General features: G+C 40.4%; 1 protein-coding gene across 1 annotated transcript; it reads right to left on the bottom strand.

The window, feature by feature from the left end:
- Positions 1-37,567: 37,567 nt before the first annotated feature.
- Positions 37,568-128,914, bottom strand: nlgn4xa (neuroligin 4 X-linked a). Its single transcript, XM_018704490.2, has 6 exons — positions 128,556-128,914; positions 115,235-115,958; positions 91,030-91,182; positions 53,442-53,627; positions 49,606-50,395; positions 37,568-40,181 (listed from the first exon to the last, which is right to left on the bottom strand). Exons 2-6 carry the CDS (start codon positions 115,683-115,685, stop codon positions 39,287-39,289), a joined length of 2,475 nt encoding a protein of 824 aa, XP_018560006.1. The 5' UTR covers positions 115,686-115,958; positions 128,556-128,914; the 3' UTR covers positions 37,568-39,286.
- Positions 128,915-144,179: the final 15,265 nt, after the last annotated feature.

The following is a 144,179-nucleotide window of genomic DNA, read 5'->3' as shown; positions in this document are numbered from 1 at the left end:
GACACACAACCTGAGACAAAGCCAAACAAGGTGAGGAAACACTTTATCCCCCCTTTCCTTTCAGTCGGCAGCAGAGGTGTGGGATATTCAGCCTCACACCTCGGCCTCTGTTTCACTGGATTGCTTTGAAAAGACTACCTAATCATCAATAATACATGAAGGTAATGCTTCCTTTTGAGAACGAATGGGAAAACTAGGCCGCAGAAGCCTCAATTCATACTTCTGTCTCTCTAACTTTAAAGACACTTGAAGATCTTTAATTCAAAAGCAGAACACACCTCAGCCCCTGCTACAGAATACATTTTATAGTGAAACTAAGTGCCTCCTGATTCCCCTCTAAGTCACTATTTGCCTTTCATCCGCACTTCCCTACTATTTCCCCAAGGCCTCCCCCCTCTCTTTCACACCCATAAAATATTGATCTTTAAATATTTATCCTGCAAACATCCACAGGACCTGACCCGTGTTCCCAGTATATGTGAAATATTCACCTTTTGCTAAATAATTGATGGCAGCATCCGTGTTTCAGCACCTTTGCGAACCTTTTAGTGGGGCCCCAGCCGGGCCGTTTGAGCATGTTTTATTGGATGGATCAAGCCTCGGAGCATTGGCAATTTCTCGACAGTGACAAAGCAGAGCAAGCGTTTTAATTGGGCCCTTGGCTGAGAGGCTGGTGTGGGGGTTAGGTGGTGGTTTGGAAGGAGCTGGACTGTCACAGATAGAGGTGTAAAAAGGTTAGCATGATGACCTCTAAGATGCTGATTGGGTTGTTTTTTAGGTGGGTAAGACAGCGTGGTAATTGGATGGGGATAAAGCCATTGGCAGGAGCAGGTATGGGGGTATGTGCTGACCTGTCCTCCCCTCCTCAGTGGTAGTCATATTGATCCACTAGCTGCTCCAGCAGCTAGTCAAGACATGGTAATCCCCCTCACCCACCTGCCCCAACAGTCACTGAAAAGGTCGCAGTAGCAGCAAATCCTGGTAAAGCTGGTGGACCCACAGGAAACCTACTGTCTGTTCACGTCCTCCTGTAGCAGAGTGGAACAACATTGTGTGAATTATTCACATGTGCCTCAGGGGTGGAAAAGAGTTCTCAAAATCTGTTTATCATATCTGAATTCTTTAAGAAATATATCAGGGTTCAGCTTTCAACAACTGGAAATAAATAAGGTTATTATCAACAAAATCTCAAAAACTGAATTCAAATCTCTTATGACCACTTGTAGTTTTTTTTTTAGTATCAGCCTGATTAATGTTGACAACCTGTTGATCCTACATGCAAATGAGATGAAATGTTGAATAAATATGTATCTGACAAAATGCTTCTGTAACTTTCATACCTTATGTTTTCAGGTCCTGATGCAGAAAGGAAATATCATGCATTCAAAAGGTTACAGCAAAATCTACCTAGTTTTGTATCATTTACACTGTAATGAATAGCTGTACAAATTACATTGTGTACAGTAAGCTAGCTTTTCAACAATACTGTATGTTGATGTAAGTAGCAATGCATTCTGGGTGTACTCAGCAGCTGACTGGATTTCTAGGGAGAAGGATCTGTCTGGGCAGGAGAGGGTGTACAGAGGTGTAACTTGTCGCAGGAGGTGTGTCTGGTACTTTTCTACAGCTAAACCTAACCCCACTTCTAAACCGCACAAACCTCGAGCAGAACCAGACTGGGCGGCCATCTGCCATGACTGGTTGGGTTGAGAAAGAAAGAGAGAGAGGGGAAGGGGAGAGAGGGACAGAGAGATCAGGGGAAGGAGAACATAGCATAATGCAGTTTCTATATAGAGATGTGAAAGTGGTAAAGTGGTATCAATTATAGCAATAATGGTAATGACAATTATAAAAGTAATAATAAAAGTAACAAGATTAGAAGTAGGACTATTAATTATTACAGCAGGTGTTGAGTGGAGTTGTAGGAGCAGCAGGAGGTTTGCCATCATAGATCAGACTCTACAGCTCTAGAGGCATAGATAGATAGATAGATAGATAGATAGATAGATAGATTCGGTTGTCATAGTAGTCCGTATGTGAATGCAATAAAATACAATAGTATAAAAAATGAATACTGAGGTAGAAAATAAAATAAAAATACAGTATGAGACAAGATAAGGTGCAGCGGCAAGATGATGTTAATAATATTGATGGTATGATTGTAATGTTACTGTTAAAAACTGTTTATAGTAATATATGTATAATATATAGTAATAGTAACAGTTAGTGATAGTAATAATAGTAAACTAACAGTATAATAATAATACAGTATATAATAACAGTATATAGTGCAAATGGTAGCAGCAACAGTATACAATAATAATCATAATAATAATAATAATAATACTCACATATGCCCATAGAAATACCCATAGAAAGAGACAGAATGATATGAATAGATATAGATGTATATAATACCATCTAAAGAGTACGGTCTAGACCTGCTCTATATGAAAAGTGCCTTGAGATGACTTTTGTTGTGATTCGGCGCTATATAAATAAAATTTCAACTGAACTGAATTGAATAGATAGAGAAAATGAGAATCCCTTATACAATACAATGCAATCTATGTCAACACCATGCTATAAATCCTAACATTAAAAACTCACTTCAATCAATCGATCAATTTTCGGAGGATCTAATGAAGAACTTCATATGACAATGACTTGCAGTATGCTTGAAACAAACTTTGAATCCCCACTGTTTATTCTAAATGATTTGTTAATATATTTCAACATGACACACACACACATACACATACATATATATATATATATATATATATATATATATGTCATACTCACCACTCCAGTCACCATGTAAATAATGTTTTCATACACAGATTATCTCCAGTCACCTCTACTATGCTGTTCTTTCAGTCATTGCTAAGCAACTGTTAATGAATCCTCCTGCACAGTTTAAACGGGTTCACATCAAAAGCCTTTTAATTCTCCTACCTCCCTTTGAATACTCTTTGAAAACTGACATTTTACTGAATTTAAGAAGACAACAGATGGGGGAACTATTGAGTTTGCAATAACAAAATGTATGTGCCATGGAGATGGTGTCAAATGTGAGCTTTGTGAACATTGTGTGGCATCACCCACCTTCAGTATTTTCTTACCTCCTATTACTGGCTGACACTCTTACTACTGCTGGTTTTTACTTCATAATTTACAGTATATAATTTCTTTGATTTGTTTTGACTTGACAGTTTTGACTTTGAGCTGCTTCTTTTAAGGTCAAGAGGTGTGAAAGTCCAATCTCTGTACTTACCCGTGCCCTTACTTACCCTACATGCATATTACTGCTTATTTATAGCCCCTCTCAGAGTCACTCAAGTGTGGACAAGGAATCTATTCCATTATAGGTGCCTGTGCTCAGCTGCATACCTCTTCTCTATTATGTGCCTTCAAGTGTGCCTGTACACCTCATTTTATGAATGTAAGGCAGCTAATGGATATATGAGGTGACAGGAGGGCCTCTGTGGACAGCATGGTATCACCCTGAGGGCACAACCAACTGGTCCAGTCACACCTGCTGGCTACCAGGAGACATAATCCCCTCTGATAAGGATCCACAGATTATTCCAACCTCCCATCAGTGGGCAGCTTTTAAATGCTGTCTTTGAAAAGGCAGTTAGGATGAGATTCCACCTCAATGAGAAGGGTCAACTGCAGACATGGCTCATGGAAGGCAGTGAGAAGAGTGAAGGATTAGCAGTGAGGTGCATAATTTTTTTTCTACTAAGAAAGTAAAAAAGAGGATTGATTCACTGTTGCAGTGTAAGGTAACTTGAGGTAATGGTACTAGCTCTAGCAAGGCTATAATTACATTTGTATTTTGTAGTTGACTACATTACTTGACTTTTTAAATCACCCATAATGTCAAGAGGGCTAACAAACATAATATACATTAGCTACTATTGGTTTTGTCTTGTTTACAACATTATGTTGATTATGTATTCTGTGAGGAGGACATCTCTCAATGAACATTCTACCAGTTCAGTACACTAATACTAAATTCTGATAATAGAATAACAGTAATCTTAGGGTAATTCTGAAGCTTAGTAATATATTGTATATTAATTCTAGTTATTTATAGTTGTCTGGTTTGTAATGATCGTATATGGTGGACTGGTCAGCTGACAAACTTTCAAGGTTTTGGCAATCAGGACAGTTTTATTTCAGTGGTTGATTTAATTAATGAAGTTGCTTTTAAATTGTGTTGTTATTACATACATTAGCTTCACTTTTTTTGTACAGCCCAGATGACCTCCCGTTGTTGCTGTAACTTGCCGACAAGTGAGTCCAATGTGAAACGTAAATGATCCAACCAGATAGCAAGATATTTATACTCTGAGACCCTCTATGTCCATTCCAGAAAAGGGCTGGCTCTCAGGAATAGCATAAATTTAGTCTCGTTTGCATTCAGAACTAATCTCAAATTAGAAAAGTGCATCTTGCAATTTGTTTAAGGCTTGTTGTAAGATTTCAGTGGCTGAGTGGGCAGTATTAGCAGAGGAATACAGAACTGTATCATCTGCATAAAGATGATGAACAAGACATGACCAAATAATGAATCTTTTTGGGATCCCCCCATTTCCTGAGATCACACAATGCTTTCTATGAAATAGATCAGAAACCATTTACAGGACAGTCTCGACAGTAAATGAAATATCATCTGTAATCAAAATGGTAGCTGTGACAGTACTAAGTTTAGCTCTGAAACCAGTGGGGAATTATTTGGGCTGATTATAACTGATGATAACTAATGACTCCAAAGCTTTAGCAAGACAGCAAAGTTTGGAAATTGGCCAATAGTTGTTGAGATCATTTTTAGGATTGCTCTTATGCAGTGGGACTACATGTGCAGATTTACAGACCTGTAGAAATTGAGAGATTGAATAGGTTTGTAATTTATTCAGCAAGAAATGCAGCACAGAGCTTTAGAGGGTCTAGTATACCCTACGCAGTTCCTTTTCTGCAGTTGATAGCTTAAGAGTAGAAGAAGTGAAGGCCTGTAGGGTGAACTGAGAACTGTTTAAAGAGAATTCATAAGTCAACAGTTGACTACTACGAGCAGAACTTGTGCAATATATCAAACTGATTCCCAGTAGCAGGAAAATGTGTGTTGAAAGCATAGTAAATCTCTGATGATTTATTTACTAAGCATTCGTTAAATGTAACATTAGAAGGAATAGATACAGAGGATTTGTCTTTATTTACTTTTAATGCTTTCCAGAATTTAGATGAGCATGTAAAGGAGCTGGAGATTAATTATATGAGACAACTGGCATTTGCTTTTCTCAAGGAAGATGTGTGTGTTTTTTTTTTAAATTAAATGTTTTAAATTGTCTAAAAGTAAGCCAATGGGCTGCTTCGCCACTATGAACATCACTGATAATTCTGTGGAGGAGCCAGCGGCTGACTCTATCTTTAGTCCCAGGCAATTTAAAGAATGCATGTCTAGCAATGATTAACAAAACAGCAATTCTGCATCTAGTATTTCAGAGGGATAATGTATATTACTGTCAGAAAGGTCACTGAGAAAAGGCTGCTTATTGTTTTAAAAAAACATTCTTTTGATAACAGTCCTAGAGCTTGATTGTTCCTGTCTATCACTTCTAAAGTAGACAAATGGTCTGTGGTTGCTAAGGTCGAGCACAAAAGAAGCAATACCTGTCCTGCTATTGCACAGAATCAAGTTTATAAATGTTGCTATGACAAACTGAAACTGTCACGCATGTCTTGTAGACTATTTGACATTTGTCAGCCAATTTAGGCTGGCACCTAGAACCAGTATATCTGAGTCACTGTGCTGAGCAAGTAAGTTGGCAATTTATTACTAATTATTTAATTTTCAGAACAATAAATTTAAAAGAATAAGGCATAGTGACATCATTTTAAACAGTTACAGATAAACACATCTCCCATTCTTCCATCTGTGGGGGGTTTATTTGCAAAAGACAACTTGAAACTTGACAGCCGAGGCCCCCCAAATTCCTCGTGTATGATTGATGAAGAGTGCCGGGAGCGACGCCACATTTATGTTATGGAGCTAGACAAGCTGCGACAGCAGAGGGACTAGCTACTGCTAGATATTGGAGTGCTGCGCTCCAAGCTGCAGCTCTATGAGCAGAGGGCCAAACAGTCCAAGGGGTGCAGCACCCCAACTGGCCCTGCTGAGGAGGTGGAGGTTAGTCTCAGTCTGCCTGAATGGGTGCCTGAATCTAAGGAGTCACTTTTAGTCACACAAACATACATGCACATAGACAAACGTGCACACAGACAGACTAGCTTCCTTGTCGACGTCTGTCCATCTATGGTTTTACAGATGCTTGTATGAGCTTTTATTGCACTTAATGTAACGAGTTGTGTGTGTGTGTGTGACACACAGACATGAGCTGGGGCTGGCTGAAACAAAACAAGTGCACATAAATTAGGAAAAAAATGGAAACATTTGTTTTCTTGAGTTTCTTGGGGAGATAGGGGGTCACGCGCCCCTAAGAAAATAGAAGAGAAAATAGTGTATTCATCCTAAAATAAACACTCATAGTCAGCCAGAGCATTGTTTCTTCTTGTATAATCTTGTACACATGAAAAACCACAATAAAGAGAATTCTGAGCTACAAAAGAAATGAAGAGAGGAGAAAGAAAATCCCTTAGACAGACTCAGACCCCAGTACAGAGACAGAGGTTACTGGCAGGGTCCCTTTAGAGAGGCAAATATCCAGGAAGGTTAAGTGGTGGCAAAAGTAATATTTTAGTCACTCATGACGGATCTTTTTTTTCAAACTTTTTATTTTTCATTTTTAACATTCACTGACATAGGACCATATGAATTGAAATGCAAGTAAATGCAATAAAAATACCACAAAGAGGAATCACACGGAGAATAAATATTTGCACCAAAAGGAATAACAGCAGCACAATATCAAACTTAGAGATACATGACAATCTTATAATAACCCATATTCCTCCATTAGTCCTCCAAATAGAGAGTAATACAGTTCCATCTTTGTTCAAGTCTCCATTTCAGTTGTAGACTTGCAGTCATTCGCTCCATTGTGTAGACCCTTTTCAGTCTCTGTACCCACTGAGTTATGGTCGGTGGTTTTGGGTGACAGATCTTAAGCATAGTGCATAGTTGTTACTTTACAGGCTGTTTACCTATAGTAACTAATTGACAGTGGAAAGCAAAACTGACAAAATCTTCTAGTGGTCATGAAAATGTGTTCAGATTTAGTATTTTGTTGTATGTGTGTTGTATGTTTGTTGTGTGTAGGGAATTTTTTTGCCTCCGCTTAAGCTCCACCCACAAACTTTGTCAATCTGACTAGTGCTACGATGTAGTAGACTGTGCAACTCATTAAAGATGTACATGGTAAAACATAAATGGTGTTGACAGTGTAGTGGAATCGCTACTTTTATATAGATTAGCTGTCATTTTTGTGGGACCACCTTCTCTGAGGAAAATTAGTAAGCAAAGAAATTTGTGATATTAGAAGCCATGATGCCTCAGAGGAATAAGCAGGACAATAACTTGGTCTAAATGAGAATATTTATTAACCATCGTCTACTAACACAGGATGAATTAAATGACTTATATGACGCAACAATGGTCCAAAGTGGAACAAACGAGCAACCTTCATCTGTGGATGATAAAATAAACTGCTTGGCAGTGCTGGGAAAGAATATGATTATTTACTGTTTCCCTGAGGCGACGTGTGGTTGCCAGGCGACGAGTTCTACCAGGTCTCTCAGCTGTTCGGCACTTTGAAGTCTGCCAGCAGACTTTCTCCATTGGTACGCCATTGGTTGTACTTGTGTAGGCAATCTTGGGCAAGACATACAGCCTGCGTGGGTCTCATGTGGGATGATGGTGGAAAAAATCACTAATTCCTGTTCTTTCTCTAGATTACATTGGAAGGAATTGGCATGGGCAGGACAACACACAAGACTTCAAAACCCTTCTCCACTTCAGCCTTCAAAGTTCTCGTTTAAATATCTGAGCCTTGGGCTTCCAGCTCGTATTCCACAGTGAATATTTTCTGGATATTTTGAACCATTTATTTACATTCTAATATATCTGAGTTTATAATATATATATATATATATATATATAGTTCCCCAAATTTGCAGAACTATACTCCAATTCCTTAAGCCTGAACTGATCTGCTGATCTGTGTTGCACCCAAACTTTTTTTGCCTTTTTTTCAGTCCCACAATTCTTTGCAGCAGCAGTATGTATATGTAGTGACACAAAATTCAGCCATTAATGAGAAAAAGCAACCGAAAAGTGACGCAGATTATCATGTAAGCCACTGTTACTTGTCAGCTTTAAACAATATAAGCCTACTGGTGAAAAATAAATGTGACGCTACTATTTTAATGTTGAAGTTATTATTGTAACGTAAATGTTTCTCAGTTTGCAACAGTGTCATTGTATTGCCAGCCTTCAGGAATATCATTAATTAAATTTACTTCAGGCATAGACGCTGAAACCCTTGCCTTGATAAAGGGGTACTGCTCTGAATGAGCAAAATGAAAGATTTCTTATGAAAAAAAAAATCATACAAACTTGTCCTGTTGTGTTAACTGAAAGTCAAATACAAAGCTCCTCAGTTAATGAATGAATGGAATAGTATTTAGCAACACAGTGCTCAAATTGAATGAGAAAACCCTTTCAGAGCTGTCCTTGACCACTGTCTGACTGTCTCTCACTCTACTGCACAGGCCCCTTCCTTCAGCTCAAACGTAACCATGTTGTCCTATTTACTAAATACCATTTACATCAAGATGGTTCACTTTTTTTTTTTGGAATAGTTTGACCTGCCAGAAGCCCCATACCAGCGGTTTTACAGACTGAATGATTTCATTGTTTCCTAGGCAGACCATGGTCTTTGCATCTCGCACAGAAAGGTCCTCTGTAGTAAATAACCAACACTGTGTGACAGAAAAGGCAAATTCTTGATTTATTAATGTGCAAACAAAAATGTAGAAGAATACCTAAAAAATGCCGCCAACTTCCTGGACTTTTTAAAGAGCACACCCCTGAGGACCTGTCGCCCCACTAAAGGCCCAGCTAAATGCCATCCACCAAGAGTTAGTCTTTTTTTCATTTTTATGTAATAATATATCAATAATAATAATAGTATAAACTTAATTGCTAAATTAAACCATATTTTTATCCATATAACCTATTTTAGCAGCATTAATACACAGCACATATTCAACTGTATGAGATGAATGTAATCCTCTCACTTACTGCATTTGAACATTTGATTTATATTTGCAATGTAAATCGCTGCAGTTATATTTTAAGGTAAAAGCAGGTGCTGGTCTTCTGTTCTTTGATTGTATAGTTAAACAACTGAGCAGAATGATTCAACGAAGCAGGACACTAAGCTCTGTAAAACTGAACGCTTAACACTTCCTTCAAATATTGCTATTGCACAGTAAACATCAACAATTTCATTTATAGCCCTTTATAACAAATTTATATTCTAAAGTACTGAAGGAGTGATTAGTGTACATCAGCCAGGTTCATGAACTATTTCCTTGGGATGAGTTGTCAAAGGAACAGAAGATAAAGAAGGGGGGGCATTCTTTGAATGGTAATTTAAGTGGCTCTTTAAAGAGTGTCATTTCACTCCTGCCTGAATGCATGAATCATCTGATAGCGATCTGTGGCTAGGTGATATAAGACGAGTTGATGAGGTTCAAAAAAAGAATTGCACTTTTCGTCCTTATAAGAGAAATTTAAAAAGAAGATCCCTGTCTGATTTTCACATGTAATGATAAAAGCCCTGGTGACTTGCATGGCTAGTTGATGTACTCACAGGATAACCTCTAACATGCTGTGCAGTTGTGAACATACTGGTGCCAAGCTCCCCAAAAAGTGTTATGCTGTGATGCAGCTTTGCTATTCCACTTGATTTATTATTAATGCCATGTCTTAACGTACATTATCTCAAAGCACTTTTATATAAGTAGGGTCAAGACAGTGTTATAGAGAGAAACCCAACAGTTTCCCACCATGAGCAATACTTCTTTTCTGATTCCTGGTTTTGTGTAATGTTAAATATACAATATTTTGTTGCTAAATTTAAAAAAAAAAAAGAGAAAATTAAGAGCAGAGGATGCTCATCTACTGCCGCCACTCCAATTAAAGAGCTTAACTGACAAGAGGTGGCACACCTACACCTCTTGTTCACCTACACATAAGAATTGCCCATCATCAAACTCTACAGTTGGACTGAATGACAATAAAGCATACCCATGCAGTAATTATTGACCCTAGAATAATTGTTGCCTGATAAGTCCCAATCAGTCACCTGCACACGAAGCCTCGCTGTACAGCGCATCAGCTGGCTGTCACAGTAATGGTGATGCAGATGTCATGTAGGTAAAGTCAAGGACAGGATCGCACGCCGCCAAGAGTCATTTAAAATAATGAGTGGGTGACACTGAGGAGCTGCCTGGGTCTGACAGTTACCACATCTGACACTTCTGTGGGTGCAGTGGGAGGGTTTGTGGGGTGGGGGAGTCAATGGTGAGTTTGAGGCACAGTTCAGGGAATAAGGGAATGTGGTACTGAATGAGGCCCGTCCAACAGAAAGGTCATGGGAGATGATGAAAGAGATGAAATGAGGAAGGGCTCCTCGGAAGTGACAAGACATGAAGGGGAGGAAAAGGAGGAGGAGGAGGAGGAGGAGGAGGGCGGAATCCCCACCACCTCCACTACACCCTTTATCCATTACACACACACACACACATACACACAGACGCTGGCTCCACTCCCCTTCGACAATTGCCAATTATCAGATATGCTGACTTAGTTCTGTTCACTTAAAGCTGTCAGTCACTGCAGATGGGTGCTTAACGTTCCCATTTACCCAACACTGTAGGTGGAGAGAGAACAGCTTTCTACTGTCCTCACCTCCAGCCATTTCTCTTTGGCACACCTTGAAGCTCACTGAAATGTTACACTTTCCATAGCTTAAATATGTCAGGAGCGAAGATAACAAAAAATAAATAAAAGAAAGAAAGAAAAAAAAACATAAGAAGATAATTCACTAAGTTTGTGGTAACATTACACTTATTTCTTGTGTACCTGGGAAGTTTGGCTCTATACAGTACAGAGAGTTGAGGTTAGGGTTTATAGATTAGCTGTCTTTTCCCTTTGTTTCTCTGGAGTTTTTCCCCTGGTGTTGACACTGGGTAGGTGTGGCTGGCCTACTTTGACTCTCCTGCCAAAACCACCTTCTCACCTGCTTCTCATCCTCGCTGCCACCTCCTGCTCTGCAATATAAAAGCCCACTCTTCCTCACCAGTCTTTGCCAGTTCGTTGCCAGAAGTCTTCCCTTCATATTTAACCTGTTTGGCTCAACAGGACCAGTTCTGGCTCCCAGGAGCTACATCTGGAACACCCAGCTATTAACAAACCACAAGCCAATTGAGAGAAAACATGTTTTCTAGACATTGGAAGTTTACAAAAATGAAGAAATAAACATGATTTTGTTGTTTAAACATACGTATATCATTGATTTAGTCATCTACTAAAATCAGTTTGAATTGAAAAATGTTGCTTCTTGTGTCAAATGTGATTAATTGTGATTAATTAATTACAAAGCCCCTAATTAATTAGATTCATTTTTTTTTAATCGAGTCCCACCACTAGTTAAAAAATGTATTATGTGATTGTGGTTGTCGAAATTACTTTCTTTCAACCCAGATTTTGAATCGAACAACAGACCACACCCTGTATATTATGAATAATCAGCTGTTACTTCACTTGTTTCCAGCTCTTGGATGGCAGTAATGTTCGTGCAGCATGCAAGGTTCCTCCAGATATTGTTGGCTTTGTTGCCATAGATTTTACATGAACGCATGTGTTCTACAGTCAGAAGTGGAGAATTCATAAATTAGAGAAAAGGGCTGCCTCAGCTTGGCTAGAAGTCAAACTGGACACATAGACTCTTGAGACTTGACTCAGACCAAAACCATGACCTTGATGACTCACATCCTGAGGCACAGTCAAAATATTAAAGAAGTCTCTGCTTTTAGAGGATTCAAGGTTTGGTGACTTAAATGTGAATACTTGTCCATACCTTTTGGCTTTTAATACAAATTCAAGTCCTTTTTGATGCAAAATAGAAAGAACACTGTTCCAACACCAAGTTCTGTTCTGTCGAAATTACACTTTCTAGTGCCTAATAACATTTTGTTTGCATCATATTGTTATTTCCAAATGTAATTTATGATAGTATAGACACACACTGGCTACATTGCTGAGATGAAGCATGTCTGCATAAATAGAGCAGAAATACATGGCAGATAAATTTATGCCCAAACCTTCCCTAAAACACAAAACAGCATTTCATGCAGGAAAACATCACGTCCATGCAGCAATTTAGCCAAACACCTCCACAGTAAATGACCTGTGCAAATAGATGAGCCATGAATCAGACATTGGGAGCTGCTGTGATAAAATTTCATTAACTTTGTCTTAAATGGCAACTATATTCTCACAGCACCCTGCAGTGAGAATAATCATTTTACCATAGTGGAAGGATTATTTGAAGGAGGCATGACAAGGGATAAAGAAAAACACACACCTACAGTATACACCAATGACCTACAACTTTAAACCACTGAAAGATGTCATTAGAATACAATGATTCTGCTGGGAAACCTCGAGTTCTTCATTTATCTGAATGTTATCTTGACTTGTACCACCCACCTAGGAACACCAGAGTCCAAGGTGTTGACCTGGCCTCCAGACTCCCCAGACCCCAATCTGATCCAGCATCTGTCCAGCTGTTTTGGCAGCACGAGGGGGACCTGCACAATATTAAGCAGGTCCCACAGATGCTGGATTAGATCTGAAAATGTCTACCTTTTTAGGTTTTTGATAATTTAAGTCAGCATGATAGCTAAGCTGTTATAAGCTGGTATTTCTTTTAATTCATTGCATCTATCAGAATTGTTTTTGATACATCTCAAAATTTAAGTTTCACTCCTTTTTAAAATATTCCTTCTTCCTCACCACAGAATGTCTGGAGACCTTTGTAATTTAAAACCCATAAGCAATCGTGGGACTGCTGGTGTTTAGAGAAACAGCTTCCTTGTACTTTGAATTAATCACTTTTGTAACTCACAGCAGGTCTCAGGTCAAGTAGTGTTTGGATTGCAAATGTCTAAGTAATAATACAGTTTGTGCTGAGACTGTCTGATGTAGATGTTTAAACTTTTCAAACTTCTACTGAAATCTCCTCAAGGTCCCTGACTAATGGTCCATGACATTACTGCAGCCCCGGCTGGAAAACAGTAAATGGAAATTACCCAAAAAGTAGAATAAACTTTTTTTTTTTTTCCTTTTCACTTTGGTAAAAATCCTCTCTCGAGGCTCTCACACTACTACATATAATGAATCTTAAACGCTTAACACATTTGATCCCATTCACATTCTCTATTGTCAATTTTGATAAGTCACAAATTTAAAGAAACATTCACTTAATTTTTCATAGCACCCATCACCACTGCTGCATTCCCAAATATCCTCCAAGAAATGATATGCATATACAACATATTTATATTAGCTGATAATACAGATGATATGCATATACAACATATTTGTATTAGCTGATAATGCAAATGATATGCATATACACATATTTGTATTAGCAAAAATCATATATATATATATATATATACTGCTGGCCTTCAGTAAATCTATTATTATTATAATCTGGTTATTTACCAGAGTATACCTAATATGCCTTCAATATGGCACATATAACACAGTTTCTAAGTATTCACTGTATATGATACTGTATACTCCAATGAAAGTAAAAAAGGTATGCTCCACACATTCATTCCTGCACATAAGCTGACCTACATTTTTTCCCCACAAATCTACTGTAGGTAATGTAACTGTGATGTAATGTAATATCTAATTGTAATCATTGTAATGATTTGCATCCGAAACACTCACCCACAGATGATCGTAATTGCTGACCCCTGCTGCACATGATGAGAAATGCTGTATGTGTACTGTTGAAAACAGTTCACTTCAGTGGAATTAGTTTGGATTTAAAGGGTATTAGCTTTAATTCTTCAGCACTCTTTGACAACAGTGTTTTAAGATCAAGGTTTTCATCTCTTAAGAAATCTCTTTCCTCAGTGTTGTGTGTTTGTATATCACTCATATGACTGAGCAGTGTATGTTTTTGAATGCCTGTATAGAGGAAATAACATCACAGATCATCTGCCACTTCTCAGACTGGAGCACTGCAGTGTTGTCAGGGCAACAAACAAAGTGAGAATTTGCATACAAACCACTGCACATACTCGCACATGTAGACGGAGACAAAGATGGACACACCATCACACACCCACACACACACACACACATACAAACACTCACTCCTCTCAAATATTGTTTGCTGTCGAGTAGATTATATTAGCCACCTGTTGCTGCCTGGCATTTTGACAGTGCCTCCCAATGAAGCGGCTTCTCATATAAACCACACAGTCCTGTCACCTGGCCCAGTGAAGAGAAATGAGAATTAAGGAGATTATTTCAAAAGATCAATCACACAGTCTGTTGCTGTTTTTACACAGTTCCCTCTTTAAAGGCTGCTGCCCATCACTCTGAGCTGCTTTATTCTATTTGCACATGGTGAATCAAAAGTAACTGATCAAACAACAGATGCCACAGAATGTTAATTGTGCTTGGTGCATTGACGTGACACCAGGCTGTTCTAATCACCAACCTGGCAACAGACAAACAAAACATTCATTGGCATACATGATGACACCACCCAGATCACACTTATTCATGTGCTCTAGCCCAGGACCCTGTAATTATCTCTTCACTTATTAAATATATATTCTGCATACATGACAGAGGCTATTAGACACATGGTTCTTTGAGGGAGGATGACAGGTGGAGTAATTGCGGCGACTGTGCTTCACACAGCTTCTCCTGTTGGTACCGAGCGACGGCTGCGTTACCGCTCCGACTGTAGGCTTATTATTCCTGCTGGGCGAATGCACAGCCCCAGTGGGACTAATTTACCACTACGTCATTTACAAGCCCAGCTCCCTAGAGACGCCGCAGCAGCCGGCTCTAACCATCTTACGGCGGAGGGGTCTGTGCACTCCACCGCTGAGCCGACCCAATCAATGATTGATTGGTGGATTGATTGATTATGACTCATGCGTTTGCCTGCTGCGTTTCAGGCCCAGTGTCTCTGTGATGGCTGGCAGCTCATTTGTTAACATTAAAGCCCGCGTCAGGCTAAAGTTACTTTGCATTTTAAGCGGACAGCAGTTGCCAGCTCATATCAGCTGTGGCTGGAACACTGTGGTTGGTGTTCACTTTATGTCACCAAATTCAGTGTTGGTGGGCTGCTGCTTTACTGCTCAATGACTGTCAAATGGAAGTGGGTGTTAAAATTTTGTTTAAATCATGTCAAATGTCAAGCAACCAGCAGTAACCCGAATCCCACAATTACCTCCCAGCTCAGGTGGTGATAGTTTCAAACTCTTTTTCTATTCATTTTTCTCATTTGGTGTCTTTGGAAAGGATGTGATCTCTACCACTGCATTACTCAAGTTTAAAATAAAGTTTTGTGGAACTGAGTAATACGCTAGTCGCTCAGTAGCAGTTTATACAGATGTACCAACTAGTTTGTTCTGTTGATCAGCGGTTCTCAAAGGACCTCCTCATAATCCTCACGCTGATTAAAAATATTTTTACGCCATTTGTACTCGTCGGTGCTATAGAAATTATTTTATTTTTAGTATTTATTTTGAAGTTTTCAATCTTCTTAGAAATGAACTTAAAGTTGAATATTTTTAAACACAGGGCCATTTTTATTCAAATGGCATAGTGTCCTATCACAGGACAATTCCAACAGCTGCTCTGCTGCCTTACATATCAAGACATTTGCTGTTACAGTTATTGTAAGGGGATTGCACCCCTAGTCCTAGGAATCACTGTTTACATTGGAGAAGTATAAGATGAAATGAGAGGTAGCGACCTCCCTCACTGTAGCCACAGACGCATTTTGGTCTGCCGTCACTGTTCTCAATAAAACTTGAGATAACCGTTTTTTTATTATTATTTTTTTTTTTACAGTTTACAAACCTCCTAAGTTTAAAAATTCATTAGCATAATCACTTACATTTGTGCAGTTGGAAGTGTCCTTGTCAACAGTTTCATGGATGTCTTTTATAATGGTGGCTGTGTGAGGAAAATGTTTGGGCTGTTTGTGATTATTTTTGTTGCAGTACCGTGTTTGACCACTGGAGCAGCTGGCAGCACCTCCATGGTGTTGCACCTACAAAGAAATATTGTTGTAGGCTACAATAAAAAGAGACATGTTTGAAAACTGATGTAGAGTCTCTGAAAGCTTTGATTCCAGGGTTTCCGTCTCAGATTTTAAAATTCATCCAGGGCAGGCCAGTTCTGGCAGAAATAATGTGTTCTGCACCAGGCTTTACTGTGAGCAGAGAGCAAAGGGGAGCAGAAATAGAAAATCCAGACTCATCCCACTCATCATAGAACATTTTCAGCGAGTAGCATGAGCTCAAACACTCTGCTTACAGCTGTGGAAACAGTTAAATGCACAGTAATTTGAGAATATGAATTAGGCAAACACTAAAATAGTGAAATGGAGAAGGCTGGGAGATGTGAGCTGCAGGACTTTTATTAGTCGCCTTTCATAGGATTGTTGCAGACATTGATAATGTCAGCCCCATGTGTCTCTCTGGGCCATCGACTCTGACAACCTCAGTGCCCTGATATCTGACCTTTCAAGTCCTCTGCATCACCTTCTCTTTAATTGTCGGGGTGAACTTTGCGCAGATTCATTATTCCGCTGCCTCAGCCCCGTTGAAGCAGCAGATCCTCTCCATCACATTTTAGACAACTCCCCAGAAAGCTCACAAAACTCTCTGCATCCCTTATGTCTTCAGTTCTGAGACATTTTCAGGACTGCTGTTATATTTTATGATTTTTACATTTCTGTACCACAGTTTACTCAATGAAATCGATTTTTTTTTTTTTGGCTTAGTTGTGCTTAAACTAAGAACATTTCCCTCAACTTCAACAGTAGACTGAAAACACCCTGGCTCTGTCTGTGTACTGGAAATACAAAGATAAAAAAAAAATAGAGACTTATAGGTGGGATTAAGAATGGAGACATTATCTTCTGACATAGTTAGCTGGTTACATAGCTCATGGAAATACGGAAACTACTTGTCCAAAGATGGTGCCGCATTGATTCCAGTGAGAGTCACTCAACAGGTGTGTATGGTAGAAATTAATTTCAGGCTTGTGTCATGGCGTCTGTGTTTTAGACCCCCTAGATCATGAATACTAGAGCTGAGAAAAAAGACAGATACGTCCCTGATTTGTTAGTGCAGAATAAAGTAAAAATAAATGTACATCTGAATGAATGAGAGCAAACAAAATTCCAGTTCAGTCTAATTATCAGGATAGTGATATGTTCCCTCAGGCCAAATGGTAAACTTCTTGTGTCTCACGTACAGCTCTGTTAGGGAATAACACACAGAAGCTCAGCATCCAGTCCACTCAAAATGGATGATTGCATTACATGGCTCCTTTTGCACAGACAAAGGGAGGCCAATGAACCCAGTCTCCCAAGGTCCCTCATGCTTCCATACCTAGGTGTAAAATCTTCCGAACTCCAGCTACCATTGGTCGTTGTGTGGCCCAGGACCCATGATGTCACCAGGCAAAAAAAATTCCAGTTGTTCCTCTCTCTCCATGGAGTCTGACCTTCATGAGTCATGTCTGAGGTAGAAGTCTGCATTGGACTGGAACCTTGGTAACAAACATAAGAGCTAAGAAGAAGTCTTTGTTAACCTCCCCCACACACTAGAGGACAGTCATGGGGTAATCCCATGTCTTCTATTAAATAGGGTGTACACAGCTCTTATACACAGATAAGGGTCAAACAGCTTAATTTTTAATTCCATTTTACCAGAAGATACATTGTTGGAACTTGTGTTGTGCTAAGCTAACATCACCACTACTTTTCCCCAGTATTATGTGATAGCTAGTCTTCAAGTTTAGCATTAGCTAAGGCTAAAGTATTAGCATGGTAAGCTAGCATTAGCTGGCATTGAAATCATTTCAGCCTGCTGTACCTGGAAGTACAAATACAACTTAAAGTTAGTGGTATTCCTAGATTAGATTAGATATTGTGTGTTGTCAACTTTGGTATTTGTTAAATACTTTTCAATAGTGAATCCTTTCCCGGTCTGTTTAATATTGTACATAAGAGAATATTACCAGTCTTTACACTGCAATACTCCAAATCATGAATCCTTACTAACTATTGATGGGGTAATTTTGGTTGTAATTGTTTAATTATTAATAAGAGTTCCACATTAATAGTTAATATGAGACTGAATTAGTGAATCGCTATCATTAGTCTTTTAAGGGCAGTGCCTCCCTATTACTGAATGTAGTAACGAATTACATTAAAAAAAAAAAAAAATCTGATAGTCAGTAACAAATAAATGAAAATGTAATCAGAGAATTGGAAGCAGAGCGCTCTATTCATCCATCCATTATCTATACCACTTCTCCTTTGAGGGTCATGGAGCAACTAGAGTCAATCCCAGCTGACACTGAGACACAGGGCTGACATACAGAGACAAACAACCTCACATTCACGCCTACAGGCAATTTGAAGTCATCTGACTCCCCCCCCCCCCCCCCCCCCTCCATAGTGTTGACCCCTACTCTTGACTTGTGGTTGCCCATGTTATGTACTGTGAGCAATGTAGAAACATCATTTTTGCATTTAAAGTTTGGTAAGCAACATTGTCTTGTAAAATCAATAAATAATCAGCAGTGTGTAACGTTAGCTATCGACTCCTTTTAATGGATGGTCGGCAGTAATCTGAATGATATATTTTCAATCTCAGCTATTGATCATTTACTTATTTTTTAGATTAATAAATGGAAATCAAAGAATACACTCATTTAGGCCCTAAATAAATGCAAGATAGAGGGGTTGTGACAGACCAGTCAGTTAAACTGGGGTCTGCTGTTATACATATCCTGTGCTATAAGCTGAGCCATCAGAGGGTAAATTGAGAATTCATCTAAATCCATTATTATTGCTCATTTAGCACTTGCATAGGTTTGTTACAGATGCTCTGGTTTCATCCCATCCTCCAAAGGCCTGCATATCTACAGGCAAGACTAAACTGCCTGTAGGCGTGAATGTGAGTGGTCTGTCTGTATTTTCCCTGGTTAAACCTGTGATAAACAGGAGACAACACACATGGACAAGGAGTGCTTCTGTGGTGCAGTGTTGGGTAACGTTATGCCTTTGGAGTGACAGCTTTAGCTGAACTGTGATTTCACTGTGATGTTCTTTCCCTTTTCACCCACAATTTTAAAATCATGTGAATATTTCCATAACATAAAGGCTGTCCTCACTGCGATGTCGCTAACTGAGCTACACCTGCACACTGACACACTGTAGGATGGGGTACCTTCCACTAGTACGCTAAACGTAGGAAAGAAACAGACTCTGGAAAAGCATTTTTCTACCGGTTTTGCTGTAACAGTAACAGATTGCTTATTTGAAAATGTAACTTACTGATGATTACTTGGAAAAAAAGTGAGTGAAGAGAGCACTCAAAGGATAACCAGTATAGATACTGGATGGATGGATGGTTATATATGTGTGACTGAATGGGCTGTGTTTCTGTGTGAGAGGCTAAGACACACACGTGAAACAGGAGACGAGAAATGCGACCAGACATGGAAAAAAAAAAAGTGCTGTAGAGACTCTCACACTGAGCTGAAATGAAAGTGTGTATAAAATTGGTAAGTAACAAGACATAAGGCATATTTTGTTTTCTTTATTTTTAAGTTTTTAAAAATAGTATTTCTTTGGTTTTTGGGGGGTGATTGGTCACCCTAGGGGGATGGGCCACCCCTCACTGCACCTACTTCTTTGTAATACATCAATCTACTGTATTTATTACAGCTACAGTTCATGAATTTTTCATGCACAAACTAACTAAATAATCAGTCTCCCTTTTCACATAGAACACACACAGGGAAGGCATGCAGTATGTATCTGCTCTCACACACACACACACACACACACACACACACACACTTCTAAACAAGCACTAAGTTTATGTGGTGCAGAAGATGCCATTTGTATTGATTTTAGCTACTGTTCTTCTCATCTTTTACATCTCCTGTCAGTGTTTTCCATGTGTTGAGGTCTCTCCATGTTTCTCTGCCTCTTTATGTTGCCCCCTGTGGGTATTTTGGAGTGCAGCGCTGAGCAGGTTTGCCCTGTAAACGGAGCATCAAGGTCATTGTTAGCTGTGAGAAATGTTTGCTAATAAAGCTCCTGCAAGCTGGAGCTGTGGCTGTGATGCAGAGAGTTCTGCAACCATCTCTCCTGGTAAAGCTAAGCAGCCGAGGGAATCTGCTGTTTTATTTCCTCTCTTTGTAAATAATGTCAGCATGAATAAAATCTCTCACACACACTGAGAAAATTAGCACATTGTGCCTACTCTGAGTCTTGAACTGAATTATTTTAAAATCATCAGTGTAAATAGAATAAAGATTACATCAATAGAGAGAAAACATTAAAAATTTATATTTTCAATATTATTGCTTTTACGTGAATAAAGTCAGTTGACCCCATAGGTCATCTGTCCAGCAGCTTAATACGGCCCATAGTTTCATTTTAATGGTCATTATGTTTTACTTTGGCTGTAACAGGAAGTCAGATGACTTAGAGCAACGAACCATGACAACAAAGGTCCTCTGCTCTTAAGAAAGAACTTATTTTAACCCAAACTACAATCTTTTGTTAAACCTAACCCAGTGTTTTTGTGCTTTATCAAACCTTGACTGTTTCTTAACTGTGGATATGTTATAAAATCCTGACTAAGGATGCTTTAATGTCTGTAGTTTGGTTCATTTGGTCCAAACCTTGTTGCCTTTTAAGAGCTGTGAACATCAAGTGTGGCAGACTGAGAGGAAACTCATTGTTTGGACTGTTGTGGTGATCATCCTGCATCATCAGGACCCACTTGAGGAATTCAAATTCCATGGCTGACAGAAGGTCATGCAGCGGCCTAATGCTTTCTATGTGTATATTTATGTTCTCTGTAACTAGTTATGAGGATTACTTGTATTATTCGACTGCAAATCAAACACGTGTTATGAATAATGAGAATAGTGTCATATGGAGAGAGAAACTGGACATTAATTACTCTTGTGGAGTTATTGTGTCTCTCATTTTTTCAAGGATTTAATGAAGTGCCAAAGTATAAGGAGTTGGATATAAACACATGACAGTTTTATCTGATTTTGAATGATAACACAATTTAAACATGAGTACATTGTGGTTTCAGTTAGGACCATTCAAGAATATCAGAAATAATTAAAGGAGAAGCAAACCTTGCCAAGGTGTTTTTAAAGTGATTTTGGTTAGTTGCCAGTTGTCTGTCTCACAAAATGAATACACCTCTATATCTATTAATGAGTGACTCTATACCAGCCCACTACATTTCTTTGTGCTTGGTGTGACGTCTCAAACTTGTGACCTACAGTATCAGTGTAACTATAAAGCTTTGTACAATAAACAGACAACCTGTTCTCTTCCCTTATATTCCTTGTGTGGCCCACAGAAAACTATTCACCATTCTATTCAACAGATTGACGTTAAAAGAGATCAGTATTTGCTGATGCTTCTGGTGAACACTGTCGCTGTCCATGGTGCTGAAAGGACAGCCGTTCAGAGGACTGAGCGAACAACTGCTGTGAATTCAAAGTAAGAATCTGACATTTGCCAACTTGTAGGACTTGACACTCAGTTTAGTCAATTGTCCAAAGTCATGAGAGAACAGCTCTGTTCCCGCCCATGCACTACACCTCTTTCTTTCTAAATACTGTGACAATTAAAAAAAAAAACAGGGTTTGACTGACAGTGCCTTTTCCTTTGCTGCTATTGGCTGACTGACTATGTCCAAACTGATGAGTCAGGATGAGGAGGATAAGCTGTCTGAGTTTTCATGCAACACTAAAACTAGTAACTGGTTTTAGTGTGTCTGACTGGATGATTGGTCTGTACCTCTGCTTGAAAATGAATGAATGAAAGCTAACACTCTGTCCATCAACCAGAGATCAATGTGAATGTGGGGTCCCTGAGCTGAGCTACAATGCAACTAGAGCAATGAGAATACAGTAAACCTTGCTATGAGTAGAATGCATTATGTATGTACATTATGTGTTATTGTTGTTCAATGCCCATATTTAAATTAGCCAAAACAACAGTTTTATAAAATACATCAATTAATACACATTAGTTGTCAAAAGTATGAATTGTTATGTAAAACCATGTCTGTAACTCCAAGTGAATCCAGTACAGCTCTTTCTTACAGAAAGTTATGGATTCACTGAGGCTAGTAGTTAGCGCACTTCAAATAATACACCAGAATAAACTAGTTTCATGTCAGAGTTCTCTCAATTATTTAAGATCCCAAAATAATTCACTCTCACAGCTTCAGTCTCATTTTCAGATTTGCTCCCTGTTGTGGCCTCATGTTGCATAACATTAGGAAAAAAAAAAAAAAAAAAATCACAGCAGAGAATGTTTAATGAATTCTGCTCTGCTTTCAGTGATTCTACAGAGAGGCCAGCTACCTGTGCAGGGCAGTTCCAGACCTGCCCAATGTCAAATTTGATTTCAGTGACCCCACCCCCCACCTGACCTACTGATGGGATGGCAAATATAACCTAAATACACCTCACCCACCTAGATAATTTTCTTTATTCCTGAAGATTTATTATCTTTCCACCTCATACTCTGACCCCACCGGGTGCCTGACTGGTGATCAGTAGGTCCAAAAGGCTGACTCACAGTCAGCTGGTCGGGGAGGAGTACAGGGTCCTGGACTCCTGGACCATAAATCTGACAAACCCGCCGACTTCACACAGTGATTGTGTGTGTGCAGAGAAAGTAAAAGTAAGCAGGGTTTAAATTTCTCTCTGAAGCTTTTTGCCATCCTCTATTCAGTGATCAGAGTGTGTGCTATTATCCCCATCTGTATAATTCAGGTTATCTTACGAATGCTGTAATACAATTTTATTAGACGTAAACATTTTTCAGTGTCTTTCTCCTTCAACATACTCCCCTTCTGCATCAACACACCTGCTGCATTCAGGTCCTCCACTGAAGTAGGTCGTCTAAGAACCTCTGTCGTTCTTTTCTTAACCTCTGACTCAAATCGTGTTCCTTTGAGCTCAGATTTGATCTCAGGAAAAAGGAAAAAGTCACATGGTGCTAGATCAGGTGAACAGGGAGGGTGATCAAGCACTGTGATTTGTTTTTGGGGAAGAAACTGCTTTACTGAGAGCACAGTGTGGGCTGGCGCTTTGTCTTGATGAAGAATGAAACCATTTTTCCACAATTGTGGTCTCTTTCTTCTCACTTTTTTTCACTGTTTTTTCTCTTTATCAATGAACACCACTTCTGCTCTCATTCTTATACTGAGCCGTTGATCATTTCCAACTATTTGTTCAATTAGTTGAATGCTTTCAGAAGTTTTTGATGTGCATGGGCGCCCGGAACGTTCATCATCTTGGACATCCTCTCTGCCTTCACTAAACTTCTTTTGTGCCATTCAAACACTCGTGACATGAAGTGTTCCCCATACAAAGTATGAAAAGATTCCGCTTCTGTTTTGTTCAATTTCACCAAAAATTTCAAGTTAATGCGTTGCTCAACTTTTAAGCGAATCATTTTCTGACGCCTTAGCAAAAACACATGAACTTCAATCAGTAGCTAGCAGAGAACTAAAGATGTCACTGATTGGAAACTTACAGCAGTTGTGTGTGAATACCCAGCCTTTAATATAATATAACACTCAGTGTGACTGTGAACCACCAGTTTTATCCTCATAAGCACAAATTCATGATTAATAGCCATACCTCGTAGTTTACATCATAAGTTGTTCTCTTCTCTCTCTCTTTTTACACAATCTTGTACCCCTTGTACATTTGATAATTAAGTAAGATAATTAATAATCAGTATTTTGTACATCCATTGAAGTTGTATTGAGTTATATTGAGTGTGAAACAGTGTCAAAATAATTCCTCTCACCCTGGTCTGTGCTACTGACCAGAGTTCACCAAAGCCTGACCTTGAATTCAGCCTGCAAGAGAACCTGTCGATAATGAAAAATGAAGGCAGACAATGAGGACTGACTTGCAGTGGACTAACTAGATGGCAAGTGACTGGATGAAAATCTGAATGACCTCCCCAGCGAACAGGGAGCAAATTCTCTCGATGTTGTACAGCAGGAATCTACAGGAACAGGCTACTGATGCCATGCCCCTACAATGAGTCCTCACCTCTCTTCTCTTTAACTCCCCTGTGTTACAATTCTATGTCATAGCTAGGCATGCAGAGCTCCAGGGAATGTCATAAGTTATGGTGTAGCTGATGTATGTCTCCTCAAACTGTAAGTAAATATCAGGGTTGCAGCAGAGACATTATGAAATACAGGATTCTGTAAAATGTAAAGTGCTAGTGTCAGAACTGCAATTTGTATTTATTGATGGATTTGTGGTAGTATTATACATAAATTAATTCATTAATAATCTAGTAACTCAGTGAATCCCCATGCATCAGAATACATTACAATATCAGCATCTTGTTATTGTCCATTATTGCTGAGGCAGTTACGCTCTATATGGAGAGGTGGTAAGGGACAAATAAGGAGGTGAAATAAGGAGCCATGCAGCCAGAGCAAGAGCATCTTTGTCAGTGGTATTAAGATGAGCTTCGTCATTCAGAGGGCTGGGCTAAAAGTTGGGCTGTCACGTAGCAGTGTTTGAAAACAGCCTCAGTCATGGGTTTGCTGTAAATGCATACATGCATACATACATTTTATGCTTGGAATGATTAGTCACAAGGAGGTGGCAGGTTTTGTAGAAAGGCAGGATTTAGGATTCAGAGCTAAATTTGCTGCATAGACAATGAATGCAATGAAGGTTACATTTGGTGACTTTAGTTCCATGACAACCTATGTTGGTAATCTAACAAAGTAATTTAAGTTTAGTGTATGGTTATCATCTTTGGCATCTATGTACAGAAATGAAATCAAGTGGGCAGTTATGTTGTTACAGCAAACTGCTTGTTAAACTGTTGACTTTCATTATATCAGAATAGAATGTATCTGAGGGAGAAGGCAGTGTCTTAGAGAGAGGGAGCACACTGACCTTTCATCCTCTCATTTTGAAGTCCAACATACCCATACATATAGTGTACGTTGTTTACTTGTTTGTGCTGCTCTTCGCTCGCAGTGCCCAGCAGATGCCAAATGTAAAATGTGAGTATTTCTACTTTCCATTCACATGAGCTGGCGGTGTTGCTCTGACAGACCAGGCGTTGATTGGGACACACACTGTGCCACTGTGTAGCAATTAGCACACAACCTAAGCTGTTAATTACTCTGCTTTTGACCCTCTCTGAGCTGCATTCCTGTGTCTCTGTTGATTGTCCAACATACACAGGATACCGAAGGTTTTCAATAACAACCCAAAGGATGCCTGTGAATTGAGAAGCAAGAGACAATCAATAAACTGTGTGTATGTGTATACTGAGCATGCTGGTGCTGCTACACAGTGAGACGTATTGTTAGATGACCTTGCTGCTTTTGTGCAGTCAGAATAGAAAGTTTAAAAAATTGCATAATCAGTTTGGAAACTACTGAGGAAATATCCAAAAGCCAGAGCTGCTAGAACTTAAATGCGCTGTTCACTCCTTACATAGGAGCTTTGTCTTACTTGATCTGAAAGAAGAAATGATGTTGTACAGTGCCTCCGACCAGTATTTCATAATACTTTTTTTTTTTTTAGGATTTTTTTTTCTTGCCTCCTTGATGTTTTTAATTGTGATTTTATATTGATTTTTCCCATTTTTCCATTACTTCTGCGTTAACTGCATTCAGAGATACACTTGGTGTAAGGACTGAAACTTATATGTGAAGGCTGCTTCCCTCCTCTGTGGTAGCCCTGAGAGTCAAAACACAACAACAATTCATAAAACACGACAAAAGACAAAATAAGTTAGTGGTCACTGCATACTTAAGCATTATTTAACTCTGCTCTTCCCAAGCACAGGCAAAGATTTGCAGCATTTTTCAGTCAGTTTCTTGCATTTCCCCCCATTTTATCAACGAGTTTTGATACTCAATCAATTCTGACATCATATGCAAACAAACTATTGACAAATTATTGACTCCGCGATCTGAAACGTTGTCGTATTTTGTGAAATGTTTTGTTTTGACCCCCCAGGGCCATCACACTCCTCCCTATTTCCCAACATTAATATTTTTGTGTCAAAAATGTTTCAGCCATAATATGGTAATGTTTGAGGTAGGTATGTATGAGTATCTTCTTTTAGGGCGGAACATAGAACATGGCCTATGTTGTACATTTGTATATGTCATTTTGGTGCACAATGACATAGATTGACAATATGATGGACATCAGGTGTGACTGGTTACTTTCCACCTCTTTCAGTCCTGCATTTCCCGCCCATCTCGTCACTTGCTGTCACGCTCCTTGAGGCATTTGCTGCTTCTTATGAATGAAGTGTGGAGTGAAGGGTAAAACTGTTGGCAGTAAATGAAATCCTGTTACAGATTGGGCACTCATAGGTATGCGTGTGAGCCTACAGACAGCAGTAAGAGAGTGGCCTTGAACGGATGTTTATTTAGTTGTTCTGTATTCTTTGAAAGCTTTGTATTGGTCATTCTCGCACTAAGGTTTCCTGAGCAGATGGGAAGTGAGGCTGAGTTGGTGAAATTAACTTCATAGAAAAATGTGTAGCTGGCAGCTTGCTATGCAGTTTTTGGCAGTTGATTTTTTTTTCCCTTCCAGTCTTTAAATTTAAATTGTTATTTGTTTTGCCTTTATTCTATTAACATTCTTGTTAATAACCTTTTTTGGCACATAAACACTTATTGCTCTGTATGTGTGCTTACAGAACATAGGCAGGCTATACAGAAACCACTCTGACTTGCCAATGGTAAATGAACAACACATATATTCACTTTTCTGAGCAGCTAACATTGAAATATTCTTCAGATATTCACTGCTTGTTTCTGTGGTATTAAAGTTGCTGCTCGACTTTGAAATTGGATTATCTTGGTTTTTGCTTGACTATAACTAGAGCCAGCATAACAGAAGCATAAACCAAGTCGACTTATAGGATCAGCAACTTAGTGAATTTCACAGCAAACAGAAAAAAAAAAAAAATACCACCAACATGGTCTCTTGTGCAGTGAGGATCTCTCTGTCACATTCTTCAGAACAGTGAGAACACTCAGAGAACCCTAAGAGCTCAGTGTGCTGTAGTGTCATTAATGAGGCTTCAAAACATGTAGGTAGGCATTTGAATCAGTTTCCCCGGTGGTTTGCTGTTAGCTTTTACTCAAACATCAACACTTTTCGATAGATTTAGAATGGAAATGCAAGCAATCTTTCCTTTTTTTTAATTTATTTTTTTTAAATTAAATAACATATTTGGCTCATCTCTACTTCTTAGCTTCTGTCAGGAGATCATGAGACACTAAGGTCTGCTTTGAAAGCCATGGAGTTAAAGTCTTACCTCCTCAGCTTAGAGAAAGATGAGGAACTTAATAGCACTTTGGAATCAGAGGGTTTGCACACTTGCCTGTGTCTTTGCAGAATAACTGTCCCATATACATGCATTTTAGCCTTTACACACACCTGTCTGTATAATGCATTTCAATTCAACAGCACCCCGAGGTGCAGCCTCGAGTTGAAGTTAATCAACACCTCTTTACAACTGTTTAAAGACAATCTGAATATTGTAAGTCTCACGAATGAGGATTTATTACAGGACTGTTATTTTAGACTGCATTACATTTAACTAACATTTGGGGATGTTGTCCCTGAATAAAATGAATAAAGTCAAAGTAATCTATGTTCTCTTACACATACTATGTTCTTGCAACCTTTGCAGAACCTTTAATCATGATACAGGAACCTTTGGACAGCCATCCTATGATGTTCTTTTTTGGTCCTGGTTAGATTCTGGCATCATCTAGAGGAATTTTAGTAACATTACGGGAACTTTTGCAGACCCTTAGAACCTTTTACAGTAGTGTAGAGACCTAGTTACAGTTAGGCACAGTCAGAGAGCAGCTGGTGAACATAGTGGAGCATTTAGCAGCTAAAGAGACAGATATTTCCCTCTGGAGGTGGTGGAGACCAAAACCAGAACTAAAAGAGAGGGAATACTGACTTAGATTCATCAGGTGGACATGAAAAAAAAAACGCATAATGAATCCTAATGTTACTCTATGTCTACTGGATGTGTAAATAAGTAGCTGTCACCATATCAGCTCCTATATGTCAGATGTTTCCAGATAATTCTAGCTTGTTCTGCCACCCCAAATGCACAGAAAACCAGTTTCGGCATCTTTAAAGACATGAAGGACAGTTTGTTACTCAGTCGTTGAGATAGGATTAGGATTCACTTTCACATTCATAGGAGGTTGTTCAGAAACCCTACAGTTAGGTCTGACATTACTCTTATGTCCATTCTACAGACAAACAAGGTGCAGACCACACATCCAAAAAATTTGGAACATGTATGAATATTTTCTGTTTTCCTATGTTTTCATTTTGATTTATGTGATTTGGTTTAACCTTTGAGCTGTTGTATTTCACATGTTGTTTCAAGTTGTTTTTGCCTTCCTTATACTTGCATGCTCTGTGGGAGTATCAGGTGGTACTGTTGTTCCAACGACTCTCAATCACAATTGCCTGAGTGATGAATGTGTTTGTGTCTATATTGCTTGTTTGGCTTTGTGATAGTGATTTGACAATCTCTGACAAAGATCTCTAGTGGATTGAAACACTGCTCAATTAGAATGCTAGGAGCTTTACCTTCAGACGTCCATTCAGTCTCTCTGCTCCTTGAAAACACATAATCTATCTTGGTGAGTCACTAACCTCTTTTTCAAACTTAATAGTGGGATGATTTTACTTAAAGATATTTGAGGGGAAAGTGTTGCATTTTTGCTGATTTAATGGAGCGGGTGTAATAAAGAGAAACAAATAATTTTCACACGGTCCCTGAGCATTGTTGCACGGGAGATATGGATGCGAGAGGCACCATGTGCCCTTGCTCCTGCTTTTCCCATCTCTGCTGCATAATACACACTGCTGCTCTGTGTACATTAACTGTGCTGTGAAGGTGGAGAGCTGGGAATCAATGCAATCTCTTCCAGTTGTCACCGCCGAGCATCATCTTCCTACCTGACAGATGAGCAACGCGCTCCTCTGCTCTTTATGTTGCGCTGATTAGATCCAGATTCTTCCTGTGGCATCAGCACCTGCATAGTGATGCGATCCAGTTTCCATCAGCTCCCAAACAAGCAGCTGAAAAATGGCTTTGTTCTCTTTAAAAGTGAAGATGGTTCATTTTATCCCTGTAGAGTTTCAAGCAGTCATGTTCTGACGATAATTACATGTAATCCCATTATAACAATTGAGACAATCTTCATGGTGTCAGATCAGAAAATGCTTGTGGGTATTGTTTTAAAGGGCAGTTTAAGTTTAAGGGAGATGAAGGGAGATGGAGAGGAAGAGGAGAGGGTGTTTCTGGGGTGGATAGGAGAAGATAGATGGGAGATGAAGAACTGGTAGCAAAAAATAATTTTCTACTTTCCTGTTGGAGCTAGTCAGACAGTAGCATCGCTGTCCCTGCTGTCACTGTCTGACTTAACCTTCTCTCTGGGGCTCCACAACCTCCTTTGTCTCTTCGTTTCTGGGACGAGCTTGTGACGGACATCTTGTACCGTCGCGCATCTGATCTCCTGTCCACCTCCCCAGAATAGAAGAGAATTTAAATGCCTTAATTATAAAGAAAAAGGTAATTGCTGACGTAAAATCAATCCTATATTTGTTCTATGTTTATCCAAGTATTTCCATGTTATTTCTCAGTGTGTTTTAAGTTGTAAGCAGTACGAGCTTGAAACTCACTATAAAGCTGATAATTCTCTGTAGGTCTGACTCTGTAGGACTCCTTTCACACACTGTGTTTTCGCTTTCTCATTTGATACATTATTATTATTATAAAAATATAAATTATAACAGCATTAATGCCAAGAAAATAACGTTGAGGTATATATATAGTATCCTAATATTCTGTGTAATAGAGCTCTGTGTAATCATGTCCTTCATTAACACTCTAACACTGAAATTGAATGACAGATGAAATATAGACTTCTCTTTTTCCCACATTTTACTCGTGGGCTGTGCCTTTAAACTTGTGATTTATGTTTCAAGCCGGCCAAATAACAACTCCCACCCTCCTCTGAGAATACTGTGTGTTTGTGCTGCAGCCACAATGACAGTACTACATCTGTGTCTGCTGTAAAGAGACAGGGAGAGATGAGAGACCTCTGTAATCCAGCAGTATTAAAACAACCTGCAGGGGAGGAAGGCCATGATTAAATTTGTTAGTCTGAGACAGACCCTTTACATTTTGTGAGTAACCCAATTTTGGCTGTGTCTGCTGGGGCCAGTGAAAACACTGCTCCCTGCACTGCTGCCATCCGGCCAGCCGCCATAAATCATCTGTGTTGTTTCATCTGGCAACCGAGTGGCAGGGCAAAATATCATCTGCCACTGACCTCTACGTCCTACATGCTATGGTTTCCATCAGGGGGAGATGCACTCCCTCCTCTGTTTTCCTGCACAGACTAACATCATGCTGTAAAACACTGCACTAAATTTAGCAGGGATTAGGATATAGGTTATTACGGATACATAAATGGCAGCTGAATGTTTTGTCCTTGTATGTCATTAAAGGAAAAAGCTCCAGAACATGAACTATCTGAAGTGGAATTTCAATATCATTCAGAAAAAACATTATTATAGTATCTAATAATGTAGTGCTTGGATATCACTTGTATCTTATAGTACAATAAAGGGTTTTATAAATAAAATTAATAGATTCAATGTATGTACATTATGAAAGAGATGCACATCAACAAAAGTATCAGTAATAATAATAAAAGAGAAAGATTTCTTTATGTACTCACTTGGCAACAACCCCTGCTCAGGGTCATGTGGGGCCATCCTGCATTTCAATAAATGTCTCCCTTATAGGCTGGATATATATATATAGAGCAGAGATAATTGTGATAACACATTACAGTGAAGCACTCAAATCTTCTGATCTCTCTAACGACAGCTGCTGTACAATATGAGCACTTGACTGGCACACGAGAGTGAAAATTAGCATGTAAATGTGAAAAAAATATTTGCACAGGTGATAGATCCTGTTGACACCTGGATCGGAAAAAATTGCTTAGATTTGATGGCAACCAATCTATTGTTCCTCCTCTCTGTTTTTCTCATCATCAGCAGCAGAGCAGCTTCTTATACTGCAGCAGGTCATATCAGCTGTCACTAATTGCATGAATTCCATTAGTAACTTGATGGCAAGTAACAATGACATTTGGTTTTTGCCAAATTTGGGTGCTCGCTGTCAGCCAGTACTTAGAAGCATCGCTGTGTAACAAAGCTATACAACTGTGAGTGTTTTTGTGGTTCCAACAACTCCAACAGAGTGATACCTCTTCTCTCTTCTCTCACATACATTTCAGGAGTCACATTTTTTTTGTGTGTGGCTTTTTTTCCTGACCTTCATTTTTTTTGTAAACACAATTTTTTCAAGGTGTTTCTCACACTGTCCACTCAGGTGGACTGCAAGCGTTTGAGTTTTCAGTTGAAGAGCTATGTATTTAACAAACCAATCAATACAATTATATACTATGTTAAAATTTATAAAATAATATGAATTTCTCATAATGTTAAACTAATGTGTTCACACATTGTCATACTGTTCAGCGCAATGTAAAAACATTGAACCTTCCGTGACTCCTTAGATTCTCAGCATCCACTTCTATCATGCACTGTACTTGAGCTCTACAAAATATAAAAGACACTAACTGTTGCTTTCAATGGAACTAATCTGCATATCATTTTGTTTTTGGTGGAAATACTTCAAGTTACATTCTAATAACATGAAGCAGCTGATTCAACCAAAACAGATACTGCAGATGAAGGATTTTCAACAACAACTAAGTCTGCTCTTTAATCCACCGACTAAACAGCTGCTCACTCATTCGGTGCAATATTATTTCGAACTCTTGTGTATACTGTTCTTTGATTTATATTCTTATTACATTGTCACGTGTATGCTGTTTTTTCATTTCTATTTTTATAATATTGTCTTGTTTATATCTTGTTTGGTATTTTAGTCGTATTTAGGCCTTATTTTTTTTTACAATCCGTGCTGCTGCAGTCTGTGTATAACCTCCTTGTGGATGTATATCCTGGGAAGGTGCGGCCACCCCTTCGTCTCAATCACTGCCCTCCTCCATGCCTCGTGTTTCCTGATTGGTGGATCCCGGTCTACCATCACCATCCCTTCTGAAGCCACTTATTTAATCTCCATCGGCTCCGTCAGTCATTTTGTCATAGCAAAATGTTGATGTTTATATCAACTCGAAACTTTTGTTATTGAGGCGCATTTTAGAGCTACCTGGGGACTGGACCAGGGGTTTTAGAATCTTCAGGTCGTCACATGTGTTAGAAACTGTTGTTATCAACTCTGCCTCCATCGGAATTTTGGTTCTCTAATAAAAAAGTAGTTAGGCTTTTATTTTTCTTTTCTGGTTGTTATCAGTAGAAGTTTTTGGAGAGCTTCTCTTTTTGGTCCTTTTATTTGGGACAGCACTCATCAGCCCTTTTCTGTGTAGTTCCGCTTCACTTTCTTTGTGTTTGCACAATATTGCCAAACTCTTTTAATTAATAACTTCCTCTTACCCATACCATCTGCTCTTATGTTGCATCCCTTTTCCCTCCAGCGAGCTAGGGCTTTTAAAAATATATTATTTTTATTATTATTATTATTATTGCTTTCACGTACTTCAGCTCCAAGGAAACCATATCTGAATCTTTCACAGCATTGTTTTGATGCATTGTGTAGTGTATCATTCAGGTGGTGTAGAATATTTATGCCATTAATGGCTGACAAGCAGGTGAAGATTTGATCTGTTCCCACTGCTTCCTCTGGGCAAAATAACATTATACAAGAGGTGTTTGTTGCCATACTGTTGTTAGCTATTCTCCCTTTTCTGCTACCTGTATCCTTTTTCAAAAAGGTGTGACATCTATACTAACATGGATATGGCAGTGCTTTTGTCCACAAGTTCGTAACAATAATAACAGAGGAATTCTGCTTCCATCAGAAAAGAGGCAGTGAAGTTGGATGAGATCCACTGTACAACAGCTTAGCACACAAGATGGCAGTACATCTGCTCGGCAGTCACACAGTCACATTCAGCAGCATAATTACACTGCATCCCGGCTCCAACCAAAAGCAGACTTTCTCATTCATTCCTGCCCTCTTTGCTCTCCCAGTTCACATTGTCGACTGTAAACATTTTAATTGAATGGCATCAGTTTGATGTTGTGATGAGACAATGGGAAAGTGAAGAGAAATGGGAGCATTAGAGCAGGCCAGCTGCTTCCCTGAGATGCCCCCAGCTTACGGAATTAGTCCATGCGGGATCACCAGGGTCCTGCTGGCCAGTCCATTACACACCAGATGAAGCCCATACAATGGAACAGATCAAAGTCCAATTTCAGTGCAGCAAATTACAAATGACACATTTTTGAAATTGAAATCAGCATAGATGAATGGATCAGCCTGCATGTGCCTTTAGCAAAATCAGCCCATGAATCTTAGACTACAGCTCTGTCTCCTAAAAAACTATGTTTGCGTACTATTAATTTGTGTATGAAAATACAGATTGGTGAAAATGACTCTGCCTGGATGATGTTCACAGGCACATTGTTGCACACATCATCCTTAATGGTTCATTATGCTCAAAACAAACTACTCTGCAGAAATTGTTGTTCGACCAAGTCCAAGGGAAAAAATGTTAACATCAGCTCTAAGTGGCCATACTCAACAGTGCAGTAAAAGCCTGGTGTTTTAAAGAGGAGTAAGAAACTATGAATTGTACAAATGGAGATAATGGTACACGTGTTCAGCCTCTCCTCAAAAGTACTTGTGGTGTTGCACTGAGTTGTATTCACAAAACATGACGGGAAATGTTACACGTGATGTAAAGAAGTAAACAGGCTAAACTTAAACTGACCTCCAAAGGAAAAGGAATGATAGCATCAGTTGTTCCAGCAAGCACCCAATAACAAGATATAGTTATAGCCCTCCAGGAATTATGACTCCTGTCCATCATTATAGAGTCACAATATCTGCAGAGGGAGGAGGAATCTGAGTCAACAAAACATCTGACTTAACACAAGAGAATGCAGTTTGTTTCCAAATCCCATCCTTAACCTAATCTGAAGTAGACAACGTAGGTTCTCTAACCTTAACGTCCTTATTTTTACCCAATCCACCATGTTAGCCCTAACCCTGTTAACCCCAACCCTGTTAACCCCAACCCTAACCCTGTTAACCCTAACCCTGTTAACCCCAACCCTAACCCTGTTAACCCTAACCCTGTTAACCCCAACCCTAACCCTGTCAACCCTAACCCTGTCAACCCTAACCCTGTTAACCCCAACCCTTACTCTGTTAACCCTAACCCTAACCCTTACCAAATTCTTTGTGTTCCAAAACACAACTTTAACAAAAGAAGTGATGGATCAGAAAACTTAACAATAATTTCTACATTTATAAGAACAGTGACAAACCACATTGACCTGCCGACAGGGAAATTACAAACAATGTATGTTTCGTTGAATCTAATCGTGAGGCCATGTCTTTTTGTTGGGCTCTATGTCAGTTTGCTTTTGGGGCTCTGGACAAAACTTAACGGGGCTTCCACAGTCTGCTGTGCATGATAGGACTCTCAACCATGTTAATCCAGCCTTGGTTAAAAGATAACATATCTCATAGTGTCTGGATATGGCAACTAACCTGAAGCTTTATGGCAGAAGATTGTAATAGTTGTGTCCCAGAGACTATAAAAGGAGCCAAACACACACATACACACACTGATTCATTAATACCAAGCATCCATTTTTAGAAATTTTGTGGAGGCGCATGTTGTGGCAGGGGATTTAGAAATTCAGCTGGCATGAGTCCCATGATCCTTTGCTGCTATCACCCCTGAGTCACTCATTTACATGGACAACAAGTGATGTAGAAAATTCCTCAGGTCATGTTCTTTGTGCTGCAGCTGATGAGAAAACGACTGAGGAAGACTGAATGTGAGTTTAGGACAATAATGTCTAAAAATAAGAGATGTTGAGGGGTGATTTAGGGAGGGGGGTTTCTGGAGGCCATTGCTGCTACCTCACCACTTAACTGCATATATATTGACTCTGAAGATTTCATATTCATCTATTAAGTCTCCAGCTACCCAGGGAGGGAAATGCAATCAACCGGCTTTGCTGCTGAGGTATTTACCTGCATTTTAATTCATGTTTGGGGAACACAGCGGAGGTTCTTGCTGCAGCTGGTCACAGTGGGGTTTTATATGCTGTTCATAGCACTTAGAAACACCTCACCCCTCTTTCCCATACCCCAAACCACACAGCCTTCATCTCTGCCCACTCCCATTTGGTGCACTACCTTGTCACCGTGACAATCGATATGCCTCGGTAATGGCTGCCTGGAGAGTGGTGCACTTGAATGACAGTTCTGGGATCGCAGGTTGAGTGATGGAGCGCTGTTGCCAGCTTAATTAACTTCCAGTCGAGTCTCCACTATTCACATTAGGCAACCCCCCCCTCCCACCCTTTACCTCCGTTCTCCCTAAATCACCCCTCCTCAACATTTTCCAAAGCATAAACAACATGCCAATTAAAAGGCTGCCTGCGTGTTTGCTCGGCTTTGTTTGCACACATGAAATAAATATTCATCTCAGTATCTATAAGGCTTGTTTGTTGGATCATATATTATGGATCAAACAATTTTGCTAATGAAAGAAAGTTTTCCTTGTCTCATGAAAAGAATTTTACACATCAGCCTTTACTTATGGGGTAGCAAATGTCACAGAGGATTGTATGGAGACATCCACTGCACCTCAGTAACTGCAGATTACTATTAAAGATTTCAATTTTCCCCCTGTCACTTTAGTTTTAAGTCAAAAGCTAATTTGCTTGGCTTGTTGCGAAGGGGATCAATAGATTGAATAGTGAGAAGGGAGGTAGGGTGGTGGTGAGGGGAGGGTGATTTCAAGACAGTTTTACTGAATGCAGCATGCTTAGAGTCTGGATGTGAGTGTCAGGGGAGGCCTTGTAACCACAGCAGCAGCAGCACTCTTTGCTATTCAGCTCAGAGGCGTGTCTTGTTTTCCCTTACGGAGCACAGCAGCAGCTCACAAAGGCTGAAACAGTCGAATTCAGCTTAGCTGGCAGAGACCAAACTGTTTGCAGATGCAATTCAGTGCTTTAAAAGTTTCGAGTAGACTGGTCAGAATTGATTGAGTCGAACGAGAGTCAATCTACCGTCTTTGAAAATGCGCTTTTCATTGTATCATATCAAACAATATCCCACACATGACTCATGTTATTTATACTGTAAATCCTCAAAAAAAAAAGCAGCTGGTATTCAGCTGATGGCAGAGTCTCAAATATATAGCTCAGGTTATGATATGCACAAGCAACAAAGGAGGATGGTATTACCAGTACAATAAAGGCTCGTGGTAAATTCAATCACTACAAAAACAGTCATGTTATACTCACCAATCTGCTGCTCTCCACTCCACTGTTTTCCATTTATTTTAAATCCCTTCATGTTCTACAAAGCAGGGCTGCACACATAGAAACAAACATCCATACACACTGAAATTCAATTTAGAGTCACCAATTATCCTGCATGTCTTTGGACTGTGGGAGGACTACCACTATTTTGACCATATTATATAAAATTCTCAAACTTTGACTGGTGCCCCTCTTTTTTTTCTTTATCTTATAACTGCCCAGTTCAGGTAAGCCTTTTTGCATAATTTTATGTTTCGTTTCATTTCTGTGACTTCATCTGAAAATCCCATGGAAACAGGAGAGATTGTGCTCTTTGAGCTGCTGGCATTTAATGTGTAACATCTGTGCAGGAAAAGTTCTGTTCCATGGGTAGCAGCTTAACCACAATTAAAAGACTGAATGGCTAGGGCGCATACCAGGTGAGCCCTAGTGGTCTGAGCAGGCGGACCCCTGGTTCGACTCCCGATCCGGCATGTCTTTACTGCATGTCTTTCCCCCACTCTCCCTCTCCCTGTTTACCTGTCTCTCTCACTGTCCGGATCAATAAAGGCAAAAAAATAATAATAAAAAAAAAAAATCAGTGTGTGAAATCAGAGAATTTGCTCATAAAAAGGACTTTTAAAAAAGTCCTATCTCTTGTATAGGCCTCTGCCTGTTTCAAATAAAATGTTGGTCATCACTGTAGACATCCAATCATGTTTGTTTGCACACACAACACAAACAGCCATCCAATCAGATCCAATTAAACATTCTTTGTCTTTTTTCTTTTTTTTCTTTCTTTCTTTCTTTTTTTTTTTTTTTTAGAAAATACTGTGATATTTTATTAAAAATGTTGCAGAAAAAGTTTATACAGGTGTCCAGCCAGAAATATCTCTATTATCACTTAAGGCAAAACTGCAAACAAATATAAGACAAACTAAGGATTTTAAAACTCTACATTAAAACCCTTGTTATCTTGACTGGTTTAGGGGCCAAATGGCAAGAATATATCTTTTTATAGAATTTACAAATGTAGCTTAAAATCCTCTGGATGTATTTCCATTATTTTTTTTCTTTCTTTTTTTTTGTAATAGGATGCAAAACGGAAAGAGAGTTAATGGTTACTTTGTTATAATTTTATCATAATTAATATCATTAATATTTACACATTCACTTGCTTTTGTAACCCAAAATATCACAAGCCTGGCACAATACTTTACATATTGCTAGCATATGACAATTTGAAATATCTAACATATATTTTCTTTACAAACATATCCAACTAATATTGATACAAAAAAAGAAAAGAAAAAAAAATCACTGCCTTTTTTTTATTTCTAAGTAATACATTGCTGGTCACACTGTAAGCTCAGGCAGTGCTGAGATTGCAAGACAGAAAAAGCCCACAAAGAAAACTACTGGAAGTGTAACAGGATGAGAGCAGGTTATGAGATCCAGTCAGTCCTCATTCTCAGACAGGAGATGTGTCTGAAAATATAGAGTAAAGCTCTTCCTGGACATGCAATGTCTAGAGAGTGGACACAAAGCAACGCACAAGACAGTACTGTATGTGATGACCTGCAGATGCACAATGTGCAACTCTTCAAGGATGGGATTGTGTTCGCATTTTGGTCGTTCTGTGAAAAATAATGAAACACAGGTAGTAATTGGAAAAGGAATGAAGGATGTTTGATTATATTTACACGCACCTTAACAGAACACACAAGCTGGATAAAAATAAAATAAAAAGAAATAAAAAAATAAAACAAATAAAACAAAACAACAACAACAAGAAAATAAATCTCAGCCAAAATAAAAACAGAAGGAGCTCTTTTAATATCCTTTTTTCTTTTTAAAATTTTTAAATTTCCACGCACAACTATATACCTTTTTTGTTTGTTGTTTTAAAATTTTTTAACAAAGTTTTCATAAATACATTTCAGGCTGGGGGGTAGAATTGTGTGCCCAAGTCAGGTGTCTTCTTCATGAAGGATCATGAAAAGATGATATCCCAGATGTTCAATTGTTGCTTTTCAACAACTGTTGCCACTGTCTTCCTATTGTGTATTTATGGCACAAAAGCCTCTGCAAAGGTTTCTTTGTCGCTCAAACTCTTCATTTTATGTTGTAAGAATATTAACAGTCATCCCCTGGTTGCCTTTTCTTTTGGTAAAACTCCTCAAAAACGTTCTGTGAAGCTTAGCTCCAAATAGAGTTATTACTATAGTAACATTCACTTTGAATATTTTCACCAGTTCATGATCAATCTATAATGTTAATACTTTTCGAGAAGGCATGGTAGCAAAATAACATTTGCTGAGACTTTGGACTCTGTGCTTCCCACAGTCAGTCACTCATGTTTGCCTTGTGTGGTTAGTGGCTGGTCCAGAGGGAATCCGGCACCTTCTTGTCCCAGCAGAGCTATACCCGTGTGGTGGAGTGACCATGGGGTAAGTTGGTACTGTTCTGGCTGCCACCGAAAGTATTGAAGTTGTGCAGAGGCTGCATGCCAGCCAGCGAGTTGGGGATCATGGTGATGGTGCTGGGTGTCATCAGGGGTATATCGTCAGGCGACCGGCGCAGGGTGAGGGTGTAGTCAGGTGGGCAGGTGAGGCGCAGCGTGTCGTGGGCCTGCAGCGACTCGCACTCGTGGTGGTGCTCGTGCTCCAGCTGCTGCTGCTTCATCTGCAGTGACATCAGCTCCTCGCTTTGCAGGTGGGCCACGTCGTTGGCGGTGGATGGCGTGTTGGTGGGAGCTGAGTTCCGCTGCGGGGTGGGAACGCGCCGGTTGGACTCGTGCCGTCGTTTGTCTTTCTTGTAGTAGAGCGCAGCAAAGGCGAGGATATTCAGAAAGAGCAGGGAGGCTCCGACTGCGATGGTGACACTGAGCTCGGTGGAGTAGTCCCTCTTGGTTTCGATCACCACGGTCGACTCATCCGTCAGATCGCCACTTTTGCGCTGGTCGGTGGTTTGTTTAGTGTTGGCAGGTGGGACCCCAGGGTGGCGGGTGGTGGACGGCCAGTTGTTTTTGCCAGGGAACCGTTTGGTGTAAGGATAGGGGGTGGTGTCCTGTGGGGGTATCTTGGTAGTAGTGGATACATACTGAAAAAATTCATTTATGTTGTGGAGGTGCGGCACTAGTTCTAACCAGAATGCGACCTTGGTAGCTCGGTAGTGGTCTCGGACTCGAGGTTTGAGGCCAATGTGGAGGTAGAGCTGGTCTTTGGGGTTGTACTTGGTCCAGGCTACCTCCTCAAACCGGTTGGGCTTTGTGTGGATGAACTTTGTATCCTGTGGGACTGGCTGGTTTGGATCCCTGGATAGAGGAAGAGAGAGGAGATGAAATCAGAGAACTGAACTCTTTTGTAATTTATAGGCTGGATTATTCTCTCCAATTTCATTATTATACAGCAAACATGCATTAATGGGACATAAAGTAACAGGAAACATACTAAATATTACATTCGCCATCACCATTTAAAACATAATGACCATATTAAAAACAGGTTTTTATGTGAGTCTGTAAATGAGCTTTTCCTTCAAATGATTTTAAAGCAGCATGATAATACAAATCAGAAATGTAACTGTCCATTAACGTCACTAATTTGTGACACTTCCAGATGAGTCATTACTCAATAAAGTCAAAGCTTTTCTTCAGTTTCTCTGCTCCCTGTGTTCAAATCTAATGTGTTTTTAAGGTGACTCAAAATTTGAATGCAGAAGCTGACAAAATGTTCTTTGTCCTTTATACACCAATGACACGTTTTCAGGTGTGTTGTCACATTTTCTTAATATTCAGTGTTACTCGGCGTGTTATTTATTTATTTATTTTGTAGTTTGGAATACAGCTGCCTCTCTAGTGACTTTGTGAGAGCGATTTCATTAACTTTGGAGAGGTGAGGGGGAGTGAAGGCTAGACAATAACCTTGAGCTGACACTCTGGAGTGTTTGTGTATCTGCGTGTGTGTGTATGGGGGGAGTGTATATCTGAATACTCAATCGGAAGGCCTCATCTTGAGTCATGCATTGCGTTTAGGGGCCACCAAGTAAGACTGATGAACTCCCTGCTCTGTATGAGAGGCAAACAGTCAGTGAGGGCGTGTTTGTGTAACACGACTCTATGTGGTTTTCAATAGATGTGTGTTTACATGTGCAGATGTGCAAGCACTGTGCATGGAATGGAATATGGGTGGTCAGGGATGTGCTCCTCTATGTCCTCCTTTGGAGACTGAATGCACTTATTGTAAGTCCAAATGAATGTAATGCATTCATTATATTCACTTAGTCAGAGGAGGTGTGTGTATGCTAAAAATCCATACTACTAAGTAATTCTAAGCAGGTTTTGGGTCAATTGTATATTCTAACTGGAAAAATGACTGAAACTCTGTTTTTGAATGTGCAATTTATACTTTTGAACCATTGAGAAATTCATTAGGAAAACTGAGCTTCACCCAGCTGGAAAAAAATGTGGATGGTGATAGACTGCGTCCAGGAATACCTTACAAAATAGAAGAAAATTTCACTTTCACAAACTTTCAAATTTCAAGAAAAAAACCCTGTTTGTGATGGTTAATTAACATTATTCCAGAGTTGCAGTTTAATTTGTGCTTGTGTTGTATCATTTCCTCTTTGCATAAAATTAGTTAAGTATGTTGATTTCATTTGTACTAACTGTCAAAACAGTACAAAACAATCTGCCCTACACAATGACGATGTAGTATGGAGCTTAGACACAGCATATGTAACCTATACAGTATGTGAGGTGTATGGAAGTCCAAGATTGCCAATATTTAAATCCTCTTTACAAGGTTAAGAATACATAATTTCTGCAAATGAAAATATAACACATTACCATAATGATAATGATGTTAAATGTAAAATAGTGCTGCATTAAAATTTTTTGAAGATGCAACTGCAAACTGGAGCTTTAAACAAGGAAATAGGTCTCTGAATAAGCAGATTTGTATCTCAAAATTAAAGGTGTCAGATTCTTACTAGTCCCCCCTAGCAGCTTTTTGACTGATCTTTGATCTTAGGATGCATCATAGTTGACACTGTTACTATTTTGGCAAAATTCCTTTGTATTATGAGAAATTGATCTCATAATTATGAGATAACATCTCAGTTTTTTTTCCCCCTTCGGTGAAGGTAATGCACTTCCATACCGTCAATTTGGTAAACAACTCACAAAACAACTTTTGGGTTACATGTACAATAAATAACATGTACATTATTACTTTTTAGACTTCCATATGTGTATATCTAAAATCAGTGTGATAAACAAACTGCAGATTCATATATCTGGGAACATTCTGAGCCACACCACTGGTTCATTTCCAGGATAATCATCTGGAGCACAGCACTGCATCGGCTCAGAGGAGCCAGCTGAGTGAAGACTCCTGCAGAGTCATCACTTCTGAACCCCGTAGAGTCTGTTTGGTTGGTGTTGTTGGTTTGAAAGGATCTTAACCAGGCACAAAACAGGAGCTTGTCCAAGCAATTGTGGTCTTTTGGGAAATAAAGCTGACCCAAGAGTTCTGAAACAAAGTAATCAGGGTTTTTGGAAGGTTGTTCGACGATGTGTGTAGAACAGAGAGCAGAGAGGGAAACCGACCTTCACACAATCGCCATCTGCCTGAACCTCATTGTAAGCTTTATTTGATCATTTCAAAGTGAATAAACAGGTCAAGTGTATGAGCTTACAAGGGTCAGCATAGTTTCAGGCATTAACAATAACACTGATCATTTTGAACCCTAACTCACCATAAGCTATCAGACCAAGTCCTTAACAACAAAACCTGTGACTATACTTAACTGATCAGAGTATATCATTTAATATAGATTTAAGAAGAACATTGTGTAATTTCTTCTTTCAATAGGTCCCTTGTCTCCAGGGTTCGATATTAACTTTTTTGCTCACCAGCAACTGTGGCTAGTAGTTTTCCAAAGTTTCCAAAAACTAGCCACTCAGTATTTTCACTAGCTATAAGTTTGTAGTTGGGAAGTTACATTTTATTTCATTACAGTTGACTATGTTGTGCTACAGTTGACTAAATTTACAACCTGTTTTAGTGTAAATGACCACTGTAAAGACCCAAATCAAGACTACATAAAAAATGTATCAGACTAAAGTACTGGTAATTAAATATTCAGCTTTGTTAAAGTAAAGCTCCTTTAGCATGAAAACATGCAACTGAATAAGACGAAGATACAAAAAGATTACATAAATAAATAAATACATAGAAACAATTTTAAAAGTTCAAAAAGAAAACTAAATATTTTATTCATGGTATTTACCTAATTCATTTGCAGTTGTTGCATTTCAGCTCATGTGTGATATTGTACCTTGTTCTAATCCAGATAAATTGGCAGTTACACCCAGTATCAGTGAAGCCACTGAAGACCAGCCAAATTATTTTTTTGTTTCCTCATTCCCTCAGATTAAAAGCATCCTCTCTTTCTTAAAATCCTCTCAACCTGAGACCTGTGTGATACATGGGTGCAACACAACCTTATTGCTACAAGCATTTGATTAATGTTGTTTAAAATACTAGGGCAGCATAAAGAAAACAAACCGTGATTTAAGGCTTGTAGCAAAATAGTTGTGTTGAACCCACAAATCATACCGGAGTCAGGATGAACATATTTTAAGAAAGAGAGGATGGTTTTAATCTGAAAGAATTAAAGCTCCTACAAGTGTTCTAAGTCAGAATGGACAGATGTTGGCCCCAAACGTCTGAAAGTCAAACCAAAATATTAACATTAAAAATCACCATTAAAAATCAATCATAGCAAGGAAGCTAGCCCTAGTCCTCTCCTGCAAGTGTGTTCATTGTCACACAACTCCATCCCCTTGCTCTCCTGGTTTGTTTACACCTGCTAAATGCCGCCACATCATGGAGCTTCCTGCTGGTCACTGGTGTGTAAAAATGGAAGTTGTAGCATTGCACTTCCCCCAAAGTGGCTATTCATCAGAGTGACTCTGATACCCACCACTGTTGAATTCTACATTCTACACATTTGGCGGGTGGATATGTGCTAATGTCAAGCCCTCTTTGTCTCACTTTAAGCAGACAATGAACTATTTTATTTCCTAAGTGCAATCCTATGGTATCTAAATGCTCCTTTACCTCATGTTGCAATATACTGTTTAGATAACAGAGCCCTTTGCCTGAGTGAAGGTGTGCCAGAACCAGAGGTGCAGAAATAAACACAAAAGAATAGTGCGTTATTACTTATGTAATTTTCCAAGCCTCGGAGCAAAAGCACAAACATGCAGTTTTCAGTCAGGGAATCAGATGGATACATGGCACAAACAAAACAGAAATGGCAAAAATGTGACACTATTGTCACTGAAATACATGACTGAATATACAGAATATATATATATATATATTCCATCCGTCCATCAATCTATCTTCTTCTGCTTATCTGTAGTCAGGTTGTGTTGGCAGCTGGCTAAGCAAGGTAACCCGGATGTCCATCCTCCTGGGAGGAAATTCCAGGCCAGATGAGACACACAGTCTCTCCAGCATGATCTGGTATAAGCACAGAGGACTTCCAGTTGTAGGTGCCCAGGAAGTATCCTGATCAGACACCCGAACCACCTCAACCGGGTCTTTTGAAAGCAAAAGAGCAGCCGCTCTATTCTGAGCTCTTTCCAGATGTCTGAGTTCCTCATCCTATCTCTAAGGCTGAGCCCAGGCATCCTATGGACGAAATTCATTTTGGCTGCATGTATTCATAATCTCAGTACCCAGAGCTTGGCCACAGGTAATGGTTGGAACATGGACTGAATTATAAATCAATAGCTTTGCCTTTTGGCTTAGCTCCCTCTTCACCACAGCAGTCTGACACAACGCCTATATTACTGCTGATGCTGAACCAATCCACCTGTCAATCTCGCTGGTAACAAGTATGATAGATCTATTAAATGTAAATCTGTGCCTTTGCCTAATGTGGTTCTCTCATTAAAAAGGCAGGACTCAGCCATAATGCAAGGTCTGCCCTCCAACTGGTGGCTACATATGGAATTATACATAAGGCATGTGGTGGGGTTTCATTTAAGGTCTGTCATCTCAGTTCTAGCATATGTTGGGACAATATGCCACTCCTCTGCCACTGAATTTTCTAAAATAAATAAACAAATAAAAAAGAAAAAGACAACGCTTGAGGACTTCTGTGCTCACTGAACTGAAAAATACATGCTTTGCGTGCATATGTTTCCACCAAGCCTCCAATCTGTTAACAATAACAGTGACTCCTGCTATAGGTTGGAATACTAAATCTGTACTCGTCCCACACTGACAGGTATGTGAAAACTGAAAACTCACAGTCACAATACATTTCACCACGGTGGTGGAACAGATGCTTTCGTGTATTGGATTAGCTGTAATGTATTCAGCGTTAGCTTGTACCGTCTGACACCAGAGCAGCTTTAAATGTGTGTGAAAGCAGCTTGTATAGAATTCTGTGTTTTCCATCATAATATACAGGTTATCATTCACACTTAGCTTTATCAATTCACTTCTCAATTCCCTGAAAAAAAATTACATTAACTATATCATTATATATTGAGGCAAAGTCCTAAAATTGCTTGTTCTGTCTGATCAACAGCATATGATGATGAATGTATTCAATATATAAAGATATGAAACAGCATGGTGCAGAATTTTCTCTCTGGAGAAGATGCAACCAGCAAATATTTGGTATTTTTACTTGACAAGTAATTGAATGATTTAAACCATTAATAAAACATTTGTCACCACTGGTTTGAAGAGTACATGGTACATCACTAAATATAACACCATAAGTTATAACAATTCAGTGTGAGGCAAACATAAATGTGTATACTTACTGGGACAGCAATCCATCAAATAGTCGTACTTAAAACTATTTTGACCTCATATTTCTATGCACTAAAGGTGCATGTGCAGTAGGTGGACACTAACTGACTAGCTTGGATAGTGCTGTGCTTCCTATGGTGCTGGTACCCAACCATGAGCAGTTACTATCAGGTTCTCTGTGCTTGACAGTCACTCTGTTGGGTACCTGGAGTATAGCTTGGCCAGCAGCTCTGCTATCTTTAAAATTTATGGCACTCAAAAGTTTTGACAGTAGTTTATCATCCACCTAGAATGGGCCCCAGAGTCCTAGCTCAAACACTAAATATATATTTGTCTTGTAGGTGTTGCAGCACATTGGTGCTGCCTAACATCCATACAGAGCAGCTGCCAGCTACACACCTGAAGCAGAAATGTGAGACACTCAGCAGCATGTAGGTCAGTTGGGACACAGAGAAAAGGAAAATGATCCAACTTAAAGAGGATTCCATGGGAAAAAAAGTTATTCCATGTTAAGCAGGAAGTCAACATGGTTGGAAGAGAGCTTTGGAGAGCTCTGAAACCAAACGGGGAGGTTAACTTCCAGTTCAGAAAGTATGAGGAGATTAGTAATGAAAGAGAAAATGAGGGTCATCACCAGATGAAGACAGAAACAATGGCTCTAGCAGGGAACATCTGTAAATGCTGGTCCAACTGAGCCGTAAAGACAATGCCTCCAACCGGAGTGAGAGGGAGGATTGTATTTCAGTGACGGCAAAACTAGCTAACTAAAAATATTTGACTAGATACCTGAGATTAATTGATGACTAGAATTGCAGAAAATAAAGGTATGGAATGAAGGAGGACAAGTAGCAATGTCCTGAGCTGAACCTAATCACCAGTTCTGGTACATACTGCTGCAGGAAGTAGCCACAGCTTTGCACTCTGTGTCCAACACTGTCACAGGCTCTCTCCTACTTCAGCCCTCTCAGCTTTTTCTCTGTTGCTTAAACTAACTTCCAGCTATCAAAGAGGAAGCATGACAACCTTTAACTCACTCTGGAATGTTTAGCCTGCTTTATGCAGTTCAGGTGGGGACTGGCAGGCACGTTTTCCCCTTGGGGCTTACCATTGCTGTATGCATTCACTGCTCAGGTTGGTCTGCAGTGCAAATGCAAACCTGCAACAAGGATACTGAAACTGATGCAAAAAACTGATCCACCTCATCTTAGATTTTTTGTGCAAACAGAAAAGCTCCTTAAGAATTCAAATATTTGTTACTATTAGAAACTGTCCTCTAAATGGTAGTAAAATGAAATGACTATACTTCCCAAAATAACTTGTGATAATAAAAGTGTACCTGGACATAGCTGATTAATGATTAATTGAGCTCATGTGAAATCTGATCCTGGACTATGTTTTGAATTCTATAGAGTGTACGCTTCATGTTATTTGAGATCCGCAATTCAGCAGAAATGATGGAAACACTTGAGTGGTTTGATCTGATGGATAAATAAATACTGTATGTGACATAAGCATTTTAGGCATTTATAATATGGTTCCTCAATCTAGGAAAGGAGGAGTTTAGGAGTTGTTGTAATGTCTGATTGTGTAGTCAGCTGGATTCGGAGGATACTTATCAGACTGTATGCAAGTTGGTAATGTAGCTCTGCTACACCGCCTCAGGAACCACTGATGATTTCCAAATCCTAAATGTTTAGAACCAGTGGACTGTCTTAGCATTTTAGATTCTTTGATCTATCAGGCTTATTTGGATTTGGATTTGTATGTGGTGGTTTGTACGGCCCTATCAGTATTTATGTGCGCTAAGGCTAGGCAATAATATTGTTTTTACAAATCTCTGTTGTTTAAATCAAGGAATTCAAGCTAACCATATTCAAAACCTCCCCAAAATTATGTAATATATGTAATAACATGTAATGTAATGTAATTAAACATTTTGATCATTACATTATTTAGATAGTATTATATATGGGTTTGCATACATTTGTTAAACTGTATAGAGAGGTCACCCATGTGCATCCATTCCACTGTGGAAAGTGTTGAGGCGTTAAAGAGCATTAAATCTGAGAGATACCCTGTGTTGTCAATACATTTTGCTCTGCTACTGGAAGATAAATGGCCCACTGAGCTGCTGTATGATGCTGTGGTCATTTAGTCAATGAAAACTTGCAAACAATACATTTACAATTATAATTTACCCCAGCAAATGAAAACTAAACAATAATGCGAAAGACAAATGATCTAATTACTGTTAATCACTGAGCCCTCTCCAACAGTAATCGTTAGGCCCGAAAATAGAGTGGGACGAACAGGGGGTTAATAGCATTAATAAATAATAATTAACAAGCAATAATCATTCCATCTTATTTTTGTCCATTGGACTGATGATCTAAAGTATTTCTACAATCCTTGATAGGGCTGTGTTCATCTTTTTTTGCTCCCAGAATTCTTAGGATCGACGTTATTTTGTGAGTTACCAGTTGAGTACAGCATATTTTTTGCTTCTAAGTGCTATACCAAGGCAACTGGATTTGCTTGAGGATGTTGAAGGTGTTTCATCTCTCAGTCGAAAGCCTTCTTCAGTTCTAACTGATGTGTTAGGAGACTAGGCATTTAAGATGCAGATCAACATATCACTCTTCAAAATCCTCAGTGTTGCCGTCTCCACACCACATGTTGTGAGACAAAATACTAAGAGCAACACATCCATAATCAGCCCATACATAATTACAGCCACACTCAATAATACTGTGTGTACATCCAAACTGGCCAATTTTTTTGTACTGACATCAAGAAAAGTTTCAAAACATCAATATGTCTGATTCACAACAGGAGACTGCAAAGAGTGGGAGAGACTTGTTGAAAAATGGCCGCACTCCCAGTGATGAATTTGCTTTCAGTCTCTGCTTTATTGGAAGCACACTGAAAAAAAGCAGCGAGAGAAAAGAGCCTTCCCAAAATGTCTATAAGGAAGCCAATCCCCCACTGATCAGGAATCCACTGGATGGGAGCCAAACAGAGAGCTGGGGAGTGAACGCTACAGCCTATGAAGCTGATCAAGACTTTATTTATGTGAATTTTCAGTATGGCTGGGCTGCAAACACCCCGATACCTAATCTCAGGGTGTGAGAAACAAAAACATGATCCAAATATAAACAGAAAGCAAATCCTCTCATCAAATCCAGCACTGCCGAGCACCGGGGGAGGATTTGACTTGTTATATTAACCTCCGCTTGATCTCTTTGACTCATGTGTTAATCATTAAAACACTAATCATAACAAAACTTTTTTGTTGATACCCCAGCGCAAATCTATCTTTGGAGTGTCAAGTAGCTACCCGCTGTAAGCAGGTAATTGCTTCTTTAAAGGTGATTTTAATTGTAAGAAATAGACTAGAGAACCCTGAGCAGTTTGCATTCCATTTTCATCCACTTTAGCTAGAGACTTCTTAGATGCCATCAATTTACATGTCACTGATACTATGTGGATATACTGTGAGAACCTCAAACACTTCACAGTACATATGACTGAAGTCAGTGATGACCCAGTCTGCAAATTCAGAGCTCCACAATTGGATTCAGCCATTCAGTCAGCAGTTGGCTATACGAGAAGCCCCCTTTTTGCCCTAAGGTTTTGAGATTGTGGAAAATGTACAGCATTTAAAGCTACTAGCAGTTCCTGTTTGGGCTATAAACATGGATCTCCTGTCATACAGGTATTCTCTCTCTTTTATCCATCGCGAGGTACGACAACACTCACAGCAAAGTCGGAATTTTAGAAGCAAAAACAATGCTAAGCGTCGTGTATCTCTGTCAGAACAGATAGTCAGACAAGTGATGGTACAACATGACTAAAATGCAATGAAAGGAAACAACAAAGGAAAAGAGCACTCACCCTGTTTTAGCAAAGTTAGTCCAGTAGGTCATGACAACAGCGCTCAGCATCACGTCATTCTTGGAGAAGTTGCAGTTGAAGAGATCTGTGGGGCCAATCATAGGGATTCCAAACACGTACGGTACTTCATCACCATGGGCTGAGTCGGCCCAGCTGGGCTTCATGTCGCTCTGACAGTGGTGGTAGAAAGCGTAGAAGTAGGTGGGCGAGCCATACTGGGCGTGGAGGTCGGCTGTGGCCACTGCTGGTGCTACCCACTGGTGGTCAGTGAACAGAGCCACCAAGGTCTTGCGCCGGGTCTCTGGGTTCTCCTTGTCTGCCCAGTCTGTGTACATGAATTTGATGGTCTCGCGCAGAGTGTCCTTGCCCTCTGGGTAGCCATAGAGATGGTCCACAAAGTCTGACACAGCAAAGTCAAAATCATTGGCAGACACCCCATCCTCGCTGTCCACAATGCCATCTACAAACTTAAATCCCTCCCCTTGATTGACCCCCAGCATGATGTCGTAGTTGAGGAACTCTCCTTGCTCCATTAGGATCTGCGGGTCATCCGGGATCACATCTCCATCGATCACAGGCCCAAAGGCGATGTGGTACTTTGCAGGTGTGATGTACTGCTCAATCAGCTCCTTGTAGTTCTTGTTCTGCAGACACTCCACCAGGTCTATGGTGTCCAACATGTTGCAGCCCACCTTCTCAGCCAGGGCTCGTGTGTACTTGGCAGGCTGATAGTTGACCGCCCAGCTGGACAAAGCTGTGCCACTCTGGATGATGGCTTTCTGGAACAGATCTGAGAGTGGAGCTGGTATTAGTGAAAGACACACATTCACACAATGTGGGCAGCAAAGAGTTCAAGCTTCATGTTAGGTGAAAAGCAGCAAACATTTAATTGGAGTTTTTTGCTGCTTGGAAACAGGCTGAGCTGGAACTAGATAAAATATTTTTCAATGTGCAAGGTAACATGGGATTGTAGCAACACATTAATTCTTAACTATACGTGGAAATGTTTGTACACCAACATTCACCTTCAACACCTTCAACCAACACTACTTCACCTGTGTGTGGCTCCATCTTTTGTCTCAGGAAACCAAACCTTAGCTGAGCAGTGTATCTCCTCTTTAGTGTTTTCTAAAACTCCAGCTGTTAAGGTTTGTTGCTTGTATGATGTAAAAGTTTTGGTTTGCTGTGCTGTTCTCTTTTATAAAGTTTAAAGTATAAACCTCATCCATCCAGTATTGCAAAACGATCTCTTGATAAAAGTGCAGAAATAGCCTAATTTAGTTTTAGAAAAACTGCTGCACATGGAGCAAATCTGTTGCAAGAGCTAACCACAAATGTCACCGTCAACACCACTGGTTTCACAGTAAAGAATTTCCACTGCAGTCACATTAAAATGTATCTATTTGTATCACATACAGGGACTGGCATGTTATTAATAGTGGTTTTACGCAACATTAGCTCATCGGAGCAAATGAATGTAGCAGCACAGAAAACAGCATTACTGTGGATCAGTCATGTTTGACTAATCCACTTAATGGAGTCAGCATCATGGCCAATACTGTTCCAACAGATCAGATCAGTGCATCACTACTTTGGCAATCATCCATTTCACAAATACGCTATTGATAAATTGTTCAGTTTTAAAATACCATTGATAAAAGCCCAGTCAAAAACTGTCTTTTTATAGCAGCATAAAAACATTTCAAGGCAAACAAATGGATGATTCAGAATACTGACGTTACATCTTTGTGTCCCTAATGAACAAACCGGAACATAAAAGATATTTGCTGTTTATATAGCAACAACACCTCGGGCTGTTTCCACATTCTGGAATAGGTAGCACGGCTTCACGGACTGCCAATCAGCAAGTAGGCCACAGTACACCAGGAATACTGGAGTTATGTGTATTTTTTTTTGTTTCAGTGAGTGCTATTTATACTCGTATAAACACACAGTGGCGGTGACTCAACCAGGCCGACTTAAAAAGTATGTTTTGAGCACAATGAAGACATTTCCCACAAGGCCTGGTAAGCCGCGTATAAGGTTTTACTGTTGCCACTGATAGATGTGGAGTGTCAGTTAAACCTCAGATCAGATGTTAACTTCAAAACTATATATACAGAGTTTTTTATGACCTTGGTATGTTGCTTGCTGATGGTATCACTGTCAGCAGCTTCACAATAGAGCTCCAAGATACAGGAGCAAATGCTAAAAGGACCATTATATGTCTTAGTGATGTATTATACATCAGCAAGAATGCTTGGAGTGTTTGTCGACTCTCTCAGTCTTGATTGCTTCCCATCAGAACATGAGGACTTTTATCTAAATGTAAAGTAAGCCATTCCTATTCCCTTAAGTACAAAATGAAAAAAAAACAAAAAACAAGCCTAATAACTGCAACACAAGACCAAAGGGGGAATAGGAAGTCTCCCTCACTCTGTTTCCTTCTAAGGTAAACCCAATGGACTTTCACCGGCAAGATAAAAAGGTTGATTTTGTGGAAAGGTTCATTTTTCACAAAGCCTGTATTTGTCCCACACAGAGAGAAGAATGGTCTGGGATGTGCAGCAGCACTTTTAGAGGTCCAATCCTCCAAATCCTCCTCTTTTTCTGACAGATGGGTCAGGCGATTTTCCTCCCCTGATGTATAAATTTGAGTTGCATGGAACTATTCATTTGTGAAAGCCAGGAGCTCTATGGGAGCCAGAAAATACTACAAGAATCAACTTTTGGCCGTTCTATTTATATTATCCATTAATAATACATAGAAATAAAGACATACATACAGTATGATAATCCAGAATCTATTCCTTCTTCTCCAATGCAGATGACTAGAGAAATGTTTAGCATGAATACACACTTGAATGAACACATACTTTGGTTTTTGACTTTGCATGTGGTGATGATGCCAATTATCTGATTAAAAGTAACAAAACCTCTTGCTGCAAAGGTGATATTAATCTTTTTGTGCTTCAGGTCTGTGTTTGATTGTGGGTGAATAAACACAGTTAAGTAAATTGTCTTGTCCTGCACCCAGACATGACATGTCAAAACAGAAAATTCACCCAAGCTAAACTGGGCAAAAATATTTGTAAGGAAATACACAGCCTGTAAAACAAGTCAGTCTACAGTCTAGTTAGTTAACCCAGAGATGCTACAATATTAACTGAACCATAATAAAGTAAGACCAGTGCTTCACAAACTAAGGATTAAGGGGTGGAAAAATAAATCTGAAAGTTTGCTAAATGACCAGAAAGACATGAGAGAATATTTGCATGTTTCTTATAAAACACTGGAGTTTAAACTTTTTGTAAAACCTGTGCTCGAAGTCAGAATAAGAATTTACACATAACTCAATAAAAGCCAATTAACCAACCAAGATATTACCTGTTTACTACAAGAATAAAGACACAACAGTTGAGAATAAAGAACAGGTGGGACCGGCTGAGAATGAATTAGAACACCCACGAGACTGAGACAAATAACAGGAAAAACTTCTTGAGATCAGACTTGAGATTTTACTAATAATAAGCTGTGCCAGTATTTGCTCTTAAAACATGAAATTCCTGAGGGTGGCACTAATGGAAAGGTCATGAGGTCATTTAAACTAAAGGGATTTAGGGATTTATTAACGTGGGTGCGATGATTGCATGTTGCTGGTTACACCTGGTTTAGAGGCAACACCCTAGTGCTCGCTGTGAATATGTTCTTGATGTGAAGCCCACACTGTATGGAAGCATGGTAGTAGATATAGCAGATATAAAATGATGAAAAGGTCCCTTGTGTGTGAGCATGTCTCTGTGTGCATATGCATGCTTATGAGCGAGTACACGTACCTTCTGAGTAATGTGAGAGGGTGAGCAGGCTGACGCACGATGCTCCGGCACCAGAGCCAAAAATGGTCACTCTTTTTGGATCTCCTTTGAAGGCCTGGATGTTTTCTTTGATCCACCTGAGAGCCTGAATTTGATCCAGCAGGCCGTAGTTGCCCTTGGCTGCCTGGTCTCCTGTGCTTAGAAACCCTGGATTGACAAAAACAAACAAGAGAAAAACGGATCTCAACTTCACTTCTGAAACGTTTTTGGCAATAATTTAATGTAGAGTTCCAAATTGTACTTTTTCAATCCATAAACTGAAGGACAAAGTCCATTTTTCTGTTTTCTGCATCCTTCACTGTTTAACTGAGATAAATTGGTGAAATTAAGAGGGGATCATGTCTCTCATCTGAAGTCATCTGGCCTGTCCTCAGTATTTTCTGAAAATAGCAGCTACTTTAAACTGCTATTTTTACTGGGCTTTTTGAAAAAGACTGTTTCAGTACAAAGGATATAAAGCCTGCTTGAAAAGCTGGATGACATGTTACTATGTTAACCATTTTTGTGCGTGTATCAGAAGTATATCCTCCTGCTCATGCACCATACAAAAAAAACTGATGATAAAGATGATGGAAAATCAGTGGGGACAATGTGAACCAGAATTATTTATAATAATATCAGCAATATATAACATCCAATCAGTATGTTATCTATGCTGCTGTCACAGGGGGCTGGATGACATTGGGTGAGAGACAGGGTACACCCTGGACAGATTGGCATTCTATCACAGGAATGACATATAGAGACAAACAACCATTCACACTCACATTCACACCTTTAGGCTATTTAGAGAATTTTTGGAGAATTCCTAATTAGAGAACTAATGAAAATGTATGTGACCTGGACCGAGATAAGCAGCAGGAAATGGGTGGACAGATTAACCAATTAGAAATTATCAAGTGTTTTCAGTTTGTTTAAGTTATTTCTCTCACTTGCCTCTGCTGAAGTGATGATCTTCCGGTAACTACAGAAACTAAGCGTTTAATGTCTAGAGAAAATACGCAGGACCATAAATTTGAACTTTAATACCTTTTTAAAGCCTTTTTTTTTGTTGAACAAACTGATTTCAGTGCTTTTTAAATCTTTTCAGAACCTGCAGAAATACCTTGCAAACAGTGGTGATAAAGCAGTAGTGACTCTCTTCGAGAGAGCATCTACTGTCTATAGTGTTCCTGTATTGGGGTCTCATAAGTCAAATCTTTAGAAGACACATTACTGATGCTTGTTAGATTTGTTTTTCTGACATTTTATGAGAGTCACAGGCAGACTGAAACCATGTCTGCAATTTACTATGAATACTATATGCCTATACTTAACTGGTTTTAATGATTGGTCTGTCTTTTATGTGTTTTATATCTCATTATGTTACTAAAATAAAATGAAAGCATTGCAATAAATCTCAATATTTATTTTAATTGAATAGACCAGAAATGTAAAGGCAGTGGAGTTGAGAACAGAGCAGCATTTCCAGTGTACACACTAGAATTGCTGCACATTATCTCATTGGAGCCTGCATGTGAAACCAGTAGACAGTGGAGTTAAGCTTCTAAACTGGCAACACGGGCTGACAGATTTGGTGAGTGGGTGTAATGCCCCGTTCACACATATGGAGCCAAACATTACAGATGTGATTGGACGTCATTCATTGTGAACTGAACCTCAAAACACATGTGAGTGAGGCCAACAATGATTATTCCTCTTCTATAATGACACAAAAGCCAATGAGGGTTTTCTATCCTGACACCACTTTGTAAAAAAAACTAACTTACATTGAGAATGTAAGTAAACATGCATGCAGGCTTTAGACATTCAAAGATAGGAAATGTGAACGAGGCATATGTGACATTAGATTTGATTCTCTTCAAAACAAAACAAGACAAAAAGTTATTTATTGTATTTCCAATTACTGTCATCCTTCCGGCGCTGAAAATCCTCTGAATCCATACCCATTAAGACTGAGTAAGGACAGGACAGTAATGATAATTAGTTGGTACATCAGCTTGTTTGGAAGGCATTCAGAATTGAGTTCTGCAGCCTGAAGCGCCAACACACAAACAGTCAAGTATGCAAAGACCTTTGAATTTGATTTCACCCATGGCTCCAGCAATGGTCGGCCAATAGAGATCCCTTCCAGTCAAGTGCCAGACCAACCAGCCTGGCAGTGGGCTCCACATCCAAAACTTGTTGACAAATTAGCAAATGCGCCTAAACCCATTAAGTGGCTTTCTAAATGCTGCCACTGGGGGAACTGGTGGCTCCTCCTTGCCAGGCCTGGGAACTCAGCAGCCAAGCCTGGCAGCAACAGCCTGTCCCTGCAAGCTGACGAAGACTGCAGCAGTGTAAATGACAAATGGGATGAGGACGGCTGGGTAAGAAAGAGAGAGGTAGCCTGTGGGTCTTTGATAGAGAGCAGATCCGGTTTGTCATGGTGAGGTGGAGGGGATGATCGAGAGGGGATGGAGGGCAGGGGTTGGGGGGGATTACAAGGCCTCTGGCAGCCTCATACACCCTGTAGGATGACCACAGGCCCTGGCGCTGCTCTCCACTTCACTCCACCTTTCCTGTCCTCCCCCTTCAGTCGCTCTCATTTCTCCACTGTTGCCCCATGCTTTCCCATTTCCTCTCAAACCAAGCCATAAAAGAGGTGAGGAGAGAAGCATGCCTACCAGGGATTCTCCAGGATGTATGAAGATTAGTCAAAGCTTAATTTCAAAGCACTATGTCTCAAAAATCGAGTGCATAACAACAGGTGAGCACATCATCAATTTAAGCGTATTATCAGAATATAGCTCTGAATCTGGACTAGGATTTGGTGCTGAGAGGTAGCTCGTCCTCTCAGTCTGCGCAGCTAATGTAAACTAGTCCTGCCAGTCTGCGAAGCTAACCTTAACATAACCTCATGTTGGACTGTGAAGCTAATGTTACCTGGTCCTTTCAGTCTGTTAAGCTAGTGTCAGTCTCTGATGCTAATGTTAGTTCAAGCAGCTGCAGTACAAAACTGTCAGCAGGATCAGTTGTCATTAATATATCAGCACACTGTCAGATATGACTTGTCATCGTAACCATTAGAGGTTATAACCCTGCATTATTAATTATTGTATTTAAGCATTTTAATCTGGTAGAAAGAAAATATATGCTCGTACAGACAGCCTTCGCACTCATCTCCTCTAACAAACATCCTTAATAAGCAGGCAAATAGCCTCTGATATCAGTCTGCTATTTCTTAAAAATGAAGATGTAAAACATGACATGACAAGTGGTTGTGACGCAGTATGGCTGGTGCTCTGACAGCCATTCATCCTACTGACAAGGTCATGATTTAAAAAGACTGACAGTATTTGAAATGTAAGGAGGGGAGAGAATGAAATATTAGTTAAAGTAAGGCTGCCTGGAAATCTAGTGAACATTTTACCCCTGCTGTGTCTATTAGAGTGTCACTAGTAAAAATAGAAGAGAGCTGTCAATAGTGAAATTGAAAAACACTCTAATGGTACATATTTAAAATACTCTACCGGATGAATTTTTAAAGAAAATGCTTTCTTCCCTTTCAACCAATTTTAACAGTTTCACTTGACAGGTGCAGATAACTGCTTGGTTAATGTAATGCAATAATAATACTTGATTTTCCTTTGTGCAACAGTGAGAGCTTAAGACTTCTGGGCACAAACTTACAGGTGATTCTCTTTATTTCAAGAAACCCATAATCTCCCAATGATTTAATTTGCTGTTTGGAGGTGTCCTGAAGAGGATGCAATTAGGTGCTACTTATGCCTAGATAGCAAGTCATAGTAGGTTACAGGTTACATACAGAAATGTCGCTTTGTGGCTTTATATTACAGGCAAGCAGACTGTTGAAATATTATGGAGGACAAGTAGTGATTCTTGCCTGTCTGTACGCTCCTTGTATAGAGAATAAATTACATGAATTTTGCACCTTTCCCATAATGAACCATAAACCCCTGCGTGTTCAAATTCTTAAGCTGGTGAATCCATAGAAGGAATTGATTCATTTACTCCCCTATCACAGCTGCCTCACTGGATGCAGAGAAGGCATTCGATAGGTTGGGATGGCCTTTCTTTTTCAGTACTACTTGGGGAGGGATTAATCTCTTGAGTTAAGTTGCTGTAATCAGATAGGGCAGCCCTCCTGTCCTCTCTCCACTTTGTGTTTTCCTAGAGCTGCAAACAACACTGCAAACTTCTGCTTGTCAGAATCCTTCATTCCCTGGCGTGCAGATCGCCCAGGTGTCATGTAAGTTGATGCTATACGCCGATGATATTTTACTGTTTGTTGCACAACCTCTTGCTTGGATTGAGAGCTCCCTTTGTGGCACTCTACTTGTTCTTTAGGGCTTAATCTAAGTGACTTAAAGGATAGGTGACAAGCCCATACTTAAATCTTTCACTATGTTAAAAGAGCAATATGATATACCTCAGAATCAGTTCTGGAGATACCTGCAAAATAGGCATTTGTTCGACCAGGCTGTTCAAGACGCTTAAGTGACTCTGTCAAGATCCAGTACCCTTAGTGACCGCTGTGGCGGGGTCGAGGAAACCTCAAGATACTACAGTGCCTTGCTGGACAGAGTAACCAAGCTGACAAGTGGCCTCAAATAGACATGGGAGTCAAACTCAGTCACTCAGTCAAACATGTAGTGATGAGGAATGTTGTCCTAGGACTAGATTGCAAGTCAAAAATTCTAAATAAGGTCTATTGGTGTTTCTCTCACTGATGGTGGATGTCTGTCCTGTTGTAATGTGTTGGAACCATATGGTAAATGAGTTTAAAAAACTTTGTAAAGAAAAGAAAAGAAGAGGGAATACAGAGGACAGATTTTTGCAGATTTTTCAAGGGAAGTCCTTCCAGAATCAACAACTGCTTATACATTCTACACAGTACTATGTGATAGTTAGTTAGACACATCAGTATCCTATTTAACTTTTCTAGAAGAAATTCATTAAATCTAATCCCCAATGCAGCTCTTTTTTGCTGGGTTATAAAGAATTGTGTTGCCTGTAGATTCTGCACTCAAGACTGTAACTGCATGGAGATAGGCTGTACAACTGTAACAACTTTATAGATATTTTTAAAATGAACCATCTCCATGTCAACTGAGGAGACACCATCGCATGATATGAGTAAATGGGCCTTGTGTTAAGTATAAGAAAATAAGTGCTATTTCCAAAGTCAAACAGACTCTTTAAGCTTCCCAGTTGTCTCTGGCTGAGCTCCGGTGACAAATGATATCCAACTACAGTTCTTTCAGATTAACCCCTGTTTGTTCACTTGATGTGACTAAGCAGTAGCAATTCTGTGCTGCACTACCAAAAGATGACCTGTCAGTCAACTACTGACTGGTGTAGTATGTATTATATACTGTATAATGTAGTACTTTTTCTTCCTAACAAGAAACATCCAATACATTCTGGTACACATCCTGTACCAGAGAATTTTTAACATGTTTACAGAGCAAGAGTGTTTATGAATTTATACAGTAATGTTGAGTCACTACTGTATTACAGAAATTGGTGACAAAGCTGTTTTTTAATTTTTTTTTTATTTTGTATTTATTTATATAGGAAGGTCACAGAGATTATTTTAGCCTGTAACATTTAAGTCTGGACAGAAAAAAAACAACAGATTAAAAAAGCTTAAGACACATAGGATGTAATAGCTATTATATTTTGGCCAATAACTGAGAATCCCGTTGTTGTTTCCAGATTAGGTTTTTGCTGTACTGTTAGTGACAGCGTGATCTTTCACTGAGCCCAGAGGAAGCACTTCATCAGCAGCAGCACTCCCACTGTTCAGGGGGAAAGCATTAATCCCTCCCCTCCCCTGTTTGTATTAATGCTGCCCTGTCAGGGGCTGGGAAGCTTAATGTAGGTCAGTCATGAAAAGCACAGAGTGGACACAACCACAAGGTTTGGACAGCACTGAGGCAGGAGGTCTAATGAGTGTCTGTTCTGATTGATTTTTAACTGTTGTGAGTGGAGCAGCGAAAAAAGTGAAAATATTTTTTTCCCCTTCCCCTTTTTGCTTTTGTGGGATTTGGAGATGTCTGACATATGGTTGGATAAAACATGCTATTGGGTACACTGTCCTCTATGCATAATGAAGGAAACATGCCATTTTTTCATCAACATAAGGAGGAAATTATATTAACTGATGATGTAGCAAGTCCTGAAAATGCACTATATGTAGTGAACATACAGTATAAGTTAAACATTCTGCATGACTTTTAACACAGACAAAATGTTTGCTTTAAATATTAACATTTTTCATTTAACCTGTATTAAACCAAGACCATGGACAACTGTAGTAATTGTGATTTTTGGTGTAATGGCTGTGGGACAGCTGTGTGAATTGAAACAAATGAGGAAATCAAAGGTGTTAGTTTTAAAAAAAAAAAAGTCAGTGAAGTACAGAATGATGATGAAAATCTGCAGACCCACCTGGAGAAAGTCCATGTGGTCAAATTTAACGAAACAATGAAATGTTGGCATTTTGGTGACACAACAGAAACGTGTTTGCAGAGCCAAATATGAGCACAGTCAGTCAGTTTCATTTGGACCGGGTGAACTGAGTTAATCGGCACAAAATATCTGAGTTGAAATTTAAAATGAATTTTTAACCAAGCGCTGAAAATACCATCAGAGTGTTATCTAAATGCCACAGCATGTTATTGTACACAGTTTAATGTGAAAAAAGTAGCAGCATCCGATGACAGCGGAGCAGCGTGAGTGACACAAATGACACAGAGTGGAATAGCTCTGCAGCTCTGCGGACAGACAGACGCTGACCCGGCAGAATGCCAGGTGCTTGAGCTCTGAGCACAAAATGTTCACAGGCTAAAGAGCCATATGACTCAATGCATGTGTTTAACTTTACTATATCACTCACATTGGGAACGTCTGTCCGTGTTTATAAGCTCCTCTGGAAATCAAAGTTGGAAGAAACAAACCAAGATGTACTCTTTGTTTATTCTTGATGGCTGTAAGGAATCTTAAAGTTACACTGGTTAATTTCAATAGTATATGCCTTCAATTTGATGTGAACTAAGTGATATTAGTGATTAGAGTTTCTTTGCCTGAAGCTTTGTGGCCTTATTCACACTGTCATTTCAACCACTTGACAATTCTAAGTAGATACAGAAAAGGTGTAAATGTATTTATTTCTCCAAGATGTATACATAATCTTTCTTCCTACGCCAGTAAGAGCTCTGTGGAAATACCCTCTACAGAGTCTGTCCTCGTTCATACAAAAGCCACACCAAGCTGTGGTAGCATGTATCTGATCTCTGATCAGCTGAACTACAGAGCGATTTGTGGTCTGATTAGTGCAACATGCACATATGTGGATAAAAGTAAAATAAAGTTTGAACTGTGAGTATTGGATCAGGAAGCGATACCAGCAGATACCCTAAACGTGATCAATACCGAGACAGAAAATATAGGAATCGGTGCACCCTGAATTTGTGTCTTCATTAACCACAATACAAATCGTACCCCACTGACTCTTAGCCACATTATGCGTTGTGGGCAGAATGCAGAGCTATGGGTGCTTTGCTCTGGTTCACAGCACTCAGCACTAATGCGAGACATCATCATCTGGGCATAAAAGCTCAAACAAACATCCGGTGAGTCCACTTTCACAGTCACGATAGCAAAATAGTTGAGAGTGTGGGAGTCAGAAGGCCTCCTTTTTCTTGCACCTTACTCAGAAAACAGAGGAAAAACAAAGTGAAAACAGCAAATTATCCAGAGGTTTTTACTTCATTAATAATTTTAATTATTAAGCAGCAGTGAGGAAAAAAGTAGAAGTGCTTTATACTCCTATTCTATGGAGAGTGGCAGAGCGCACTGACAACGTGACAGTAATAGTAGTTAATTGTGCTCTCTGTCCAGAAAATAATCTCTCCTGCGGCTCCCAGATGAAATGTTAATTATCAAAGGGAATGATGGGAAGGGAATGGTTTGGGATAAGCTCAGCAAGGTCAGTTGAGCTCAGCTGTAGCCTCCTGTCTGTCAGATATGGAGTTGCCCACCAGGCCAGGTCAGACCGGCCTCAAGCACAATCACAGCGACAAGGGAAGGTGAAAAGAAGACAATCAAAGTCAGGCGTTTTCTCATGGCTGAGGTCTGTAATTAGGATGAAGCATTAAGCCCACTTGGGGCACGCCTGGTGTTAAACATAACCTCCCCTGACTGACAGTACAGCAGTGAAATAAACACACCACAGCTGTCAGAGCGCGTCAGCCCACGCCAGTGCGTTTGAGGGTCACATCATGTGGCAGACTTTGGATGACAGCAGAGCAATGAGTCACACTCAGAATGACATTACGATAATGACTGAAAAAGACAAATGTGGACATTCCTCCACAAATTCTCCTTTTTTTTTGTCACTTAAGCTGCAGATTAGCTGTGGTTGGCTAGGCTATGTCCTGTCTCCACAGACTAGAAATACTGTATTTTAGGGTATTTCAAAGGATAACACCAGTGTCATTTTTTTTCCCTGTCATCATTAACACCTGTGGGGAAAAAAAAAGAAAAATTAAATGCATTTCCATACAAAAAAACCCTCTCTTTACCTTCCAAAAGTCCCAAAAATTCATTAAAAAGAGTTCAGAGTCATCGTGCTGCTTTGACTAATGTCATCCATCATGTTCAACAACATGTGCTCTGCAGTTTTGTCGTGCCTCAACTTTATTACGCAGTTAATTACCAGTTTAATGGGACTGTTTTAACTTTTTCCATTACGGTGTGCTGTTACTTACTTCAGTGAGGACGCAAAAGGAAACTAAATGCAGAGTGGGAGGTGAGAACACAGTGATCTCTGCACATGTAGGCAGGATGCAAGCTCTGTGTTATCAATAGCAAAGCAATGGCTGCAGCCCCTTAAAGTCATGTTAGGAGAAGAATACACTACATGTCTATGATTTATAACTGATATAGTTTCCTGTCTAGCTTCTGTTCACTCTCATTCAGCATTTCTTTCATCTCTCTTTCTAAAGAAGTCAGAGGTGGGGGTTTGCTGTTGCTATGCTGTTAAAACCAAGCTGTAACAGCACAGCAACAAGCGTCATAACTGTTTCTCCCTTTCAGTCCAAAAGAAAAAAAAAAAAAACACTTAAAAAAATATGAGAGACGTGGTTTTGCAACAATCATCTTAACTTCCGTCTGCACAGTAGAAATAAGATGCTCACATTACAAAGTCATTTGGCCAGAACGTGTGCTGGCAGGTGTTTGATTGGCCATTGCCACGCCATGCTGGATATGTCACGTTGTGGTATAAACTGATCCAGGTATTCAAGTTGGCCACCCTGCAGTTCCAATGCCAGTGGTTTCATTGAAATCAACATCTATTTCTGATGCAGGGTTATTCTGCAGAGTTCTGTCTGAACACAGCCTTTCCAGTATATCCACTTGTTTCTAATGTCATCTTATTGACTTATCAGGTACAATATAGTTGTTAGATAATCCTCTTTATCCATTGTGAACCAGCTCAAGACACTCAACTGACCTATTCAGTGAAGGTGATGACCTTTAATCCGTGGTCTTCTGAGGACTCGGTGGAAATGCTTGTTTAAAGTAGCTAGTAACAGCAACATTAATATATATATATTAGAGATAGACTGATATGGTTTTTTCAGGGCCGATACTGATACCGATTATTAGTAGTCAAGGAGGCCGATAACCGATGAACCCTACAGCATAATGTTGAGTTCCAGTAATTTGTGTTATCAAATGTGATTTTGGTATATATATAGCGCCAATTCACAGAAGTATCTCAAGGCACTGTTCATATAGAGCAGGTCTAGATTGTACTCTTTCTCATATCATTTACAGACAACCCAACATTCCACCATGAGCAGCACTTGGCGACAGTGGAGAAGAAAGACTCCTTTTAATGGGCTCTGGGTGGGCGGCTGTCTGCCTCCACTGCTTAGGTTGAGACAGAAAGAGAGGGAGAGATAGATAGAGGCTACGGCCTGCTGTGGCTCTATACATATATTAGTTTTTTAAAAATCCTGAGAGCTGTTTTAATGTAGCTTTGACATCAACAAAGGCTACTGAGTTTTACACAAGCTGCATTAAAACCACATTGCATCTTCTAATTTCCACAAATCCACTGATGGGTTAGGACTTCTCACAGACTTTGATGGTGAGAGAGAAAAGGTAAAATTATCTTTCAGGTCGTCTCAGATCAAATTTTAAGAGCACAGTAAGCAGGCAGCTAACAATAGCCTGAAAGCTTTGATGGCAGCTTGAAGTAAATCATCAACACAGCTCATCCATCCTGTGAATTCTTCTCTCTTAATAGTTCATACAGTGCCAGATGAACACAGATGTTACCCAGCTTAATTATTTGGGGACGTTTTTAAAGCAGGTAAACAATATGCATCTGCCATCTGGGTTTTTCCTCATTTTTAGCGAGAGAGCCTTTGATGAGCTGTGACTTCTCTCCCAATAACAAGGCACAAGTCTTCTCCTTGTTAACTTTGACAGTGAGAGATGTCTATTTCACAGCATCAAAGGGAACAACAGTGAGTTCATTTGCCGATCTCGGCGAGCCGGCTTTGGGCACGAATACACAAATCTATGTATGTATTCTGTGTCTGTACACTGGGTGTGTGACAGTATCACAGTCTGACAGTGTGAGGTACTAATGGTTATCTCACATCCAGATGTAAAAGTCCTGTAAAAACACAGTATTCAGCAAACTTTCACTTAAGTATCAAAATTATGAAGCAGCATAACAACTGCCCTGGGACCTGAGACCTTAAGTGGGCTTAAGGCCCAAGGTTTTCTGTCTGGCAATTACTTTGTGGTAATTACATTAATTGCAAATGAGCCTGGCAACACGCACCAAGTGAAATTAATAAATAAGCCCTGAAGTGGTTCCTGCACTTCTACCTCCTAGCTTTAACATCTTGCTAAGGCCTTTAACATTTTGATTGATATTATGTGTGCATATTCAGTTTTCTATTTAAAGGGATACTCTAATGAGTTTGTAAAGTTAGGGGACTTAGAGGACACAGATTAAAAAGAAAATATAGTCAAAGTGAAGCAGCAGAGACCAAGATAGCCTGACTTTTGGTCCATAGAATGATCATGCTCCTATATTTCCCACAATGCAATCTGATAAACCATCATGAGGTAATGGTTTGTTCCCGTTGTACTCGGAATTTTCGAGTTCCAAGTCAGAAATTTCAACTGGAGGGACCCCTGAAGTCAGAATTCCAACTCGGAAAGTCGGAGAAACCAGACCAACCCCGACATAAGAAATCAAGATGGCTGCTACTCGCATCAAAAGTTCAGAACACTCTGCTAATTTTACTGTTTATAGCAGATATGACTTATTTGTTCCACATTAAGTCAGTCATATAGATAGTACTGTTCAATCTGTGGACATGTTGCTACGCTGTTTGTATGGGCAAAATACCACATAGAGCATTATTATCAACTGGTATTGCTAACAGTAGTTAGCAATGACAATGGCTAGTCCGGGATACGTTTGAAACTGTTGACGTTCATGGCTAAATGTTTCTCTTTTCTCGAACAGTTAAATTTGAGAGGTGTTTTAAGAAGTGTTTACATTAAAATCAAATTTCTTCGACTTGAACGCCGTTAACTCGGAATTGACGTCACTCCCAGTTCCGAGTTCCCGACCTCCAGTATAAATGAAACGCACCATAAACTCCCATGTCCTTCTAACTCCGCGTTCCCTGTTTTTGACACAGTACCTCATTTATAAATGTATTATCTCCAGAACAAGCTGAGATAGCCTGATGACATCATTACCATGAGTTGACATCACCCCATGAAGTAATTTGGGGAATGTATGGATGGTGGGGTTAATAAGAGTCCAGGGCTCATGGTGAGAACTGTACAGTACCTGAGCATCTAGGATTTACATGCACTTTAGATGCAAAATGCAGCTTGAAGAAATATGGAGATGAGATTTTATATGCTATAAATAATCAAGATGTAATATTTACTGTGGAGTCATTAAAGGAGCAGTTTTGAAGATGTTTCCTGTCTCTGTGCTAAGCTTAGCTAGACTAAACACATTGTAGATCTGGATCTCTGGTCTTGGCTCAGAGAGATAAAACTGATATCGATCTCTTCATCTGACACTGGGTAAGATGGAAAACAAGCAAATTTCCCAAAATGTCAGATTGTTTCATTAAAAAAGAAACTTGACAGGTAACCAGAAATACGATTCCTCTGTGTGTACCAGAGCTGCATTTTAATAGCAGGTATAAATACAATCCGGCTCTGCGGAGCGTAACAGTGAGCCCTTTTGTTTTTAATGAGACTAAATCTCTCAGCAGTGGCTTGGATGGGATCTTCACTGTGATTCAGTAGCATGATACGATCACCAGGGACAGGAGGTAATAGGTGGTGGAATGGTTAGCGTGTCCACTGCGCTGTGACATGTGATTAGCTTCAAGAGCTGACAATGGGTTTGATTGAGGAAAATCTATGTGAAGATCAAGGACAGTGAAGACAAACAGAACAGAATGTTCACACACACACACACACACACACACACACACACTAGAGATATTAGAACCTAAAATGAGTTAAACAGGCTCTCTGCTCATTTGGCCTCCTCACTGCCTTCAGCGAAATGCTTCCTCGGGTGCGTATATGCAGACTGAAAGTCATCAACATACAGGGGGGGAAAAAAAGAGTGGGAATGTGCCAGAGAGATATTCTGCTGCAGCGAGCCCCTCTCAACTGTGGCAAAGTGTGATTGGTTACACATCCATTCAGCCGGGGCGCTACCCCAGTGATCCACCGGCGTATGTTCATTAAATTCTGCAGAGCTAATTAGAATCTATTTGACATCCGTGGGGAGACATTTGCACAGCTTGCAGAACTGCACAAACAATTCACGGGCACAAGCAGCCGTGCACACTGCAGGCATTTTAAATGGGAAAAGATGCCGTTACAGCACGCAAGGTATCGTACAGGTAAGTAAATAAAGCGAGTGACTTCACTTGACTTGAAATGTCTCATTAAGCCATAGCTGTGCATGTAATGAAAGCACTTTTGGCTATTACTCCTCCTTAAACAATATAAGCAGACCTAACAGCCAATATTTATCATTGTTCATTTGTATTCTCAGACCTGCTGACTCACCCTCTCACTGAAGGATCATCAGAATGTAAAATCCATGACTTTATACTTTTAAAGGCTTCTTTACTTGAAATGCTTACAAACAAAAATCTAAAGTAAAAAAAAAAAAAAAAAAAAGAAAGACGAAAATGGTCTCCATTTATTTATATGTAGGTTTTTATTCCAAATGGCAACAATCAACCAATTAGAAACCAGCTGACACACAGTGGATGTGGGGCATTCAGGGCTCCTGAGGGTTTGGGGGCAATTGCTCACTTTGCCTTTGAAATTACATTAAAACAGTGGATTATTATTATTAATTATTAGAGGAATAACGTGATTCTTACAGGATCATACTGCAGTTACCAAAGTAAGAAAGATCAAATTTATTTGAATTATGACTTAGTATCCCATAATTACGAGATCTGTATTTCATAATTAAATATGAAGTGGGTATAGATAATAAATTAAAAGTTTTTCTTTATGAATTTTTATATCCTAACATCTTGAGGAGACATTTTCTGAGATTTATTCCACAATTACTGTCTGTAACTCATGATGATGAGAAAACGACTTCATAATTCTACAAAATCAGGGACTTCTTATTTTGAAAAACACATTTTACTGAAGAAAAGTTATTCTTTTTAGTTATAAAGCAGCATAAAGATCATAATGAGATCTATATTTCCTAATTATGAGACAATTATTTTTAATTGTGAATTGAGACCTGTAATTATACTGTCTTGTGTATATATATATATATAGTATTTTTACCACATTACTGAGATATAGATGAATTTTTTTTCTTGTGAGTGAAATATTTCACAAACACAGGATTTATATCTCTAACTACAATTTTAAGATCAAACATGGATCTTAATTACAGGAAAACATCTCAATTGTTTTCTACAGTGTATTCAGAAACTTCAAAAATATAAAATGTTTAACGTCTTTTCAGTGTTCATGTTTGTTACTGTCATGGCCAGCAGAGTATCACAGCATTGGTTGTGCAGATAGAACATGAGTCAATCAAATCTCATCTCCAGCTTGTTGGGCTTTTTACACAGCACTGTGTCACATTGTGTTTGGTAAATGCACATCAGTGAATGCTGTTCAAACAACAGTGGCCAGGGACAAAGTCCACAGTTCAGCTTCAGTGTAAACAAACACAAACATGCGCAAATCACCTTGAACATCAAACCGCGGAATATTTTCATCACATTCCAGAGTGTGAGTGTGATGGTGACATCCTGAGGCGCGTGAGTCGGCGACTGTTTGTCACTTCATAAATGTCAGTGGACTTGTCAGACTCTGACTGTGTGTCAGTCCGAGTCAGGGCTACTTCCTTTTCCTCATCCTCTCCTTAACTTCCATCCATGACGGCGGGCCCATGGCAGGGCATGGCTGCCGCTCCGGCACCCACATCATTAAAGCCTCATCATCGCGGGCGCTCCACGTGACGTACACACTCACACACGAGTGTGTAAGAGACTGACAGGCCTGATGTAGACTCTCTGACAAAGCTCCTGCTAAACAGCCAGCGAGGATGAATCAAAATGGGCACCCACGTGTCTGCCTGGTACAGAAAAAAAAAACAGGCCCACAGGATGTGTTCCCTTCCAGAATATTCAGTCTTTTCTCTGCCTTTGCCCCCTCCAACACTCACCCACTCTCACCCCTCTCCCGTCATGCGGCTGAGTTGAGTGGGGATGTCAGACCCCTCTTAGTTTTTCAAATTGCTCCCGAAACCTAGCCAGCCATGGCAGATCTGCATTCGGCAGAGGACGGAATGAGGGCACACGGAGAGGAATAAGTTTCCCGAAATGAAACATGTAGATGTTTCTGTGCATGATGGCCCCCGGGGAACGGCTTTTTAAAAAGGGTGAAGGAGTCACTTAGTCATACCGGCGGATAAAAGCTGACCTTCAGGATACTCACGGAAGGACAAGGTGGTCATTTCCAGTGATTTGATTATTACTGCACCGATGTATGTGGACATTTTTATGTGTAAGGGAGCCTCTTTGATGAGGGTGCAAATGAATTAACAGCAAAAATGAGAATTCAAATTAATGTAAGACCTGCACACACAACATCAAGTACCAAGTACATTAACTGCAGTACTGTATAGAAGTGCAGTTTTGATTTTCTCCTTTTCTTTCCTGTAGTCTCTCAGCATATGTCACATTCAACATTTCCTTGACTTAGCAAGGAAGTGACTTTCTACCACTCTTCCTTCCTTCCTTGCTTCCATTTTCTCCTTCCTAATATTTCTCTATTTCCTGTCTTCCCTCTGCTTTTCTTTGCTTTCTAGTGTTCTCTCTCTCCATTTCTTTCTTTCTTTAGACTTTTCCATTCTCTGCTTTCCTCCTCCTTTCCATCTGTCCTTCCTCACTTTCTTCCTGTCAATCCTTAAATCTTTTTTCCACTGTTTCTTTTTACTTTACCTCAATATTATCGTCTTCTCTCCTTCCTTTCCTTCTTCTTTCTGCCCTCTTCCCTTCTCTCTATTACCTTTCCTCATTTTATCCCTCCTTCCTCCTGTGCTAGTCCTTTCCTATTTTTGTTATTCCTCTCCGTACTGGTTTTCATCCCTTACTTTTATTTTTTTTCCTTTTCTTCCTCTCTTTCTTTTCAAGGTGTTCTGTCATTCTATCATTCTTCTTTTCCTGTTTCTTTCTCTCTTCCCTTCCTTTATACTTCCTGTCTTTCCTTCAGTGATTTCCTTTCTTATTCTGTTCTGACTCTTCTCTTTGCTTCCTCATTTTCTCCCTTCTTTCCTTCTTCATGATTGGAATACGAGGATGGGATTCCTAGCCTTCTTGTCCATTTTCCTTGCTCATTTTATTTCCTGTTTTTCCGTCTTGTTTCCTGAAAATATTCCTTGCATCTCTTAAAGTTTTAAAAATCTTCATATTGGTCATTTTACCTTTTTCACTGCAGGGTTTTTACTGGTAACACAGTCTTCTCCCACAGTGGTATTGACACTTTGTCTTGGGTAAAGGATGAGACTGTTTTTTGCACTCCTTTCTCTTCATATGTGGAGAAGTGAGGTGAGGTGCAGATTTGCTGTCGTCTCAACACTTTACACTTGTCATTTGGGGAAAAGGCAGACAGCAAAGAGGAAAATTGGTGGAAATTCAAGGCTGTGGCAGCGACGGTGGACCTCGCAGCGAGGCTTAACAAGCTTTCTGCTCTGACCCCAGCTGTGCTCGGCCCCTCCTCAGACTCCTCTGCCAGCGATGGCGTACATATTGCAGGGGTGTATGATGTGTGACAGAGCTGTCACAGGTATCAAGCCTGTGTGCGGCAAATCCACCGACTGTGGCGAGGAGCGCTGGGAGGACAGGCGGGACGGAGGGAAGTAAAGGGGGGGAGGGGGGAGGAGATGGGGATCTCCGTCGGAGTGACAGCTCGTCCAGGTGGGGGACAGCTGGGTGACAGTGATGGAGGGGGAGTAGCACCAACACACACTGCCCTACCGTCCCTATAGTCAGTACTATTATTTGCTGTCTTGCAGACTTTCTATACTGCTGAAAACCCAGGAGTGTTTGCAGATTTGTGCAGTAAAAGTAGATGATACACTGTGTATACATGCTGTACTGTACTGTGGAGCTATACGCATACACACATCCACAGTGAAACCCTACTACAGCACTGAACACTGGACACACATCACTGCTCAGGCTAGATCTGGGTCACAAGGCATTAAATCCCCTTGTTCATGAGTTGCCCTCACACACACACACACACATACGGGTGCACATACACACTGCAACCCACTACCGTCACCTCACCGCATACCATCTGTCCTCCAAAAGCTGGGCTATCAAATCCATCAGGGTCTAACAGGTCAACCTCCACAGAGCTGCCAGACGCACGTGAACCAGCCAGCTGACAATGCACACGTCTCTGCTAACAACACAACCCAGCACACAGCCGGGGGAGAACTTATAAGACACTGCTTTTCTCAGACTGCATCTGTGAGGCATCATCAGGCTGCAGTAATAGACATTTCCTGTAGATCACTAATGTTTCTAGTTGTGATGCGTATAAACAATAAATCACAGCTAATTTTGTCTCAGCGGTTATGAATTCAGCTTTCATTTTATAATGTTCCGCTGTGGCTGATTTAATCTTTGACTATGGAAGAAAAAAAAGAAACAAAAAAAAAAAAACAAAAACAAACCACAAACCCAGATTTCTATACCTCTGTGATCGCTGTTAAAGCTGCATCATGGTGGCAACGGAAAACACACCAAATTTTCAATGTACATCTATCATGTTGGTGACATTACATGACTGCAAACTCATAAAATTATTATCATTGTTACTGGTGGTTATACTTAATCCTTAGTTGCCACCAGTGGACATTAAAAAAAAGAAAAAAGAAATTCAAAATTTAAAAGTATTTTCTTGGCAGAAATGATCTTCCATAGAGGAGGATCTCCATACTGCAGCCTTACCATTCTTGGTCTGACTGCTGGAGAACACTGTCAGGCAGGCTGATTGGCCAGCTGATAGAAGAGACCATAAAAAGGAGAACAAATAGGTCTCAGAACAGTCAGAGAGAGAGAGAGAGATGGAGAGACATGGGAGGGGGGGAATGCTTCCTGTGGGATAAGAAAATAAAGACTGTCTGGTGGGCAGAGGTAGATTAACAAAGATCAGGTGGAAACAGAAAATAGCCATGTTAGCGGAATTCTCAGATGAAACTCCAGCACAGCTAGTGTTTTCTCTGCCAGTATCTACTGTCAAACTCCGCCATAAAATGCTTCAGTTGTTCTGATGTTCATTCTAACTTCAGAAAATCAATCAGGGGAGATGAGAAAACTGACCTCCACTGCAAAACAAGGGGGTTAAGAGTGCCAGAAGACATTCTGTTCAACCAAGCATCAGCTTGCATTTATTGGTTATGTCGAGCCACAGAGCTGCCTTAACACCACCTGAACAGTCCTGCAGCACCCAAATCAAATTGTAGTGTTCAAGCTCTGTCAGGTTTATGGGGAGGACGAGGGGAGAAATTCTACATGATAAACAATCAATATCTGTGATTACACATCAAATAGACTGCTGAGGCCACTGATGACAGAGCGCTGTTGTCTTTGCCCTGACCTGCCATCTCTGCAGGTTGCGTTTCATCATCTCAACTACCGTGCCAAGTCAACAGAAGTGGGTCGCAGAGCAGGAAAAAAAAATGACATAAATAATCAATATTAAGCAAACATACAAGCATGTCAAAGCAGCCACTAATCCCCTTTGTCCCAGGCAGCAGTTCCTACAGGGAAGCTGACAGCGGACGTAAACAGAACATACCTCCCCTGAAAACAAAGTGTGAAATCAATGCTCTATTAGTGGAATATGTAAAACATGTTGAAATACTTAGACATTAGTTCTAGTCTTTGCTTAACCTCAGGAAACCTGCTCAGAGTGATTTACTGTACTCTTAAATAATGGATCTTCATTGTCAAGAGTGGTGAGCCCTCCTCCTATTAATCCATTAAGGTTGTCATAGTTACCATTATGGAGTTGAATATGTAGATTTTCTGTAATAATACATCTTGCACTCTACAGCTTAAACAGCTGTATGGGGTGTGTTGTCAATAAGCTCTACTGACTGCTTTTGCAATTATCACACATGAATGCAGTGAAGTGCAGCGGGTGTGACACCCAGGTCCTCTGGGTGCTTAGACAGACTGGGACATCACTCATCCCAGGCAGCGGATGTCAGTCATATGGGATGAGTCCAGGTATTATGGGACATCAGGTTACAGGCTATTTTTAAGATGCTAACATTACTGCTTTTTTCCCCTGAAACACAAAGGAAAACGGGAAAAGCTGCACACTCCGAACTCTTGCCTTCTTCAGGATGATAGTCACAGTCTCCACCTGGTATTAACATGTAACCATATTCTCCAGGCACAAAGCACAGATTAGAAGAAATATATTTAGCAATAAAAATACAAATACATACAACAACATCACCTCAGGAGATTCTCAAGTATCCTGAATTGCATCCTTGTATCTGAGATGCACTGTCCTTGTGGATAAGACCATGAGCTCTGCCTAACTCATTTGCATGATGAGATGGGTTTAGAATAACAAGAATACTTAATAATACCAAGGATAAACATAGCAATAGCAATTAGCCCAAACAGAATGCATCACACATGTTCTGAAACTCCCCCCAGTTCACAGCTGATAACTAAATCCCTCCCATACTGTAGAGATCCACTTCTTTAGATGAGTGATGTCCTGTTATATCTTGATGCCCAGAGGATATCACCTGTCACACTGCTGCAGTTCAGCTGTATTCAGCTGTGATAATTGGAGTGGCAGCCAGGAGAGGAGGAATGCATATCAATCAGCTCAGCTAAAAAGTTCTACAGGAGAGGATGCTGTTAACCCTACATGCAGACCGTCTGCTCACTGTTACCGCAGGTAGCTAACGGGGATCCTAATAAAGAAAGAAAGAAAGAAGGAGAGTACAACCACTGCTTGGTCTTAGAAGTAATAACTGAGTAGCAAAAGAAAAAAGTAGCATGTATCTCATAGCACCACAAAAGATTTTGGGAGGGAGGTCGGTGTGGATGATTTGAAGTAAATATTGATCCACCATGTTTCCTACAAAGATTTAATTTTCTTTTAACCATGACCACCATATTTCTTTAAACATAAACATATAGCTTCATTTCCCTAAACGTAAGCAAACCTTGATTACAATGAGGTTAGAGGTTAGAATATGTCTTCTAGGCAGCGCTACTTCTTCATCCTCTCATGTTGTACTGAGGGCAGGCTGGATGCTACGCCACAAAGTGGCATTACAAGACAGGATAGGCTGGGGCTCGCTGGTTAGCATGCTAACTTCGGTAGAAGAAAGGTGATAGAAATAAAAAGCAAAACAAGAGTTAATAGCGGTGCTTTCCACCTGAGACAGCTCTTGAGTAAAAGAATGAAATTTGATGCTAAACTCACAACAGTTCTTCTAGACTGGTACCATCTGTTAATGCTAATGTTGGCTATGTAGAGATAGCAGAAACTTACATATAGTACCTTTAAGCATTGAGTAAATGTTCCTTACACTAAGGCACATTTTTTTAATCAGTAAAATAAATATACACGCTCACTGTATTATTCTATTAAGTAGGTGGCAGGTGCCAGTCTTTAGTATTCATTGTAAGAGCAGTTCTTTTCTTTTTTGTCAGGAGAAAGTGATTCTGCCCTCTAGTCTGCCCTCCTGGGTTATGCTAGCGGAGGAGTTCATATTCATGCACATTCATTAGGATTCAAATGGGTTAATTAGGGAGAGGAGCAGCAGCCGCTGCCTCCGTGCTTGTGTCTTCAGAACATCAAAGCAGCGTTGGCCCGCTTGGTGGTCAGCCATCTCACTCTTCTCTTTCTTTGCCCACAAGTTGTTGAGCGACATCACTCTTTAATCAGCTTTGCATCTGGGGAATGCTCTGCCCCACAGATATCATGCAAATGAGCCCACTCCTCTTTGGTGGAGGCCTGATGCATTCTGGTGGTCTGCTGCTCTGCACTTGACGCCAGAATACTTCATCATTACGTAAGATTGAATTTGTGCAGGCCTGAGCCAAGGCAGTGCTGCTTTTCCAGCAGTCTCACAGGAACAAAAAGTTTACCTCTTAACCCTCAATTCAGTTCTGGCAAGAATGTAGTTGTTTGTGTGGGCTTCCAGATGGATGAAGCCGGAAAGCGATCTTTTCTTTTGGCTCATGAGGTATCTGTGGGTGTACACCTGGGTCACAGAATGCGTTACTTCTGGCTACATTCACTGCAGATTTTTCAATAAAGTCTTGGTGGTTGGTGTCTTTTGCCTGTAAGAGTGAATCCCAGCTGAACATGGGAGGTCTGTAACCTGTGCTAATGATGTATCTAATATCTACTGTGATCCTGTAATCACAAAATAGATTAAAAATAATAATGATGTGATTGTCAAACTCATTTATTGCCAATTATCTTGCACTCTTACAAAAAAAAGGATCCCTACAAAAGGTTCTCCACAGAAAGGCAAGTATCTCAAACTAAGGACCACAGAGAAATTCCTTCATACTCATAATCTTCTAGAGAGGTTCTTTGCAAGTCCAGGGCTGTGTCTGTAGTAAATAGCTATTTATTACATAGTGCACAATATTCACTGTCCACCAGCTTAGTTGTTTTTTGAACATTTGCAATGCTCTGCATTCTACAGATAAAAAATATATCATTGTGCCACATCTGGTAGCTAAGTCTCTGAAATCTCAGGTTTACTGTCAGGAAGAAGGGAGTTATCTTTAGACCCAACACAGAAATAGTTAACTTCTAACCTGCTTTAGAAGAAAGGTCAAAAGAAAAGGAAGAAAACACTGAGATAATTGTATTGTATCTTTATAGGACCTTCATTAGGTAATAATTACTAACAACCTTTTGCGAAATTTAAAATGATGTAAAGATGTATTTATTTATTTTGTCTTTTTGAGGTTTTATTATGGTAAATAAAGTATGGTTGACCTGTTTCTAATAAGTCAGCCTCTAACACAGCCCATATTAGCAGTTAGAGGACACTTGTATGTATAAAACAAGTGCTGTATGAATGTGTGTGAGAATGGAGGAAGCATGATCTGTAGTGTGAAGCGCTTTGATTGGTCGATACAACTAGAAAAGTCCTATATAAGTGCAGTTTATCATATTTGCAGTTTTGTGACAAGATGCAAACTCCAGTCCATCATGACAGTGTTTTTCCTCTTAGTATTTATTTACAGTGATTAGCACAGAAAGAGGAGGAAGCCAAGGTGAAGCTGAAGTGACACCAGCTGAAGCAGAAGCTCAGTTTGATAGGCTGAGACTCTGTCAATCAAACAACAGTGCAGGAGGAATTTGCTCCTCAGTTCACTGAATAATAATAATTTCAATAAAGACAAGATGGATTACTTACTTTATTTCTTTTACAAGTTTGACCTTTGACCTGCATATTACTACACCTCTCAAGTGTCCAGCCAGTCTAAGAGAACAGATGGGACTGAATGGTCATTTAGAAAATATTGATTGTGTCCTACAAACTTGTAGAAAGCTGCTCTTAGCTCCATATTATCAACCTTTACTCTTAGCAACACCCTTAGCAACCCATACAAGATCATGTGACAACCCTGCAGGACTTTGCATTTTTGCGATTTGCCAGCAACTAACATTTGTAAAAGTGACACCATTTACCCTCTGCATATTAGCAGTGCTTGTGAAATGTTTGTGTGAACCAGGCTCAGGCTGTGTGTTTTATGTTTCTGAGCCCGTTCAACCTCCGAACCTAAGGCATGAGTGAGAGCTGAGGGGCCGTGGAGCGCATCCTAAGCTGCTGCCCAAAGCTCTTAGGAGAATGCTGCTACTGCTAGTACCATGAGCAACTGCTGACTGTAGTGGCACAGCATATCGCATCAGTCATCAACAGCAGCGAGTGCTGCCAGGGAGCATATTCCTGTCCTGAGAGCAGATGAGCTGAGCAGCCTCAAAGAGTCCAGGCCCAAAGAGACAGCAGGGCCTACTTACTACAATGACCGACTGACAGCTTGTGGGTCTGGGCAGGCAGCTCAAGCTCAGTGACACAATTACACCAGTTTGTGGTCATAGCGACTCTGCCCTGAGAAGACATCCACCAGCGTGCCAGCGTTGGTGGGATAAAGAGGCTGCTTGCCCTGCAGGGCATTCACACTGCTGGGGCTGCTAAAGGTAGAACCATCAGAGGCCACTGGCAGTCAGAGGGAGAGATCTGAGGGGTCTGATCAACCCTGACTGGGTTGTCGAAAGAGCTGAAACGCCTAATGACCCTTTGTTAGGATGTGTCCCAGCGCCATTGGTGGTACTGCGTCTTTCATCTTGGCTCAACTTTCAGCCATGATACTGGCCATTTGGGAGGAAAAAAAAACAAACAAACACCTCCCCCACTTGACAGGAAGTTGAGTTTCGTCTGACATGGTAAATTATGACATGTGACTGCAGTGCATTCTGGTCTATTAAGGCAACAGCTGGTGGAGAAATTGGTATCTGTTCCCCCTATAGTGGATCCGTCCCTGTGTGACAGCTGAGTGTCAGTGCAGAATAGCAGTTTTAGAAATAACCACGGCTCTTTGATTCTGACACCAAAACCTGACATTTACTCTTTATGATTTGGATCTCTGAAACATTTCCAGCTATCAAACTGGCTAGCAGTGGAGAGCTGAGCTGTCTCACCTTGACATCATATCATCAACTATTGACCACATATCCACAGGAAGAAAAGCACCAAGACAAACAAGAAAAGGGATGTCACAACAGCTGATTTAAAGTATTTCTAGGTCTGTTGCTTCCACTATGTCAGTTTATAAGAACATGCACAGTTTGCTGGCTGATCATATAATCCCTGAGTACTAGCTAAGAGAAGGAATGTCCATCCTCATCTCTTCTCGCCCTATCTCTCTCATTTCCATACCTCTTCCATCCTAATGCAGGATATGACAGCCTGCAGATAAGAGAACTTCAGTAATATCCTCTGACGGCAGCTTTTGCCTCTCTGCAATTGTAAGGAAGTGCTGTCTCTGATGTACTAAGTGTGTGCAGGAATGAAGGTATACTGAGCCTTTGTGCAGACAACTCTGCTCTTCAGCCATAACAGGGAGACGGTGCGATTTCAAACCTCACAGTGACAGTTGTATCTTCACAAACACCTTTGAGTCATCTAAAACAAAGCTGTCGAACCAGTCATCTCTCTTCAGTGCTGTTTACTGTTTCATATTGCGGCTTTAACCTCAGTTGTCATTCAGATTCCAGGGGCCTGGGCTTGCTGACATCTTAAACCGTGCAGATGAATGTGCTTTGAAAATAAAATGCTAATGTGACATATCAGCTGTGATGTCTTGATAATGGCTGAATGGTGACACATGAAAAAAAAAAAAAAATAATAATGATAATACTGAAGATAAAGGTTAACCACGGGATAAAATAAAAGAACACTCTCTGACTGTTTTGATGAAATCAAAGCACAGCTAAGCAGCACAGCATCGCATTTGCATGACTGTGATGTGAGCTACTGAGTATTCTTGAGTGTTGGTCACATCATGTGAATTTGTACAATATATTTTAACAAGAAGAAGGCTGAAGGCTTTTAGGTGTGTCCTCATATGTGTTTTCTGATCTGATGCCGTCTTCCAGGAGGTAGAGCAGTCGCCCACTAATCATGAGGTCGGTGGTTCGATTCCCAGGCTCCTCCAGTCCGCATGCTAAAGTATCCTTGGGCAAGATACTGAACCCCAAATTGCCTCCGATGTGTGTCATCGGTGTGTGAATGTGTTTGAGTGGTCGACTAGAAAGACTAGAAAAGCACTATATAAGTACAGTCCATTTACCATTTAACTGTTACAATCACTTTTGTGAAATAAATCTGTTTTATGATGGGAAAATGGTTCAAGTATGGTTAGGTTTAAGCACAAAAGTGGCATGATTAGATTCAGGGATTCAAATCACTGCATGGTTACAATAATAACCACATGGGTAAGGGTTAAGAAACAGTGGTGGGAGGGAAGGAGGGAAGAGAAAAGAACAGCACTCCTCTCTTCAGTAAGTCTCAGTACCTGCATGTTAAGTAAAACCTGTGCATGGAATTGTAAGTTACCAGCAGGTATTATGGGTTATCAAACTCTCTCCACTCAGGTCAGGTCAGGTGAGTTCTATCTGCTGAGCGCTGCATGCTAGCCACGAGACCGGACACAGCTAAAGCTGAAACTAACAGTGTTAGACGAGCTAAAACCAGCTGACTGTGTCAGGCAAGAGAGATAACTGAGCTATGACCAAGGCGCCAACTTTATGTCTCCGCTATATACATTTTGTGGGAAAGTTGCTGCTGCTGCAATATTATAAAGTTGCAAACTACTTGGTTGAGCCAAGGAGAGAGAGGAAGAAGAGAAACTGAGAAAATGGTGGAATGAACTAGCTAACATTAAGTTAGAGTTGTATTTGTATTTTGTTTTTATTAGGGTTTTTATTGGCTGTGTCTGTCTGTACCAGCTCTATGTATGTTCTATACCATTTTTTATTAGAATAAATACATTTTAGATTTGTATCCTTGGATTAGTACACAGAGCAGTTCATATTTCCATGGTCTCTTAAATGCTCCATATACAGTGAATGCTGGACTGAAGCTTGACTTTCAAAAATTATACCACAAAAAAAAAAAAAAATCACAATCGCAATATCTGTCAATTAGATATTTTGTCCGAATCATTCAGCCCTAGTTTATTGTATACTTATTTATAATAAGCCAGAGATAAGGATCGCTTTCCATTTTGCAGCCAATTATATGACAGTCATTTACATAACATATGTTGCTCAATAGGCCTACATCCAGGCAGTGTATTGTTGTGCAGTGCAGTGCTATCATCTTATTTTCTCACATATGCAAGTGACAGTTTGAGTGTACTAATATAAAAGGTAATGGGCACATCATTGTGAGTGAAAATACACAGATTGACTAATCTACACATTCACCAAGCAGTCCCATAATGCAGTGCACTTTACCATATCATAATTTTACTCTTTAAAAAGACCCTACTGTATCAAACAGGCAAAAAAGGTAGAATAGAATTGTGATGCAAACAGCAAATATGAAAAGGCTGCACATGATGTTATCAGTGTGTATTTATGACTGCTACCCTTCTATGTTGTTGGTGCTGCCATGGCTCTATACCTCTGCTATTTTATTATTGAGTCATTTAAATGTACTTTTTGCTGCTCTAGCTCTAGCTGTGGCGGTGACTTATCAGTTAGTCCAGATTTTAATACCTTGATTACTACAATGGATTACCAACAAGTTTGATTTAGTGACTTCCCCATAGGATAAATTCTAAAGTTCACACATCTGGTTTTGAATGCAATGTCTAAACAACATCTGGATAAGCTGTTTTTCTGATTTAAACTATGACCACAGTCTTTCTGTAACATTAATCAAGAGTTCTAGTTGCCTTATCTAATGATGCACGAGAAATGCTGCACTGGTTCACATGCTGTTCTTGCTGCTAATTGAGGGTTTGTAGAAATGTCCCTCATTATACACATGCTGCATATACTTCTATGTATTTTGACTTTATTTATAAAATGTTTTGGCGGCTTGAATATAACAGATCTGTTGTAGGTCACAATTGTTGCAAATTGCATCATCATTTATGTGAGGTGTCATGCAGATAAGTAGCTGAGGAGCAGTAACAATGTCACAGTTAGAAGCCTCTTTCTGCCATGCTACAAATGGGTACACTTACAGCAATAGCAGGCACTCACTCACAGTGTGCCACAGCACATACACAATAGGTGGCCCATTATGTTAACAAACACATGGCATGCCATTTCGAGGAAATTATGTATGGACATCTGTACAAAATTTTTGGTTTTCCATTTGAAGGCGATGATTGAAATGTGGCGGGGGGTCATGGTGAGTGACTACGCACTTCCAGGAGGCAATGGGGAAATGGACCGTACTGATATTCAATGAGTGACTGTAACTGCTCAGCCAGTGAAGACACCAGCTCTGTAAGCTCCAGAATAACAAATCAACCCTCTGACACACTGCTGTCAGAGATTAAAAGCTAATGCAACTATCTTCACTGTCATTCTGCTCCATTTAGCCATCTCTGATTTAGATGTTTTGGGGATATTTTTTTGTGTTTTGTTTTGTCAAAGTGACCATTTGGATGAGCTATTTGCTGTTCCCTTTCATTATCCTTCCAGACCTGCTGTGCTGCTTTTCAATTCAGACTAAAATGAGCCCACCATCTCGCCAACTGTAATTGCTGAAAATTCGTTTGCAGCATGCAATTATGTTGACTATCCTTTGGTTACAACAGCATTTATTCAAAGGAAAGTATATCACACTCATCTAACACATTCTCAGAGGAGGGGTGTCCAGGGGCTGCTGTTGCTGCTGCAGCCATCATCTGTCATTGGAGGGACTCTGGCCAGGGAGATTGAAAACAAGACAACCCAAAAAGCCAAGACAAAAAAAATCTTTTAAACACTCTCCTACTTTCACCCATTTTATCAGCTGTTATTAGCTGCAAACAGCCATGTGCAGGTTGAGTCCGGCAGGGATGTCCATCTCCTCCTAGGGAAAAACCATCTGGGCTTTTTTCAAGCCTCTCAAATCCCTCCAGTGCATCTGTTGCATTCTGTAGCTGAGTCTGTATGGGGAGCAGCTCCTAAAGCTAGTAAATGCTTGAAATTGTAACATTTCCTCAGTCAACAATAAGTCCTCCAAGCAACATTTCGTTGCGAACCAACATTTTTTTTTATATCCCTCCCAGTTATTTCAGACAGCAGAGTTGGGAAGAGAATACACGACTTCAACATGAATATCAATATGGTTCGCTTTTTGTTTGGAATCACAATGAAGGCTGAGCACGGAGCTGTGACAACACTGACCTTTAAAAGCCAGGTTTGGTTAGAAAACAGAGGCTGGGGTTATATAAGAAGAAACTTTCCTACAAGTTATAAAAGCAAATGGAATGAGGTGAGAGATAGCTCCCCAGAGAGAAAGAGCCACAGTTTACCTCTCGTGCAATGAAGCGAGGAGCAGTGTATTTTAAAGGAGTAGTTCAAATTTTGGGGGAAATTAGCTTTTCTTTTTGAGAGTGAGATAAGAAGTTGGAAAACTCTCCTGTCTGTGCACAAATAGAAATGTTCAAAAACTTGATGAACAAAAGCTTTTCCACCCACCCTGTACTTTTGGTGCAGCATCTCTAGGTGGCTGACATGGTTTGGTGAGCACATGATTTGGTTTTGGTCTCCAACCTCACTGTGATGACAAGACTCCAGGAGGCTGCACAGTCTGTTTATACTGGGCTTGATCTTAATAAACTAGATGGATGAAAATGGGTTTTGGTGTTTTATTATTCTGTATTTTTGGCTGCTTGTTTTTAGACCAGGCCATAAAACCAAATGTCATTGCCTTCAATTAAAACTTATTCAGCTCCTAACTGATGAAAGCCTCGTTAAAGACTTTTTATTTGTGAGTTTGCCTGTACTGATAGTAATAAATCAGAAGACCTTAATGGTTCATCTTGCTTGTGTTGAGCCACAGGACACAGGGAGGCTTTTAGAGGCCATTTTTTTTTTTCTCCTGGGGAAAACACAATAATGGCCATAACTAAGACGGAAATTACATTTTTAATGTGCTTCCTGTTGTCCACAGGTGTGTTTGTGACGAGGCCTGTGTGAAATATTATCACGCCACATCCCAGATTATTATCGAAAAAGAATCTGTTGAACTCTTAATTGATAATCAGTGTCACACGAGGCTGATGTAATGATAGCTAGTGGACACTGCTGATTGGTCAGAACCATGACAGTGGCGCACATTGTCAAAGGCACACACAGAGCGCCATTTGTCATGTTAATGACTGCTTTGCCAAGGCGACAGATGACTCCGCTCACCCCTCCTCCCCTCGCCCTCATCGTGTGTGCCGGCCGAGACGAAAAGCATGTTTTGCGGGATGTCTTTTCCTTTTTTTTTTTTTTTTTTTCTTGCAGCGGGGGTCTGAGCTGCAGCTGCAGCCCTCTGCCTTTCTGTGTCATGTCAGAAGGCATCACCTCATTCTCTGACTCACGACTGGGGTGGATATCCGCCGCTGACGACTGTCGTGAGATGGGGACAGTGATGGCACATTTCCCTCTTGCTCCTCACGTGTTGTCGTCACTCCATCACCGGGGGGGAGAGAGGGAGGGAAGTGGTAATGACCTCCTCCTAGCTACGGCTGTCCTTGCAGGCACGAAGGAGTCATAAAGGAAGGAGGAAGAGGGGGCTGCTGGGAGGCTGAGTACCTGCCCTCTGGGTACTAGAGAGGCCACTAACAGACTAGAATAGAACAGAGTGAAGCAGAATGAAACAATGGGAAAACCAGAAAGAAAAAAGAATAACATGGATAATGGAGGGCAGGTGAGGATAGATCTTCCACTTCTAAGTCCAATATTCCCTCTCTTTTGACTCTTTGTTTTTCTCAGAAGCAAATACCTGTATATCACTGTGTTCTCAGCATGCTACAGGCAAGAATGTTGTGCCTTTATTCCCGCCTCGCCATTCTGTACAAAAGGTGCAAACATGGAATGGGGGGGAGGAAAGGGGGGTGGGCATTATTGTTCCACCTTTAAGCCAGGCAGTGGAGGCAGTCACAGAGCCAGATCTGTGTCTGTGTAAAAGGGAGAAACGGCAGAACGCTACCTAACGTACACACTGCGATGGCACCATGTTAACTACACACTGTGTGCACGCAAACACAGGCGAGCCAGTGAAGTTGTAGAGCCCAAAGACAGAGCTATGTATTCATATTGGATGATACTCTGATGGACTGATAATGTTGCTTTATGTCTGTTTAAGATGTTCATCACATAAATGCTATTATGACTGCTGTCTAATAGTCAGAAAACGTAATAGTGCAGCAGGTAATAAAACAGAAATGATTTTTTCACTGCTTTTTAGTAAGCCGCATTCATGCTCCATGATAATGCTGTCTCACAGCATTTCCTACCCACAGCTGAAAAAAGCTGCGATGTGGGAGTCGCAGAAGTTTTGCAATTTTCAGCGATGAAAATGGAAATAACAAGAACATTCTTTTCACCAGCTTCAAAAATAACAGAGCATTATTTGTGTTAGTTCAGCTGTTTAAGGTTGAATATTTTCCAACTGTATAATAAATGTCACATTATGTGTGATTTAGTGATTATCTGTTCTAAAGGAGCCCCTGATTAACTCGGTGGATCAGTAAAAGGAGTAAAACAGTGGGTATGCTGAGTTGTAGCAGTGTCATTTTTTCCTCTCCCACTGGTTTGTAGCAAATAGAAAGCAAAGCAGCAACACATCTCCATCAGCCAGCCATCGCTAGTCATCTCACGTCTGGCCACAATGGGCAGTGGGGAGTTAGGAGGAGAGAAAATGGAGAGTGCCATGTGCCTCTGACAGATCCCAGCGCAGCGTAATGAAGCTCACCGTCACTCTGGCTCATGTGACAGCTTCCTGAGGCCAGATGGCACTCAGTGTTATCCAAGAGACCTCATCCTGGCACCTCCAGTACCCCACTGCTGGAACCAAAATCCATACACACTCATGGCCCACTGCAGCTCTGGTGCAGGCTACAACCTGTGGGCCCCAAAGAGAGGAACCTAGATCACAGCCCTGTTGATGTACGATGCTGCTAGCTCACTGGCCATCCCTAACAGCATGGGTTGGCCTTGAAGGGTCATACTAATGCTTGCTTGTGCCCTAAGATTTGTGCACTGCCCACCACCCTGTATCTGTGGTGATGCATCATGGATCCCCATGCACTTCCTCTGCCAGTGCTCTCTCGGGGTTCCACTTGTGAAGGGGACTGCTCACAGTCAGCACCCAGGTATAAGAGGACCGGTGGGTTGCAGCAGGACCACCTAACCTGAGTCACAGTTTGGGAATCTACAGATGCTTCTGGGGTAAATCTTGATTTGAGTTGGTTTAACTGGAGACTTGAAATCAAAAGAAGTCTCAGAACTCAGAACCATAAAGAATTAAGAAGACAGAGATGCTGACATGCCTCGCACACTCGCGTCTGATTAGAAAAGCTGTTAAAATCACCATTAATATAACTCTATAAAACTGTGTGCTTTTAATGATCTGTGTTCAGAGACTTTAACACTTGCAATCTGTGGTAATGCTTTATTTTAATAATTTAGAGACATTTCCTGAAAAGAACTCTGTAACATAGCACTAATTATAAGGAAAATAGAGACAGTGTTCAATTGGTTCACTTCCAATTAATTAATTCCCATAATTGCTCGCATAACACAGACAGTCTGTGCACTGGACACAGAGAATGTGAACTGTGTGTACAGGAAAGCATACAATGGAACAAATGTGAATAAAGTTTCCTGTAATTAATGGAGCTTTAACTTTAAAGAAATTCCTATTTTCTCTGTAATTACTATGTTTTTTGCAGCAGGCTTCTAAGGAAATAACAAATTAAGCGCTACCCAATTAACTTAGCAGTCAGTGACATTTTTTAACATGATTTCATATCTTGTTGTTGTATAAATATACATTAAAGCCACTCTAAATGTTACTAGACATATCTTGCCTCATACTGGACGTGACCATAAAACGAGACCATGATCCTTCATTAACCTCAACCTTGAGCTGCCAGCATCTAAATATAACTATAGCAATGTTGAATATTGCTGTAGTCACTCAGAGGAGATATTGTGTTGCAAGATAGAAAACTTTGATGGGAAACAAATGAAATACGATGTCAGTGAGCACATTACTGATGCATTCAGTATTAGGATTTTTAATCACTAACACTTCCTCCACCTATATATATATATATAAATGTTCTGAACACACTGCTCATACATTCAATCAAACAGATCTGAAGGATTAACACTTAAATTAGGTGAATTTATATTTAAAACTGAGAAAGTGAAAGAAAAAAGTTAAAATTCATTATTAAATTTAAATATTCATTATCATAATCGTCTTATTGGAGACCATCAGCACAATTTTGTTATTTCCCATTACTCACCAGTTACCAACCAGCCCATCCTGAAGCTGGAGACTCCACCATCCATCTTGCACTTGGTTAAATAAATAACAAGTCTCTCTGGTGCCAAATTGATTCTTTACAGTCTGTGCTGAGTCATGCAGCCATTTGAACAGGGGGAGCCAATCTTCTTTTGTAAGTGTGTACAATTCGTGATCTTATTTTTCCGCTTTGAATGAAACAATTTGCCGAGCAGAACATTTAAATGTGAAGTTTTGAATGTGCCTCAGGTCATTATTTTCCATTAGTCATCATGAATGAATGAATGACGTCACAATAGCTAATTACCTCTGGCCATCAAGAGGCAAACAATGATTCTTGTCCCTTAAAATACCCTGTGATGATATCTGGTACTATCTGTTCTACTTTAATACTTAACCACTTAACTTTATTTGGCTTTATCCTCACTGTATCGCTCTATATGTGTACAGTAGTACAGTACATCACCCCGAGGAAAGCGAGCAGAGAGAAACAGTGTAAGCAATACAGCCACTGACAGCTGTCCAACAGTGTGTGTGAGGTTAAAGCGATGAAGGGTGATGAGTGTCTGATGACTTCTGTCACTCCACTCACACTCCTCCTCTATCAGCCCTGCCGGCACAGACGCTATTGAAAGCTGCTTGGCCCGCAGAGCACCACCCTCCCGGTCCCTTCGCACAAGATGTGTGTGCTTGAGGCCCGGCGTCACACTGTTCGCACACACTCGCCCCGGACCAGGCGGCGTCGCGTCGTGTTAACACCTTCCCAACAGCAGCTGGAGGTTTCTCTTTGAATCATTTAAATCACAACACCTAGAAAGTTGAAGAGGTGAGGGGACGGCAGTGTCCATTTTGCAGATATTTAGCAGGCATTTCTCGCTCTGTCACACATGAATCTAAGTGTCCTAATTCTGTAAAAAAAAAAAACATTTGCTTCATAAATGACCCGGACAGCTTTGTTACAGAATGAATAAATCCTGAAATCTACCACAGACATGATTTTTTTTCCTGCTTTCTCTTGGCAACTTTCACTCCATTAGCACATTTAGCACATTATTCTTATGTCCAATTTAAGTGAATTTGAGAAATACAATTAATATTATTAATTAATATTATATAACATGTCAAGTGTGCTCATTTTGAGGTCTGATTATTTTACTGTTCATGTGACTTGACTCACCAAGCTGTGAGCACCTGCATTTCCACTGTGGCCTAACACCATATAACTGCACTGACCTGTTGTCCACTGCCAACCAACAGTTTCGTACCTTAAACCAAAGCTAAGTCTGTAAAATAACTGGCTCAACCCTTATGGTTATGCTCTCAGCTACAAAAAAGTTTTTCAAATTGGTATTTTCAGTAGATTTTCTTCCCCTCTCTGTCATCTAATGAATATGAGCCATTAACCTGCGGCTTTATTGAGTTAGTGTTAATGCAAACTGTACATTTCCTGCAGCTGCTGCTTCACATTAAAAGCTTTCTGCCAGGGAACCAGCGGGATGCTTTTATTGTTCAGCAGCTGGAGTATAGGATATGGAATGTATGTGAAAGCGACTGCAGAACTCAGTTGGCTGTGCAATCGTTCAATATTAATCAGTCTACGCAACAACAACTTATGAACATATTCAGCACTGTTTAGTCAGCTTATCAGGTTTAAACACTGCAGCCATGGTGTGATTGATTGTCCCCGGGCAACAATTTACTACTGGGTCCCTACTGACTGCTGCTCACATATATTTAGAAATATGTACCATCAGAGAACAACAGAGAACTGTAAGTGAAACGGGAACATCTGGGTTCTGCTCCAAACTTCTGCAAACCTCAATCAGAATCCAACTGACATTTGAAACTATGTTAATAATCACAAATGAAGCCTCGGAACAGAGCCTATCTCAACAGTACGCTGTGTGGTTCACTTCATATGTTGGTATATGAACAAAAAAAGATACAAAATTATTGTTTGATGTTTTTAGCAGCGTTCAATGTCATTTCCTAAAAGCCCTAGACGTTTGCAGGATTAACGTCACAGCTCAAAGAGTAGATGAGTCAGTCAGTGAGTCAACAGATGGATGTTAGTTTATATGTCTTAAATAACAGTGGGGCAGAGAGGACATACTCCTGTAGATGTTGTTAGACTCCAAAGATTACAACAAAACAAAAAAAAAAAAACCAGACAGGTGAGTCTTCAGCTGTGGCTGAAAAGTTTAAAAAAAAAAGAAAAGAAAGATTTTCTTTCTAAACTTTCCTTTCCTAAAACGTCGTGAGGTGAAGAAAAGATGTGAAGGAGAATTGATAAAGACCGTGGTGCTGAGAGAGTCCACCTGCACTTCCACAAGGCTTTTAAAAATTCTACTTTATTTATAACACATGGAAGATGAGCACGGTGCTGTAGGCTACAATTCAACAAGGTTTCCTGTCCAATACAGAATCACACCTCCTAAAGAAAGGATGTTTTAATCAGTTACTCACAGCAAGTAATAAAATAAAAACAACAAATTGGAATTGGGATATAAATGAAGGGACAGAGGAGAATAAATAAAAAAATTAAGGCTATGGCAGAGCCAGTGGGTCAGTATTGTTTTGTCCTGTTCTTGATATAATGCTACACTAGGAGGAGAGTTGTGAGTAGCGCTGTCTGTAGCTACTGTGCTAGCTCTGAGAAACCATCTTGTCCACTCTGTCTGTTAGCTTCAGCGAGGCTAACATGCAAACATAAAGGCTGCTGTGTTGTTACTACATGTATGTGCGTCTGCCATGGTGAAACCTCAATGACGCGCCGATTTAAACGCTTCTGCCGCAAGGAATCGTGGGACAGCATTAGCTCTTTTCATTTCGTTTAGGAAGCTCCAGTGTAACCTAAGCTAAAGGAGATAAGATAGGAAGCATAGCTGATCATGGCTGATGCTGAAATACTTCAGAGTCATTTCACTCACTTCAGGAAAGACTATTTAACAACAGCCTTTGTCTGAGATTATAAAAAGTTCAGCATGTGAAAGACATGCTGAATTTGGGCCCCTATTATGGAAGCTAGTGGGACAGAGGCTAACCCATATGTGGGCCCCTTTTGAAAATGATGAAAAACCAGGAGCCCCGTGAGGATCTGGGTTGCTCATTTTGCCTGGTTGGTAATTCAGCCTAGATTGCAGATAGAGAAAAAACAAAAGAAGAAAAAACTGCAGACAGCTGGTTTGTGTTAAACAACACCTCTCCAACACGTTAACCAGGGAAACAATGGCTGTTATCGCGCTACTTATCATGCTGTTCTATGGTTATTAAACCATTATGGAAACACAGTCACATGATGTCACAGTGTCATGACTGGTAGAACTATGAAAATAATTAGTAAGTATTATAAATGTTTTAGCCACACAGCTCAAGTCGTCTTCTTCACTTTTATGTGCACAGATGACTTCCTGCACAGACTTTAACGTGAGCACACAGGGTGAATCTACAGTGTGTCAATTAGTGGAGATGTAACACTGTGTTCTGCCAGGGAAACATACACTTTGTGACTTAGGGAGGGGTGTGTTAATACATCAATATGCAGCCTAACAAGATCTCTATTTCTACATTGTCACACTGGTTTTCTATCTGTTCTACTCGCCATCTTCTCTCATCGCTATCTGTGTTCTCATCTGCATTCTCTTTCTCTCTCTCTCTCTCTTTTTTTTTTTTTCCCCTCTCTCCGCACTGCACACTTTTCCAGAACACCTTCTCCCCCCGGCTCTCAGGCAACTAAATATAGTGACTGGTGCAGACAGCTTGGCCTTATAACAAATGGTAAGCAGAGCAGAGCAGCGGCGGAGGTAGGATGTACTGTGGCTTCACTTCAGCAGACAATGAACCACATACAAACGGCACACAAACCACATGGTACACATCAGATTCATCACAGTGAAGATCAACAGAAATGTACCTCTAACACCAATGTGAGTGTTACATAGCTATATATTAATATTAACTAAGGCTGAATCTGTAAATACCTTCCTATAAGTGCTATTAGTATCTAAGTGGTGTCAGGACAAGTAGGATTTTATAGCTTTAAATGATATTTTTGCATCAGTGTGAGGCCATTTTGGATTATATTATACTACTACTGTTATACTATGTGCAATCTGCCTTCCTAGAATATTTAAACATTTTTATACAACTAAACTGCAGTGGAAACCTGTGATTTTTTGTAGGAAACATGACTGGATTATGTCATCTAAAAAAGTAATAAGGATATGTTAATTTATTAAGTTTAATGTATTAATTTATGTAAAGTCACAAATACACTGATAAAGAATGAATCAGTACAACATTCACAGACAACATATTTCTGATCTCTCAGCACAGTCTCCACCTGCAGTGACTCCAGCTTTATGAAGCAGTTTTCTGGTTCTGTTTAGACTCTCATGGGTCTTGGCTCAAGTTCAGGGAAAGATCCTAGTCTGGTTTAATACAGAAAAAGTTCACAAGTGACTTCAGAGACAACCTGTTTATTTACACTGAATTTAATCTTAATCAAACAGGATTTGTGACCTAAACCACAGACTGGCTTCAGGATGGTCTGGGTTGTGTGCTTTGTATGTCCTACATCCACCTTAACCACCACCACCATTAATAAATGTAGCTTTATTTAATCAAAAAATACCTCCAGCCTCCGGCAGTTTAGCTATATAGTAATATAATTTCTTGGTACATGTGCTTTGTTCATGCTTAATTATTGTAACTCTTCTGAAAGCAGAGGCATAAATTACAAAGTATGCACAGGAAAATATAGTTGGCATCACCATCACCACCACCCACGTTAGCACTAGAGGATGCAGGGGATGTAGATAATAAATTCTATTACGCTATCTGTCATTTACAGCGCAATATCAATAAAGTTTCTTCAATTTCAAAATATACTTTCAGAAAAAATATGTTAAAATGAGTTTTTCAGCTACCCTTTCCACAACAAATGCTGGTTCAAGATGAACAGAAAAGGGGAAATAAGGCTGCAGCTCTGCTCCTCCAGAAGGATTTCAATATAGAGTGACTGAAATTTCCAAACTCTTTCCCTCAGAACGTTTGATGTTATCAACCTCCTCTCAGACTCAAACATTTTCTTGGGCAACAGACATTCAGAACCCAAACCTGTATGTCAAAGGCAAGATAAAGCATCCCTGTGCAAGCCAGAAACGACTTTCATCTTACAGAGGGGGGGAACAAAATAAGATGCACAGCACTGTGGTGTAGATACCAGCTCTGATACTGACCGATCAATTTTCCCAGCACTGAATTTTTGAGGCCGCTTGATGTTTGATGCTGCAGAATGATTAAAGTAACTGAAAAGGCTACAAATGTTGAGTTTTTGCTTAATTTGCATGTGCTTATCTTATACTGTGTGGGTCAAGGCTGCACTGAAACACTACGGAGAAAAATCTAGAAAAGTGCAAACCACCTCCTACACTACCATTATCAGCTGATTGGCACTGGGAAAACAAAATGCATGATAGCTGGAGGTGGAAAAACTCTTGAAACTACACATGTAATCAAGACCAAGAATGGTGTATCGCACATCTCTGCATAAGTGTGTACGTGAGCGACAGTGGATTAACCTGCTTGATTTGCTTGGGTTCATATTTGCGTCATCAGAAATCCATCATAACATACAAACATAACATAAAGGCATCAAAGATTAAAAAATGTATTCAAAAAAAGAAGGCTTTGACTGCCTCCTCTCAAACAGCAACACAAATGTCGTCGCTTTCTCTCACACAAAGACCAACCAGTTGGTGAAACAGTAGGAGCAAATTAGTCAGTAAATCAATCACTAAATCAGTAACTCACTTTCTGATTCAATCAGCCTTTTCCAAACTAATTAAAGGCCCAGACTGGCGGACTTACCCAGAACTCCGAGCCGGTAGTTGATTGTGATGACAATGACGTTTCCGTAGCTGGCCAGGATGCTGCCGTCAATCATGTTGCCGGTTCCCTCCATGTAGGAGCCTCCGTGGATGTAAACCATGACCGGCTTTAACCCGTTCTCATCGTGGATATCTGCAAAGAAAATGACAATAAAAAGATGTTGCGTTCAGAGCATCAAACTAATTGTCACAATGAGTTGTGAAAGAATATCCCAAAAACTATTACATGAGGCAAAATTATAGATTATAGTATACTACATTCAGTGTTGGACAGGAAGGATAACCTCTATCATTTTTCATTACTTTATTACTAGTATTTTTTTTAAACTACTTTTACTATTATTTCATTATTTTACTATTATTACCACTATTTCAACTTTGCATTATATGATATGGTAAAATAAGATAAAGCTCATGCAGAGAAAGCAGCAGCAGAGAATTATAGAACAGATGCATGCATAGATTGGCAAAGTACACTAAATACAAATCAACTACCCCAGATCATTCAGGACTCAAAATGCCCTAGGCTTTCAGAGTGGCAATTCAATTAACTGTGCATTTGTTTGGCAATGTGCACTATCAAAGCATAAGATGAGCAGATATTTTAAGGGCCTTAAGGTAGCTCCATTATTTTAATCTTGAGGCCCAGTCCTCCAGAGCAGCCCAGTGTCACAATCTAGTTTTAGTTCTTCAAATACTGAACTCAGTATTATACTTCCATGCTAAGTAATTTAGCATTTAATCAAATTAACATGGTGAACCTGGGGGGAATCTGGAGCCCAGGGGCCATTTTTGTCCCTTTGCTCCACCAGTACCAGTACTTTAACTCTGCACATAAGCATTTCTATACATGAAGAAACATGAGACTAGACATGGACGTACTATATCCATATAGTAAATGCAAAAGTGCACTGTTGAACCAAGGGAGAGGATGGAAGTTATAGTAAAAAGGAATTAAATTGCAGTTGATAGGGGATGGGATGTGACATGATGTGAAGATACTGTTCTTGCAGAGCTATACTCCATAATGAAGTCTTTTAACCCTTTAATGCATAGCTGTTCAGTTAAGGCCCAAACCACCATCTTTTTCTAAACCTAACCAAACTGAGACCGCAACCAGTTCCACAATGTAAACTGTTACCATGACAACGAAGCTCTGATGCGCCAGCGACTTGTACGCTCCCAAGGATTGTATCTCAGGGTTGGAATAAGTGTCCTTTTTGATCGTTTAGGTTGAAGGATTTGTTGCTTTGACATTACTGACATTCCTGTTATTTATTGGCTGACATAGGCATCAATACCAATATAGCTGTGATAACCTAATACTGGTCAAAATAGCAGCCTGGGTGATTGATTAGTTCGGGGTTGTCTAGGCTAGAATTTATTTAAATACTACACCTAACAAACATCTTTCATTAAAACACCATGGACTTCTTTCACCACTGTCTGCAGCTCGTGTCTTTACAGTAACAGTTTGACCTTTTTTAATTTAACAGCGATCATTTTACAATAGATCACATAAGGCAGGTCGTTGGTGTTAGAGATATGGGTTGACATTTTCCAGCAGACCCTGATGAGAATTTCCATGGCTTTAACCCCACAATCTCTACATCTGTCTCCTCTCCTGCCTCCATTTGTTCTTTGTGTAACTCTCAGGGAACGCTGCAATTAGGCCAGATGAATACCTTGTTTATGAGGCACTCCAGCTGTGATTAAGCAGGGTGATTAGTACATGTGTAGGTGGTGATTATGAATTAAGAGTATGTCCTTTGCATGAACGAAGATGGAAGGAGAAGATAGAAATCCTCAAAGGAAGCAGGGCTAACAATAAATCAGCCTTCATCATCAGCTGCTCGTCCACATGAAATTCTCTGCCTGCTCTTTACTAAGACTTAAAAACAGCTTCTTTTTTTTTCCCTACTTTTCTTGTCCTTACACGGCCCAGCGTCTCTCAGATCTCCTGCTCTACCCTAAGCTTAGGTTGCCTAGAACCAGCAGCTGAACAAAGCCATTATCCCCGGCCGTGCCGACCAGGCTGCTCGGAAGTCTCTCAAATGTCATTCAGGATGAGAGCGTCTGCTGAGGAAAAAATCTAATTGAGAGGGGGGCTGGCCAACATGTGTGCTACTAGTGTGATAGATTCAAAGCTATGATACTGTGCTTACTATAAAATCTCAACCAATGGCCTCCATAATCTGAAACAGGTTTATATCAGAGTCAGGATGTTATTGCTAATTTTCCTGCTTTATGATACAAAGTAATAAAATTAATCGTATTAAAATCTCGATTCAGAGCTCTATGCGATCTCATTCCTACATGACAACGATTCTGCTGCGTTTTCATTAGGGACTCCCGCTGCAACAAAACAAATGCTCCTATATTCTCCCTCAGCAAATGACAATATGCCATTATGCATCAGAAACAGAAATAAAGTGAGTGAATGACACTGGCTAATGGCAGTGTGAGCCAGAAGTTGTGTTAAAAACCCTGCTGATGGTGGTAAGAACCACCCTACTGTGCTTAAGTTCAATTTACCGTTTTCTTTCCCTTTTTCCTTCTCAGCTCAAACTGGTATTTTGCTACTTTCTGATATTGCGGCAGAGGCAATAATTTTCCTGCTGCGTGCAGTGGAAACACTGCAGACACAAAGTTGGCGTCTTGGTCATAGCTCAGTTATCTCTCTTGCCAGCCTGCTGACACTGTCAACTGGTTATAACTCATGATAACGCTGGTAGTTTCCGTTTTAGCTGCATCTGTTCTCGCGACTAGCTGAGAGAAGTTAGTCAGAGTTAGTCACACTGCCTGCATCACGCCTGAGCTCTGCCCTCCACCCTTCGTTTTCATCAAGTATCTAACTCCAGTTAGCTTTGTCATTTTAAGATTTAGTTGTAAAGTTTACGGCCTGTTGCTCCTACAGTGCTGTGTGTGTGTGTGTGTGTGAACTCGGAGGCAGCTAAAAAGTGTAACGACTCATCGACTGACATTCTGTGAGTCAAATCTTCTTCTGATCGACACAGTTTGTCACCATGCCCATCAAGCTCCCATAGAAAATTAAAATCCCATAAAAAATCCCATAGGCGCAAGCACGTACCTCTTAGTCAAAGATATGGCCTGTCCTATATCAGGCACCATTATATCGTCTGTTCCATTTCCTCATGTATCGAGAGAGTCGTGATCTCAATTCTAAGCAAGAAAATCATGATTCTCATTTTGTCCAGCCCTAATTGAGAAGGATGTCAGTTTTCTGATCTGCTCCTGTTTTTAATTTCCTGTAAAAAAAAAAAAAATAATATATATATATATATATATATATATATATCCTATTGCTGTTAAGCTAACATAAAAACTCAACCATTAAAAGGAAGGCAGGATTAGGGTTAGGGATACCCAAGACTTTCAATGGTGCTTAGGTTCAAACCGTTTTTCTGAACATTAAGTTAACATCATAGAAACTCAACACTTGCTGTTCTGTTTTTTACTGGGCCTTTATTATTGACCATTAATTTGTTCACACTGGTCTATAATGGATTATAATGATAATGGATGGCTGGGGGGGGGCTATGTCAGGGTTTGAATGTTTTTCCTGTTTTATTTTGGTATTTTGTCTTGTCTTCCTGTTTCCTGTTCCTTGGTTATTCCAGTTGTCTCTTTACTTCCTCGTCTTGATTACTGTCCCCGCCCTAATGTGTTTCACCTGTGTCTCGTCTAGGTGTATTTAGTCAGTGTCTCTTCCTCTTGTCAGTTGCCAGATTGTCTTGTCTCTCGTGTCAGCTTTCCAGCCTTGTTTCCAGTTTTGACTCTTTGTGTTTCTGATTACCTGATTTTGGATTTTGCCTGTTGCCTTTTGATACACTGCCTACTAGTGTACCGGACTTTGTGTGCTTGGTCTGCAACAATGTTAAGGTTGTGTCAAAGTACCATCCGGATGAATGAAGGACCCAAGGTGTAACAAAATAATCAATGTTATTCACTTCACCTGTCAGTGGTTTAATGTTGTGGCTGATGAGTGTACGTGTTATATATGAATACTGTATATTGTATGTGGCTTGGCAGAAAGCAACACAGCCCAGCAGGCAGGCGTGGGACTGGAGGAGTGCATCATTCTCCTCCTCCGCAAAAGAAAACAGTGAGGCAAAGGAGTCAAAAGCAGATCTCAGCGGCAGGTTATTAATCTCCTCTGTGCTCTCTGTCGGTGCCTCGGCTTTGCTAATGCACCTGAATCTATTTCACAACTCTTCACCTGTCTGAGGAGGACCTGATGTCCACACCCCTAGACTGAACCCGGACGGACTGACTCCAGTTAAATACAGCCCTGCTAATTACAGAGGCAGGGCTGCAGGACGGTGTCAATAAGTTCCTGTTTGTTATTTAGATCCACATTAGGAGACGGCCGGTGGAACACTGTGGGTGGCGGAAACAACCTTGAAGAGGCAGATGCACATAAAACAAGAGCACCGCCATTAAGTTGTCATAGTCTCTAACTGATACACATCTGATGGTCGCTGCAGGCTCAGACACAACTATTCAGCTGGCTCTCAATCAAACAAACAGGCAAATTGACTGTTACTACACATCTCTTTTGGTGTGCTGCAGCAGTAGAGTCAGAAGCCAGGACACTCAGGGCACTTTGATATAGTAGCGAGATCCCCTGCAGAATTAGAGCCATGTTTTATGGCTAGGGAAGGAGAGGGTGGTCTCCGGGCGCCATGTCCCCATCCTGTCAGCGAGGAGTGCACTTAAAACTAAAGAAACCAAACTGCTTCAAGTGCTCTTCTCTCTCTCTTACTCTCACTATCTGAGTGTCTCTCGCTCTCTGCGCTCTCTTGGGCCCGTGGAGCTGCCTGGGTGACTGTGCAGCAAGTTCGTCCTGGACATTCATCACTGCCACCCAGGCTGGGGGGATAATATATTCCTCCACCGGCTGCGCGGCATTGCACGCATTACTCATCTTTATATGGGTGAGGGGGAGGGGTGGGATGGTGTTTCCGGGGGGGGGGGCTTGTTCAGGGGGTCTATCTGAATTTTCCATTGCTTTCAGTGTTGTCTACTGTTAATACAAATGGAAGCTAATGGAGGGGATGTGAAGTGAGTCCCCCCCCCCCGCCACTCCACCACTATCACTGCCATCACTGCTGTCATGCTCTCCACAGACAGCAACCTACTTCCTGTTCAATACAGTTCTACTGACATGCCAAAATACAGCCAGCCTCCTCTCTCCAGAGTCACAGAGAGTCATTATCTGGACCAGAGCCCAACACAAACCTGTCAGGATGAGCTAAACAACTGCTGACAACAGCATACACATATACTACACTATATGTAATATAATGAATATGTATGTGTTCACTGATTTCCTACTGTAAGTATAGTGCTAATTGCCTAATACTGAATGTCTGATCTAACTTTATGTCTCACGAGGCTTAGAGAATGAAATCCTGAGAAATGAGTGTATGGTTGCTTCACACATATAAATAGACAGTTTACTGACTGCTCTTAAATCATTAACGCATTCTGCCTAAACACTGCTGCATTCTGCTACATGATAGAGTAGAAACATAGGGCTCTCTCTCTCACACACACAGGCTGCTTCTCTCTCTCCATAACTCACACATAAATCATTTACAGAAGCTAGATCACTGACTGACACTTCTCTTTATCACTCTATTTTGTGTTGTACCTCAGATCTGCAGGCTATAAGCTTAATTGGAGCTAACATCCATCCATTTGTTATCTATACGGCTTATCCGTTAAGGGTCGCGGGGGGTGCTGGAGCCTACCCAGCTGTTATTGGGCGAGAGGCGGGGTTGCACCCTTGGTCATTTTTTAGGTCTTTCAAGATATGTTGGATTAGTTTGAAGTCAGGGCTCTGGCTGGGCCACACAAGGGAATCCACAGAGTTGACCCTAAACCTTTGTTGTCTTGACAATGCGCTCAGGGTCATTGTCCTATTAGAAGGTGAACCTTCAGCCCAGTGTGAGGTCCTGAGTGTTGTGAACCAGGTTTTCATTAAGGATATCTCAGTATATTGGTTCACTCAGCTTTTCCTAAACCCTGAGCAGTCTAATGTCCCTACCACTGGAAAAACAGCCCCACAGCATGATGCTGCCATGCTTCACTGTTTGGATGGTATTGAGCAGTGCCTGGTTTTCTTCAGACATGATATGTAGAACTTAGATCAGACAGTTCTTTGCCATAAAGCCACACTGGTTGTAACCACTGGGTTTGGGGTCACCTGTGTAACCAGGGTGGCCAGAGTTATGGAGGCGATTGCACTCTTGGGAACCTTCCTAGTATGAGGCTATTTATCTGAAAAGTGTACATATGCTTTGAACCCACCACAATATTTTATATTTTTTTTCTACAGTGCCTCTTTTCAAAGGAGGAATGCAATTACAGTAAAATCTCAAAAAGCAATTTTAGTAATATCCTTAACGTTTCTTTTTCTGGGGCATAATTGAGTAATTACAATCGAGAATACGTTTGATTCAAATTGTTCTCTTAAGGCAAGCACTTCTAACAAAAGCTCATTTAACGGTAAAGAGCGAACTTCTAGAAGGAGTGACGCGGGAGAGTACAGAACATAAGGTCTGACAAAGGTTGTCTGCAGTGCTGCAAGGTTTCTCTGCAGCAGCCGCTGAGGTATAGGTGGAACCACAGGGGAGCCACAGGAGTAATTCATTGCCACTGCAGATGTTCAAACAGTCAGAGCGCATCGATCCTGCGTGCTCTCCTGAAAACACAGGCGAGCCAACATAGCGCCTGAAGATGCTCTTTATCCAGACCCCTCACCATACAGAAATCTTTTCTCCAGGTGTGCGAGTGTAGATCTTTTTCCTGTAGTTTCAATATGGCACAGCAGAAAGTAAGACCATCAAAAGCTGACAGTTGCCCTGCTCTTTTGCTTCTATCTTTTTGTCTATTACACTAAAACTGAGCTACAAATGTCTCAGTAGGAGCTCTTCTGTCTATATAATCAAAAGCATTGGGTTTTCTCTTGCAATTCCAAGGTGGATATTGTCTTTTCCCCACACCTGCTGTGAGCAGATGGTGTGTTTTTTTTAATCTATTTTAACAACAAGTACCATCTCCCAGTGATGTGGCCCATCTAATTTGAGGTAAACTGTGCTACATCTGTTCGATGCAAATCCAATATATGATAGTGTTTCCTAACCAGCGTGATAAAAGCCCAAAGGAAATCCAGGCTTATAGAAGATCCCATGACAGACCAAGACTAAATAAATGACAGTTTCCTAAAGAAAGGCCTGATGTTATAAAGTCACTCTGCTCTGAAGAGAAAAAACTAACATACATAATTAGTTGAACTTTTAAACATAGCATCATTTCATTCCATTAATTCAGCAGACAATTTAAGCAAAGTGACCGTACAGATAGACCAACAGCCTGGCAACAAAGAAGCTGAGGAGGCTTTGTGAAGTATTATAAAAGAACTCTGACTCTCACGCAAATACAATTAATAACAGGAAGGCTATTATGAACTATATGTGCAGAATTTAAAAGAAACTGGCGTTAACCAGGGAAGAGAAGTTAAAAATACTCAGATGTTCTCAGGTAACATTATGCCATTCACTGTCTTTGGAGGTTGACCCATATAAGGGGCTAAAAGCTAAGATATCTTGGCCTGGAGTACACATCTAATGATCTACCAGCACATCTAATATAGATGATTCCTCTTGAACCCTGTTGCCTCCTCTCCATCCTCCCACCTCCCTGACATATTTATGTTCATTCACTTTTTCCTTATTCCGCTTTTGCTGGAAGCTCTACCACATGTTGGCCGCTTTACACCAAAGAATAACTTGCATTATTCAATATTTTCATATTAATGGTCATATTGTCACTACCCCCCACCCCCTCCGCCTCATGAGAAGGAAACAAAAAAAGCACCAGGCACCAGATTTACATATGTATATATGTGCGTAGGGAAAATTTGCACTGCGCCTTTCATTTAATTTGCGCTCACAATTTGCATGTAATTAGCACCTCATCTACTGCAGCAGCAGCTCATTACAGCAGCAGTGTTCTACAGTGAGGGATTTGTCTGAACACTACTGAAGTAACAGGGAGCTAAACATGTTCTTCAACTTCACCTGAGGAACTTTCACTTTTAAAATCATGATATGGTCAAATCTGTAGCTCAGTAGAACCGTGAGGTAAATTCAGCCAAATGCACATGTTAATTATCAGCTTACTGCCATTTACCAGTTCATTAAACATCAAGTTCAAGCTAAATGAACATAAACCCACAACTTCCTGTTCCCTCTTCAGCTCCTGTCTGATATTATGTTTATTAATGTTGCTCTTTGATTCTTTCTAAGAATCTATTTTTCTTTCTTTTGTTAGTTTTTACTGAATCAGCAGAGCTCCCTGGGTATTTCTGTAGTCTGTTTACTCTTCATTCATTACAATTTCTGCTTTAAATATTTATTCAAGTTTCTTTTCTCCATCAGAGTTTTATGTTTCAAAACACCACTGCTATTTTGCACTTCGTCTATACAAGCAGAGAATTTTCCAATATTCTACAAGTACAGGAGTGCGCCCAACTGGTGGCATGCAGATGTAAACCTGAGAAAACACACCCACCCATTTGATAAATAACGTTTGATACATAAGAGAGGCTTCATAAATCTTGTATTTTTGCCTCAGGGCTAATGCAGATTTTTTTTTTTTTTATATAATGTAGGCTTACAACACATGGTAATAAACACATTCCTAAGAATGAAATTTCCATCCATTCTTCATATAAAAAAGGAAATACATAAGCCCTTTGCAGAATGTGAACTCCTCCTCAATCAAATAAACCCAGAATTTTAAAGAAGACATGACTCCAGTGTCCTCTGTGGAATTGTCTGGTAACATATACAACAGCATATAACAAAACATTACACATTGAAATAACATTATTTATTCAAGTTAGCCGCAGGATCTATAAAATATGCAAATCTGAAGCTGCTTTCACACATTCACTGTGAGTTTTTCTAGACGTTTAGCGATCAAAAAGAACTTTCCTGCTGTGAATGAATGGTCCGCGCTACGGTCATGCACCTGCACTTTTGTGAGTCAGTATTCAGAATTAGGTTGTGTAATCAACACCTGGACCTATGTTACATGTGTTTTTTGTGACCACCTGCAGGTGTGCATTTGTGATTTCACCATGGAGCAGAAGCAGCACTGTGTTAAGGCGTGGGATGACCCAGCCTTCATGTAAGGATTGTCACCGGTGACCAGAGTTGAGTTTACAGCTATAACCCAAAGACCAAACAGCAGTCTGCAGCCAGGTCTCATGAAACTGTGTATGAATAACACACCAAATCATTTCACCTGCCATTTCAACCCTACCCTGCCCCCTAACTCAACCAAAAGGATATGAAATGACATGCAAAGGGTTTAAAATGCATAGAAATGGTAGATGAATGTCCCCTCCCTGCAACTTCTTCCTCTTCCCAAAATGAAAATCCGGGCTGAGGGGGTCACAGTTTCGACACAGTGAAGGAAATCCAGCACAAGTCACAGATGGTGCTTGATGCATTTACAGAATGGGACTTCCAGGGAGCATTCCAAATATGGCAGGAGCACTGGAAGTGGTTTATCACTGCAAAAGGTGACAGCTTCAAAGGGGATGGCTCTTACTTGTTATTGGCACAGTATTGGAACACCTCATATTTCTTACATGAAAAATCTCCTGTTATGTGCTGCATGTGACAACACCAGGAGATGTCTAGACTTGATCTATTAATTCATTTGTGAAAAACAGCTGAAGAGTTACCTGCATATTGTATTAACTTCAACAGTGCAGTCAGACTTTGACTTTTCTGTATCTGATTAAAAAAAAAAAGGGACTCAAGCGAGGAGAGTGATGATAGCTGAAAAGCTGAAAAGTTGTCATAAGATATTTCAGCTTTTTTTGTGGATGGAATTTAAATTTCCAATTAAGGCTCTTCAAGACAAGACACATAAATATCACTACATAACTGTGAAATAAGAATTCTTTTTAAATAAAGACTTAACATTAAATTAAATAGATTGTAAAATTTAAAAAAAGACATTAAAAACTGCTGGAGTTACAAAAACATGATCTGAAGTGAAAAGTAACAGGATGAAATAAATGTTTATATTAATGACCTGAAAATTGAATAATATATTTATATTTATTTTTCATACATTCATTTATATTATGTCTTTTATTGATTAATTTTGACCACTTTGCATCTCCATACATTTTGAACTTCAATGACGCAACATACAGTGAGTCTAAGGTGACGCCTTGAAATCGTACTTTTCCCAGATGCTGTCAACAGGAGAGAAGACATAGATGTAAATTTAGAGCAGACATCATCAATTGTTTTATAAGTAATCAATGTGAGTACTGTATTTTTTCCTTAGATGATATATTCATATGTTGTCTCTTTACATTTTCTTGGATTTTTTTGAAGGAACCAAAAGGAAAAAAAAAATAGTGAAGCCACAAGTTGGACACTTGCAGCACTCCCATGAGTATAGAAGTATTGAGTAATTTGAAATGATCTGGGCAAACATGAAGCAAAACACCCCCACCTCCACAACAGATTATTTCTCTACATTCAAACTCTCAGTTTGAAAGACTGGCTTCAAGTCTACACTCAGAAACAGAGCTGCTTGGCTAATGCTAACTCATGCAGAAGAATGCACGGTGAGGATTATGTCAAATATCACTCTCTAGAGCAACATCCGTAAAAACTGAACAACCGCCCATAATAATGTGATTCAGAAATGTCACTGCTTTTTCTGGCACTTGCATGTCTAGCCCCCCGGAAGACAAATGGTGTCCTTTAACTGAAATGTCTCCCATGGCTTTTTCACCTCCAGTCATCTGTCAGTCCCCATAGATAACCCAGCACAGAAAAGAAAAGAGACTGCACTATTCGGTTATTATCATGCAGAGGAGTGAGATGTTAATAGACCAAAGAAAAAAGAAAAAAAAAAAAACGCGTGGCAGAGATTTTTTGCGTGCCACTGATGAACAAATTTCCACTGTCAAAACAACATGGGTTAGTGCTCATGCTTCACCGAGCAATGGAGGAAGAAAAAAGGGAATGCAGAGAGGGAAGAGAGAGACATGATCATTTTAAAAATTTAATTCATCAGAGGAGGCAAACTAACATGCAGAGCGGAATTCAAATCACTTTTGAGCTGGCAAAAACAGGTGAGAAACGGATTACTGGGATCTCCTTCCTGTTTAGAGGTTCCCTTTTGCAAGATCCTCTGTTTTACTCCAAAGAGGAAAGAGGCTGACACAAAAATTAAGGAGGAGTGCACTAAGATGCACTTCAAGGGGACTTAAAATAGAGGGGAAGGAACAGGGGTCAAATGAAATTGATTAAAAAAGAGGTCTGTAGGTCTGCTGTCATGCACAAGTGTCAGGCTTTTATTTTGTTGGTCAAAAAGGGGAAAAAAGATAGAAAAATACCTTTATTATGGCCACCATTACTGTTGAAATCTGCGCCTTGTCTGTTTGAGTTGGCCCCTGGTGTTGAGGAGAAAAGTAGAATAAGGGGAAACATTTAAAAAGAAAAAAAGAGAAAAAAAAAAGAAAAACTGTTTTGAGCCAAAAAAGACAAAAAAAAAAAAAAAATGCATTAAAAAGGTCAGGGTGCTGTGTGAGGAAAGTGCAAGCAGATTCACAGTGCGATGACCAGGCTGTGGTGTGATGAAGTGTCTTTGACTAACAAGGAGCACAACAACAGCCTGGCAGGGCCAAAACAGCAATTTGTGACCCAACAGTTCCATCAGCTGAAACAAATCTGCCACACTCTCATTAACTGTACAGTCAGTGTGCTGCAGCAAGGCAGGTGCATCAGTCAGGCATGAAGGGCTTATGTTTCTCAGGAGCCTTGGATTTTTCATTTAGTCACATTTTAATGAGGTTATTACGTTAAACCACATTAAAACAAAGTAACAATGACTGTGTGTCACAATACCATTCATTCTCATGGTCAAACTTAGACATGATGAACACTGTATCTTCCACTTTTAGCTAACTTGTTGCTGAACTAATTAATTCCCCTTCTTTTCTAAATATGTATGTACACAGAAAATTGTTTTATTATTTATTCATTTGTCCATATTTTTGATCTATGTACCATTTCCAGTTATAGTCACTTCAATCAAAATTGCACACTTTTTTTTATTTAAATCTGTTTTGGGAAACAAACTAATTCACTTTTTTCTCAGACTTAGATGAGTAGATTGATACCACTCTTATATATGTTTGCTAAATATGAAGCGACAACCAGCAGCTGATTAGCTTAGCTTAGCATCAAAAAAAGGAAACAGGTGAAACACTAGCCTGGCTCTGTCCTCTAAAGTTCAGTATTTAACACACTTTATCTGGTTTGTTTAATCTATATAAAAGTGTGAAGTGTGAAAACAACATGTTGCGTTTTTACTCAGTTCACATTATAGCTGTAGCATATAGTCCAAAAGCACAAAACATGTGCAAATACATACTGTATGTGCTGATGTAATGAGCCTAAAATGGTCCCTGAAGTCCGTATTTTCTGTGAGTTTTCTAGAACAACAGCAACACTGTTTCTGGAGAGAGATGTATGTAATTGATGTATTTGCATGAAGACATACCAACAAATATCAACAAATTTTGGACCTAAGGGACTGATTTACCACAGTAATGGACATTAGCTGTGGATACACATCCTTTAATTGGAGATCTCCCTGCTAAGACTGTCCTCCTTAAAAAAACAGCCCATAGGTGATTTGAGCAGCAGCTTATTATGAACCATAGTTATATTAAATTTTTTGGCCATATTAATTATGTTGGGGGCAAAGGAAGAAGTTGGGTGATGTAGTATAAAGAGCTACAAACTCCAAATTAGAGGGAGGTTGGGGTGAGTGGATGGGTCAGTCTCAATTTCTCATGTGAAACCAGGAAGTCTGTGTTACTTTTACCCTTAACCACATTTATTACTGTTACCATAACGACCTGCTGCTGCCACACTCCTGTGGGTGGTATCTGAGGGTAGGGACAAGATAATGTGTATGGTTGTTTAGGTTGCGGGACTTGTTGCCCTGCCAGCTGGTGGCGTGCCAGATAAACATGAAGAGCAGCCAACAAGCTGAGCTAACAGCAACATTTGAGACACAGCAGCTTTCAACAGCCTTAATTCTATACTGAGGTCAGGATGCCAAAGGGTCTGTAGGGCCCCAAGTCTGCTTTGTCTGGTCCTGCTGTAGTCCCAGTGTCTGGTATGTCCCAATACGAGGGTCTAAACTCTGTTTCACACTGTTAGGGATAAAGTTCATGTTTCTCTCCCTGGAATTACCGTTTTTTCTCTGAGAGGGAGATGGAAGATCAAGTTATTCCGTTGTCCCGTGTTTAAAATGGCTTACCCAATCAGTATTTCTGTGCAGCAGTATGTGGGTTGCCAGGTTCAGTTAGCGAGCGCAGCTTTAGGTCCCTGTACTGGCACAGAGGTACCAAAACCAGCTTCAGGAAGCCCCCTTCGGTCCTTATGCTAACCTAGGCTAACTATGTCCTCACTTCAGTTTTCTATTCAACACACAGCTGTGAAACTGACATCTATCTGAACATCTACTCTTAGAAAGACAGAACATTTGCCAACATTTTTGAAACACCCACAGATTCAAATGTGTCCTCTGGCAGCGCAGGGTTGAAACTCAAATCTGTGAACTGTGTTGAGTTATGACACATTAACACTGAGCTTAGAGGAAATTTGCTGATTTTGATAATATTATTGTGCTCACAAAACCATAGAGTCTGTCTTTAAAAAGGGAGAAATAATATGGTCTTATTGCTGCAAGTGCAGCTTCACTGTAATGAAATGAAGCAGACATGATATAAATAAGAGTTTTTGCTGAAAAAATGAGGCCAGTTACCAACGCTGCCCAATAGTCCTTGAGCTCTTACACTGCTCAGACTGTCTCATCCCCTCATCTCATTGTAATATTACCTCCATGATGTGTGCTGTAGCATTCACTGATCAGCAAATAGTGGAGAATAGCTCTCAACAGGCACATAATGTGGCAGCATGGCCGGGATGGTGGAGTGTTTGCACAATATAGCTGCTCACTGAGAGAGCAAGCTGCACAAACATGGGCTAGTGCCATGTCAGGGTAACCCAGCCGAGCATGAACGCCCACATCTGCTCAGGCTGGTCACACACAAACACGCGCACAGAGAAATGCGCAACACACATGCAAGCCCCTCAGAATCAGAATACACACAGATATATGAATATACACACCCACAGCCTTAGGAAATCAATATTTCACAGTGGTTTTAGTATATAAACCATGTTCCAGTATATACACCCAGAATGCACATGATTGCTACAAGCACTGATGCGGATTGATTTTGTGGCATGACAGTATGAAAACAAATTGACCTGAATGTATTGGCTGACTATAGGTGCAACTGGAGTTAACGAAGGCTTTAGTTAATCAGGCGTAAATACATTAAGGTATTTAACTCAAATTATACATCACCATAGTTAAAGTGAGTATAACTAATCAGTGTGCAATACTGAGGATTTTGAAATTTGAGTTGAGTTTGTAGTGTATACAAGAGCTAGGTTTTAAAGAATGGATATCTATGGTGATAAAAGTTGATTAACTAATAGAATAAAATCAAATATATTATCAAAAGAGCAGTTTGTTGGTCTGACAGAATTTAAACTGTAGACCAGGGGTGTCAAACTCATTTTCACTGAGGGCCACAGAATAAATGTAACTAAACGTAACCAAATATAATGTAAAATAACGGTAAACAAACATGTATTCGCCTTCCCATCTTTCTTGAAACTGCCTTCCATCTGCATCAATCTTTCTCTTCCTGGACATTTGTGGATATTTCAATCTCAATTTCACTCGTCGCATGATGCAACACAATTGCCATGCATTGTGGGAAATGTAGTTTATGGTCAACGCACGCCTTAAAGCAGCATAGACCTATTTTAACACAGATTTTTGAAGACCAATTAAACACTCGCGGGCCACATAAAATGACGTGGCGGGCCACATCTGGCCCGCGGGCCTTGAGTTTAACACATGTGCTCTAGACTGTAAACTTTTTTTCCCCCCGGTTGCTTTTTTTCTTTGTTTTGAGGAAAAACAAAAACTGTAAGAAGTATGCTACAGAACCTTGATTTAATCACACTAGCTAACATGCTCTTAAAGAAAAACAGAAGTGAAAAGGTGTCCTAACAGTTTCCATGGTGATTTGGATCCTTCAGTGTCGTGTAACATCGTGTATTTTTCCAGGGCTACCTTGAAGACAGCCTGATGTCAACCAAGCGCTGCATGTCACAAGATCACAGACTCCAAATGTCACATCCTGACTGTTGTTTTATCTGTCGCTTTTGATGAAGCACTGAGTAGAATGAGAGAAGGGGTGTGTACACAGACACCACTTCCCTGTCTCTCTGCCATGTTGTGACCCAGCCTGAAGTCATTTCCTCCTGCCTCTCTCTGCATATGACTGGTCGTCATAAAGCCTTGTGTAAGAAACAGAGAATGGCAGCTGCTTTCAGAGGCACTTTGAGCACTGCAGGGCCACTTAGTGCTGAAAAGAAGGCCAGAAGATCACAGCTCTGGTATTAGTTAAAATGCTTTTACCAATATCAAGTAGGTTGGGTGAGTACGTCGACACTGACAAGAGTCACAAAGGAGTCCATTTTTCAAAAGGTGGCAGCATGTCTTCTTTCCCCTGAAAGATCCCTAAAAGACTGTGGCTGTGATTCCATTTTTACACATAACTTTTGAATCTGAGGACAAGTCAAAGTCTTGAAGGAAATTTGAGCAGGATTTGAGCAAGAAGCACTTGACAAAGACAGGACCGTGGGGCAATGCCCTCCGCTTTTAAAAAGCAGACATATGAAAAAAGCTGGTTTTAAAGTCAGAATCCATGTTGAAAATCTCAGTAGTGTGCCCTGTTTACCTGTATGCAACTAGCCCTACAGGTAGTGCACCTAGCATGTGAAGACCACAATGGTCCAAAGTTCATCAGAAGTTAATAGTCCTGTATTTGGGATGTAAAGTTCCTTTTTACTTTCCATTCTAGAGTCCTGATGCTGATAAATAACGCTAATGAATCTTTATTTTTCTGGGGAGAATATTATGATTAAACATCTTTCTCTCAAGCTGTGCATGGCCTCCTGAAAGGCAGAACTCAGGGCACAAAAGCCCACAAAAGCACTCACTGCAGGTTGTTAAGTTGCTATGAGCACGCACTTTAATTCATTATGTAACCAAACTGATTAAAGGCTTTCTGTGCAGCTAGGAGTAATTGCAGTGAACCTGGATGCATCTAGGTGTGTTTTTTTTTTTTTTTTTTTTTTTTTTATCAATTCATGCTTTAACTTCTGTAATGGCAGCTGTACTGATGTGGACTTCACTTATGTTTTGTGTTTCTCTGTAATTTCTACGCTACAGCATTAGCATCTGAAGTACAAAACTAGCATCTAGGAAATCATCACTGGTACATACCCTCGTTTGTCTTATTAGAATTTGCTTGTTTCATCTGTAAATGACTCTTATTTGATAAATGTGGTTAATGGGTCAAAAACAGCTGAAGCTGAAGTGTGTTCAGCTGTAGGTCACTGAGGCTGGCTCTAAATATCATTCAGAAATCAGTGCTGGGTGCCTTTGACACTGTTTTGCATTTCTAAAGTGATCTGATGACAGGCTTTTTTATGGTTCTGCCGTGGTTATGATACCACGATCTTAAGCATCAGTTCTCTCTCTGCTCTCGCTACTAACCTCTACTAACCACCCTAACCTAATGCTGTTTGGCCTTTTGTGCCAAGTTTGTATTAACCCAATAATAGCATATACTATTATAGCAACAAAACCTATAAAACTAACAAATAGAAATTCACAAAGTCGATGTTTCATCGGCTCTGTTTCCTAACACATCAGGCAGACTGTGGCTGAGTGCAGCACAGATTTGGACTGCAGGCTATACCAAATAAAGTGGAAGTGCTGACTTTACACCCTACGAAATTACATAATCACTTGATGCGTTTGGCATCAAGATGCAAGTAAATAAAACCGAACAGCAGTGGCTCGGAAAATGCAGCTCATTCCTCTCTCTGTTTTCCTCGGGTTTACCTCATTTTTATCTTCGTCCTGTAAAGTGCTGCAAAGAGTATTTTAATTTAAGGAACAGCTTGCTCCAACGCTGCGCAAAAAGCTGAAAAATGTCTTTTGGTTTGGAAGCTTGGAATAAATCATGGCTGCTGCTGAAACATTAAGCTGCTGGTAGTGCCCGTGGAAGGGCATATGAAGGGAACAGGCAGCTTTAACAACACACAGGGTCTTACATTGAGCGTTGAGCAGTAAAACAGGACTAATGTAGGAGATGTCGACAATTAAAAAATGGAGGCGAGGCAGCCATGGTATTGTCTCTCTCTCTCTGAGAAAGCCCCCCCGAGGAAACATCTTCACTCTGATTAATTCACTATACAGCTGCATGCCACCTCCCCAGTCAGTCTGCTGCTACTGCAGAGGCTGATAAAGCCAGCTTTACTGCCTCAACGCCACACATACACATTCAAAACTAGCCCCTCTTTCTCCACATCCACACTTCATCCATATTCTCTTCTTTCTCTCTTTATGCGCACGGATGAAAAGAGCTCTTGGGCATTTCAGCTTGCACAGCCAGCACCTTGTCTGCTCAGCCAAATGGATTGAGCAGGAAATCTAAAAGGCTATGACAATACAGTCATTTGAGCGTGCTCATACCAGGCCATAGTGGATTTCCTCTTTCAACTTCAAATCAGATGACAAAGAATAGGCGTCGCTTAATCTGTCAACCCACTTGAGGTGCAGTAAAACTATAAATCTGTCCCTGATCCTCGGCTGGCGGGATATTTTGACATTACACCGGATTTCTGAAAAGGCCAGCTTGGGGGATATAAAGATGATGGGCAGCGAGGGGAGCTCTAACTGGGATAGACATGTCACTCCCCACTGAGCGCAGACTGCAGAGACGTATTATTATGACTCTTTTATCCATCGCTCCTCACACTTTTGTTTCTCTATTTGCAATAACAGGAAATAATGTGATAGAAAAATGGAATGCAGTACATTATCTACACCTACAAAGTACTGTTTGGTCCATTTAACAAGCCTGGGATGTTGAGCAAGCCTCACATTTTCTTTTGTCTAGGCAGAAACCTTGTAACTCCAATTTGGATGCTTTTTTTTATGTGCAGTCTGAAGCCATTGCGGTGTGTTTTCCTACAGGTACACCTTACCTCCAAACACACACAGGCTCCCGTTGCTTTCAAAAATCCATTAAAAATAGCTTAGAGACATAGTGCTGCCTGGACTAATGTAGTGCATCATGTTTCACAATGCCTGGTCTGATGAAAACCTTTCAAAACCCTGTTGGATAAATGGATAAAGTCATAGTGGTCGTGCTGAACAGCAGTCTGTTTTGGAAGTTGCTGGATAGATGGCACGGAGGACGCACTGTGTGATGTTTTCATGTGACGACAACCATACATTAAATATTTCCATTAGAAATGGTGGATAGTTTTGAGGCAGAGAAAAGACATGGATTGAGGCGGTGAATGTTGATATCCATTAAGTCATTAAACCATTAAACCACCACTATACTTTGATGGATCCACCTCATCAGACATGAAATAAATGATGGAAAGCTGAATATCTTTGGTAAACAAATCAAGATATTGATTTTGAATTTGTGGACTTTTTTTTTTACTATTTTGTGAGGTTTTATAGACCTTCTACATATATTGATCAGTGTATTTAACAAGTAAGAAGCAGATTAATTGATAATGAATAATCAAAAAAACAAGGACCATAGTACATTGCTTGCCCTCACTGATTCTACAATATGACTGATGGTTTGATAATGATAATGATGAGTAGACATATATGTTAGGATTTGATTCCAAACCCCAAAGAGAACCAGTGAATTATCACATAATAGACACAGAAAATTGTCAAGCATCAGTGTTTTTCATTGAAAAATGGCTGAAACGAATAATTGACGAGCAAAAGAGTTGCTGATTCTTTTGTTGTCAGTTGACTTATCAATGAATTGATTAACGGGTGTCACACTGGATATTATTTCTAAGCAGAAATCACGGACACTGTGAAACAACGCGCTGCAGGGTTACAGGAAACATCAAATGTTGGAGAGGAAACCAACAGCACAACTTCACATAGTTACTTCTGCGTCTCAAGTGCAACACAAAAAAATTGCTGATGTATATAGCAAACTCTGCTGACAATCTCAACAAACAAACACACAAAATACAATAATTTTAGCTTATTACCTAAAGTACTATCATCCACTGAAGCATAGAAAAGTGCAGGCACTTACAGTCTCCACCACACCACACCCTCATTTGGACCCATCCACTTGAACAAGCAACAACACACTCTCAGTAATATTTCCATGGCACTGGCTCCATCAGTAGAACAACTGAGAACACTATCTGCTTCAACACAAATTCTGTTTTTCTCAAATGTTACTGTCGTCACACAAAGCTGTCAGTGAAACAAAACTTCCTGCAGACTTTCAGATTAAAAGTCCGATATTGAATGTTGAGTGGGAAAATTTGAAATAAAGTCTTTGCCTCTAATATAAGCCTGTGTCCTCTCTGTCACAGAGATAAATGTAGCCACTACTGGAGAATCTGGCTATTCTTTAAAAGTGATGCAAACCTACAACAAAAAATGAAATGACACTGTTCCTAAAACTGCTTTGACACAGTTCTCAAATGATAATGAATATTTATCATGTGCAAACCACTTTGCACACATACTTTTTCACAACAGAATTTCTCATTGTTTTAAACAAACTGCAAATGTTTTGGCACATCTGTGTAATTATCTACAATTAGCAACTGGATCTCACTGAGGAAAACTATGTTGCTACTCTCTAAAATTCTTTCACTGTGTAAGCCATCACAGGCACAATAGCCCATTCAAGATACTGTATGTCATATAAATACCATTGTACTAATATGATTGCCTGTAAATTGCCTGTCAGGTTGAAACTTGAACTTCACTAACTAATGGGGAGTTTCTCACATCCTACATCAACCAGTCACATATTCTGTCAAGTTAACTGGCAGCTGCTGTTCATGAGTATGGATTTTGCCAAACCTAATTATAGAGCCTGAGCAGAACAGAATAAGTACAATTTTTGAACATGGTAAATAATGAACAGGGGCAACTGTAGTGGTGAAGTGAGGGGAAGGCAGCAGAATAGAGAAAGAGGCAGAAGAGAGCAAAGACACAGAGCTGTCGCAGATGAATTATGGGCCACAACCGGAGACCATGTAATTAACCATGGCCTGACAATGGCAGAGGCTGGTCACTGAGTGCAGCTTAATGTAAACTGTGCTACAGTCTGTGTGTTTCTTTCCTTCAAAAGTGGCTAGGAAAGTTTCTTTTCATTTTATTTTTTAATCACAGCCTCAAATTGGTCTCTCTTTCCTGCATCCAGCTGAATTCTTGTCTGTATGGGGGGTGGAAGGTGTATGATCATCAGCCTCAAGACTAAATGTCTTGTGCTGTGCTTACTGCAACAGATGGTGACATAAAAGCAGGGGATGGTTGCAGCATGCAAGAGGATTTTTTCCTCTGTGGCATCATAAGGATAAATATCAGGTGTGATGTTGATGAAAATCTACGGCCAGGCAGTCTTTAGTGCAGCACTCCGGCTTCTGTTACAGTGTTAGGCTATACATTTCTTCCCCTTTTGTGTATTGATGTGTTTTTGTATCATATTATGCTGTAAGTTTTCTGTTTACTGTGGAGAGAGACTGTAACTTTATGTAAATAAAAATACAGCAACAACGTCCACGGATATGCGAGGGGAATGTGTGACTTATCTCTTCTTGTTCATATCTAGTTAACTAGACCTGCTTTTATCGAAGAACAGCACAATAAAAACTCTAGTCAATGGTGCAGCCGCACAGCTGCACAAGACCCGGGAGGAGACCATGATGGGTTGGCTGTGGCTGGCTCTGCAGGACCACAGCAGCACAGCTCTGTCCTCTGCTGTGAGGCTGTAATGGAAATGTTTGTCGTCAACGCACAGCTTGGCATGGATAGCTAAAGTGGAGTGACCCAGGCTCATGGAAAAACCCTATTTCTGGCTACTGCTACTATTGGTTATTGTAGAAGAAAAATGCACATAAAGCAGGCAGGAAAACAAATTTCATTATACATGCAGGATTGCTGTGCATTGATTTATCGTACCCAGTGGAATACAATAATTTTTTTTTTTTTTTTTTGGGAGATACCAAATCATTTGAGAAAAGCCCCTGTATGTGCACCGATGCAGGATTGTGAGATTATCCCTCTCCTGTACTTTTTAATCTACCATGTACTCAAGAACTCAAACTAAATTTAGCACCGAGTTGTCAAAGATCTCAGCCAGACACACACGTTAATGTGTTTCACTATCCTTCCAGAGGCCGTTCACACTGTCCCGCTGCTTCCTAAAACAGCCTGCTGCGTCTGCCCCCTCCCCACCCGCCCCGCCGACCTCTAACCACTGTTCAACACACAGCGCTTTTTACAGAACACACACCGAGCCCCGCACGTGGCTGCTGGGTAGGTAAAGTGCTCGGCTGGTAAAAGCGTCACACCCACTCCCGAGTCACAAGCGCTCACTCAAACATCGGAGAGCAGAAAACAAGCCATTATGGATGAGCCTTCAACCTGAGAGCAATAGAGAACCTTACAATGTGTGCCTCTTTTTTGAAGAAAAAAAATATACACAGCTCTTAGTTCACAACACTCTTATCAGCCATAGTACAAAGCAGCGAGGATTGGCAGAGCTCTCAGCACTTTGACGAGAGGCTCTGCTTTTCCTCTCTTCAGGCCAAACCATTGTTAACTGATTAGACTGCTGGTAAAATAAAGATTTGAAGATTACAAGGAAGCAATTTTAACTTAACCATTATGTTCATCATGAGAGGTTATGACACATAAAAATGCATTCTAAAAATCACTGCTTTTAGAATTTGAATGTATAGTTTGTATACTCAAATATAGTTGCATAGTTTGTCCAATAAACACTCACTAAAATCCAGGAGAGCTCAGTCATGTCAAAGTGATTTTTTTGCATAGGTACCACTGACCCCAAAAAATATATAAAATGTAAATTTGATTTCTAATATTTTTCTCAGATTAGAGCACAGGATATATCATTTTTGTGTGTTGTTGCAATTAATTTTTTAGCTGTACTTCAACAGAATAGTAAAAATATTTAACTAAAATATGATGGTTGACAATCAAAAATAATTATCATTTCGAATACTGTATAGTACTGTTATAGCATGTAATTTTATTGAATTTTAAATACTGTAATTGGCTGATCAAGGGAATAACAATGATCCCATGTTTATTAAGAAATACCGTAAATTCTCCAATAGTGGTCCCAGGACTTTGATGAGCTCAGCTGAAAAGAGAACCAGGTCTTAATCTGAAACTGGTTTATACATAAAACAGGCCTGTTGGACAACCTGTTATTACACTACATATGATACTCCCCAGTATTACATGACAATGAATCCTAATATTAAAGAATGCAGTGGCAGAAAATGGGTGGATTAACCAATTAAAAATGATGAATTAATTTAAGTTAAGTTAAGACTTGTGTCTCAAGTCTGAAGTTTTTTCTTAAGTCAACATTTGCCCAGTCTGAGCTGATGAGTTTCTTAACTACTGTAGCAGCAGCGGTGACAGTGATCGCTGCAGGCCGGGTGGTGCTGACTGAAACTCCACAAGAAAAGACTCAGCGGCCTCCTGCAGCACCATCCACTGTCACAACATTCCCACTTTTAGATTGGAGGTGTAGAATGCCTGCTGACAGCCGCAGTCACATACAGAAACATTTCAGAGCTTATGTCACGTCTGCAGCAGTTTACAAAGCCTTGTCGACTTTTGTAAAATAAATAGACTTTTTATCACTTTCACATGTCTTTTTTGAGAAAACTAAAAATTTGGTGCTTTCATTAGTAGAAGTCATGTCATAGTCACCGTCTTTCTCTTCACTATTTTTCATTTTGACATTTTTTGAAAATGTAATTAAGTCATCCTTGATGAAATTTGACACTTGCTCTACTGGTGTTTCACATTAAAAGCCTGCTTAAAGTGCATAATCTGTCCTGTTCCTGGTTAGCTTTTAATTTGAAACATCTGTAGGACAAATTGAGTTTCACTGATGGTAACTTAACCACACTTGAGTGAAAATAATGAGTGAATGAAAGCAGTATTAAAAAGAGAAACTCTGAGCAGCTGAGTGATGAGTACCACTAAACTCACCACTCTGCTCTATGTTATACCGAAGGACTTAATGCTGTGGAAATGTACATTAAGCTCAATTTACTATGTGAGCTATCTGAGATCAGGTAATTCCACTTTTCTGTGTTTTCACTGCCTGTATTCCTGGCTAGCCTTTTTTTTTTCCCATGCTGGTCATGCAGCTATTACCACTGGCTGTTATTTAAGGATTTACTGAATGTAGGATCTAAACATGATACCAATTGAAATGATAAAACCAGCACAGGGCACCTTCACAAGACTCAAGATTAGATGAGCTGAGGTGTCCTGGTGGCTGTCAGATAACATATCACTAGTGTCACCTGTTTGCTTCTGGACCACTGTCTATCAAAAATGGAAATGTGCCCCCCCCCCCCCCCCCAAAAAAAAAAAAAAAAAATCCTCATCATTTCAGTTAATATTGAATTTTATTGTGGAATTTTCCCACAAAATTTTAACAATTAATCAAATCACCTCTAAATGTCACACAGTGAAGTGGAGGCAGACCAGCCTTGTGTAGAAGGGCAGAAATGTCAAGCTGTGTTAAAATTACTTCAGTGATCATATTATATTAAAGGAACACACCATGATTTTGTTCCAGCACTAGTGGGTGCCAACAAAAATCAGTGAGTGTTTCTTCAAGCAGCGATATTCATTTTAAGTTCAATCTCACGAAAGAAGTAATGTACCATTTCTTGTGAGTAAAAAATTGAGAGACTGTCAGTGATATACTGCCCTCAAACTTCAGGACAGACCTGCACAAGCAAGTGTAAAATACAAGAGGGAACAACACAAAGACATACAGGAGGAAGGACAAAGATAGAAAGAGTCATTTGACCTACCATCCTCTGTGGGGACGTAGATGTTCAGGTAAAGGCAGTCCTCACTCTGCTCCTGCACATAGGTTACCAGTGTATCCAAGTTGGCGGTGAACCACACAGGGAGCATGTCATTGAGTAAAAAGCGGTCCTCTAAGAACTGAGGACAAACCGGAGCAAACTGAGTAGCATTCCTGATGCCCGGCCAGGACATGGGTGGCTCCGGTGGCTGGAACCTCCGCTCCCCTGTTGGTGCCAATGCATACGGGATCCCCAAATACTGTTCCACTGGTCCCAGGATTTCATTGGGTAATGTAACCTTCACTCCCCGCAATTTTCCATGATTGGTGGTGACCACTGGGTGCTGCTGGGCCTGAACAGTGGATATACAGATGGACGTCAGCCCTATCCACAGCAGAAGGTTGGCCTTGGCTGTGAAGCGACACATCCATGAAGGGCCTCTGGGCGCTGACATGCTCCTGCTGTGCTGAGCCTGAGCCTGGCAGGTCGTGGTTATGGTCCAACCTCGGATCCTTGGCGCACCCCCTGCCCCTCCGCCGAGATGCTTCCTTCTCCTCAGGCTGCAAGCTGAGAGAAGGAGCCCCAGCCAAACAAAGCTGCTTTCTCAAAGCTCCCCATCCTGAGAGCCTGCATGGAGACTGACTGCTGCTGTATGACTCCCTTGTCCAGAACAGGAAAGAACCTAGGATGGTCTTTGGTTACCTGGGCTCCAGTGTGATGGGAAATCCTGAAAGAAGAAAAAAAAAAAAAAAAATTCAATACCAGATTTAGCCACATACACCATTGCTACTTCTAGCCTCAGGAGTGATTAGCTGTGCACCAAGGGGTGGGTCACCCATAGCATCAAATCCTGTAATCCTGGAGTGTTTGTGGTTGCATTGGGATGGTTTTGTTGGTCCACATTCATGGTCCCTAGAGGATAAATCTCTTAAATTTGGTGTTACCCTGACTTTTCAGTTAACGCTACCACAACGGTAACATTTTTATTCTCTATGAAATGTCTCAACAACTGTTGAATACTTTCATGGTCCTCAAAGGATGAATCTATTAGATTTCAGGTGACTCCATTAGTGTCAATTAAATATTTACGGTCAACTTTAAAAATTCAGTCAAATTAGCCTATTGTTTTCTTCATTAATACAAAATGAAGGATACTAGCAAGGTGTGCTAAACAAATAATGTTGTGTAAAACAGAAGCATTTTGGATTTGACACCACAAAGAGAAAAATCATGTACAACAGTAAGACTGTTTGCTGCCTTACAGTCACCTGTTAGCTTAAGTCCAAGTCACAATGAACAAGTGGAACAGTCTCAGCTATACGATGTGTTTACAGCTGATTAGCAAACATTAGCATGCTTACACCTTGAAGTAAAAAGATGAACATGGTAAACAATCTGCTATACTACTATACTAAAGTAATCAGCATGATAGCATTGTGAGTGTTAGCATGCTGATCTTAGCATTTAGCTTAAAGTAGCACTGTGCCTAGGAACAGCTTCACAGAAGTTTAGAACTGCTACCTTGTGGCATTCCATGCTGCAGCTGTAGCCATAGAAAAGCAAGTGGATTATGTCTTCATTTTCAACATTAACTTGTAAAGACTGACAATTAAAACTACATTTTTGTGGCTTTTGGAAAAATTATTTCAAAATCTAGTGAAGCCCTGCTGAGGTCTTGAGATTGGTTGAAATAATTGGATGACAGTTAATTCTCAGGCTTCTCTGTGGGGGAGTTTTTGAAAGACCTTTTGAATTAGAAATCTGTTCTGTGGGCTTGGAGGCGTCTCATGGACATTTGTGTCAAAACCAGATGGCATGCAAGCCGTTAATTCAATTTCCTGTTGGAGCTCTCACCTCATTCTACTGCCCCCAGGTCTTTAGACATTTATTACACATTTTTTAATATATTTTAAGTGGTTTGGTTGACGAAAATCTCATGACTAACTGCTCCAATACAAAATGTTGATTAATTACCCTTTCACTCAAAAAAACACTGTGTGCCACTCAACGTTAGGTCAAATCAATTATTAAATCTCACGCTGACCGGCACTGACTCCTTTCTGATATCAAATATAAATGAAAAGGCTGCATGAATAAATGAGTTGAATTCTGCTAATAGAGCCAAAGTACACGCCAGTCTTTGCAAGCAAAACTTTTAAACTAAACAGTTTTTTTAAACAAGGATTAGTGAAACAGAACAGAACGGATTCAAGCTGTTCCTGACTACAGCTGCAAGGATCTGTCATGTAGGCCTGTCTGCCTGGGAACCCATTAGCTCAGAGAGAAGAACATTGCTGTAAATCCACCTTAACACAGTGTTGTGCATTAGGGTGGCTCTGAACTAGCTAGAACTAGGAAGGCTCTGTGCCAGACCCTGATGATTGACATGCAGGTGCTTGACCCCGAATACAACTGCAATTTAGTCAAGCTGCTACAGTACATACATGATGATATGACATTAAAGCAGAGTGGATGTAAACCATATGCATGTAACACTGTTTATACTGTAATGGCCCCTGGCAGGTTTATGCAGCATAAACAACCCTACATACACAATGTCCATCCATCCATCCATTATCTATACTGCTTATCTGTTACTGGAGCCTATCCCGGCTGACACTGGAGCGAGAGACAGGGTACAACCTGTATGGATCGCCAGTCCATCACAGGGACAACATATAGGGACATGCAACCATTCACATTTAGAGTCACAATTGACTGATGCATGTCTTTGGATGGTGGGAGGAAGGCACATCCTATAATACCATCCCTGTCATTAGTTAAAATGGCGATATTGGCTGTAAAACCCCAGCATCTGATTACACTGTCTTTGAACAGGGACATATTAAATCAACAGGTGTTGTGACCAAAATGCTTTACATAGAAATCTATCTGTGTATACTGGACAATATTATGCAAACAGTGATGTGAGAAACATTTCATGCTGTTTCACTTATGGTGGCCTCAGTGGGCCAAAACACACAGCAATGTGCCAGCAAAATACCAAGAAGAAAATGGCTGCCAGGTAGCAAACATAGATGTAAAAATTGCAGGTTTCAAAATACTCCAAACATTGGCTCCTGTAAACTCATGCGCACGTTTATCAGGCCTCAATAATACACACAGTTTTGATGAAAAACTGCATGTGACCCCAGCTTTATTTGTTCTGGACTCCACAGGGTACCACTAAGCTCCTGGACTAGTCTACAACAAATAAGACAGTTACAAAAATCAACCAAATTATTTGTAAGTTTAAATCTGGATATATTGTATATTTATCCTCTTGTCAGCAAATTCCATGTGCAGAATCAAACCAACAGTGAATGTGTCCAACTACTGTTTGTGCATCAAAGCCTGATATATCTTCTCCCTCTGAGCCTCAGAGCTCCATTGTTTCCAAAAACTATTACAAACACATCAGCGATCGACACTGCTTCACTGAGTGACATGTTCCTTCATCACCACCGATACACGCGCTGTAGTTTAGTTTGACTCAGCTCCACACACACACACAGTCCTGCTGTCCCGAATACTCACTACAGCTCCAAATGTGGATTAATCCGCCACTGAAAATAGTCCCCAAGAGATGAACTCTTCCCCTGTTTGTTTGATTGTTTTGGGAAATGACTGATCCTTTTGAAACTATATATTTGTGAATTATTTTAAAGATTAATGTATGTATGGGTATTGAAAGAGGTAACACATTGCAAATTGGGTTTACCAACCCTTTTTTAAATTTTGCCATCTTACCCTCAGGCTCATCTCAGAACTAAGTAGGTGTGTTTCCATGGTAACAATCAATGACACCTGCTGACAACTGGCAAAAGCTGAGGTAAAAATGTCTCAAAATTTCAGCTTTGCTAACAATGCTGTGGAGCTGGCAACAAGAAGAGAAGGCATTTTTCAAGACTGTGGTAAACAAGCCCTTAAAAATATTTTTGAGAGGAAAATAGTTTCTTAAATACCTGCTACTGTTACTCTCGTCTCTGCATTTCCTAGGAAAATATCGTTGTAACTGTCAGAAACTAGTCTGCTGGAGTGAAAGAGGGAGAGCAGTCCACTGCGAGCTTTCAGTTTGAAAAGAGAATACCCAGAATACACTGGCTGAAATAGTTAAGAATAAACTGAACAGACTTTTTTGAGGCCAGAGTTTTATGACATTCCATCAAAATCAGCACATAGTGAGTGATGGCTCAGGACACATGCATAAATAATATGCTATTTGTGACATTCAGCTGGCAGCACCTGTGATCGGATACACGTGGCTTTCAGGGTTGATGCATCTCATTATATTAAAATACAGTGATGATTTAGGTCTTTATAAAAGTTGACAAAACCAGCTGACGTCTCCATGCTTGCTTGGCGAGGGACGTTACAAAATGCCTGATGGATGTTTTCATCTTGGATCGATGCTGTGGGCTCATTAATCATTGAATCGATGTATGGATGTAGGTTAATGTATCGTTACACCCCTTATAAATATCTCTGATGTGGAAGCTGGTTTTAGTCCAACTCTGACTTCATGTGTGATCCTTGGGACGAATTCTGATTGACTTGATAAATGCAGACACACATCACGTCATCACATGATTTTTTGTTCACTTTTTCCAAATGAATTTGACCAAGGATGTAAACAAGAGTCTAATCGAGCCTATATTCTGATCAGTGTGGCAGGTCAGATCAGTGGCAAGGAGAGCGTCTCTGCAGAAGCTGTGACGGAGCTCAGAGGACATTTGACTCACGTGTTATTGTGAGTCGTAGGAACTCGAGCAAACATGGTGTGAGTCCACCAAGTCATGCTCTGATACACTGTTAATGGAGCAGCTCCATGGAGTGTCACCAGCTCTGGGACAGAGCTGCTCATGTATTGATTAAACTGACTGTGAAGTAAGAGTCAGTATAACTGCTGAATTTTCATATAAACACACATGTACTGCTGACATGTTGAAGTCAATGACAATATACTACTGTATGGGAAGTCTTCAGCTCTGATTTTAGAAATAATGAGGTCATAAGCTCCTTCAGTGAATCTTTCTTTTCTTTTCTTTTTTTTCCCTCTTGAGTCAGTTAACATGGTCAGTTAGAATTTCTGGAAAGTGCAGTGGCAGTACTCTAATCAGGAAGTAATGAAAGTGTGGATTATAGTCATAGTGGTGTTACAAAGACGCAGGAAGCAAAACTGCACTAAATTAAATGCAGCTTGTTGTCAAGCTGCACAGAGTTCTTCATAAATGAAGCTTTATGTTGGAGGATAAAGAACCAAGAGTCCAGACCTGTGATAATCTATGATTTGTTAGACTTTGACAGATAGAAGGTCTCAACGTCTGTGGGGCAGACCTTTCATTTTCTTATTATTTATAGCAGTTAGAAATAAAAGTCACTGCTCTTACGGCCCTTTGATAATTATGAAGTCATTAGTTTGGGGTAAGTTGGTTAAGCACAAATTGAGGTAGTGTGTATACTAGACAGTGTGTATACTAGAATAACAAAGGCCATAAAGGCCATTGCCTGAAGGCCTTTGTTAGTCTACAGTTCAGAATGTGCTTTAGTAGTTTAGAATGTGATTTAGTGGCGCATACAGTATTAACAAACACATTTGCAACTAATTTAATTATGACAAACCAAAATCCCCTGAGGGTCTGGGGCAGTTGCCCACTTTCACCAGTTGGTAATCCAGCCTCCCTGCAATGAACAAAATTCAGAATATAATCCTTTATATATTTACTTTGTTAGTCCCCAAGTAGTCAAATATAAATATATGGAATCTACAAATTAAATACTGAGTGAGAGAGAGAGTAATTCTAGACATATTTTATAACTTTCTTGTTGTCTACAAACCACATGTACAGAGCCAAACCAACGATGAATGTCCCTTCAAACATGTATTGCGTGTGTCTCAAAGCCTGATGTATCTTATTCCTCAGTGAGCAATACTGTTACAGTGGGTGACATGTTGCCTTCATCAAGTTCTCCTGGCTGTTACGTTTTCTCCTACTACTACAGGTATGGTTAGGTAGATTAGGGCCCTAAAGCAGAGGGAGGCTTTTTGAAGGTCTTAAAATTGCATGTAATCTCAATATCATCCAAAACGCATGTCGTGTAAAGTATTGATACTTCTTCTATGTTTTGTACAGCTAAAACACCCTTGGGTCAAATTATCCCCAGAGAACAGTGATGGGTACATAATGTGTACAGGACATTGAAAATATAGAATTGTATTAATTATATGTTTACCCAGTTGTCCCCTATAAAAGTCAACCATTTCATGTTAAACTTTGAATTGGGTTAAATTCTAATGGCTTTTGTTGACAGTAAGAAAAATACTGAAAACCACCACAATTGATCCTTTTATAGTAGCACATATACAAACACCCTAATACCCAGAATGCCCCTGTCTTCCTCTATCGTGAAACGACAGTAAATTCACATCCAGTGTCACCATTCAGGGTTACTGTAGGTTACTGAACATAGCAACTCAAGAACCAAATATATTAAATCTCCATATTTACCCTGCAGCTTCTTCGCCTTTGCGCTGATTACATTAAACATATTTGCATATTAATAAGGAACACTGATTTTCTCACCACTCCTAAATGCTCATATTAAGTGTAAGTGTACTAAAAACACAAGGACAAAACACTTGTCTACTGATTTATTTAACAGCTTAATTTAGTGTATTTCATACATATGCTGCTATACCATAATATATAAATTCATGGAGGGACATTTTGTAGCCTCTACCACTGGCTGTATGTATTTATTACATATATATACACATCCTAGCAGCAGGAGATATAGTTCCTTGAGCAGACACTTCTTTGGTGTTTGTGTACAACCACAGGCTGTTCATCACTGGCTGTTTGCCAACAAGAGTGTTTATATAATGATAAAATGTACTATGATATGGAGAATGCAGCCACCTCACATGGCTGCATACACATTGATCAAAACAGTAAAGGGGGTGAATGCAGCAGCGCTTCGCACAGGTGAAATTGTTGCTCATTGTTCACTGAGGTTATGTGCTTGTAAATGTTTCTGTGATAAATCGACAGTGTACAGTATTTATAATCATGTGGCATTTTATGATAAACCGTCCTTCAGATGGCTCGGGCTGAATACAGAGCGTGCTCCGCGCCTCTCCTTGGCAGAAGCACACAGGAGATTGTGAACATTATTCTCACTCTTAATGATTATAGGAGATAAGTCTTATGAATACCAATGAAGGCGCTCGCTGTCATTTGCATTTCAATCATTATAAAACGATCCTGTCAGAGGCAACCTGTCCTCTTAACTGTAAAATGTCACAGACACTTTGAACCACTGCAACTGATAATTAGCTGCATATAGAAATACTGTATATATTCAACATATAAGTTATGTTTGTGTGTATGTTTTTGCATTGTTTCACACCGCATGTGTTTAATTGTCGGGATAGAAAAGCCTCTAAAGCATCATGTACTGAAGCTACTTCAAATTACTGCCAGGCCCACAAATATTTACACTGATTAATCTTTTCAGATTAGTAGAATACACAGTATGCAAAAGACAAGAGTCCTCTGCTAGTGAGCTGAGTTGAAAACATTTAGAATATCCTCACATTTTTTTCAACATGGCGTCACATTACGTCACATAGGGGAGTCTATGTCGTTGATTCTACACAATGTGCAGTGGTAGGTGATTTTTTGAGCCCTGTGTGGTGTTTTTTTTGGTAGTTTTACGGTGTGATATCCCATGTCTGATCATGTTGTGTTATTGTGGGGTACAGGCTGCACAAATTCCAGCCTGTCAGGACGTTGAGTCCACCGTTTTCCTGTCAGGAAAAGAAACCGCGCTAGCTTTCCTGCGTAGCTGTTAGCAGCTTCTGGTTCTGCCGTTAGCGGTTTTCTAATGTTTGCTAACTTCCAACTCAGTCAGCATCGCGATTTCAACAACGGGAAACAAATATGAAATGTTAAGTGACCAGTATTAGTTTTGTTATAGCCTGATATGTGATGATAAACTTGTGGACGCAGCGTTCCGCAGCCATCGTTAGCCGCCGCTAGCTAACGCCGCTCACTCACCGACACACCTGCCTAGTCCACTCGTTCCCCTCACCCCAAAGCTCAGTCTTTCTCCTGCAGCCGTTATTTCTCCTGACTCCGGTCTGTTCCTGGTCTCTTGAAAGCTCAGCAGGCTCATAATTCTACAACTGTGCTCTGCTGTGTGCATATAAATATATTTATTAATATTAAACTGGCTTTAACTTGGCCGGACTCCCCTATGTTACATCACTTCCGGTTTGTCGTTTTTTTTCCGGAAGCAAAATTCTCTCACAAAAACGGCTCCAGAAGCCACTGTAGTGTGTACATATATACATATACACATACATACATACATACATACACACATATAGTAGTGTGTATGTATATATATATGTATATATATATATATCTGAAACAACAATTGTGCCTTTAGATGTGGTCAGATGAAACTCTATGAACTAATTCATTTCACCCCATAACCCAGCCTAAGAAGCAGCCATCCATCACCATCCATTCCCAGGCTTCTATGGCTGGAACCGTTCCTAACTTGCACTGGGTAAAAGACACCCTATGGGCAGTTTAGGGTCTCCAACGGTATGTTTTAGGACCATGCCCAGAAACACAAGCAGTCCAGCAAGTAGTGCATTAGCTCTCCTGTCATTTCATCTAATGACGTCTCCCGGAAATAACAACAGCCTCCATGCTTGCACCTCAGCAATGACAAATCAGTTTCAGCAGCCATTTGAATACATTTCTAGCCTCATCAATGAGACTGAGATGCCAGTTAATCTTCTCATGACAACACCATGTTTATGCAAATCATCTTCAGCGTAGGAGGGAGGGTTATTTTTGTTCTACCCAATCAAAAGTGACTGATATATTTGCCCCATTAATGTCACTTACAGCGGCTTAAGTAGCTACTAAAGAAGAGTTGACTTGCAACAACCTGTATATGTGTCCTTCTAAGTGACTCATTGATGGATTGACACAAAGACTGTGACCCCAGTTTCCCATGGACACGCAGGACAAAAAACAAGGACAACAGATAAATCAATGTAAAGATATGGCAGAGATTATGTACAATCCAGTGGGGGCGAGAGGCGGGGTACGCAGTGTACGGATCGCAGTGATTCTGATACAGCCTGCTTCTATTCATATTTAACAAGTGATGGATGATACACACATGTTATAGTATAATGCGAGTTGAAAGCAAAGATAACATTTTATTATAGGTAAGTGGGTGCTTTGTTTTTGGAGTTTTGTGGACTGTCCGAGTGCGAGATCTGATTTTCTCTAGCTTAGTTCTTCCCTGAACTCCTCTCTGGCACACATCCTCCTAATGGGTCCTGACTGCAGGTGTGGGGTGGGTGGGTGGTGTGTGTGTGTGTGTGTTTGGGGGGGCATTAGGGAGGAGTGAGATGACTGCAGGAGGTGAAGATGGTGGTTCTCCACAGTCTAGCTGGTGATGTCCGGCAGGCCTCTCTATGCTGACACAGCTCAGAACCTGTTTTTCAGTGTGGCTCCTCCTTGGTCTGATGGAGCTGCATGAGTTCAGCTAGAAAACCGGGGCTTGTTGTTGTTGGAAGTGGAGAAAGTCTAAAGTGTCCAGCGTACACATGTCCTCACAAAAACTGATGTAGCCTCAGAAACCCTCCAGTCAGTGCAGTCAAAGCAGGCCTGTTGGTCCAGCTGGTCCATCTCCTCGCGGTCTGGACCGCCAGCTTTGCAGATTTCTGCTTGTAACTTTAGGTTTATGATGAGAGTTTGGAGTTTGTTTTCCCCAACGCAGTGACCTCTGTGCACCAATCTCAGTTTAAGCAGATTTAACTCTCTTGTTTTCCCCTGATTGCTCGCAAGAGATGAAAACCAGGCAGCTTTAACGAGCTGTCCAGGGTGGACTCACCAAGTTTGTTGTGTGATGAGCCACAGTTTGTCCATTTTGTGAATAGATGGGAGAAAATGTTCAAAATCCCCCCCCCCCCCTTCACCAGCACACACACCATGTTTTCCCTTGCTTGCGAAACTTTCCACATTTGTTTTGTGTGGACTGTGAAATGTTCAGCCGTTCTTCTCTGGTGAAAGTAATGGTGTTGGAGTTGCAGAGCGTGGAACAAATGAACAAACGAATGTGAAATCACAAGAGAGCTAAGAACCAAGGCGGCCATCTGCGGCGCTATCTTCCCCAGTGTGTGGTTAACATGGACAACTGTTATCTGACTGGTGAGCGCTTAAAAAAACCCAAATGAAAATCTGTTTAGTAAGCCGAGTTCAGTCAGCTCTACTGCAGCTCGGCACCTTAAACACATGGTAATAAAAGAAAAAGAGGCGGCAACTGTTGAAAAAAGATGTGAAGCCATGTTACCCATAATGCAGTGGGAGGCTACACTTCGACTTCTGAGGACTTTCATATGTGATCAAACCATCTAACAACACATGTCTGAGCTGTTAGAGCTTTGTTTATTCCTTATAGAAATACACAATAATCATAGTGCGTTAAGTGAAAACACTTAGCTTTATGTACCCTGCAGCTGATTATTTCGAGAAGACAATGAAGCATATTGTATCATTTACACTGGTGCGGATATATAGTGTGTCCTGCACTCTGTGGCCTTAAAGGTAAGCAAGACCCAGTCCTGGAAAACTCAAAATACTTGCAACATGTGGAGGTCAACACCTCATAGATACCAAGAGAAAATAAGACTTGAGCATCCCGGCCCTATTCCCGTATTTACCTCCTTTGATCGGAGGGTGCCTCAGCATGAAGGCAGAATAATCTCAAGTCAAACAGTGGCCAGATTTATTTCAGACTGTTGAGCTGTTCTGCCCTCCCTGAAGAGGTGCCCCTTATTTATTTTCACCCCTGTTCCCTAAGAGTCTGTGCACACGCAAGTCAAACAAGTGAAAGGCCTGGAGTGAAAGCTCAAGATACCAATGCAATATGATTTAGTAAAGAATAATATTAACACAGAGTACAAAGTACATCAGACAGGAGCTGAACATGCTGCTGATTGGTCAGATTCATTTACCACTATTATTATCATTATTATGTTGGTTACTGAAGCAGATGTACACACAACAAAGGGATAATGGAGTAATGGGTGTGTGTGGGACTGACACACAGCAGGACGTCTCACTGTACAATAATCCCTCCTTCACAGCTCTAGTGGCTCTGCTCGTGTGAAATAAACTGTATCAATAGCGGGATAGTCCCTCATGGCAAAATCAACATGTTACAGAGCTCCTGCTGTTTCTACCTGTTAGTCATGTGTGTGCATATGGTTTGGACAGATCAGCAAACAGCTGCCACGTCGTCGCTGACCTGTCAGATGGATATGTCGACGCACTCACTATTGTATTGCATTGAAAATTACACTTAGCGAGTAAAAGGGCAAATAACTGTAGCTGTGATGTATTAAAACTAGAAAACATACACTGGGGTTAGAGTTAACATCTATGGATTCAAAAATGAAAAAAAAAAAAAAACAAGAGTGCATATTTGAACCCATGCTCACCAAAGATTACTCTCTGACAAAAGAATAAAACCAATTTCCTGCATTCGTCCCCTGACATGTTTCTAGGAATCAGTGATAATATTTGGAACATGCAGGAGAAAAGTGGATTACGGAGCGATGTTGTAAATGTTTGACTTTCATTTTGAACGACATGACTTTCATCCTGGATGAACTGTGTTCAACTGCAGAAATCTTGCAGGACAATCACAAGCCAGGAGGGAAATATGATTAGAAGAGGATGACTGTTTGATTGGACAGAGAGCTGTAGTGTATGAACAACTCTGTTTTTCACGCACATTGTAGAAGTTGGACATGTCCAGTTCTCTCAATCACTCTGAAACAACAACTCAGCTGGAAAACCATAATCTTCATACAGTCATCCTGCTGGGAATCTACACCTGCCTGGCCATTTTCCTCTACTGCCAAAGATGGCGAGGGAACGCAGAATGTGCTTTACACCAGAATGAGTGCAGACTTCACTGCACTGGAGGAAGACATTAAAGCTTTTTAGGGAATCCATTTTCTTGGAGATTAATCAGTTTTATACCACTGCAGCAGACCTGAGCAGGTCGCAACCAACACAAACAAACACCTACCCACACATGCATCAGTATTAACAGATCTGGTATTTTCTAGTAAAAGCTGTCCCCTCGGGGGGGGGGGGCTTTTGCACCGGGTTCAAAAAGCTAAAATGCCACTATGGGTGTTATTATTTCATCTTGGAGCAGGTCTGTGCATGACAACACACACACACACACACACACACACACACACACACACACACAAGGTCATCCCACATTAAACCGTCAGCCTGCGTGGAGCTGCAGTAAACCTCTGCCTGAATGCCACCCAGTGTGAATACAAGCTTAAAATCACAGCATTAGCAGCGGTGTAGCTGTAAAAATTCATGCAAGGCACAAACCCCATTCACCCACCACCCCCACCCCCGCCACCCCCCTTTTTTTTTCTTCCTTCCCTTTCCCTCAAAAATCCACATCCAGATATCCACACCACCATCTTGTGGCTGCCTGGATAGAGATGCGCGCAGAGCGCTGCTGGAAGATGCCCGTCTCTGCTGCACCTCAGACACTGAAGAGTTGTGGGGGGGAAAAAAAACCGCAGGTGTGAAATGGGTTTAAACGCTTTGCTATCTTGAAGGAAAAAGCGCTTTGTGCTGTTAGATCACAACTACCCCCCCTCTCTCTCTTGTCGCCCTGTCGCATTAAAGTTAACAGAGCTGTTGCTTTGGCACCGAGTTTGGTTAAAGCACCATCGCAAGCCGGTGTGTCTGCACAGGAATAACGCTCAAGCACTGATTTACATGCATAATAAAGAGCGTGATGTGTGATTTGATAACTGCAGACGTTTTATTATTATTATTATTATTCATCAAAATTTACAAACTGGACAAAACCTCAGATGAAAGTGCGCAAGAAGAAGCCTAAGCTTCTGCGGGGGGGTTTTTTAGATAAGAAAACTCCACATTGTGCCTGTTTCCTAATATTTTTCTAAGAAGTTCTGATTGGGGAAAAAAAAAAAAAGGAACAGTGAATGTGTCTGGATGAATTCCCTGTGGATTATGCTCCTTTGTAAGATTGAAGCGCGTCCGGACAAGCCGTCAGAGGAGGTGGTGGAGGTGGTGGAGGAGGAGGAGGGGGGGGGTGTCAGCGCCTGAAAACGCACAAAAATTCAGCCGCTTGTTTATACATTTAGTCTGTTTCCCGCCCCCCCCCCCCTGCTGAAGGAAAAGCTGGAGGGCTCAGCAGCACATCAAGCCGGCAGCGCACTTACCTCAGCCTGTATCTCCACCGTCTCACTCTTTTATGTAAGTCCCGACTTCAGGCGAAATACACACCACATAGGAAAAACACGGTAAAGTCCACGTCCAGCCGGCTGCTCTGCAAATCCAAAGTAAGAAGCGCAGTCCCGATGTACTGAAGGCAGCCCAACTATACGTCCTGTGCGTGTGTGTATGTGTTTAAGTGTGTGTATGTGTGTGTGAGTGTGGCAGGGGGGGGAGAATAGAGATGCGGCTTTATCAGCACAGAAGATGTTTCAATGAGTCATTGCAGAGGCACTGAAAACGGTGCTGAATCTAATTGCTCTCACAGAGCGAGTGTATTGCGAGGACAAGATTAGTGATAGAGAAACCAGGTCTCTCTCTCTCTCTCTCTCTCTCTCTCTCTCTCTCCCTCTCCTCTCTCTCCCTCTAGCTTGCCATTGGACTACACCGACTGAAATTTACTAAGCCTGCAGCCAATGGATTGCCGCATTCTCTCCATCACCCTTAAGCAGCCGCTGTGTTGTGGCAGCTCTGGCATGGAGCAGTGGAACATGGCACCGGCTGCTTTTCAAACCGGGGTCCTGGGCCTCCCAAGGGTCCCTCTGAGCTATACCACAGGAACACAAGGAATACTTTACTTTACAATGATATCAAGGAAAACTCTTGTCATAGTTTTGGTAAATACGCCCGTGTATGTAGGACAGTACTTGTCTATTATATGCTGTCCATTTAGGGCCACATAATAACAATAACACATCAATGCAATAGAAAGCCCCAGGGCATCCCACACAAATTAATGAATTTCTTATAATTGGTTTTTAACCCTTGTATTTTGTTGACAGAAGCTTCATTTTCATAATAATAATGAATATGAGGTGCGATCAGAAAGTTCTGAGACTGTGCCTCCAACAAGGAAAAATTGTACTTGATTTAAATTTTGGAGCCACCCCCCTTGAAATAGTGATACATCCGCTTTTCCACTGTGTCAAAACTGTGACTGTTCAGCTTAAATTCAATTTTGGGAAGAGGAGGAAGTCACGCTTCTGCAAGTCGGGCAGGTGGTGAGCGACGATTGTCTTGACGTGGCCAAAAAAACTAGCAGCAAGCGGATGCGTCGCTGCAATAGAGCACCCAGTCGCCATCAGGCCAGCGTTCAGGTTGTTCACGTCGAATGTCCTCCATCAGACGCCTCAGAATGGTGCTGTAGAACTCGGTAATGACAGTCTGACTCTGGAAGACAAATTCACAGCGCACAATCTCGCAAATGTTGAAGAAAACAACTGACCTGACGCACCTCTACATCTTGGGAGACTTCTGATTGGTATCTTAGACCCGAGTCTCATCACCGGTGATGATCCTCACATGAAGGTCGTCCCATGTGTATTGAGAGAGATCCTTGCAGACTTCAACATGATGCTGCTTGTGCTCCATGGTAAAATCACCCGCCTGTGGTCAGAGCACAGGTCCATTGACCGCGTGACGTAATGCGATCAGAAAGTTCTGAGACTGTGCCTCCAACAAGGAAAAAATGTACTTGATTTACATTTTGGTGCCATCCCCTTTGGAATAGTGATACGCCACTCTTCTGCTGTGTCAAAACTGTGACTGTTCAGCTTAAATTTAATTTTGGGAAGAGAAAGAAGTCACGCTTCATCAAGTCGGGCAGGTGGTGAGCGGCGATTGTGTTGACGTGGCCAAAAAAACTTGCAGCGAGCAGATGCGTCGCTGCAATAGAGCACCCAGTCGCCATCAGGCCAGCGTTCAGGTTGTTTGCGTCGAATGTCCTCCACCAGACGCCATCCATCGCACTCCTGACCTGACGCACCTCTGTATCAAGTTTGTTTTTTTTCACTAAAGAACCTATTTACCTTTCCTGACCATATCCAGACACACATGGCATAAGAGTAAGCCCATATTTCATATTTGAAATGCTATGTGCCATCTTTCATTTAGAGTATACTAACAAGAACTGCCAGATGCAGACTTGTATGACTGTTGAGTATGTGTGTGTGTGTGTGAAAGAGAGAGAGAGAGAGAGAGAGAGCGAACAATCTACCCTGACCTCTTCACTTGACAAAGTCATGCTACTTTCTGCCTCTGAGAGACGACAGTGAGTATTTGCACGACCACAATAGGTCACTTTACAGGAGAGAGTAAATATAGGTCAGTGCAAATGTTTGCACTGCACTGTCAGGTGAAATCAGCCTTTCTAACATACAGCTGTATCACCTACCATTGTGCAGCTTGGGTTTTCATTTAAAGTACCTGAAATTGATTTGGGGTTCCAGGACATTAGGATGCTCAATGATGCATTTGGACACAGGGCATTATTTTGCTCAACACTGAATGTTATTAATGAAACATTCTGTATACATCCTTAAAGTCTTCTTCATCTCTCCCAACCCCTGGAATAACATTTGCTTTTTAAGTCAATTTATAGATATAGGCCTATGCATGCAGTTCACCCTCATCTGATTTCAAGAAAGCAAGGACAAGCACATTCATAATTCACAGATGATATCCTCTCCCTTCAACAGTCTACATTTAAATTTAGATAATGATAAAAGACTGGAAAAGGATGCTAACCCTCAGAAAGTTTCAATAGGGTTCCCTGTGATATCAAGGTCAAGTTCATTTCAAATCAGCATGAATAAAAACAGTGTTTCTCATCATCATGCCAGTGAAAACAAGCTCAGAGCAGGACTGAACAGTGGAGTCAGAGCCTGAGGACGAGGCAGGCTGAGGAAAGCAGGCCTCTCTTTGATATCGTCATCATTTATTCCCTCTCCCCACATCATAACCCTCAGCGGTCGGGGGTATCCTCCACCCCTCTGAAGTATATATCAGCTTCAGTCAGCGTCTCGGCCCAGATTGACTGGGTGACTTTCATGAGGCTGATGAGGGGATGACACTGGCGCCTGGGTGAAGCCAAATCAAACGTTCAGCAGGATTACAGATCCACCTGCAATCTGTGGCACTGGTCCTCTGAATGTGACACATCTGACCTTTCTCCCTCTGTATTAACATGCATGCTGCATGATGGAACTGCCACTGGTGATTTAGTTGTATTCCAGATAGTTAGTGTAGAATGTAATAACATGTGGCGATAAGTTTTTTTTTTTTTTTTAATTAAAAACATGTTTTTCATTTAGTGTAATGAAGTAATTAATTTGTCAGTTTCAGACCAAGTTAAAATGAATAGTGTAGTTATCACAGTCAGAACTGAGTCTTGTTATTTCAAATGATTCTTCATTTAAGCACTCAAATTCTGTTGTAAATATTCATCTTGTATTTGGTATTAAATCTTTCACATGGATATTTTTCCTAATTTAAGTCACTAGATGAATGATATTCAGAGGTCTTTTTTTTTACTACGTTTTCAAGAGCAATCCCAGGGTCTCCTCTCTTAGTCAAACAAAGCCGAGATTAACTCAAAAGTTCAAAACAGCCACCTCCATTTTTATGTGACTAAATATGACAAATATGACATCAGCAACAAAATTCAAACAGTAATCTAATTTAAAGGTGCACTCACCAGATTTTTCTGACATTTCAAGCACATCTCATTGTTACTATCAGTGAATAGAACTGGCTTAGCTGTCTGCTAATTTGCTGCTGTTGAAGTTGAGAATCAGGAATGATTTAATTATTTGTCACTTTAAAGGTGCAGTCTGTAATTTTATTGACGCACACACATTTGGGCTTTGTGTTTCTCAACAAATCAAATTCAGTCTCGTTTAATTTGTGTGCTTACAAATACTACTGACAAAAATCTTTACCAGCATTCAAAGAAACTAGTTGTGCAGTCATATGTATATTAAGAGTTTCAGTTTAGGAGAGACAGCAGGTTTCCATTCAGACTAATGGAATGTCAACTTTTTCGGATTTTGGTAGTGGGACTACAGTTCACATGTAAATCACAGATTGTTCGACTAAAGGTGTTCACCACCAATTTAGTGTTACAATTCCATTTAGCTGGGGGACTCTCATGAGACAAACAAGACCAGGTCAAAACCAAGACTGAACCATGTACAGTCAGTGTGAGAAATGGAGGACATTGTCGAAAGCTGTAAACAACTACTCACAATGGAAAGTAGCTAAAGCCTGACCTAAAAGTTGCTAAATGTCACTAGATGATGCATTATGCTAATTAGCATATTCATGATGTCGTCTTCTCTCTTCCTCTCATAGTCTGACAGAATCACCAGACATGAGTTAAAGACACCGGCTGTGTTTACTTCACTCAGAGAGAAAATTAGCAATCAATTGAGAGGTGTGCCTGTGGAGGGAAAGCCCAGACTCATGTTCACAGAGCAATATTGATGACTGTCTTCTACAGTAGCTAAGGTTTGTCCAAAAAGTTGCTAGGTTTAGTCTTTTGTGTGAATTTAAGCTGGATCCTACATTTCCCATCATCCAACTCAACAGAATATTTTCCCTCTTTGTAAACACAGGCATCTTTTAAAAACCCGTATTTGTGTAACCCTGGCTTTATTTTACAAATGTGTAGTTGCCAAGCCTAAGCTAAGGCACCCCTGATGACATCACGATGACATCATTAGGATTATTTTCTCAGACTTGACAAAGCATCCCCCAGAGCCACAGAGGAAATTATATAACTCCTTTTAATGGAAAATATGGATACAAGCAGTTTTAGTTAACTGTCACTGTGTGCAGCTGCATCAGATCTAAACTGTGTGGAGACAAAGCCCAGTGTAAATCCAGCCGTGGATAGAGTGTGTGTGAATGGACGGGGTGTGTGGCCGCGCGGTCTCTTGCAGAATGAAGACACTGTCAGACCTGTAGACTTGCAGCAGCACCACAAGATGAGGGTAAGAAGTGTGGCGTTTCATACTTCACAGAGGACAAGCTCGCCTCTGATGATTTAGACAGTGGCAGTAACCGCATGCAGAGAGACAGAGACGGGGGAGGGGAGGGGGAGGAGGGGGAAGGGGGATCTGAGACAGCGAGGACTCCTCTCTTCCTCTGTGTTTAAGCACAGACGATTCCTGTCGCCTCGGGGTAGCAAACAGATACATAAAGGCAGTAAAGAGGCCGCTGAGGCATGACGATGGGATTCTTCAGGAGCAGCCAGCTCTCTGGTGTTGACGTGTGAAGACGAGGACGAGGTCTCTTCAGTGAATACTTAGCAACAAGTGCGGTTTGTCTGCCTTTATTGGATTTTTGACACACAGTGGTCTCTGTGTTGATGCAATAGACGAAGCAGATAGCTTCCCTCTCCATCCTTTTTTAACTATAATCTGTACAGGAGCAACATTCAGTCATTTTAGACTCTCCCCATGAAATTACCATAATGATCAATTCAAGAATTCAGGCTTTGTAAACAGGCAACGACCCAGGACACTCTGCAAAGGTAGAACTTTAGTCTCCAGGTCTGAGAATGTCAGTCTGTGATCGAACCCACCCCCGCCTTTTAAACAGCTCCAGTTCTCCTTCTCCTCGGTACACCTGTACTTAGGTGGTTTGTTCCAGCATTTTGGAGAAGCTGCCTCAGTTCCTCTGTGGATTCAGGCTGTCTCAGTGTCATGTCATCTCAGACTGACTCCATGATGTTGACATTAGGGCTCTGTGTGTGGGGGTCATATCTCCCTCACACTCGGCAGCCTGGCTTGATATTACCTTTTTTACCCAGCAGCCACTGTGGCCACTTAGCATCTTCGCTAGCCATAAGTTTATAGTTGTAGAAGTTACGTTTTATTTGATTAAAGTTGACTATGTTGTGCTACAGTTGACTAAATTCACAACCTGTGACTAAAGTACCACTAATTAAATACTCTGATAAAGGTAAAGCTCCTTTAGCATGAAAACATGCAACTGAATAAGACAAAGACACAAATAGAGTTCATTGTTTAGTAACCTAGTAACCACCCCTCCTAACCCCCCAAAAAAGATCTAAACTAAAACAAGAACTTTATGTGCACTTGTTATTTTAGCTCGGTGTGTGAGTCTATTGCGTTTATTGTCGCAAGGGTCATGCTTTCCCTCCTCTCTTCCTGCTTTCATGTGAGTACCGTAATTTCCAGACTATTGAGCGCACCTGAATATAAGCCACACCCACTAAATTTAAAAAAAAAAAAAAAAAAAGTACATATACAGGCCGCACTTGTCTATAAGCCGCAGGTGTCTAAATGTTGAAGCTCGTTAGCCCGTAAAAATCTATAAATTAGCCGCATCATTCAAAGCGTGTGAAAAAAGTAGTGCCTTATAGTCCAGAAATTACGGTACGTGTGGAGCAGGGGAGGCAGGCTGACAAGTTGTTACATTAAGTGCAAGAAAAGCTCCTGCAAGTAAAATTATAGATGGCCAGAAGTCGACCCCAGACGTCTGAAAGTCGGAAGACGCTAGCCCCAGTCCTCTCCTGCAAGTATATTAATCTCTACACAATACACCCTCCTTGCTCTCCTGGTTTGTTATATGCCACCACATCATGGATCTTCTTCACGCTGCTGGTTACTGGTGTGTAAAAAATGGGAGTTGTGGTTGTTGGCTGCCTCACTCTCACCCTTAGCGGTGGACAAACTAGGGGAAATGAGGATCAGGGAACCGAGGAGGAATCATTCTGATTCCACGTCCACCAAATCCTCCTCCCTCTCATTATCCAGCACCTCCCTCACATCGGGCAGGTTCCAAACATGAAACACCGAGTCAGATCTCCGAGGTTATTCTCCTCGAGCGCATCGAGCTGGAGCTCCTCGGGGGTGGTGTCAGTGAGAGACCCAGAGACCGGCCTGTGGATTCAGGAGGCTGCTTGCTATACGCATGCTATAAGAAATGTTGTGAGCTGCATCCATAAGCTGCTGTGGTGAAGGAAAATTTTGTGATAATTGGCAAGCAGTGCTAGCTCTGATGAAGCATTAGCAGTGAGGTGACTACAGATTTCTGAATGTATGGCTCAGCATGAATGTATAGCACTAAGTAGAAGTCTGTATGGGGCCCCTCCAGGATTGATATGAGTATCATATAGTAGAAGAGGCAACTTGATTTTAGTATTGCTAAGCTCCTCTCAGTAGAAACTGCTACAAATGATTGATTGGAGTAAGTTTTAGTCGCCACTATATGAGCTCACCTTGTTCTCTGTAACATTATTAGGAGGTGATGAAGAACCTGCTGCAGCTCCACTCTGTGTGGCTGAGGGCCATGTGGTTCATGATGTTGATATGTCATATGACACTGTGGCTGTGATGCTGATTAATTTATGCTACTGATTATTTTATGTTATACCAAGCACATATGCTCCGAGCTAGAATCCTGGCTGACTGCCTTCAATCTGAACAACTGCTGATATGAGCTTCAGCTCTTCTTAAACTGTGTTAGCTGTGCTCACTTTTCTTTTGAAAGAAAGGCTCTTTTTGTTTTCTTGCTCTTCCCTTTCTCTGTCTTTTCTTTTTTTTTTTTTTTTTTTTTTTTGGTACCCAGATTTTGCTTTCATGGGGAACAGCAGGTGATCCAGCATCAGCAGTCACACACAAAAAAAAAAAAAAAAAATATGCAAAAGCAGCCATATATTAAGACAGAGCCACTCATGGCTGCCATTATGATAAATGGACTGCATTTATATAGTATATATATACACAGCAAGCTGCCATGCAGACGCCCACTGGGAGCAAACTAGGTTCAGTGTCTCGCTCAAACACACTCCACATGTGAACAGGAGGAGCTTGGGACTGAACACCAGCTTTGGACAAACCTAGCTCTAACTGCTGAGCCACTGCTGCCAAGGTAATGGAACTCCAGTAATGGAACTGGCATCTCTGTAAATACATGAGGGGGTGTATCCAGCAGGGGGACATGCACAATCTAGAAGTAAGTGGATAAATTTATCTTCCTTAGCCAAGCGACTCCCAAGATTACAGAGACTAAACTCACAGTGTGTCTGTAAATACTGTATGATGGAGTAAAAACACACCTCTGAATTCTGCTTTAACTGTTTATATATTTATCCTCACAAACTGTATAATACAACAATCAAGTCATATGAACCTGAGACGATGAAACTGTAAAATCCTGACAGGAAAGGAGGAGGGGTTATGGCCACTGTGTCACTGAGAGATTTAATATGAAACACAAAACAAAACAAAGTGGAGTGACTGGAATTTATCAGCGAGTGGGAACAGTATAAATGTTGAAAATCACTGAGAGAGAGCAGCAGAGTGCTGAATATGACAGATGGAATTAGTGCTGTGGAAATGCACTAGAATATTATTGAATGATGAGTTCTACTGAAACAGGGGGAGGGCACTTACTAAAACAAACTGAGCCGAGTTAATGTCATTTTCATCACACCAGAGGTTAGAAATTTTCCCCAGTGAACTCATGGTGCAGCAAAATCACCTGAGCAGCTATCCTTAAAATCAGACAATTTAAAAAGAGACAGTTTCAAATGAAGTCCTGGGTAAATAAAGGCACTTGAATACGATGGGGCAAATTAATATGTATCTGTAAATTTACAGGAATGTTCCTTGAAGGGATCATGTAGTTTGACAGCAGTTACATTCTTCCATCCATTCATTATCTATACCGCTTATCTGTTCCATCGCAAGGCCAACACATACAGACAATCAACCATTCACACAGCCAGAGAACCCACGCAGAAAAAGCCCTGGGCTCGAACCCAGAACCCTCTTGCTGTGAGGCATCCACTGTACCACCATGCCGCTCCATAGTTAAATACAGTCTGCTACAACTCTCGAAGATTTTCCTTCTTCCTTAAAGTTGTGAATGACAAATGATTTTTTTCGTTCTTTTTTTTTCTCAGGTTTTTAACGCGCATAATACCAGAGCAGTCTCACTCTGGGTACACACCACTTTGTCAAATAACAAAATACAATTTAGCTTGAAAAACATTACCAGACTGTACATGGAAAGTAATTTTCTCATGGCAGTTTAGGCAAAGCTGACAGCAGCAGGCTTGGAAGAGTGTGTTATGTAGACAAACTAGACAACAAATAGGTTTTTTGTGATAACTCTGTCAACACAATGACACCACAACACATACAGTAATGAAATTAATGACCAGTGATAGAGCTCTCAGTGTTTCTGTACATGGGTAGAATGCTGAAACACAGGCCACGCAAAAACCAACTTGACCCCCTTGGTATTCATTTATCTAGAGGTTTTCCTTTAATATTAATGATTTGGATTTCAGTATGACTTAAATTTTCTTTTATGATTCTCCAATTCCAATAAGTTCATTATTTATTTTGAGGTTTATCTTGGATTTCATGTTTATTTACGTCAGTTCCAGAGATAAGGAGACCTTTATTTGAAAGCGAAATAGATCAGAGTAAGGCCTTCATTTCTAATTTCCTCTATTTGATAACTTTATTTGATTATATTTTAGTAAGAAACCTCATTTTCTGATGTCCTCTGGAGCTTATGATCACATGATTTGAGTCCTCTATCACGCTGTCTTTCTAATTTACAGGTGAACCCGATGAAGCAGCAACGAGAGATGTCTGCTCTTTTTCTAAGTTTTAACCTTCCTTTCTCTTTTTTCTCCTCTGTTTTTATTTTTCCGCTGTCTGTTTTCGCACTGATATTTCTACCCTTCCCTCTCCTTGACCTGCCAGTGATCCTTGCTTCTCAAACAGAGACATGCACCTTGCAGATGTCCCATGTCACCCGTGAGTCTCATGAATTTGGATTGATGTTGCCCTACAGTTTGTCCCCGACCTTAGACCAGCGGAAATTTCCAGGCGATCCGCTGACCAATAGGGCTTTTGATCCAAATTGTAAACGGCAGCTGCCATAGTGAACTGGCAGACAGACAGATGGGGTATTGTGGATCACAATATGCACAGGATACCATGTCAGTCTAAGGTGAAGCACATATTTCAGTGCTGCAGCTGGTGTTTGTTGTACATTTTAATCAAAGTGTGTAACCAGTTTGAGTGTAATCAGTGTATCTAAGTGCAGCTCAGCCTGTCACAGAGCTGTCCTGTAGCAATCCCCTTCTTCTCTGTCCTATCATATGAGCCTTGTTGTCATTCATTTCTTTATTTGGCTTGATTTTCTGTGCCGTTGCATCAGATTCACCTGACAAACTCTCAGCATGTCTAGAAACACTTAATTGGCTTTAATCGGAGCATCAGATGCAGAGATGAACAGGTGTATTGACTTGGAAGAAGCCCTTGTGAAAAATAGATTTATGTCTATCAATGTCATAAATATATAAAGTTCAGTTTACTGACAATTCAATCTGACTACAGAGTGTAATGTCAGTGGTGTGGGGTGGTTTTATTCTACTGTCCTATGTTTCCAGAGAACACATCTAAACAAGTTGCTTTTAAAAGTCAAAGGTGCGCTGGCATATAAACAGTCTGATGTTGCGGTGATTCTGTTGTGAGTGTGTGTCTATGACAAATGCCATGCTCCTAACTTGAAGCATCTATTGGCTGCATTGCATCATGGTCCACTGAGGTTACTGGCAAGGAACTGCCTTTTCTACTCTTCTAATCTGACACATGTAGCTCAGGTTTTAGCTGAACTTTCGAAATTAAACGTCGCTGCTGCTGGGAAAGATATATATATATATATATATCTCCGCATAATGCATCATCATTGGTTAGATATATCAATCCTCACAAATGAATTGACAACTTTAGTGAAGCAATTACATGTGAAATATATATATATATATATATATATATATACATATATATATATATATATTTCCACAGCTCAGGTTGACAGTAGCAGTGACTGGAATCACTTTGGAAAAGGCCATTATCCCTCAGATTACTGTGTACATGTCAAACTGAAGTTATAGCAACCACTACATTTTATCATTTATAAACAATATATAAATGATTAATAAGTTGGACATGTTTAGCTCAAAGGTCGAATCTTGATTTTTGAACCTTTGTGCTCTCTCTGCATCTCTCTGCAGGGGTTAAAATATAGTTATTTATTGTAGTTGTTATAATTTGATATAATAATATAATAAATATAAAATAGGAATTGTGACTAGGCAGGGGAGAGTCTGAGAAGCAAACAAACATGGATCTATGCAACAAACATTCCAGCTCACATATGATGAGATGTGAGATGACTGTTCAGTGTAGAGAGGGAATTTTCTACTCTGGGACTCCCTCTGTAGTTCACTGCCTCCTGAACAGCAGTTAGAGAAACACCCAGGGTACCTCGCTGATCGCTCACAGCACAGAGCTGAAAGAAACCCCACAATGCAAAGCTGGGCTGTCGAGACCAAAATGAGTCCATGACCTTGACCTGTAAAAAGCGGGGCCTGCCTCGCAGCACTCTGCTCACTGGCTACAGTCGCACAGAGCCCATTAGTCGCTGGCAGGCGGTGCGGATGCTGCAGCTCTCACTGTCTGCTTTTAGGAATTTTGTTTAATCACATAAAATCATAAGCTGTGGGCATTAGTTTGTGTAATCACGCATGCCTCCAGGCTGTGTGAGTCAGCAGAGTGAGGAAACAAACTATGTCAAATGTTCATTATAGCTGCATTAGAGCTCTATCTGTTGGACAGTAAGTGGCAGGGTGGGAGGCCACAGTCACACAGCTGCCATGTTGGATTAAGATGGATTATTTGTTTGGCAGAGAAGTAATCCTGCGTGATTGCTGATTGGCTAGAACCTGCCTGTGTTGTCTCTGGTATTGTAATGAAAAAGGTACGATTCCTTCAACAATCATCTTGTCACAGTTCTCCTTTGATTCTATTTATTCTGCCTCAGTTAACTTCCGATGCTTCCAGTTCATTTAAGCCTGAAAGTCAAAGTGTGTGTGTGTGTGGGGGGGAAATCAGATGAGCACTGCAGCAATAATACCCACGAGGACATGTGTTCAACACCTGGCTCTTACTCCTCCTTTAGTGAATAAAAGTCAGGGACGTGCTGCCATCATGAGATGTATACTAATGATAAAATAAATATTTGTCCACTGATCTGTGCTATAAATGCAATTTCTGTATGATTCAAATCATTTCAATCATTTTTATAATCAAAATCGCTGTATTTTGCGTATTTCCTGTTCAATTACAGCGTAGGCAGCGAGGTGAGGCAGCACCGAGCGGTGCCTCACGTCAGATTGCGCAATCCCTTGCAAACTGGGTTGAGCGCGTGCCTTTTGCTTACTCAGGTGTATGCTAGCAATGTAATGCTTTATTATAATGTTTTTATACATTATAGACATTTTTATATGTCCTCACTTTCCATATAATAGGCAATGTCTATTTCACGTTATGGATCTGACATCAGCATGAAAAGACATCAAGGTGAAGCAGGCAGTAGCTCTGCCGCAATGAAGAGGGCGTACGTGAGCTCACGTTTATTCTTGTTCGGTGGTTGCTCTTCTTCTACGTAGTCAAGTTCAATAGGAATTGGTTATTTTATGTTTTGCTCTGACTGACTGCAAAAATGGAGGATGTAAAATCTCAGCTCAAAAAATTCTCAAAATTGGATTTTCATTCAAAACGTGAAGTGATAAATAATGGACGACCAATGCCGGAGCTAAAGGACTTGCTTCAAAGGACGGGACAGAAGATAACTACATCATTTCAAAGTGAGTGGTACAACCGAAAAGACTGGCTGTGTGGCTGTGCTACAAGAAACCGCCTTTTGTTATCCCTGTCTTTTGTTCTCAACCTGTGACAATGTCTGGACTAACATGGGATTTTGTGACTTAAAAAATCTACCAAGAAGCTCAACCACTCACATTCAAAGCCAAATTGCTTTAAAAACTTTTGGAACTTCCCGAATAGATTTGGCTTTGAATGAACAGCATAGGCTAGGTTACATTAGCATTCAATGCTAATGTAACCTGCTTCTTAGCCAAACGGGAACTGGCATTTCGCGGTAACGATGGCAACGTGGCAATCATCTCCATTGAGACTGAGAGACTTCTAAAACTAAAAGAAGATAAGGAGGACTTTTACGCCAAAGTCACGGGAGATTTTTGTCCAGAAGGAGAGGCGTATGGACTTCATTTACAAGTAAAGGTAAGACCAATGTGCGAATCCTGTGTGTGTGTGTGTGTGTGTGTGTGAGTGACAGAGAGAGAACGCATCCGCCGTGGTGCTGTGTGGCTTCTTGTAGCTGTCTGTAGCATCCGTGCTGTGTCGCTTGTTGTAGCTGTCTGTAGCATCCGCTGTAGCTGTGGTGCTGTGTGGCTTGTTGTAGCTGTCTGTAGCAGCTGTGTCGCTTGTTGTAGCTGTCTGTAGCATCCGTGGTGCTGTGTGGCTTGTTGTAGCTGTCTGTAGCATCCGCCATGGTGCTGTGTCGCTTGTTGTAGCTGTCTGTAGCATCCGCCTGTAGTGGTGCTGTGTGGCTTGTTGTAGCTGTCTGTAGCAGCCTGTAGCTGTGTGGCTTGTTGTAGCTGTCTGTAGCATGTAGGTGGTGCTGTGTGGCTTGTTGTAGCTGTCTGTAGCATCCGCCATGGTGCTGTGTGGCTTGTTGTAGCTGTCTGTAGGTGGTGCTGTGTCGCTTGTTGTAGCTGTCTGTAGCACCCGTCTGTAGCACCCACTGTGGTGCTGTGTGGCTTGTTGTAGCTGTCTGTAGCACCCGTCTGTAGCACCCACTGTGGTGCTGTGTGGCTTGTTGTAGCTGTCTGTAGCATCCACCTTGGTGTTTTTTTGGAGGCATACTGAACTGCTATACATTTTACATTCTTCCTTTGCCCAATATTTACCTGCTATGTGTATGGAAAGAATACTGATATGAGATATGAAACACAATCGGTAGTTGGCAAATATATTGGGTGCATATATTTGTAAATCTGACTCTGAAAGAGTCAGTGCCTCACCAGCCACAAACCTCACCGCATGCCACTGATAAAAGTGATGCTGTTGGTGCCTGATACACAGTAGGGATTGGTGTATTCTACAATTAGCAGGTCTGAACAATATCAGGATAATATTTAACCGATCTAATTGTTATGATTTAATCTTTTGTGTGGAGGTATAGATCTACAATAAACAGGAGTTGGTTGCAGCAAGAATATAAACGTACTGTCTTTCTATATTTACATAAAATCATGGATTAAATTGTGTTTTTACTGGTGGTGTCCCTGTGCTCAGCTGTTACCAACATGTTTGTTTATGCGACTAAAATATCTTATCTTGAAAGCATCAGGCTATAACACCACACGATTGTGAATTGTAGAGCTCACTCTTGACCTTGACAAAACAAGCTCACCTCAAGGTCTGTTTAGAAGCTGTTCTGGAGCTTTTGATCGTACAGCATGATCCTCATCAGCAGATGGAGATGTCAGGGGACTGTGGGTGTTCAAACTGGCACTTCCTCTGAGCACTTTAAGGACTCATCCATATGGTGTTAGAAGTTAATTTGTGTCCCTGAAAACAGCAGTTAATGAAACAGTCTCAAGATAATATCCGGTCTATATACTGCAATTTGACTAAACTAAAAACTGCTGCAAGTGCTCAAATGCATCATCAGCCACAGAGCTGCAGCTGCCTGTGATGGGTTCAACAACTCACTGGCTGTAATAATCAGTGACTGGAGGTTTCTTCACTTTGTTAGCTTTCACCATAATTTGGCCATTGATTATTTCACTTGCATCTATAAAAAATAATTGTTCACAAAACATTACAGTTAAATTACAATCATTTTTTTCTTCTTTATTCTCATTTAGTTATTAACAGAGAAACAAGGTTGTCTCCCTCCCACCCCAATGATTTCCTATAGTCCCAAAGAATATGAGCTACATTAGAATACACAGGATACCAGAAACATCTGGTAATTCACGTTTAATGTTTTATTCAAACAGAAAAGTAATATCAAACAGTAGTGAAAGAGGAGTGTTGTTTCCAATGCCTGTCAGCTGGGGGTGCCTTTGTGAGCAGTTTAGTATCTGTTTCCCCCTGACAAAGGTTAACAAAGTTAACAAAGGAAGCCCAGCAACAAACACAGGGTGATCTATGAGATCAAGGTTTCTAAAGGTTCACTAACAGTTTGCTGCAAGAAAGTGTCAGACAAAATACTTCACAGCAGTCTAGGATGAAAGCAGGATTTAAGAAAAAGAAATCATTTTCTGAGCTGATATCACCGAGTGCTTCACATTAAAAGACAAAAGCAACAGACCCAAATAAAAGAGTAAATAATAATAATAATAAACTCTAAAAATTAAAGATTGTCAAAAATACTGTTCTGATGTACTTAACAATATTGTACTTAAAAATGTAATGTAAAAAAATGTAGGGAATTTTTTTAAAGTAAAATATAAAAATGTAAAAAAAAAAAAGTAATGTAAAAATATAAGAAATGTAACTACTTTGTTCTGTAACATATTTGTGAGTTTTGCTATCACTTTACAGTCAGCGTTAGCATTAACAGCTGTTTACCTACCAGTCTAGTGATTTCATAATCAGTTTTTATTCATTTACTCACCAACAGCTGTCTCCACCAATGGAAAGCAGTTGCTTTCCATTTCTATTCTATCACATCCTTTTTTCTACTGAAGTTAGTATGCTAACCAGCTAGCCCCAGCCTGGCTGGTTCGTCTTGTCACTTTCCAATAGTCACTCACTGTAGTGTCCAGGATTGCCCTGAAGTAGCACTGCTCATATGGCCTGATCTAACTTCCTGTATTGCAAAAGCAAAGCTGGATGAAGCTCTCAGCAGCAACCATCACT

The sequence above is a fragment of the Lates calcarifer genome, linkage group LG7_2, assembly GCF_001640805.2.
Source record: "Lates calcarifer isolate ASB-BC8 linkage group LG7_2, TLL_Latcal_v3, whole genome shotgun sequence".
In the NCBI taxonomy this organism is placed as follows: Eukaryota; Metazoa; Chordata; class Actinopteri; family Centropomidae; genus Lates; species Lates calcarifer.
This window is presented reverse-complemented; position numbering and strand designations above follow the sequence as displayed.

Coding starts and splice junctions, on each gene's coding strand:
- nlgn4xa (XM_018704490.2), bottom strand. CDS start 115,685: ATGTCAGCGCCCAGAGGCCCTTCATGGATGTGTCGCTTCACAGCCAAG. Junction 50,396..53,441: donor CCTCTCACATTACTCAGAAG/GTACGTGTACTC, acceptor CTCCACTCTCAG/ATCTGTTCCAGAAAGCCATC. Junction 40,182..49,605: donor ACTAACTTTGCTAAAACAGG/GTGAGTGCTCTT, acceptor TCCTCTATCCAG/GGATCCAAACCAGCCAGTCC.